This window comes from Nerophis ophidion, linkage group LG02 (assembly GCF_033978795.1).
Source record: "Nerophis ophidion isolate RoL-2023_Sa linkage group LG02, RoL_Noph_v1.0, whole genome shotgun sequence".
In the NCBI taxonomy this organism is placed as follows: domain Eukaryota; kingdom Metazoa; phylum Chordata; class Actinopteri; order Syngnathiformes; family Syngnathidae; genus Nerophis; species Nerophis ophidion.
Window position 1 is genome coordinate 31,670,970 of NC_084612.1, and position 144,179 is coordinate 31,815,148.

At 41.7% G+C, this 144,179-nt stretch overlaps 7 protein-coding genes across 9 annotated transcripts; 4 read left to right on the forward strand and 3 right to left on the reverse strand.

Moving 5' to 3' along the window:
- Window positions 1–5,917: 5,917 nt before the first annotated feature.
- On the reverse strand, window positions 5,918–42,656 carry nrn1lb (neuritin 1-like b). Of its 3 annotated transcripts, none has more exons than XM_061881441.1 (5): window positions 42,030–42,656; window positions 27,497–27,594; window positions 26,798–26,922; window positions 21,122–21,269; window positions 5,918–11,155 (listed from the first exon to the last, which is right to left on the reverse strand). In XM_061881441.1, exons 3-5 carry the CDS (start codon window positions 26,853–26,855, stop codon window positions 10,852–10,854), a joined length of 510 nt encoding a protein of 169 aa, XP_061737425.1. In that variant the 5' UTR covers window positions 26,856–26,922; window positions 27,497–27,594; window positions 42,030–42,656; the 3' UTR covers window positions 5,918–10,851. The 3 variants fall into 3 exon arrangements, with proteins under 3 accessions (XP_061737425.1, XP_061737421.1, XP_061737430.1); XM_061881437.1 differs by having other exon boundaries at window positions 26,798–26,925; XM_061881446.1 differs by lacking the exon at window positions 27,497–27,594.
- A 131-nt stretch (window positions 42,657–42,787) lies between these two features.
- On the reverse strand, window positions 42,788–44,957 carry thap11 (THAP domain containing 11). The gene has a single exon (XM_061881436.1). It carries the CDS (start codon window positions 44,642–44,644, stop codon window positions 43,841–43,843), a length of 804 nt encoding a protein of 267 aa, XP_061737420.1. The 5' UTR covers window positions 44,645–44,957; the 3' UTR covers window positions 42,788–43,840.
- Window positions 44,958–46,531: 1,574 nt separating this feature from the next.
- Window positions 46,532–53,619, forward strand: gfod2 (glucose-fructose oxidoreductase domain containing 2). Its single transcript, XM_061881481.1, has 3 exons — window positions 46,532–46,715; window positions 49,750–50,065; window positions 51,128–53,619. Exons 2-3 carry the CDS (start codon window positions 49,813–49,815, stop codon window positions 52,018–52,020), a joined length of 1,146 nt encoding a protein of 381 aa, XP_061737465.1. The 5' UTR covers window positions 46,532–46,715; window positions 49,750–49,812; the 3' UTR covers window positions 52,021–53,619.
- A 6,030-nt stretch (window positions 53,620–59,649) lies between these two features.
- LOC133539480 (uncharacterized) lies at window positions 59,650–78,753 on the forward strand. Its single transcript, XM_061881473.1, has 4 exons — window positions 59,650–60,053; window positions 67,868–68,305; window positions 76,907–77,281; window positions 77,358–78,753. Exons 1-4 carry the CDS (start codon window positions 59,822–59,824, stop codon window positions 77,636–77,638), a joined length of 1,326 nt encoding a protein of 441 aa, XP_061737457.1. The 5' UTR covers window positions 59,650–59,821; the 3' UTR covers window positions 77,639–78,753.
- Window positions 78,754–95,949: 17,196 nt separating this feature from the next.
- Window positions 95,950–107,378, forward strand: LOC133539531 (uncharacterized). The gene is made up of 3 exons (XM_061881508.1): window positions 95,950–96,322; window positions 106,116–106,541; window positions 106,943–107,378. Exons 1-3 carry the CDS (start codon window positions 96,223–96,225, stop codon window positions 107,221–107,223), a joined length of 807 nt encoding a protein of 268 aa, XP_061737492.1. The 5' UTR covers window positions 95,950–96,222; the 3' UTR covers window positions 107,224–107,378.
- A 422-nt stretch (window positions 107,379–107,800) lies between these two features.
- On the forward strand, window positions 107,801–129,312 carry cog4 (component of oligomeric golgi complex 4). Its single transcript, XM_061881453.1, has 19 exons — window positions 107,801–108,137; window positions 108,888–108,970; window positions 110,049–110,163; window positions 110,237–110,411; window positions 112,886–113,079; window positions 113,153–113,258; window positions 114,347–114,504; window positions 114,838–114,896; window positions 115,041–115,165; window positions 115,250–115,368; window positions 116,890–117,056; window positions 117,151–117,319; window positions 117,646–117,708; window positions 117,782–117,895; window positions 126,173–126,265; window positions 126,338–126,421; window positions 126,489–126,590; window positions 126,861–126,989; window positions 128,247–129,312. The coding sequence occupies exons 1-19, from the start codon at window positions 108,003–108,005 to the stop codon at window positions 128,379–128,381; spliced, it is 2,325 nt and encodes a 774-aa protein (XP_061737437.1). The 5' UTR covers window positions 107,801–108,002; the 3' UTR covers window positions 128,382–129,312.
- Window positions 128,456–143,470, reverse strand: gnao1b (guanine nucleotide binding protein (G protein), alpha activating activity polypeptide O, b). The gene is made up of 8 exons (XM_061881490.1): window positions 142,907–143,470; window positions 142,755–142,797; window positions 138,286–138,427; window positions 134,351–134,511; window positions 134,145–134,273; window positions 133,932–134,061; window positions 130,363–130,516; window positions 128,456–130,292 (listed from the first exon to the last, which is right to left on the reverse strand). The coding sequence occupies exons 1-8, from the start codon at window positions 143,022–143,024 to the stop codon at window positions 130,105–130,107; spliced, it is 1,065 nt and encodes a 354-aa protein (XP_061737474.1). The 5' UTR covers window positions 143,025–143,470; the 3' UTR covers window positions 128,456–130,104.
- Window positions 143,471–144,179: the final 709 nt, after the last annotated feature.

Here is a 144,179-nt window from a genome sequence, read left to right on the forward strand (position 1 = left end):
GGAAGACTATGTCTGGGAACGCCTCGGGATCCCCCGGGAAGAACTAGACGAAGTGGCAGGGGAGAGGGAAGTCTGGGTTTCCCTGCTTAGGCTGTTTCCCCCGCGACCCGACCTTGGATAAGCTGAAGATGATGGATGGATGGACTTCATTTGTAAAACAGTCTTGCCTTACTTTGTACTCCCACCATATGAACAATTTGGAATTTGCCCAATTTGTGAGATCAGCGGATGTCTCCCTATAAGGTAGATCTTTGCACAAATCCACCATTGTAGCCAGTAGTCAATAAGTTTCTTATTTTTCCGAATTCTCTTGTTGTTGGGCAGACTGGCTCGTAAATGCACATGCATCCTCTGCTGTTGCCATTTCTAATACAAAGCAGCGTGTAGTTCAAACTTATATCTGTCAGTAGACTCCTGCAAACCCCGATCGAGTCATACCAGAGACTATAAAAAAGGGGGCCCTTTACCTCCCTGCTTGGCACTCAGCATCAAGGGTTGGAATTGGCGGTTAAATCATCAAAAAAAAATTCACAAGCGTGGCCACCGCTGCTGCTCACTGCTCCCTTCACCTCTTCCCGGGGGGAACAAGGGGATGGGTCAAATACAGAGGCTAATTTCACCACACCTAGTGTGTGTGTGTGTGACTATCAGTGGTACTTTAACTTTGTCTTATGAAAGCGCTAAAAACTACACCATGGATGATGGAGAGAAGACGCAGTCAAAGAGGAGGAACATAAATAAGACCGCCCACAAAACAGCGCATCCTGAAGAGACGGTCAGAAAGCAGCTTTTAAATGGTTTGCAAAATTTAATCCATGCAGTATTTGTAACAGAGAACCACCATTACATGTTATGTAGACCACAAGAAAATGTTTTAAATGTAGTAAAAAAATATCATATTATGATCCCTTTAATGTTTTATTGTTTAAAGTTCATATTTTAATGTTGTCGCGGTCTGATGGAAGGGATTTGTAAATAACAGTTAAAGTTATTATTAAGTCTGCTAAGCCAGCACCCCCCCACAACCTCCAAAAAGGGACAAGCGGTAGAAAATGGATGGATGGATGGAAGTTTGCTTTAATGATTTTACAAGCTTAAGTGTCTGTGATTGTTTCCTGATAAAATTGTAAATCCTGCATATTTTATTTATATACACTCATCACAGTTACATTACATGTGTGTGTATGTGTGTGCCCATGCGTCTGGGTCCGTATTGCAGCATATTGCTTATCCATCCATTATCTACCGCGTGTCCCTTTTTGGGTTAATGGGGGGTGCTGGCGCCTATCTCAGCTGCATTCGGGCGGAAGGCGGGGTAGACCGTGAAGAAGTCGCCACCTCATCACAGGGGCAACACAGATAGACAGACAACATTCACACTCACATTCACACACTAGGGCCAATGTAGTGTTGCCAATCAACCTATCCCCAGGTGCATGTCTTTGGAGGTGGGAGGAAGCCGGAGTACCCGGAGGGAACCCACGCAGTCACGGGGAGGACATGCAAACTCCACACAGGACCTTTGTACTGTGAGGCACTAATGGTGCCTCAAATTGCTTATTTTACCTGAAAATTAGGCTTTGTCACAGGTTGCAGTATTTTTTATGTTTCTCATGTTTGGTAAATGTTCCTCTTGTACTTGGTATTAAATCAATACGCAGACTTAAATCATATTTGCCAAAATAATGAACTTCGTCAGCAGGCGCACACACGCATTTTCATAGTATAAGAGAGCACTAGTGTGAGAGAGTAATTGTTTTTGGGTAACATTCTAATTGGACAACTTCTTTTTACACTTAAATTACAGTAGCTGAGTTAAGATTTATGAAAATCCCACCCATAAAGGGGAACTGCACAATCTTTATGAGAGACAAGAACACAAAAGTTTTCTAACATGGGAATGAACTATGAATGTTCTCATTCATCCAGGTCATTGTAATCCCAGGGCATTCAATCAACTGGACTATTTGGTTTGTCTTGGAAGACTTTTTTCCTCTCATCCAAGGAGGCTTCATCATTTTGTGCTCATAGACACATCTCTGCGCTCCTGACCCGTCTCCGCTCGGGATGGTATCCTGCTGGTCCCACTATGGACTGGACTTTCACAATATTATGTCAGACCCACTCGACGTCCATTGAATCCGGTCTCGCCTGGGGGGGGTTACCCACATTTGCGGTCCTCTCCAAGGTTTTTTCATAGTCATTCTCATCGACGTCCTACTGGGTTGTGAGTTTTTCCTTGCCCTTATGTGGGCGCTTATACGGGGATATTGTTATGACTTGTGCAGCCCTTTTAGACATTTGTGATTTGGGGCTATATAAATAAACATTGACTCATAGATTTCGTGACCATGTCGCAATCTCTCGCCTTCCGTCTGCTCCAAGGTTTCAGCCTCTTCTTCATGCTGGCTTCTATAAGCAGCAGTTCATCCTCTTTGTATTTACTTTAAAATAAATATGGTTGTAAATCCTAATTTGTTTACAAATATACGTCTTCACTGTCTATTACCAAGTATGCCATGATTAAAAAACATACTCGAGTTTGATTGAGGGAGTAGGGAACAAAGTCGGAAAGTCCTGGCTTTGTATAAAATGACCAAAATACGGTAAATATTGTGCATATTATACATTGTTATTAGGGCTGCGAATATTTGGGTGTCCCACAATTCGACATCGATTCTTGGGGTCGCGATTCAATTATATATCGATATTTTTTCGATTAAAAAACGATATTTTTCTGATTCAAAACGATTTTGTATTCATTCAATACATTGGATTTCAGCAAGATCTACCCCAGTCTGCTGACATGCTAGCAGAGTAGTAGATTTTTTTTAAATAGCTTTTATAATTGTAAAGGACAATGTTTTATCAACTGATTGCAACTATTAAAAGAACCAAAAATACGACTTATTTTATCTTTGTGAAAATATTGGACACAGTGTGTTGTCAAGCTTATGAGATGCGATGCAAGTGTAAGCCACTGTGACACTATTGTTCTTTTTTTTTTTTTTTTATAAATGTCTAATGATAATGTCAATGAAGGATTTTTAATCACTGCTATGGTGAAATTATAACTAATATTGATACTGTTGTTGATAAAAAAAAAAATTGTTTTACTACTTTTGGTTTGTTCTGTGTCATGTGTTTCTCCTCTCAAGTGCTCTGGTTGTTGCAGTTCTGAGTGTTGCCGGGTCAGGTTTAGTTTTGGAATTGGATTGTATTGTTATGGTATTGCTGTGGATTATTTTGTTGGATTGATTAAAATAAAAAGACAGAATCGATTCTGAATTTACCATTAATTAAGTGCTTATTAAAGAAACAAAGACTTATTATAAAGTTATTTGGACACTAGGGGAACATATAAGGGTTAGGGTTAGGGTTAGGGTTACTAATATAAGCAACAATTCTGAGGTTATTGAGGGAAGACTTATTATAAAGTTATTTGGACACTAGGGGAACATATAAGGGTTAGGGTTAGGGTTAGGGTTACTAATATAAGCAACAATTCTGAGGTTATTGAGGGAAGACTCTGTGTTAATGGAGAATAAGGCATTAATGAGTACTTAATAATGACTATTTAAGAACCAATATGTTACTAATTTGCATGTTGATAAGCAACTAATTAATGGTGAATATTTTACCCATACTAAAGTGTTACGATTATGTCTGTTACTACATTATGTACAGATTTGCAGCATGTATATAAAACGTTGATGAGGGTTTTGAAGTTTTCCATAGGAATTTGAGGGTTACAACGCATTGCCAATCATTAGCCGCATCTTGCAAGCGTTTTTTTATCATCTCTAAAATCCTAAACAAACAAAAAGACAGTGTTCTTGTCTGTCATAATGCTTGTGAACGGGAGGCAAAATTCCCCAAAAAGTGCAGTTCCCCTTTAAGATTTAATGATGACACAAATTTTAAAACCAATACAATAGTTGTTCTGAACTATCAAAACATAACTCTGGTCAGGAATATTTGTCCATATCCATCAGCTTGAACGAGGTAATTGTTGACTTGCTCATTCATTAAGAGAATTACATGCACAGATGGTTGTCGTGCAGCAAAGCTTCCATGATGCCATCATTTGTTTATGTCCCGGTCATATAGAACAGATAGAACTAGTCTCATACAAGTGGACTCTGTAATCCTGAACATGTTTGACGTTGTACACCATCTGTTGTCCACAAGAGAGTGCAGGTCAAAACCCTGAATGTGTTGTATGTATTCCTTCCTGGGATGATGATGATGGATGGAAAATTCCATGTTTCATCTATTTCAACACTGCAGAAATATTTATGTTCTGATCAGTGTTTTATGCTGCAGATTTGAATACCGATTATCCATGGGTGAGATTTGCCGATACAGATATCGATCACATGTATTATCTGTAAATGTTTCACTGTATTTATGGTGAGTGTTATTGACTTGTTGCTTATTCTCTTTTGTTCCATATAACTGTTTGCGCCAAACAAACGCAAAAGCAAAATCTACTTCTAATCAAATTCCTCTGGTTTTTGCTCTCAGTTATCTGTTTCCAATGAATTATTCCCTTATTTTTTAAACATTAAAAAAGAAAAAAATGGTTTTGAAAAAATAGAAAAATATAGATTGAATCGCTTTAGTATTGAGCAAATACTGATATTACTCTTGGTATCAACATCCATCCATTCTCTACCCTTTCTCCCTTTCCGGGTCGCGGAAGGTCGCTGGAGCCTATGTCAGCTGTATTCGGGCAGAAGGCAGGGTACACACTGGACAAGTCGCCACCTCATCGCAGCTTGGTATCAACACCACCAATGTAGTTACTGAACAAGCCACCAATAGTTATACTGTCCTCTCTGTAGACTCTTATTGATAAATTTCTGAATTTCGCATTAATAGCTGCTTAGTTTCTGTTGTTACACGGTTCCATCTACACTTTGACATTTTTTTGTTGTTGTTTAAAGCTAGCTTAGCAGTTAGCTTCACTATTAGCTTGCCTGCCCTTGGCCTGCTCGCTGTGTGTGATAATGCTACATACTAATGATACTTATGAGGATACCTAGAACTGCAGTTTATTTGCCATAATGGTGGTGATAATTATCAACTTAGGGGAGCAGCACCACGCTGTTTATAGAGAAACATAATTAGCTGCTAGCCGCTTGTCAGCCACATGACTAACAATAAATACAGTGTCACTCAGAAAGAATTGGCGTTTGTGATCGGCATTAAAAGGCTTTAATCGCATGCTTTTTCACCAAAATCTGATCGGTGGCCATTCGATCAACACATTTTTATGTAGAATATAAACCAGGGATGTCTAACCTCTGGCCCAAGGGCCAAATCAGGCTTGTGAACCGGTTTTATCCCGCAGGATGAGTTTGCTAAGTATAAAAATTACCCTGAAATGTTTTAATGAAAAAAACGTCTGTTCTTAATCTGTCCATTGGATGACACAATAATAATTATTTGTATTTTTGTAGATGATTCTACATATGTAGAAAATAAACCACGTTAGTACATCAGTCGAGGAAAATTATCAAATTACATAAATAACATACTGTAATTTGATTTTGATATAATTATTTGGTAACACTTTAGTATGGGGAACATATTCACCTTTAATTTGTTGCTTATTAAAGTAACAAATACTTAATTAAGAGTTATTTGGACACTAGTGGAACATATAAGGGTTAGGGATAGGGTTACTAATAAGCAATAATTCTGAGGTGTTTGAGGGAACACTGTTAGTTAATGGCCATGCAGAATAAGGTATTAATCAGTACTTAATAATAACTAAATAAGAGCCGACATGTTTCTAATTTGCATGTTAATAAGCAACTAATTAATGGGGAATATGTGTTCCCCATACTAAAATGTTACCATTTTTTTTGTCTTGATAGATTGAAAATTAACACCAAAGACTTGACTGATGAACATTATCACATAATTTATTCAGAAAATATAAATAATGACAAATAAAGTATATATACTATTAACCGCAACAGGTAATTGTAAAAAAAACACCCAAAAAAACAGCAATATCATGATTTGTACAATTTCAGAATGTGCTTGTTCTATTTTTAAACAAAGAAAACAAGCTGAAGTTGTCTTTATTTTTAAGTTATTGTGCCGTGATTCAACCAGTCCGGCCCACTTGGGAGTATATTTTTTTCCATGTGGCCCCCGATCTAAAATGAGTTTTGACACCCTTGATATAAAGTATCACAGTGACTGTGTAAATGTAAGTGTGAAAGGTTATTGTGTATATCTGCCTGTGATTGACTGACAATCATTCCGGGGTGTAACACTACCTCGCAACGCTCGTTTGCAGGGACAGGCATTTGAAAATAAGGGACAATTTTACAAAAATAGGAAACTTTTGGTCTTTCCACCAGCAACCGCATTATCAGGACACATGTAGATAAACAAACATTCCACAATTAAAACCCTGTAATTACAAAACATTTTTGTGAGGAAAAAACCCATGCAACTTCATGCTATATGCCTAAATGACAAAGATCCATACCAAATCATATCATCCAAATCATCTCCTGCCTGAAAGGCCATTTGCCAACATGTAAACCAATCAGGCATGTGCTGTTTTATCAAATGTAAATATGTTAAAAGGTAAATAAGAGTTGAGCTAAACAGGAATACGGGGCAAATGTGTTCTTGATGCTGTTTTTTTATATAAGAAATATAAACTTTGATTCCTTCGCCAGGAAGTTGCTGTATGTAATCCTCGCTGTTGGTTTGTTTGTCAATCAGCAATAACTCCAAAAATGATGGGTGAATTTTTAATGAAATCTTCTACTACGATTTCTTATGTTTACATTTGTGTGTATGTGTGTTTTAGCAGCCCCGCAAAGACAAAGACTGTGGGTGACTGAAGAGAGAGTTTACTCCCTTTCTTTCATTACACAATAGATAACCCAGATTGTTACAATCACATTGTGACTAAACTTTCAGGAAATGTTTAAAATGCATTAAGAAACAAGTCATTATGTTTTGGTGCTGATCCAGATCATTTCTACCACGTTACAAGCTTTAACTTCCATGTGTATATGCTTGTGGCCCCACCTCCACCCACAGAGACAAAGACATTGGATGACTGTCAAGAGGGTTCACTCTGTTTCTTTCATTCCACTGTATATAGCTCAAAAAGTGATGGGCACATTTGGACTAAACTGTCAGGAAACGTCAAATATGGTATAAGGAACAAGTGATTACATTTTGGGGGTTCATTGTCAAGATTCAGAACTTTTTGACTATTTGGGGTGGAGGTCTGCAATCTGTGATCTCAGAGTACTTTTTCACTTGTGAATGTTTTGGGAAGTTCCATATGGACAAATGTAGTGTGTATTCATGAGATTATTCATATATACTGTACAGTATTGCCCAACATATTGACAGCATGTCAGAATGTGAGTTCTAGTCAATTGCACAAAAATACCTTTATCATGTAGCCAAGCTTAAGCCACATCAACACTGCTATCATTTCAACTTAGTTGAAGTACAAACCCGGTTTCCATATAATTTGGGAAATTGTGTTAAATGTAAATATAAACTGAATACTATGATTTGCAAACCATTTTCAACCCATATTCAGTTGAATATGCTACAAAGACAACATATTTGATGTTCAAACTGATAAACTTTTTTTTTTTTTGCAAATAATCATTAACTTTAGAATTTGATGCCAGCAACACGTGACAAAAAAGTTGGGAAAGGTGGCAATAAATACTGATAAAGTTGAGAAATGCTCATCAAACACTTATTTGGAACATCCCACAGGTGTGCAGACTAATTGGGAACAGGTGGGTGCCATGATTGGGTATAAAAGCAGCTTCCATGAAATGCTAAGTAATTCACAAACAAAGATGGGGAGAGGGTCACCAATTTGTAAGCAAATCGTCGAACAGTTTTAGAACAACATTTCTCAACGAGCTACTGCAAGGAATTTAGGGATTTTACCATCTACGGTCCGTAAAATCATCAAAAAGTTCAGAGAATCTGGAGAAATCACTGCACATAAGCAATGATATTACGGACTTTTGATCCCTCAGGCGGTACTGCATCAAAAACCGACATCAGTGTGTAAAGGATATCACCACATGCGCTAAAGAACACTTCATAAAACCACTGTCATCTGTAAGTTTAAGTTAAAACTCTGTTATGCAAAGCAAAACCCATTTATCAACAACACCAAAGAACGGCGCTGGCTTCACTGGGCCCGAGCTCATCTAAAATGGACTGATGCAAAGTGGAAAAGTGTTCTGTGGTCTGACGAGTCCACATTTCAAATTATATTTGGAAACTGTGGACGTGGTGTCCTCCGGAACAAAGAGGAAAATAACCATCCGGATTGTTTTGGGCGCAAAGATCAAAAGCCAGTATCTGTGATGGTATGGTGGTGTATTAGTGCCCAAGGCATGGGTAACTTACACATCTGTGAAGGCACCATTAATGCTGAATGGTCCATTCAGGTTTTGGAGCAACATATGTTGTCATCCAAGCAACGTTATCATGGACGCCCCTGCTTAGTTCAGCAAGACAATGCCAAGCCACGTGTTACAACAGCGTGGTTTCCTAGTAAAAGAGTGCGGGTACTTTCCTGGCCCGCCTGCAGTCCAGACCTGTCTCCCATCAAAAATGTGTGGCGCATTATGAAGCGTAAAATACAACAGCGAAGACCCCTGACTGTTGAACAACTGAAGCTCTACATAAAACAAGAATGGGAAATAATTCCATTTCAAAGCTTAAACAATTAGTTTCCTCAGTTCCCAAACGTTTATTGAGTGTTGTTACAAGAAAAAGTGATGTAACACAGTGGTGAACATGTCCTACTACTTTGGCGCGTGTTGCAGCCATGAAATTCTAAGTTAATTATTATTATTTTATGAGTTTGAACATCAAATATCTTGTCTTTGTAGTGCATTCAACTGAATATGGGTTGAAAAGGATTTGCAAATCATTGTATTCCGTTTATAACACAATTTCCCAGCTTATATGGAAACGGGGTTTTTACATAAAAGTGAAATCGAATAATGACTGATCTTATTCGTGTTATTCTGGAGACACTGCATGGTGCCAGCCTGCATTGACTTTATTGTAAGTGAATCTTTTATGTAACAGGACACAATAGCTGGTTCAGCAGCAGCTGCTACTTCTTAATATTCATCCTACTGCAGTGTTGGCGCGCTCACTTCTGACCGACATTTAAAAAAAAATAATGTATTAGCCGTCACGTGGTCTCACATGGCGTCATGTTCGTGACAATGGCAAGTGCTCCTCTTTGCTCTCAGTCTGCCACACAGGTCCTCTGAGGGCTCAAGACTGTTTCAAAGGTTTTGGTGGTGCACTGTCGCATGCTGCACAGCAGTGGATGAATAATGACAGACGAGATTGATCTACTCATGCCACGACTGTTATGAAACCGTTTTAGAAGTATTAAGACTGCACGCGCGCACAGAAAAAATATCCCCACAAAAAGTTAAATCTCAAAAAGATAAAACTTTTTTGTAATGTTATCAAAAATATATGGTTATTCATTTTTTTTGCCGGGCTAAAGAGTATCATTTAATACATTTATATATACAGTACATGCCAAAGGTTTGGACACACCTTCTTCTCATTCAATGCGTTTTCTTTATTTTCATGACTATTTAGATTGTAGATTCTCACTGAAGGCATTGAAACTATGAATGAACACATGTGGAGTTATGTAAAAAAGGTGAAATAACTGAAAACATATTTTATATTCTAGTTTCTTCAAAATAGCCACCCTTTGTTGTGATTACTGCTTTGCACGCTCTTGGCATTCTCTCGATGGGCTTCGAGAGGTAGTCATTTGAAATGGTTTTCACTTCACAGGTGTCATAGTTTGGATGCCTTCAGTGACAATCTACAATGTAAATATTCATGAAAATAAATTTAAAAAACGCATTGAAATGAGGTGTGTTCAAACTTTTGGCCTGTACTGTATATAACAATGAATTTGTGCTCTTATGTATTCTGTATAATAAATTCCATCTATCCATTTTTTGCCGCTTGTCCCTTTCGGGATTGCGGGTGTGCTGGAGTTTATCCCAGCTGCACTCGGGCAGAAGGCAGGGTACACCCTTTACAAGTTTCCACCTCATCACAGGGCCAACACAGATAGACAAACAACACACACCTGGTGATGCCAATCAACCTATCCCCAGGTGCATGTTTTTCGAGGTGAGAAGAAGCTGGAGTACCCGGACAGAACTCACGCAGTCACGGGGTGAACATGCAAACTTAACACAGAAAGACCCTGAGCCCCGGGATTAAACCCAGGACCTTCCTATTGTGAGGCACATGTAACTAACCCCTGTGCTGCCCATATATTAGATGGGAAAAATAAAATACATTTCCGTACATATTTTTTAATGTATGTATTATAAATGTACTCTATCATCTTAATTGTTTACATTAATTAACATTAGTAACATCAGCTGTTGCTCATTTAAAAGCTGAAAGTTGAATTTCTTAAATTAGGTCAACTTCTCTAGGATTTCATCTGATGGTATTAAAATATATTTCAAAGCTGAAACAAAAGAAACAATATGTCTTTCTGATTCTGTCCCTAGATTCTTGATTTTGGGATTGAGACCTATAATCACTAATGCGACTGACCTTTGAGCCCAGGATCATGATCAACTGTGTGATTGAAAAATTAAATAAAAACAAAGCTATAATCATCTTTATCATGTTAAAGATGCATTTCTGTCAACACTCATGGCATAAACAAAGTGATAATATATGCTTGAATAAAATAAACAAGTGCAAACAAACAAAACAAATGTATCTGAGCAAACATGAGTACAAATGATTAAGACTTGACTAAAGCCTGAGCTGCATTAACAAAGTGCTACATATTGGAAAGAGCGTCATAGTGAGGGCAGGGCCCCATTGGTACGCTCGACCCTTTAGTGTTTCCTGATTGGTCTGTTCTGAGGTGGGAGGGGTCACGGGTGCAGGCACGGTGCTGGGAGCCAGGGTGGTGAGGCTGGCACACATGTCATAGAGGTTTCCAGAGAACTGGGCCTTCCTGGACTCTTGTCTTAGGGACTCCCACACTGCTGCAGCTTCTCTGGGGCAGCCAGACATGGCTGTGTTGGCACAAACATGGAAGTCATTCCAAGACCTTTAAAGGGGAGGGGGGGAAAAATAGTCACAGTTGTGAGGGCTGCCCTTGGATAGGAAAAACACTTCAAGAAATACAATGCATGTCTTTGGAAGTGGTAGGAAGCTGGGGATAGGTTGATTGGCAACTCTAAATTGGCCCCTGTGTGTGAAGGTGAGTGTGAATGTTGTCTGTCTGTCTGTGTTGGCCCTGCGATGAGGTGGCAACTTGTCCAGGGTGTACCCCTCCAGCTAAGATAGGATCCAGCACCCCCCAAAATGGATGGGATAGATGGATGTTGACACAGAAGAGAAAATATTTTTATGAAGATATATATATGGTCTTCAAGAACAAAGCTGACATAAGCAATAAGAAATTGTGAACAACTTAAAACATATTCTGCTTAAAAAACATGCTGCACTGTGCATGTAAGGGTAGTTGGCGGCTTTGTAAAGAAACATTACAATACCTACAGTACATAAGCCCTTGGTCAGATACAAAACGTTTTGGTGACTATAAATACTGTATGTGATCGCATTTACTGTGTAAAAATGCACTCTTGCTGTAAAGAAACACAATGGTTCACCACCATTGTTGTTTTGCCGACACTGAACACTTAACATCCATGTTAAGTTAACATGAATTGATTTAAGTGGACCCCGACTTAAACAAGTTGAAAAACTATTTCGGGTGTTACCATTTAGTGGTCAATTGTACGGAATATGTACTGTACTGTTTAATCTACTAATAAAAGTTTCAATCAATCAATCAATCAATTAATCAATTAATGTATTAATTTTCACAGTTTTTGTTGTATGGACTTGCAAAGGTGTTAAACTCCTTTTCATTGAGAGCAACATCACCCGTTTCTTACAGTGTCCATATATGAATATAAATGTATTGCTTCATGATATTATTACACAATTATTGCCGATGTCACAAGTGTCAATATCAAGGCTGGCCACATTATATTACGTGGCCCGCAAACACCTAGACATAATTTGTCAATTAAGTACTTAATGTACCTTATTGTATGTATATAAAAAAAAAAAATCTACTACATGAAATTGCATATATTTTAAACTTTAATAGTATCTGATATTGCAACAAATATTATATTATATACTGTATTTGTTTTTGTAAACACAAAATACATACCGGTACCTAAATATCTGTTTGTTACCTTGACTTATGATTTCAAAGCAAGTGATCCTTTAATTTGTATGTTAAAAAAACCCAACAAAACAGCCTGTATAAAATGCATACAGAGATGTCAAACTCATTTTCATTGAGGGCCATATAGCAATTATAGCTGCCGTTTGTAACAGTGAATAATAGGTTGGGATTCACCACCTAGTATTACAAAATAGCCATTGTAATTGATTGATTTTTATAATTTTTTTATGTGCACTGTAAATCAAAAATGTGTCGATTTTACAGCAAAGAATTGTCAGCTCAGACGCCAGTATTTTACAGTAAAATCCACATGTTTTAACAGCATATCACTGTACTGTAAATGTAAAAACATTAACATATTTTTACGGTAAAAATCTGGTCACTGAGCCAGCAGGTTTTTATCATAAAATCTAAAAATGTTTGTTTATACTGTGTATTAATGCAAATGTACAGTAAAATACTGGCAAGTCTTTATTTTTTTACTATTAAATCTATTGTCATTTTTACAGTGTACAATTTCATGGATAACTTCCTTTGAAATCATAAGTAAAGCAGATATTTGAGGATTTATTTTTATTTAAAAAATTTTTTGGGAACGTTTGATAATCTAATATATATGCATTATTAGGTAATATTTAAGATTAAAAGAAATGCAATTGCATATAGTACAACTATTTCTTCTGTCAAAATAAATAGAATGAATAAATACACTTATACTGAACAAAAATATATACACAACACTTTTGTTTTTGCTACCATTTTTCATTATTTGAACCCAAAGATCTTAAACTTTTACTATATACACAAAATACCTATTCCTCTCAAATATGGGGAAGTTTTGCATTATTGGGGATCTGGGGGGAGGGGGGAAATCAGAAAGGCAGTCAGTATCGGGTGTGACCACCTTTTGCCTCACGCAGTGGAACACAACTTCTTCGCATAGACTTGATCAGGTTATTGATTGTGGCCTGTTGAATGTTGGTCCACTCTTCAATGGCTTTGTGAAGTTGCTGTGCATTGGCAGGAACTGGAACACGCTGTCATATACACTGATCCACAACATCCCAAACATGCTCAATGGGTGACATGTCCGGTGAGTATGCTAGCCATGTAATAACTGGGATGTTTTCAGCTTCCAGGAATTGTGTGCAGATTCTTGCAACATTGGGCCGTACATTGTCATGCTGCAACATTTGGTGATGGTCTCGGGTAAATGTCACAACAATGGGCCTCAGGATCTCGTCACGCTATATTTGTGCATTCATAATGCAATTAATAAAATGCACTTGCTTTCCTTGTCCATAACATCATTGTCCCCACCCCGCTCGATTCACAACGTTGACATCAAAATATTGTTCTCCCACACGACGCCCCACACTCTGTCTGCCATCTTTTCTGAATAGTGAAAACCGGGATTTATCCGTGAAGAGAACACCTCTCAAATGTGCTAGACACCAACCAATGTGAGCATTTGCCCACTCAAGTCGGTTACGACGACGAACTGCAGTCAGGTCGAGACCCAGAGGACGAAGACGAGCATGCAGATGAGCTTCCCTAAGATGGTTTATCTCAGTTTGTGCAGAAATGATTTGGTTATGCAAACCAATTGTTGCAGCAGCTGTCCGAGTGGCTGGTCTCACACAATCATGGAGGTGCACCTGCTGGATGTGGAGGTCCTCGGCTGGTGTGGTTACACATGGTCTGCGGTTGTGAGGCCGATTGGATGTACTGCCAAATTTTCTGAAACGCCTTTGGAGAAGGCTTATTTATGGTAGAGAAATGAACATTCAATTCAAAGGCAACAGCTCCGGTAGACATTCATGCAGTCAGCATACCAACTGGACGCTGTCTCAAAACTTGCGACAACTGTGGAACTGTGTTGTGATAAAACGGCCCATTTCAGAGTGGCCTTTTATTGTGGGCAGCCTAAGGCACACCTGTGCAATAACCATGCTGATTAATCAGCATCTTGATACGCTACTTCTGTGAGTTGGTATGGATTGTATTGGCAAAGAAGAAATGCTCACTAACACAGGTTTAGACAGAACAATATTTGAGACGAATAGGTCTGAGGAATAGGCTTGAGATCTTTGAGTTTAACTCATGAAATATGATGAGCAAAAACAAAAGTGTTGTGTTTATCATTTTGTTCAGTGTATTGAGAGTTTGCCTCCTCTCTGAGCTGCAACCTTATCGTGGTAGAGGAGTTTGCGTGTCCCAATGATCCTAGGAGCTATGTTGTCCGGGGGCATAAAGCCCCCTGGTAGGGTCTCCCAAGGCAAACAGGTTCTAGGTGAGGGATCAGACAAAGAGCAGCTCGAAGACCTTTATGAAGATGATAAACCATGGACCCAGATTTCCCTCGCCCGAACGCGGGTCACCGGGGCCCCCCTCTGGAGCCAGGCCCGGAGGTGGGGCACGATGGCGAGCGCCTGGTGGCCGGGCCTGTACCCATGGGGCCCGGCCGGGCACAGCCCGAAGAGGCAACGTGGGTCACCCCTCCAATGGGCTCACCACCCATAGCAGGGGCCATAAAGGTCGGGTGCATTGTGAGCTGGGCGACAGCCGAAGGCAGGGCACTTGGCGGTCCGATCCTCGGCTACAGAAGCTAGCTCTTGGGACGTGGAACGTCACGTCACTGGGGGGGAAAGAGCCTGAGCTAGTGCGCGAAGTCGAGAAATTCCGGCTGGATATAGTCGGACTCACTTCGACGCACAGCAAGGGCTCTGGAACCACTTCTCTCGAGAGGGATTGGACCCTCTTCCACTCTGGCGTTGCCGGCAGTGAGAGGCGACGGGCTGGGGTGGCAATTCTTGTTTCCCCCCGGCTCAAAGCCTGTACGTTGGAGTTCAACCCGGTGGACGAAAGTGTAGCCTCCCTCCGCCTTCGGGTGGGGGGACGGGTCCTGACTGTTGTTTGTGCTTATGCACCAAACAGCAGTTCAGAGTACCCACCCTTTTTGGGAACACTCGAGGGAGTACTGGAAAGTGCTCCCCCGGGTGATTCCCTTGTCCTACTGGGAGACTTCAACGCTCACGTTGGCAACGACAGTGAAACCTGGAGAGGCGTGATTGGGAAGAATGGCCGCCCGGATCTGAACCAGAGTGGTGTTTAGTTATTGGACTTTTGTGCTCGTCACAGTTTGTCGATAACAAACACCATGTTCAAACATAAGGGTGTCCATATGTGCACTTGGCACCAGGACACCCTAGGCCGCAGTTCCATGATCGACTTTGTAGTTGTGTCATCGGATTTGCGGCCTCATGTTTTGGACACTCGGGTGAAGAGAGGGGCGGAGCTTTCTACCGATCACCACCTGGTGGTGAGTTGGCTGCGATGGTGGGGGAGGATGCCGGACAGACCTGGGAGGCCCAAACGCATTGTGAGGGTCTGCTGGGAACGTCTGGCAGAGTCTCCTGTCAGACAAAGTTTCAATTCCCACCTCCGGAAGAACTTTGAACATGTCACGAGGGAGGTGCTGGACATTGAGTCCGAGTGGACCATGTTCCGCACCTCTATTGTCGAGGCGGCAGATCGGAGCTGTGGCCGCAAGGTAGTTGGTGCCTGTCGGGGCGGCAATCCTAAAACCCCTTGGTGGACACCAGCGGTGAGGGATGCCGTCAAGCTGAAGAAGGAGTCCTATCGGGTCCTTTTGGCTCATAGGACTCCGGAGGCAGTGGACAGGTACCGACAGGCCAAGCGGTGTGCAGCTTCAGCGGTCGCGGAGGCAAAAACTCGGACATGGGAAGAGTTCGGGGAAGCCATGGAAAACGACTTCCGGACGGCTTCGAAGCGATTCTGGACCACCGTCCGCCGCCTCAGGAAGGGGAAGCAGTGCACTATCAACACCGTGTATGGTGCGGATGGTGTTCTGTTGACCTCGACTGCGGATGTTGTGGATAGGTGGAAGGAATACTTCGAAGACCTCCTCAATCCCACCAACACGTCTTCCTATGAGGAAGCAGTGCCTGGGGAATCTGTGGTGGACTCTCCTATTTCTGGGGCTGAGGTCGCTGAGGTAGTTAAAAAGCTCCTCGGTGGCAAGGCCCCAGGGGTGGATGAGATCCGCCCGGAGTTCCTTAAGGCTCTGAATGCTGTGGGGCTGTCTTGGTTGACAAGACTTTGCAGCATCGCGTGGACATCGGGGGCGGTACCTCTGGATTGGCAGACCGGGGTGGTGGTTCCTCTCTTTAAGAAGGGGGACCGGAGGGTGTGTTCCAACTATCGTGGGATCACACTCCTCAGCCTTCCCGGTAAGGTTTATTCAGGTGTCCTGGAGAGGAGGCTACGTCGGATAGTCGAACCTCGGATTCAGGAGGAACAGTTTGGTTTTCGTCCTGGTCGCGGAACTGTGGACCAGCTCTATACTCTCGGCAGGGTTCTTGAGGGTGCATGGGAGTTTGCCCAACCAGTCTATATGTGCTTTGTGGACTTGGAGAAGGCATTCGACCGTGTCCCTCGGGAACTCCTGTGGGGAGTGCTCAGAGAGTATGGGGTATCGGACTGTCTTATTGTGGCGGTCCGTTCCCTGTACGATCAGTGCCAGAACTTGGTTCGCATTGCCGGCAGTAAGTCGAACACATTTCCAGTGAGGGTTGGACTCCGCCAAGGCTGTCCTTTGTCACCGATTCTGTTCATAACTTTTATGGACAGAATTTCTAGGCGCAGTCAAGGCGTTGAGGGGTTCCGGTTTGGTAACCGCAGGATTAGGTCTCTGCTTTTTGCAGATGATGTGGTCCTGATGGCTTCATCTGACCGGGATCTTCAGCTCTCGCTGGATCGGTTCGCAGCCGAGTGTGAAGCGACCGGAATGAGAATCAGCACCTCCAAGTCCGAGTCCATGGTTCTCGCCCGGAAAAGGGTGGAGTGCCATCTCCGGGTTGGGGAGGAGACCCTGCCCCAAGTGGAGGAGTTCAAGTACCTAGGAGTCTTGTTCACGAGTGAGGGAAGAGTGGATCGTGAGATCGACAGGCGGATCGGTGCGGCGTCTTCAGTAATGCGGACGTGGTACCGATCCGTTGTGGTGAAGAAGGAGCTGAGCCGGAAGGCAAAGCTCTCAATTTACCGGTCGATCTACGTTCCCATCCTCACCTATGGTCATGAGCTTTGGGTCATGACCGAAAGGATAAGATCACGGGTACAAGCGGCCGAAATGAGTTTCCTCCGCCGTGTGGCGGGGCTCTCCCTTAGAGATAGGGTGAGAAGCTCTGCCATCCGGGAGGAACTCAAAGTAAAGCCGCTGCTCCTCCACATCGAGAGGAGCCAGATGAGGTGGTTCGGGCATCTGGTCAGGATGCCACCCGAACGCCTCCCTAGGGAGGTGTTTAGGGCACGTCCAACTGGTAGGAGGCCACGGGGAAGACCCAGGACACGTTGGGAAGACTATGTCTCCCGGCTGGCCTGGGAACGCCTCGGGATCCCCCGGGAAGAGCTAGACGAAGTGGCTGGGGAGAGGGAAGTCTGGGTTTCCCTGCTTAGGCTGTTGCCCCCGCGACCCGACCTCGGATAAGCGGAAGATGATGGATGGATGGATGGATGGATGGAATTGAAAAAGATAAAGTACTTTTCTGACACATCATTTCCAGGCCATATAAAACGATGTGTTGGGCCAGATAAGGCCCACCAGCCATGAGTATGACACCTGTGTTATAAGTATTTATTATAGTTTTCCATATTGAATGCAATTGGGATAGGCTACAGCCATCCCCGCTGCTCTGAGAGGGACAAGCGGTAGAAAATGGATGGACAGATGGATGCAAAAAACGATGAAAATGACTCTTGCTGGCAGAGATGACAGTGTGGAGAGAGGGAGGAGGCGAAGAAGAAAGCCAAGTGGATGGCACCTTCGTACTTTGATGAATAGGGATGGGTATCAATTCCTTGAAATCTCTTGCCATTTTTTCAAACGGTCCCCTTAACCATGACTTTGTTACGCAACATGCGTGGTGCCATCAAATCACAAAAGGGCGGAGCCCAGGCGGAACAAATGCTCTAGAGGTGACTATATTTTACAAGAAAAGATTGCAGCAGCGCTCCTTGTAATTATTATAAGGCTGCTTGTTCATCAAGAGGAGGCCATACGAGCAATGTGCTGAAATATTTGAACAAACAGCATGCAATAATTAGAAATGAAAATGGCGTTTTTAACCGCTCCTATGTCATCCCAGCAGCAGTTACGCCAGCACAACAGGTACTAACTAACACCTCCTATCATTTTAGCGCTATTATTTGTTCAATTGAAATGAATGCCTTCTCATTTAGATGAGAATAACGGGAGACAAATTTTGACTGGCTCCGAGGCAGGCAGTCCTCGCTCCAGTTTATGTCTGCCGCTAGACAAATGTCACCAAGCAGCGTCTAAGTTTGTGGTCAAAAGATCGCGTTTATTTGCTGCAGTAGACACTCCTAATATTCAGTGGGTCAATGTTGAATTGTAGTCAGAGACAAGTTGCACCTTTTCCTCCAACAACATTTTTACTCATTTCCGTTATATGGGTGAAACTCAAAAAGTTAGTAAAAGTCCATTCATGTCAGCAATCCACTTAAAATGTAAAACTTCAATGTGATATTAACTTATTACATGCAAAGTGATATATGTCGAGCCTTTATTTATTATATTGTTGATGATTATGACTTACAGTTCTTGAAATCCCACATTTAAGATTTCAATACAAGCTTTTCATAAACTTTAAGCCATAGTCATCCAAATTATATTAAATACAAGGTTTGACATATCTCACTTTGCATGTAATAAGTTAAAATCAAATGCTACTAAATGTTTCATTCTTGTGTAAATTCCACGTGATTAATTTTGTAAAATTCTACAGAAAAATATTAATTTCTTATATTTATTTTAAATTAGGTATTTTTTCTACGCTACGTATGTGCCTCGTAAAACCTCACTGTAGGCTTTCTAAGGTCATGTTACCTCTTAACTAGAGATGTCCGATAATGACTTTTTTGCTGATATTCAATATTCCGATATTGTCCCACTCTTGATTACCGATATCAACCGATATCGATATACACAGTCGTGGAATTAACACATTATTATGCCTAATTTTGTTGTGATGCCCCGCTGGGTGCATTAAACAATGTAACAAGGTTTTCCAAAATAAATCAACTCAAGTTATGGAAAAAAATGCCTACATGGCACTGCCATATTTATTATTGAAGTCACAAAGTGCATTATTTTTTTTAATATGCCTCAAAACAGCAGCTTGGAATTGAAAGCATGAAGAGGTTGAGGTGGGCGGGGTTGGGGGGTTGGTTGAGGTGGGCGGGGTTGGGGTAGCGGGGGTGTATATTGTAGCTCCCGGAAAACTTAGTGCTGCAAGGGATCCTGGGTATTTGTTCTGTTGTGTTTATGTTGTGTTACGGTGCAGATGTTATCCGAAATGTGTTTGTCATTCTTGTTTTGTGTGGGTCCACAGAGTGGCGCATATTTGTAACAGCGTTCCAGTTGCTTATACGGCCACCCTCAGTGTGACCTGTATGGCTGTTGATCAAGTATGCGTTGCATTCACTTGTGTGTGTGAAAAGCCGTAGATATTATGTGACTGGGCCGGCACGCAAAGGCAGTGCCTTTAAAGTTTATTGGTGCTCTGTTCTTCTCCCTATGTCCGTGTTCACAGCGGCGTTTTAAAAAGTCATGAATTAAACTTTTTTTTAAAACCCTTGCCGATAATTTCCGATAATACATTTTAAAGCATTTATCGGCCAATAATATCAGCAGGCCGTTATTATCGGACATCTCTACTCTTAACTAAACTAAACGGATGTTAAATCACCTTTTCTTTCTCTTTTCTTTTCCCAATCAAGAATCGATTGGAGAACCGATGAAGAACCAAATCGCTAAGCAGAACCAAAACCGAAAAAATCTTATCAATTCCCATCCCCATTGATGAAAAAGGTGTGAAACACTTTTACATTAGGAAAACAAGGTGCTGGTACTGGTAACTTTCTTTGACCCTATTGTGCTTTTTTGCAACTCTACTCAATAAAGAAAAGAACAGACTGAGTCACCGATGCATGAAATTTTTTACCTTGACAAGGGGTACCCAAAAGGGGGCGCAGGGACCGAGTTTGGCCCGCCAAGTCATTTTGTTTGGCCCGCCAAATAGCGGTTTGCCACATTCACTACATATTCTTACTGATCTCTTTTAAGCTCACATGTCCTAAAGGCTAACTAATTGCTATCTTTCGAATCTACCTTATAGCTTATGCAGGTGGAACTAAAAAAATTTAAATATCGTGCAAAGGTTCATTCAAATGGGAAAGTTATATGTGATTAAAATTCATTAATTGCAAAGTGAGATGTGTCAAGCCTTTATTTGTTATCATTTTGATGATCATGGCTTACAGTTTTTGAAAACCCTAATTTTTATGGGATTTTCAATTCAGGGTTTTCTTAAACTGTAAGTCATAATCATCCAAATTATATCAAAAGGAGGCTTATAATATTTTGAGTTCCATGTTATAAGCCTGTGTCATAAATTACTTTCACCTTGTAAATATAATTGGTGGAATAAACAAACCGTTGATTTTCACATATTTTGAGTTTCACCTTTACATATAGAGTATGTGGTTATAGGTCTAAATGCTTCAGTCTGTTTGTTTAAAATGTTGTGTTTGGTCCATGGTCCATAAGTACATTTTAATTTCGGCCTTTGGAGGCAAAAAGTTTGGGCACCCCAGCCCTAGACAGAAAATATATCCATCTTATTTTTAGATGAAGAAATTGATGCAAAATACATTGGCAAAGATGAGAAAGCAAAGGAGAAACAAGAGTGGGTGACTGACACATCTCACCTGCAGATTGCATCAATGTCCTGCATGTCCTGATTTTTTTGTGTGTCCACCAAACTGTCCCCGAGTGTCAGCAAACACTGAGCAAAACTCTTGTAGATGGACCCACATGAAATTGAAATAGCTGCTCCATTACAGATGCGGACCAAGCCTGCAGAAGAGGAGAGGTTTTAATAAAAGCACATGACACGGAATAAGCAGAAAATATGAATGTGGTGCATTTGAGGATTTCCTTTGTACAATAAATGCCTATTTGCTCATGAAGACTGATGCTTGTAAGGATCAAATAGATGCAAAAATATGTTGCGTTGTATTCATCTGGAGGGATTACACATTCTGAAAGCTTAAATCATTGTGGGTAAGCAAAGGCTGACTGCATTGATCAAATACACTTAACACCTCTATTTCTTCTGAAAAGGTATGATATCTCTACCATGCTGGTGGGTTTCACACTCATTTAGCAATGTGGGCTGCTGGGCCAGTACGAAGCAGCTAGCTGGTCGGCAGTGTTCCTTTTTTTAGTGTGTGAATAATATCAATAATTATAATTGTTATCAATGAATTAATTTGATGTTAAGGTGAGGGACCAAGCCACGTCAAAAGAGGTTCATGCCACGGCCAAACTCCAGTGCCATAAACAGCGATCCATCATTGCGGTCAGGTAATAAAGTATGACCATAAAATGCTACAGACAGATATATGCTAACATAACCACATCCCAGAGACAAGATGGGAGACGACGTCCGGGGTTCAGGTCATATTGGGGGAGGTGCTACTCTCTGTACTCCCACTTTGGGGGAGTTTAAGTCCATCCATCCATCCATCCATCCATCCATCTTCTTCCACTTATCCGAGGTCGGGTCGCGGGGGAAGCAGCCTAAGCAGGGAAGCCCAGACTTACCTCTCCCCAGCCACTTCGTCCAGCTCCTCCCGGGGGATCATGAGGAGTTCCCAGGACAGCCGGGAGACATTGTCTTTTCCAACGTGTCCTGGGTCTTCCCCGTGGCCTCCTACCAGTTGGACGTGCCTTAAACACCTCCCTAGGGAGGCGTTCGGGTGGCATCCTGACCAGATCCCCGAACCACCTCATCTGGCTCCTCTCTATGTGGAGGAGCAGCGGCTTTACTTTGAGCTCCTCCCGGATGGCAGAGCTTCTCACCCTATCTCTAAGGGAGAGACCCGCCACCTGGCGGAGGAAACTCATTCCGGCCGCTTTTCCTTTCGGTCATGACCCAAAGCTTATGACCATAGGTGAGGGTGGGAACGTAGATCGACCGGTAAATTGAGAGCTTTGCCTTCCAGCTCAGCTCCTTCTTCACCACAACGGATCGATACAACGTCTGCATTACTGAATACGCCGCACCGATCCGTCTGTCAATTTCACGATCCACTCTTCCCTCACTCGTGAACAAGACTCCTAGGTACTTGAACTCCTCCACTCGGGGCAGGGTCTCCTCCCCAACCCGGAGATGGCACTCCACCCTCTTCCGGGCGAGAACCATGGACTCGGACTTGGAGGTGCTGATTCTCCTTCCGGTCGCTTCACACTCAGCTGCGAACCGATCCAGTGAGAGCTGAAGATCCCGGCCAGATGAAGCCATCAGCACCACATCATCTGCAAAAAGCAGAGACCTGGTCCCGCGTCCACCAAACCGTAACCCCTCAACGCCTTGACTGCGCCTAGAAATTCTGTCCATAAAAGTTATGAACAGAATCGATGACAAAGGACAGGTGGAGTCCAACCCTCACTGAAAACATGTCTGATTTACTGCCGGGAATGCGGACCAGGTTCTGACATTGATCGTACAGGGTGCGAACCGCCACAATCAGACAGTCCGATACCCCATACTCTCTGAGCACTCCCCACAGGACTTCCCGAGGGACACGGTCGAATGCCTTCTCAAAGTCCACAAAGCACAGGTAGACTGGTTGGGCAAACTCTCAAGAACCCTGCGGAGAGTATAGAGTTGGTCCACAGTTCCACGACCAGGACGAAAACCACACTGTTCCTCCTGAATCTGAGGTTCGACTATCCGGCGTAGCCTCCTCTCCAGAACACCTGAATAAACCTTACCGGGAAGGCTGAGGAGTGTTATCCCACGATAGTTAGAACACACCCTACGGTCCCACTTCTTGAAGAGAGGCACCACCACCCCGGTCTGCCAATCCAGATGTCCACACGATGCTGCAGAGTCTTGTCAACCAAGACAACCCCACAGCATCCAGAGCCTTAAGGAACTCCGGGCGAATTTGATCCACCCCCGTGGCCTTTCCACCGAGGAGCTTTTTAACTACCTCAGCAACTTCGGTCCCAGACATAGCGGAGCCCACCAGAAATTCCCCAGGCACTGCTTCCTCATAGGAAGATGTGTTGGTGGGATTGAGGAGGTCTTCAAGTATTCCTTTCACCGATCCACAACATCCGCAGTAGAGGTCAGCAGAGCACCATCCACACCATACACGGTGTTGACAGTGCACTGCTTCTCCTTCCTGACGCGGCAGATGTTGGTTCAAAATCGCTTCGATGCCGTCCGGAAGTCGTTTTCCATGGCTTCCCCGAACTCTTCCCATGTCCGAGTTTTTACCTCCGCGACCGCTGAAGCTGCACACCGCTTGGCCTGTCGGTACCTGTCCACTGCCTCCGGAGTCCTATGAGCCAAAAGGACCCGATAGGACTCCTTCTTCAGCTTAACGGCATCCCTCACCGCTGGTGTCCACCAACGGATTCTAGGGTTACCACCACGACAGGCACCAACTACCTTGCGGCCACAGCTCCAGTCAGCCGCCTCGACAATAGAGGTGCGGAACATGATCCACTTGGACTCAATGTCCAGCACCTCCCTCGTGACATGTTCAAAGTTCTTCCGGAGGTGGGAATTGAAACCCTCTCGGACAGGAGACTCTGCCAGACGTTCCCAGCAGACCCTCACAATGCGTTTGAGCCTGCCAGGTCTGTCCGGCATCCTCCCCCACCATCGCAGCCAACTCACCACCAGGTGGTGATCGGTAGAAAGCTCTGCCCCTCTCTTCACCCGAGTGTCCAAAACATGAGTTCGCAAATCCGATGACAACTACAAAGTCTATCATGGAACTGCGGCCTTGGGTGTCCTGGTGCTAAGTGCACATATGGACACCCTTATGTTTCAACATGGTGTTTGTTATGGACAATCTATGACGAGCACAGAAGTCTAATAACAAAACACCACTCGGGTTCAGATCCGGGCGGCCATTCTTCCCAATGATGCCTCGTCAGGTTTCACTGTCGTTGCCAACATGAGCGATGAAGTCCCCCAGTAGCACAAGGGAATCACCCGGGGGAGCACTTTCCAGTACTCCCTCGAGTGTATCCAAAAAGGGTGGGTACTCTGAACTGCTGCTTAGTGCGTAAGCACAAACAACAGTCAGGACCCGTCCCCTCACCCGAAGGTGGAGGGAGGCTACCCTGTCGTCCACTGGGTTGAACTCCAACGTACAGGCTTTGAGCCGGGGGGAACAAGAATTGCCACCCCAGCTCGTCGCCTCTCACTGCGTGCAACGGAAGTGTGGAAGAGAGTCCAGTCCCTCTCGAGAGAAGTGGTTCCAGAGCCCTTGCTGTGCATCAGGGTGAGTCCGACTATATCCAGTGAGTTGACGTTTCACGTCCCAAGAGCTAGCTTATGTAGCTGAAGATCAGACCGGCAAGTGCCCTGCCTTCGGCTTCGGCCCAGCTCACAATGCACCCGACCTCTATGGCCCCTCCTATGAGTGGTGAGCCCATTGGAGGGATGACCCACGTTGCCTCTTCGGGCTGTGCCCGGCCGGGACCCATGGGGACACCAGGCGCTCGCCATCGTGCCCCAACTCCGGGCCTGGCTCCAGAGCGGGGGCCCCGGAGACCCGTGACCGGGCGAGGGAAATCTGAGTCCACTTTGCTGTATTTCCATAGAAGTCTTCGAGCTGCTCTTTGTCTGATCCCTCACCTAGGACCTGTTTGTCTTGGGAGACCCTACCCGGGGGCATGAAAGCTTAAATCCATTTAAAAAAAAAATCAGGAAACCAGTTCTCTTGGGAAATGCACTTGCTTTAAAATTGAATTTATCCTTAATCGTTTTAAATAATTTTTGACCTGTTGTAGTATGACTGCTGTTGTTCTGTTGTATTGTCTTGTTGTAATTATTATTGTAACTTTGTTTGTGTCGCCCTCTTTGTCAGGTCGCTCTTGAAAAAGAGATTTTAATCTCTGTGAGTCCCTACCTGGTTAAATAAAGGAAATTAAAATTGAAATGGGGAGTCAGGCCCATCTCTTTCACATGCGTTTCAAAGTTAAGATAAGGGTCACTCCTGCCTTATGAATGTTCTCTGTGCTCCACGGGTATTTCTGGATTATCACAACTTCTGTATGGCCTGGTACACCACACAGACGAAGAAACCTTACATGTACTTCCTCTGGCATCCTTCACTAATGACATTTTTTCTACAGTATGTGTGTCATGGTCATATATGTCACAATTTGTACATGATCCAAAGGAAAAGTGAGCTACAGTATGTAATGCACATGGTCATTACATGTTCTTATTTTTTATATTCTTGAGACCCAACAACCTCTGCAGAGGATACTTGATTTTTGTTTGCACTATTCAATATTGGGGGAAAATAACCTTGTCAATGCAACAGGAGCGCTCAAGTGTTTTTATGAACCTACTGCCAAAAAGCTAGTCAAAGATTCTCTATAGTACGATAGTGCTTTTTTGTTCTTCTGTAAAAGTGTCTCTTCTAATTTGTTTTTTAAATTAACTTGCAGGCCAGTTTTCCTAACCTGCCAGTTGCTATATGCTATTTGCCATGGCTAATCGACTGGCGCCCCCAGGCACCAATGAAGCCAGGGAATGAGACCATACCGGCCCCAGAGTTCAGTTCAAAACTTGGGAGAAAAACATTTTGGACAACTGTAAACACATAGGCAGATCCCTGCATTAACATTCTAACCTTGCTAGCAAACATAGAACACTGGGGTCCAAAATTGTGATTTACATAACTGAGGCGTTCCTCAAGTCATCTCTTTCTTGGTAGTTACATTTTTTTTTCCGTAATGTGATTTATGGAACTAAGGTGTTACTGTACCTTGTTCACTTCAAATGCTGTTAAAAAAAAACTTGAGACTCACAATTTTGCACAAGGTCCTTGAAAACAGCAGAGCGCTCCTGTAACTCTGACTAAATGAATAGATCAAAATCAAATGTCTGCTGTAGAATATACCGAATAAGACTAATAGGGAAGGGAGAAGTCCTGCCTGCCAGTCCTTAGCCTTCTGAAAATATGACCCCCAAAACCATTCAGTTGAATATTCCTGCGATATGCAGAGAATCTATGACACACTTCCGTTTAGTCTGCAATCAATCTGACTTTAGTTGCTGGACAGCTAGAGCACCTATATGCCCACATTTAGTAATGAACTACAATGCTTTAAATGCTGTTCAGAGACAATTTATAACATTTACAATGTAATGCTTGAAAGTAATATAAGTTATGGCTGCAGCCACGCTCTCTTCAGTTTCACTGGATGAGATGTCTTTTATCAGTTAGTATAACTATTTTGTAAACAAAGTAAATGTCCATTCAAATTCAAGATCCAAAGAAGAAGGGAAAATGGAACAACACACAAAATGGAACATTGTGGATGCTTGACCGAAAGAATCTTACCAAGACACAAGGCGATTGGCAGCAGTAACGTTGTGGCGCCTGTCTGGGACTTCATCATTGGCCTCAGCAGAGTCTTGCACAGCTAAGGGCCTCCTCCAAAGTAGAGAGGCTCTGATGTGACACTCCTGCTGGATGGAAAGTCCACAAAATGTGATGCGTCCTGTCTGCCACCATCCGTTGGGAATTCATGAGATTGCAAAACTACCGAACACACAACCCAGGCACAACCCAGCTGGATTAGTGTGTGTGTGTGTGTGTGTGTGTGTGTGTGTGTGTGTGTGTGTGTGTGTGTGTGTGTGTGTGTGTGTGTGTGTGCTTGCGCATCATGAGAGGGCTGGACCAATTACAGCACACAACCCAACACAGCACGTTGGATTAAAGCATTCTAATTTCCGGTCTTTGGTATTTAGGACCTGTGTGACACACAATGAAAATACATATATTGGGATGAGTAATAGCGTGGCACAACAAGCAACAAACACTGATCTGCAACTAAATCCTGCCTTTCGCCATTGCTATCAAGTGTAATGACGGCAGGTGGATACATGACAATGAGTGTTGTTGGAGAATGTAGACAACCTTAGGGTTCAACGTGGCAACGGACAAGCGAACCAACTCATTTGTGAGCCAAGCTAAATTTATCCACAGAAAGACGCTCCATTATACAGTAAGGTGGACAGCCACATTCCCTTACCTTACCATTCTCTTCCTTCATACCCCTCCAAATCCAACACGACAGTTCTTCCACAGATGGCTGACACTATGCATTAGTGTAAGTCCCGGTTCACATCTGTACGCTGACAGAGGAGGAAAGACATCCTATTGTTAATCTGCGGTTTAATACGACCATTAACTGAAGACTAATCTGTCTGTGTCTGAAGCCACTGGCCTGAATCAATTCACCATGGCGGCTACTTTGTCAGCAGCTCCAGCTGTTTGTATGGATGTTTGGCACACACATTTGACATTGTCACCTTACAGTGCTTAGGACACATTAATGAAATATACCACAGTGCCACAACACAAGTGTTAGGAGGGATTTCAGAACATCTTTAGACTGCACTGATAAATATGTATTGTGTACAAAGCATTGCAAAAAACAGACCACAAAAGTGGCTGGATCACAACTATGTACTCTACAATACAGTAACACCTCAATTTACGAGCTTAATTGGCTCTGTGACGGAGCTCTTAACTCAAAACACTTGTATCTCAAATCAACGTCACCCATTGAAATGAAATCACCCCCCAAAACGAATTGGAACATTGCCTTTAAAAAGAAAACAAGTTTTAGTTAAGAAATATTGTACAAAACAATAAATACAATATAATGTACTACTACCAACTACATTGTTTTTTATAAAGCAATGTGTTAGAAAGGTACCAAACTCTGTGCTACCTTAAGAGACTATTGTGAGCAGTCCACCTTAAGAGCGCAAGGCATTGTGGGGCGCGCTTATTCATTCTAACCAAAACAGAGCACAGAGTGGTGAATGCCAGTCCTTTACATTTGCTGCCTGTATATATATCTACAACTTGTAAGATTGTATAGCACTGCGGTACCTGGTGCGTCACTGACGAAAAACCACTAATACTTACCAGTGTTGTACCATTCAGCCAATCCAATGTAACCTGCCATGCCTGTCAACCTGCCTACTAAACAAGTAAACTGCCATATGCCAAACGAACTGTCCTTTCCATTGTGTCCTGACCGGCGCCCCGGGGGCGAATGAGACTACCTTTATAGAACCATACAGTCCTTTACAACTCTCCACAACATTGTGGTCCTTCGAGCCGGATAGCTTCATTTACCCCTGGACAGTATGGACTTCGAAGGATTAGGAGCACGACCTAGGCATCAGACATGCCCACAAACCCGCTTTGATGATTATCAGCTCAGCAACATCATGCAAAGACACAGGCATGGGCAGGAAAAAGAATGGATATGTCATGAGAGGGAGGATGCAGCCAAGGAAACCCCCCCATGCTCCACCCCCGCTCCCTACTCACATCAGCTAAGGCGAGATGCTGCTTGTCATGAAGAAGACCCGTACGAACCAGAGTGGCAGAGGTACAGGTCAGACACCCAGCTAGCCCACCTACAGCATGCAGAGAGAGAGACCAGGGAGGAGATGGCCCGAGAACCAACCCCACTCCATCATTCACCTCAGGAACTCTCTCTAAGAGATGAAGTCAGTCACATACTGAGAGAAAGCGCCATGCTACAGCAGTCACAGATGACCGTGCAAGCGGATGTGGCTACATTAGGTCAAGTTCATAACGAAATTAGAAGACTGACAAACATAGTAACCAACCTTCAGCAAGGTAACCCACGACCCGCCAGTCAACTCAACCACCATTCTGTATACATCGAGGATGAAGAGGATTGGCCTGAACCCCCTCCACCATGGCCAGGCACAGCGGCCCTGGAACGTCCGTCAGGTCAACCAGTCATGGACCGACTAGATCAGATGATGGTGGAGCTACAGCTGATAAGGAGTCAGACTATGTCAGCTAGCCACCGCAAGGTGTCACCAGGGAAGGTTGGCAATAAACCACAGTACCTTCAAACCTGACAGCTAAGCAGCGAGCCTTGTCCCCCCTACATGGCTCAGACCTACACCATTCCTACACACTCTCCAGAGGAACCTACCTACATGGCACACTATCCACCGCAACAGTTGCCACACCACTTCCAGCGTGCTATTCAGCCCCCACACCAGAGACCTGCATACCACACCACTACATCAACAATGCGGCAGCACCAACCAACGGCTCAGGCTCCTCCCACCAGGGCTATGCCCCACGTTGCAGACTATGCACTACAGCAGCTGCTGAATCAGTACCAGCCACACTACGCACAAGTACAGTACCTCCCTCGTGTAACGCCATCCTATGCAACATCTTATACGTCTAGCCAGGCTGGGTACATGCCAGTGTCCACACAAACAGCCCCGTGGATGCAGAGGCAGGGCCTGCAAACCCCTCCTCCACCACGCTATGAATCAGCAGCTGCAGCTGCTGAACAGACCTACAGAGGCCCATGCCCGACCATACCAAACTTCAGTCACTACGACCCATGTGAGTTTGCCCATTTAAAAATAGCTCTGGAGAACCTCCTGCCTACTGAAGGGACTGAAATGTTCAAGTACCAGATTCTGGTAGACCATCTGAGGCTTGAAGAGGCACAATTGATAGCAGATTCCTATCTCCACTCCCCCACGCCTTACACTGACACCATGTCAGCCCTCAATAAGAAATTCGGCCAGCCCCACCAGATAGCCCACAGGAAGATAGCCAGTGTGCTAGACTCACCTGATGTTCGCCGTGGAGACACCGCAGCCTTTGGGCGGTTTGCCCTCCATGTTCAGTCCTTGGTTGGCCTACTTAAGTCTTTGGGCACTGACGGTGAAGGGGAGCTTCGCTGTGGATCTCACGTAGTGAGACTGTTAAGTAAGCTACCCGCAGAGCAACGGGCAGACTTCCGTCGAACCACCTTTAAGAACCCCGGGACTGTTCCCACCCTGTGCGATCCAGCCCAGTGGCTCCAGCACGAATCCTGGTGTCAGGATTTCGACGGACAGACACCCATAATTTCAAACGAAAACCAAGTGTCCCGGTACGAGGGTCGCCAGGGACGGCGACCTGTTACCGTCCTCCATGGATCAAAGGACGCAGAAGAAAATGATGGACCTACTACAGCCTCAGAGGGAAAGAAGGGGAGAGCTAAGCCCTATTGCCCTTTCTGCGAGAGCGATGAACACTTCCTCAGTCAGTGTACAGAAGTCACAAAGCTAAACAAAGAAACTCTCACTGAGTGGATAAAGGCCAACAAAAGGTGCTGGCGCTGTGCACGGCCACACCAAGCCGCTCAGTGTGACTTAAAGAAGCCCTGTGGCCTATGCCAAGGGAAACACCTGCAGGTCCTTCACGACGTAAATGATCGACCACCAAGACCGACAAGCAAGGAGGAGAGCTGCCTGGTGAGCTCCGCCACTGAGGTTCTATACGTCGACCGTCACCCAGTCCACAATAGGGTCTTACTGAAGGTCGTCAGAGTGCTTCTTCGTCACGGAAATCGCACTATAACCACCTATGCCATCTTGGATGACGGGTCCGAAAGGACCATGCTCCTGCCAGCAGCAGCCCGAGAACTTGGCCTACAAGGCACACCTGAGGACCTGCCCCTGAGAACCATCAGACAGGAGGTCCAGACCCTCCGCGGCTCTGCGGTATCCTTCCACATCTCTCCTGCTGCTGAGCCAAAGACCAGCTTCCTAGTCTCCAGAGCCTTCACCTCAGATCGCCTCGGCCTAGGCGAACAGTCATACCCGATAAACCGACTCCAGAAGAGGTACACCCACCTGGTCGGTTTACCAATTAAGCCCTTCCACAGTGCCAGACCCCTAGTACTCATCAGCTCCGATCACCCACACCTGATAACTTCTATCGAGCCGATCCGAGTGGGCCTGCTGCCGTCCGGACCAGGCTAGGCTGGACTCTTCAGGGCCCAGCAAGATTCTCCCAGCAACCCCTACACTCACAGCAGTGCCTAGTGACATCAGTTCACCCTCCAGCTTCAGAACTATTCAAGCACGTTGAAAGGCTTTGGCAGTTCGACACTGTTCCATATAAAAGTGAGAAGATTGTAATCAGGTCGAGACAAGACCAAGCAGCAGTAGCCCTGTTAGAAGAGAAGACCACCCGCGTGGAGGTAGCAGGAGTCTTACGCTATGCCACTCCCCTGCTGCGCAAGCGAGACATGCCTCTCCTTCATGCCCCCAAAGAAGCCGTCATGCAGAGTCTGCGGAGCACAGAACGGCGGCTAGCTAAAGACCCAGAACGTGCCAAGGCTTACAGCGCAGAGATCCAGAAGCTGGTGGATGCAGGCTCTGTCACTAAGTTAACCCCCGAAGAAGTCAACCAAGACGGAGAAGAGTGGTCCATTCCTCACCACATGGTGAGTCATAACAACAAGAACAGAATCGTTTTCAATTGCTCTTATCAGTACAAGGGCCAGAGTCTGAACGACTCCCTACTGCCAGGAGCCACCCTTGGAGCATCACTCCTGGGGGTTCTACTGCGCTTCCGGGAACATGCAGTAGCCTTAAGTGCAGACATCAAAGGGATGTTCCATCAAGTCCGTCTCCTTCCTGAAGACCATCCCCTCTTGCGGTTCATGTGGCGTGACTTGACCAGAGATGAAACCCCAGCAGTGTTCGAGTGGCAAGTTCTACCATTTGGGACAACCTGCAGTCCATGCTGCGCCACGTTTGCTCTACAGCTCCATGTAGCCAACCATAGCAAGCCAGGAGATGATGTGAGCCTCTCTATAGAGAGGTCCTTCTATGTTGACAATCTCCTACAGAGTCTGCCCAAACCTGAGGATGCCAGGGAGTTGGTAGACAGACTTCGGGGACTCCTTGCAGCTGGTGGGTTTGATCTACGCCAGTGGGCTAGCAAAGTGCCAAACGTCGTGGGACACCTGCCCAAAGAAGCCAGGTCCGACACCCTCAAGCTCTGGCTCGCACAAGACCGAACAGACTCTCCTGAATCCACTCTAAGACTCAGCTGGCACTGTCAGACCGACACCATGAGCTACAAGCATCGACCCATAGAGTACAGAGTTACAACAATGCGGAAGATCTACAGGGTTTTGGCCAGTCAGTATGACCCCTTAGGGTTTATCTTACCAAACACCACTCGAGCCAAGATGCTGGTCAGACGCCTCTGGGAGAAAAACAGGGACTGGGATGATCCTCTCCTGCCCCAAGACCTCTTACAAGCGTGGAAGGCCTGGGAGGAAGAACTAAAATTTCTATCTCAAGTCACCTTGCCACGAGCATATATACCAGTCGAAGTGGATGAATCAAGTGTCACCCGTCAAGTCAATGTGTTCTGTGATGCATTGGGAAAAGCTTATGGCTCGGTGGCGTATCTGAAAACGCTGGACTGCCGAGGTCAAGCCCATCTGTCCTTCCTACTCGCCAGGTCCAGAGTTGCTCCCAAGCGACTACTCTCCATACCCAGACTGGAGCTGTGTGGAGCGGTCACAGGAGCTCAACTAGCTAAACTCCTAGAGAAAGAGCTCACACTGAAGATCGATCAGACCATCCTGTGGACAGACTCTAGAACAGTGCTGGCGTGGCTGCGGTCAGAGTCCTGTCGCTTCAAGATTTTCGTTGGTACCAGAGTGGCCGAAATACAGGACCTCACAAGTCCCACAGCCTGGCGATACATAGATTCAGCAAGGAACCCAGCTGACGACATCACCAGGGGTAAGACTCTACAGGACCTGACCAAGCCGAACAGGTGGAGCCATGGCCCCCCCTTCCTCCTTCAGCCTTCAGATGAGTGGCCTGTCAGGCCCAACGTCGAACAAGAAGGCAATGCCTCTGAGCTACGACAGTCTACTTTCTGCGGTGTCACCTTAACAACACCTAGAACGCCAGACGCAGAGGTGAAACAGTATGCTACCTGGAAGGAGCTGCTAGTAGCTACAGTGCAGGAGTTACATGGGGCGGCAGGTAGCTACACTGCCAAAGACTATCGCAATGCTGAGACCCTCATATTAAAGCAAGCGCAGTGCGAGAGCTTCCCAGAGGAGTTGCGGCTCTTGAAAGCAGGAATGCCCGTACTATCCAGCAGCAGACTGCTCACCCTGTCACCGGAGATGAATGAGGAGGAAGGACTAATCCGTGTCGGTGGTAGACTACGACGTGCTGTAGACATCGAGCAGACCACAATGCACCGTATTGTGTTACAACCTGGGCACCCCTCTACCAAACTCCACATCCAAGATTTTGACAGTCGCTTACACTATCGCGGGCCAGAGAGAGTGTTTGCTGAGATGCGGCGCTCATTCTGGGTCCTGCACGGCCGTGAAGCGATTCGCCGTTACCAACACACCTGCACAGACTGTCGACGTTGGAAAGCCAGACCTTCTGTTCCAGAAATGGCAGATCTACCGCCCGCCCGCCCGCCTTAGGTTCTTCAAGCCCGCTTTCTTCTCGACGGGGATGGACCGTTTCGGGCCGTTTCAAGTCAAAGTAGGAAGGCGTACTGAGAAGAGGTGGGGTATAATCTTCAAGTGTCTCACCACCAGGGGTGTGCACTTGGACCTTCTGACTACCATCGATGCAGACTCCTTCTTGATGGCCCTCAGGCGATTTATCGCTCGTCGAGGAACACCATCCGAGCTGCTTTGCGACTGTGGGACCAACTTTAAAGGAGGAGAAAGAGAACTGAAGGAGGCATTCTCTGCCCTTTCACCAGACCTGCAACAGCAACTCGCCAAGCAAAAAATTGACTTCCACTTCAACCCCCCTGCAGCACCTCACTTTGGAGGAGCATGGGAAAGGGAAATCCGCTCCGTAAAGACCGCCTTGTACACCACAGTGGGAACTCAGTCAGTCTCAGAAGAAGTGCTGCGGACCGTGCTAGTGGAGGTAGAGGGGATTCTTAACTCAAAGCCATTGGGGTACACCTCCTCCAGCCTCACAGATCTCGATCCTGTGACCCCCAATAGTTTGTTGATGGGGCGGCCAGACGGGTCCTTGCCCCAGATCGTATACCCGGAGACTGAATTACTGAGCCGCCGTCGATGGAGGAATTCACAGGTGCTGGCGGATCGCTTCTGGTCCAGTTTCTTGAGAAATTATCTGCCAAGTCTCCAGACTCTTCAGAAATGGCACTCTACGCCAGCTGACCTCGCAGAAGGCTCAGTAGTGATGTTGGTGGATCCCCTGCTTCCACGGGCCTTGTGGCCCATCGGTCATCTCACTAAGGTCCACCGTAGTAACGACGGCCACATCCGTTCAGCAGGCCTGAGGAGCAGAGACCGTGAATACACCAGACCAGTTGCCAGGCTGGTTGTCCTGCCAGCCCTTCCACCCGGCGAGGAAGAGGACAGCTCTACTGCCACCATCGCCCCTTAGTGAGACGCTAATAACTTTGTCACCTTTCTATGGAGCGAATGTACACTGCACATTCGGGGGCGGCTGTTAGAAAGGTTCCCAAACTCTGTGCTACCTTAAGAGACTATTGTGAGCAGTCCACCTTAAGAGACTATTGTGAGCAGTCCACCTTAAGAGCGCAAGGCATTGTGGGGCGCGCTTATTCATTCTAACCAAAACAGAGCACAGAGTGGTGAATGCCAGTCCTTTACATTTGCTGCCTGTATATATATCTACAACTTGTAAGATTGTATAGCACTGCGGTACCTGGTGCGTCACTGACGAATAACCACTAATACTTACCAGTGTTGTACCATTCAGCCAATCCAATGTAACCTGCCATGCCTGTCAACCTGCCTACTAAACAAGTAAACTGCCATATGCCAAACGAACTGTCCTTTCCATTGTGTCCTGACCGACGCCCCGGGGGCGAATGAGACTACCTTTATAGAACCATACAGTCCTTTACAACTCTCCACAACACAATGTAATAACAATGCACAGTATTTACATTGGAGAGTGGATAAACGCACCACACGCAGCTTTTCCATATTTTCATGGCTAAATGTCTGTACTTTAGATATTTAACATTATTGGCTGATGTTAGACTCATTCTGTAACAGTATGGTACAGACGAGCAGTGATACACTCAAATGGCTTCACTCGGTCATGTTTGTAATCATTTCTTTCTTTAGTTCAATGAGTATTATCAGTGTCTTCTTCTCAGCACTGTCCTTCACACTCTATCTTCTTTCCAATACTTGGCAAAACAGATGCAGTCTAATCGTCAGCTTTAAGCCAATGCCGGCGAAATAAGACCAGATGTTTTGGGTGGATCTCATGGGGTTCACTGTGACATCTGCTACGCCAACTAAAGGAGGGAATGCTTGTAACTATTTTTATTGCTTGCAACTTAGGAGGGGCTGTTTGTAACATTTACACAAACGCGTAGAGGTTTGCATTTTAGGAGATATATTCCGCCCCTTTACAGCTTCTATGATGTAATGAAATAACTATGTACGTAGGTAACAAAGGCACGCGCATTATCTTTCGGGGATAATAGCTAATAATAGCGATATTTAATCATATATCAACAACACCATCCATCCCTACATTCATCCATCTATTGTCTACCGCTTGTCCCTTTCAAGGTCGCAGGGAATGCTGGAGCCTATGTCAGCTGCATTTGGGCGGAAGTTGGGGTACACCCTGGACAAGTCGCCACCTCATCGCAGGGCCAACCACAGACAGACAGACAACATTCACACTCATATCAATAACATGACTGTAAATTATTTGTTGCTTCACTTAAACCACAAATGGCAACATAACCTAGCCCAGTGGTTCTCAAATGGGGGTACGTGTATCCCGGGGGGTACTTGAAGGTATGCCAAGGGGGATGTGAGATTTTTTTTTAAATATTCTAAAAATAGAAACAATTCAAACATACTTTATAAATATATTTATTGAATATAACTTAAAAAAATATGAATGTAAGTTCATAAACTGTGAAAATAAATGCAACAATGCAATATTCAGTGTTGACAGCTAGATTTTATTGCGGACATGTTCCATAAATATTGATGTTAAAGATTATTTTTTTTGTGAAGAAATGTTTACAATTAAGTTCATGAATCCAGACGGATCTCGATTACAATCCCCAAAGAGGGCACTTTAAATTGATGATTACTTCTATGTGTAGAAAACTTTATTTATAATTGAATCACTTGTTTATTTTGCAACTAGTTTTTAGTTATTTTATATATTTTTTTCCAAATAGTTCAAGAAAGACCACTACAAATGAGCAATATTTTGCACTGTTATACAGTATAATAAATCAGAAACTGATGACATAGTGCTGTATTTTACTTCTTGATCTCTTTTTTTTAACCAAAAATGCTTTGCTCTGATTAGGGGGTACTTGAATTAAAAAAATGTTCACAGGGGGTACATCACTGAAAAAAGGTTGAGAACCACTGAGCTAGCCAATGGTGTTCTTGTATTATTTGTTTTGCTTTGAAAAATGTAACTGTGAGGAAGTTGCAAACAGCCCTGTTTAAAGCCTAACAACAGCTCTTATCTCAAAACACTCTTCAAAGGGAACTACACTTTTGGGGGGAATTTTTGTTTATCATTTAAAGTCAAAGCTTCACGCTGGAAGAGGGGTTAGTGCATCTGCCTCGCAATACATAGGTCCCGAGTAGTCCAGGGTTCAAACCCGGGCTCGGGATCTTTCCGTGTGGAGTTTGCATGTTCTCCCCATGAATGCGTGGGTTCCCTCCGGGTACTCCGGCTTCCTCCCACTTCCAAAGACATGCACCTGGGGATAGGTTGATTGGCAACACTAAATTGGCCCTAGTGTGTGAATGTGAGTGTGAATGTTGTCTGTCTATCTGTGTTGGCCATGCGGCGACTTGTCCAAGGCTTACCCCGCCTTCCGCCCGATTGTAGGTGAGATAGGCACCAGCGCCCCCTGCGACCCCAGAAGGAATAAGCGGTAAAAAATGGATGGGCAAAGTCACAGTCCTTATGTAAAATGGGATGAACATGGGATGAAAATGGGGTGATTCCCTTGTCCTACTGGGAGACTTCAACGCTCACGTTGGCAACGACAGTGAAACCTGGAGAGGCGTGATTGGGAAGAATGGCCGCCCGGATCTGAACCCGAGTGGTGTTTTGTTATTGGACTTTTGTGCTCGTCACAGTTTGTCCATAACAAACACCATGTTCAAACATAAGGGTGCCCATATGTGCACTTGGCACCAGGACACCCTAGGCCGCAGTTCCATGATCGACTTTGTAGTTGTGTCATCGGATTTGCGGCCTCATGTTATGGACACTCGGGTGAAGAGAGGGGCGGAGCTTTCTACCGATCACCACCTGGTGGTGAGTTGGCTGCGATGGTGGGGGAGGATGCCGGACAGACCTGGGAGGCCCAAACGCATTGTGAGGGTCTGCTGGGAACGTCTGGCAGAGTCTCCTGTCAGACAAAGTTTCAATTCCCACCTCCGGAAGAACTTTGAACATGTCACGAGGGAGGTGCTGGACATTGAGTCCGAGTGGACCATGTTCCGCACCTCTATTGTCGAGGCGGCAGATCGGAGCTGTGGCCGCAAGGTAGTTGGTGCCTGTCGGGGCGGCAATCCTAAAACCCCTTGGTGGACACCAGCGGTGAGGGATGCCGTCAAGCTGAAGAAGGAGTCCTATCGGGTCCTTTTGGCTCATAGGACTCCGGAGGCAGTGGACAGGTACCGACAGGCCAAGCGGTGTGCAGCTTCAGCGGTCGCGGAGGCAAAAACTCGGACATGGGAAGAGTTCAGGGAAGCCATGGAAAACGACTTCCGGACAGCTTCGAAGCGATTCTGGACCACCGTCCGCCGCCCCAGGAAGGGGAAGCAGTGCACTATCAACACCGTGTATGGTGCGGATGGTGTTCTGCTGACCTCGACTGCGGATGTTGTGGATAGGTGGAAGGAATACTTCGAAGACCTCCTCAATCCCACCAACACGTCTTCCTATGAGGAAGCAGTGCCTGGGGAATCTGTGGTGGACTCACCTATTTCTGGGGCTGAGGTCGCTGAGGTAGTTAAAAAGCTCCTCGGTGGCAAGGCCCCAGGGGTGGACGAGATCCGCCCGGAGTTCCTTAAGGCTCTGGATGCTGTGGGGCTGTCTTGGTTGACAAGACTTTGCAGCATCGCGTGGACATCGGGGGCGGTACCTCTGGATTGGCAGACCGGGGTGGTGGTTCCTCTCTTTAAGAAGGGGGACCGGAGGGTGTGTTCCAACTATCGTGGGATCACACTCCTCAGCCTTCCCGGTAAGGTTTATTCAGGTGTACTGGAGAGGAGGCTACGTCGGATAGTCGAACCTCGGATTCAGGAGGAACAGTGTGGTTTTCGTCCTGGTCGTGGAACTGTGGACCAGCTCTATACTCTCGGCAGGGTTCTTGAGGGTGCATGGGAGTTTGCCCAACCAGTCTACATGTGCTTTGTGGACTTGGAGAAGGCATTCGACCGTGTCCCTCGGGAAGTCCTGTGGGGAGTGCTCAGAGAGTATGGGGTATCGGACTGTCTTATTGCGGCGGTCCGTTCCCTGTACGATCAGTGCCAGAGCTTGGTCCGCATTGCCGGCAGTAAGTCGAACACATTTCCAGTGAGGGTTGGACTCCGCCAAGGCTGTCCTTTGTCACCGATTCTGTTCATAACTTTTATGGACAGAATTTCTAGGCGCAGTCAAGGCGTTGAGGGGTTCCGGTTTGGTAACCGCAGGATTAGGTCTCTGCTTTTTGCAGATGATGTGGTCCTGATGGCTTCATCTGACCGGGATCTTCAGCTCTCGCTGGATCGGTTCGCAGCCGAGTGTGAAGCGACCGGAATGAGAATCAGCACCTCCAAGTCCGAGTCCATGGTTCTCGCCTGGAAAAGGGTGGAGTGCCATCTCCGGGTTGGGGAGGAGACCATGCCCCAAGTGGAGGAGTTCAAGTACCTAGGAGTCTTGTTCACGAGTGAGGGAAGAGTGGATCGGGAGATCGACAGGCGGATCGGTGCGGCGTCTTCAGTAATGCGGACGTTGTACCGGTCCGTTGTGGTGAAGAAGGAGCTGAGCCGGAAGGCAAAGCTCTCAATTTACCGGTCGATCTACGTTCCCATCCTCACCTATGGTCATGAGCTTTGGGTCATGACCGAAAGGATAAGATCACGGGTACAAGCGGCCGAAATGAGTTTCCTCCGCCGTGTGGCGGGGCTCTCCCTTAGAGATAGGGTGAGAAGCTCTGCCATCCGGGAGGAACTCAAAGTAAAGCCGCTGCTCCTTCACATCGAGAGGAGCCAGATGAGGTGGTTCGGGCATCTGGTCAGGATGCCACCCGAACGCCTCCCTAGGGAGGTGTTTAGGGCACGTCCAACCGGTAGGAGGCCACGGGGAAGACCCAGGACACGTTGGGAAGACTATGTCTCCCGGCTGGCCTGGGAACGCCTCGGGATCCCCCGGGAAGAGCTAGACGAAGTGGCTGGGGAGAGGGAAGTCTGGGTTTCCCTGCTTAGGCTGTTGCCCCCGCGACCCGACCTCGGATAAGCGGAAGATGATGGATGGATGGATGGATGGGATGAACACGTTTTCTTTGTGTTTGTGCATTTTAACTCGTAACCTGCTCAGTGGCCTTGTGGTTAGTGTCCGCCCAGAGATGGTAGGTCGTGAGTTCAAACCCAGGCCGAGTCATACCAAAGCCTATACAAATGGAACCCATACTTCCCCGCTTGGCACTCAGCATCAAAGGTTTGAATTGGGGGTCAAATCACCAAAATGATTCCCGAGCACGGCCACCACTGCTGCTCACTGCTCCCCTCACCTCCCATCGGGTGAACAAGGGGATGGGTCAAATGCAGAGGTTAAAGGGTGTGTGTGACAATCATTGGTACTTTAACTTTAAATAACTTCTAGCAATAGGTGGCTAACAATGCAGGTAATGAGAATGTATCTGTTACTCCTTTAAACCGCTCTGACAAACATCTAAAAGCCTCCATCATTGTTTTATATATACACTGTAAGTGTATATGCAATTTGGTAGCAGACACATTCATAATCCATCCATTTTCTACCGCTTATTTCCTTTGGGGTCGCGGGGGCGCTGGCGCCTATCTCAGCTACAATCGGGCGGAAGGCGGCGTGCACCCTGATAAGTCGCCACCTCATCGCAGGGTTAAAACATTCATAATAAATAATATTTATGTATTTTGCTCTTTTTAATCATGCATCCATCCATCCATTTTCTACTTCTTGTCCCTTTTGGGGTCGCTGAAGCCTATCTCAGCTGCATTCGGGCGGTAGGCGGGGTTTAATCATACGTGTTAAATTCACAGACGCATCACAGTGTTTGCTTTTTCCTTCAACAACAACACAAGAATCCTGGCAGACTTCTTAGGAGACAACAACGACTACTTTGGTGCAAATGATGACCTTATATTTTTTCGCCTGAATATAGGGAGGATGAGCTGCACATTTTAGGAGCTGTGTGCTAAACAGATCCACCTTTAATGAAACACTAAAGTATTGCTAAGTATTGAACAGGATATACAAACTATGAACATGATAAAACAATAACTTACTGTACAATGTCTACTCTCACTGGGATTCCGAGTGATAATCTTCAATAAGAATTAAAAATTAAAAAGGGGCCGCAAACAAGCTTCTTTTTGTGTCTTTCTCGCCATCTCCGAATATGAATTGGATGTCAAAGTTGACCAACTTCTCGGTTTGTTCATGTTTTTTTTTTTACTAAACACCACCTTAGAAAACACTTGGCTCTCCAAGTACCACCATAATGATCAGGTACATTAAAATGAAGAAGCATAGTAGGCCTAAGTGTTCATTAAAAACAAGGCAGAGGTTTTATTTAACAAGTATATGTAATATTTTTGGCCAATGAAACATTACACACAGTTTGAACAGTAACACTTTTGGACATAGGAAAATAAAACATTGTACTTTGATTCCTTGGCGTACCACTAGATAGAGCCCAAGCACAAGTATCACACATACCACAGTTTGAGACTCCCTGATATAGATTATTTTCACCAGCTCAGTGGCGATGCAGTCGTAGCTCAGTATGTCAATACTGTAGCTTGCCAAGCCAGCTAGCTCTCTGTGATCACAGCACCGCTAAAAATAGATTGTCTGCGTTAGCGCTCATAATAAAAATATTGCTAATACTTGGTTTATATTTAGATCACAAGATGTAGATGAAGTATTGTTGGCGCTTTTTGGGTGTTTTTAGAGGCCTTTGTGGGCGGAATAGTGTACTCCCATTAGCTGCATTGTTAGCCACCTCATACCTGCCATATTTTACAAATTTGAGAGCATAAAAAAGGTTGTTTACATTGACATTATGATTGATAGGTTAAATAAAAAAGTGTAGTTCCCTTTTAAGATGTATACAAAAGGAATCTTATTTTACCGCTAAGCCCCCGCTTTTGTATATCCTGGCCATTTGTTTTACTTCTGTAAAGAGAATGTTTCTGTTGAATGGGTATATTTTAAGAGGAAGTGGCAAAAGTTTGATGTTGCTTCAAGGCAGTTTTTCTGAATTATGTTGTTACAAGTTTGCAGTAAAAAATGTCAAATGAAACCCACTGCCAATCATTGACATTTTACATGCATCTCTTCATGCAAAATAGAGCCCCCACAGATCACAAGGCCTTACGCACCGAGTGTGTGGTCTGCATATAGCAAGGGCCTACATGTTTTTAACACGACATATGTTTAAACAGTGAAGCATTTACCTGAATGTAAAGACGCTGCTACTCCAGATGAAGACTCACACTTAGCAGAAAGCCAACTCTTCAATCCTGCTGATGTACCTAATATAATGCATGACTGTGGATGAGCTACAGAAACAGAATAAAATGCAATAATACAACAAAAATTACCATCATTATTTTGTCTGAACGTTAAGGGTTAGAGTGCAACAATGGCTGCCATTGAGAATGAATGCAAGAGTTGGGTAAATGTGATTGACTGTGCTTGGATTAAGGCCTTATGCAACATTGGATGGAAGTGGAAAAATACAGAATAAATCCAGATGAGATTACAAGTCTGTGTCATCTCTCTCTCGTCAATACCCGTGTCATACGTCTCTTAGTAGCTTTCCTCTTGACACGTGCTATTTTCATGACTGGTGTTCAAACCACTTCAGTCCAAGTGTAAATAACAGCACACTAACTTGTTGTATATTTACCATGTCCACACTTCCACATGAGAACCATCGAGTGAAAGACCATCCAAGATGCTCAGAGGATACTGCCACCTACAGGGAGGAAACAATGTTGCAACAACACCATCATCTCCACATGAACCTGCACAAAGGGAAACACGTTACTACAACATAAAATACACTTAAAAGTGCTGTTATAAAATTGTATAGAAACGCTGAATCATGTTGAAAGTACTGCACAGGTTGCTCACAATTTGCTGTGCAGGTTTATCTTTACAGCTGCAAAGTTCAGGCAAAGGATCTGAAAAAACTTGCATGAAACAGATCTATTTCAAAATGGCATTTACTTCAATGTGAAAGCTGGGCACAAATGTCAGTCTAGAGATCAGAAATGTGTTCATGTAACATATTGTGCATTTAGACCACATGTTGCAAAAAAACAGAGAAAATCAGTCACTAATATTTCTATTGTATGAGTTTGGAAACATCCGAGCACAAACAAGCACATTAAATGCATCCATCGCACAAACACACGCACTTATGATAGAAACAAGTTGTATGTTAGCATGTTGCAACCACACCCGAATTAAAAAAAAAAAAGACTGTGATGTATTTTAGATGTCATTAAGAATGCCTCAAAAGGGCGTTTTGCCATCAGATACCATTTATAATACTAAAGCTATCAACTGTTTGGAAGTGCCCTAATTTATGGATTACGGTCTTTGATCAATTGAGTAATTGGTAAAAAACACACGTTATTGCCTCAGCGCGTATTAGGGGAAATGGTTGAAATAAACAATTATTATGTGCTTAACATCATTTGAATTAATGATATAAAAAATTTTAAAAACGCTATTATCCGCCACACAAATTCCAGGACGCACAAACCACTCATCTCTTGTGCTCTATTGTTTTTCTCATCATGTAATTTCAGGGCACTCTAATGGGGTCCAGGTGATTTCTTTTTTTTTTTCAAATTACACTCATTAAACGATTAATAACAGCAACAGATTATAGGTCGAATTAATCGATTCAACAATACGGTTGCAGCTCTAACCATGTGTTTTTGTTTATGCCAGCAACCTGTAACAACAAATGCATTTAATTCACAAAAATAAAGAACAAATCTTAAGAATGTAACCATCCTGACGGACAGACATGGTTGTTAGTCTACATTTGCAATATGCAAAGTTGTGAGTTTGTGGAGGATGGAAGAGCAGTTCGCGACAACGATTGCGCAACAGGTCAGCTTTTCTGCAACTACCCAACTAGACATCTTTACGCAGCAGGGCTATGAAAATCAGCTCTGTACTTGTTGAAAATACAATATTTGTGTACAAATCATCATCCTCTGTCCTTATGTCTTGACGAGTTCGTATATTATATCTTCTTCAGGGCCGCCGCGTTGCCGCACAGCAGCCGGTCGCGCTCCCGCACCTCCTCCTGCAGCTTGGCCTCCACCACCCTGAGCTGGCGGATGGTGGCTTTCATTTCCTTCATCTTCACCTCCATGAGGGCAATGATATCTCGCTGCTCGTTGAGTTTGCGCAGCAGCTCGGTGGACGTGGTGCCGGTGGTCAGCGAGTACGAGTGGTCCAGCGGGCTGCTGGTGACGCTGACGTATTGCACCGGCGGCTGCTTTCCCTCAGCGGAGGAGTCGTCGGCGGTTAATTCGCCGGCGTCGCCGACGGGCGCGGTGTACGACCCCTCTGTTGCCACGGGCAGCCGCGCCGTGCCGATGTACTCCCCGTTTTGGCCGATCTGAACCACCGTAATGCTGTCGCCGGTGGCGAGGGCGTCGGCGCCCTCGGCCGTGTTGCCCAGCACGGTGTTGATGACAATCCCGGTGGTGGCTGCAGCGGCGGCGGGGGTTCCAGGAGCGGCTGTCGTCACCCTCTTGGAACATCCGCGTCGACTTCTGCGCTCGTTCACACCCCTCAGAGGGAAAAGCGACGGGACTCGGATGGTGTAGGTTTTCCTCCCGCCAACGAAGTGCACACTGCAGACACGGTGACCCGTGGTGGGCTGGAAGGTGCTAAAGCAACCACTGACCCCGGCCCGGGAGATGTTCCTCAGCCACAGCTCCCTGAGCGTGTTGTCTTTTGGAAACGTGTAGAAGCGTAAGTCCCGGTCCCGGTGAGAGTTGCTGTAGCAGCCCGGGACACAGCAGGTGAACCCAGGCATTTTTACACCCGCACCAAGTCCAAAAAAAACCAACCCGCAGGACCAATTAAGACTATTTTAATGGTCTTTCTTTATCCTGTGCAGCGTCTCCTTCAGCGGCCTGCTGCCGGAACTACACGTCCCACAATTGCTAACAACTTCCTGTTTATTTTCCACCGAACCAGCTTTTTTGCAGTACCACGGCTTCATACGCGCAATTATGCCTCAACCAACCCCAAAAAAACATATAGTGTGCTAATTTAAAAAAAACTATTTTTTGAAAAGTATCCACTAGTTTTCTTCGGTATGTTTTCAACAAAACAGCCCGCCATTTAGAACTAAAAGTCCCAGAATCCTTTGCGGTTTTGCAGCCACACAAGCACCCCTGCTAAAAAACTACCGCCCCCAGTGGTCTCCTGGTGGTTTTACATATCTAGAAACAACATTATTTGATTATCCATCCATCCATCCATCCATCCATCAGTTTCTACCGCTTATTGCCTTCTTGGGGTGGCGGGGGGCGCTGGAACCTATCTCAGCTACAATCGGGCGGAAGGCGGCGTACACCCTGGACAAGTCGCAACCTCATCGCAGGGCCAACACAGATAGACAGACAACATTCACACTCACATTCACACACTAGGGCAAATTTTAGTGTTGCCAATCAACCTATCCCCAGGTGCATGTCTTTGGAGGTGGGAGGAAGCCGGAGTACCCGGAGGGAACCCACGCATTCACTGGGAGAACATGCAAACTCCACACAGAAAGATCCCGAGCCTGGGATTGAACCCAGGACTGCAGGACCTTCGTATTGTGAGGCAGACGCACTAACCCCTCTTCCACCGTGAAGCCTATTATTTGATTATATAAAATAAAATATAACAAACGGTTTTAAAAAATTCCAAGAATGTCGTTTTTCATCTCCGGGTTGGGGAGGAGACCCTGCCCCAAGTGGAGGAGTTCAAGTACCTAGGAGTCTTGTTCACGAGTGGGGGAAGAGTGGATCGTGAGATCGACAGGCGGAACGGTGCGGCGTCTTCAGTAATGCGGACGTTGTACCGATCCGTTGTGGTGAAGAAGGAGCTGAGCCGGAAGGCAAAGCTCTCAATTTACCGGTCGATCTACGTTCCCATCCTCACCTATGGTCATGAGTTTTGGGTTATGACCGAAAGGATAAGATCACGGGTACAAGCGGCCAAAATGAGTTTCCTCCGCCGGGTGGCGGGGTTCTCCCTTAGAGATAGGGTGAGAAGCTCTGCCATCCGAGAGGAGCTCAAAGTAAAGCTGCTGCTCCTCCACATCGAGGAGCCAGATGAGGTGGTTCGGGCATCTGGTCAGGATGCCACCCGAACGCCTTCCTAGGGAGGTTTTATAGGGCACGTCCAACTGGTAGGAGGCCACGGGGAAGACCCAGGACACGTTGGGAAGACTATGTCTCCCGGCTGGCCTGGGAACGCCTCGGGATCCCCCGGGAAGAGCTAGACGAAGTGGCTGGGGAGAGGGAAGTCTGGGCTTCCCTGCTTAGGCTGCTACCCCCGCGACCCAACCTCGGATAAGCGGAAGAAGATAGATGGATGGATGGTTGGTGTTTTTCTACGATAACCATATGCAAACATTTAGATTAACACTTGTGATAATGTCAAACATGTCGTATAGCCGTAATCATGGTTATACTAATTATGTTAGATAACTCTAGAAATGTACAAGAAATCCTCACAACATCATAAAATTATTTGTGATCATTTAATCAGTAAAGTATGTGCTTTTTCCAACACTTCCGGGAAGGATGGCGACTGTAACGTCGAAGTTAATGACCAGTAAAATACATTACAGTGTTTTTTACTGCTCACATTATGCTTTGCATTTCGCAATGCCACGTAATTGTTATTATAAACATACAATGTTTTTAAAAAAAAGATATCTGGAAAGATAATCTAGTTTATGCTGTTCCAAAGTGTGCGCAATCTTCCTGTTTTAGTGTCTCTGATTGACCACTCACTTTCATCGGCTATGCTGAAGTTACCATTAGCAACTGGGCAGCGCCCGTCAGAACACTTGCCACAGTCCTTGATGGACTCGACGGGATAATACAGTAAGTATCTAAAGTTATGGGGTTTTTTGGACTTAATGTGTGTTAAGTTCTTGTAGAAGCGGCACAGTTTCAACTTTTCACGGAAGGCGTTTGACTTAAATAGACCTGCTAGCTTGTTAGCTGACAAACGTGCTAGCAAGCCTTATCACAATGCTCACTGACTCTGATGTCTGTCTTATCTGTGGTTAATCATTGAAATATGTTCAAGTTGTCGATTTGTATTTATTAGCCTAGATAACGGGGTGCCCATGACACGGTGTATGTCAAACAGGATTTAGCAACACAAGTCGAGCTAGCATAATAATCGCTTGTGTGTATATTAAGGTAAACACTTGTGTTTCCTCCCTCAAAACACACCTAAGACTTAACAGTTTACTATAAAGCTTTATTAGAGAAATGTGTGCAACACTACTGCCAGGTGCTCCATATGGTGGCAAACAACTATTTTCTAGAATATTGACTGTAAGCCTACAATAACTATTAATGTGTGTTTAAAGGCCTACTAAAATTAGATTTTCTTATTTAAACGGGGATAGCAGGTCCATTCTATGTGTCATACTTGATCATTTCACGATATTGCCATATTTTTGCTGAAAGGATTCAGTAGAGAACATCAATGATAAAGTTCGCAACTTTTGGTCGCTAACAGAAAAGCCCTGCCTTTACCGGAAGTCGCAGACGATGATGTCACCCGTTGATGGCTCCTCACATCCTCACATTGTTTTTAATGTGAGCCTCCAACAAAAAGAGTTATTCGGACCGAGAAAACGACAATGTCCTCATTAATTTGAGCGAGGATGAAAGATTCGTGTTTGAGGATATTGATAGCGACGGACTAAAAAAAAAAAAAAAGTTACTAAAAAAAGACGCGATTGCATTAGGAGGGTTTCAGATGTTTTTAGACACATTTAGTAGGATAATTCTGGGAAATCCCTTATCTTTCTATTGTGTTGCTAGTGTTTTAGTAAGTTTAACAGTACCTGATAGTGCGTTCACAGGTGTCTTTACGCCAGTGTCTCAGGGAAGTCGACGGCAGCTTTATGGACGGCGCAAGCTCAGCTGATCTCCGGTAGGAAGCGACTTTTTACCACAATTTTCTCATCAAAACCTGCTGGTTGACATTCGGTCGGGATCCATGTTCGCTTGACCGCTCTGATCCATAGTAAAGTTTCACCTCCAGGAATTTTAAACAAGGAATTACCATGTGTTTGTGTGGCTAAAGGCTAAAGCTTCCCAACTCCATCTTTCTACTTTGACTTCTCCAATATTAATTGAACAAATTGCAAAAGATTCAGCAACACAGATCTCCAAAATACTGTGTAATTATGCGGTTAAAGCACACGACTTTTAGCTGTGTGTGTGTGTGCAGCGCTCATATTTCGTAACAGTCTGTGACGTCACGTGTACACGTCATCATTACGCGACGTTTTCAAGAAGAAACTCCCGTGAAATTTAAAATTGCAATTTAGTAAACTAAAAAGGCTGTATTGGCATGTGTTGTGATGGGGTAGGTTTATATAAGCGTTGCTTCAACCTACACCCTTTCGGCTCAATCATTGCTCAAATGAGTGGGTTTTTTTTGTTTTTGTTTTTTTCTTTTTTGTTGTTGTTCTTTGTTTTATGTGAAGATTGCCGAAATGAATAAAATAAATAAAAAAGGCTGTATTGGCATGTGTTGCAATGTTAATATTTCAACATTGATATATAAACTATCAGACTGCGTGGTGGGTAGTAGTGGGTTTCAGTAGGCATTTAATATTCTCTTCAGATATTATATTCAGCTGTTGACGTGAATGGGGATTGATATGTTAAAGTAAGTTGCTGTGAGAGTGCGGATAAAAAAAAGCTGGTCTGAATGTCAATGTGACATGTTTTATTTGCACATGTAGTGTTTTTTTTATTTACTTGCAGAGAGAACCAGGCATCTGTTAGGTCTAAGGCAGGGGTTCTCAAACATTTTTCACAAAGTACTACCTCAGAAAACACTTGGCTCTCAAATACAGTATCGTAGTAGGCTTAAGTATTAATTAAAAACAAGAAAGAGGTTTTATTTACCAATATTACCAGTATTTATTATTTTTGGCCACTGTAATATTACACAAATTTGAAACAATAACAATGTGTTTGAATATGGGAAAATAAAACACTGTTCTTTAATTAAGTGGTTCCTTGGCATATCATTAGGTAGAGTGCACGTGCCACAGTTTGAGAAACACTGGTCTAAGGCATTTAATTGATGGGCTTCATTTGTATTGTATCATGGCCTTACTGTTATTTAATTTTCCTCCTGATTTGAAAAAAGTATATCTGTTATCTGGCAGCATGGTGGAACAGGGGTTAGTATGTGTGCCTCACAATACGAAGGTCCTGGGTTTAAACCTGGGCTCTGGATCTTTCTGTGTAGAATTTAATTGTTCACCCCGTGACTGCGGGGGTTCCCTCCGGGTACTCTGGCTCTTCCCGCCTCCAAAGACATACACCTGGGGATAGGTTGATTGGCAACACTAAATTGGCCCTAGCGTTTGAATGTGAGTGTGAATTTTGTCTGTCCATCTGTGTTGGCCCTGTGATGAGATGGTGACTTGTTCAGGGTTTACCGTGCCTTCCGTCCGAATGCAGCTGAGATAGGCTCCAGCACCTCCGTGACCCTGGAAGGGACAAGCGGTAGAAAGTGGATGGATGGATATCTGTTTATTTAGGAAAGATCGCCTTCTTACGGCCACTCTTAAGTTGTTTCTTGCGTAGAATGAAAATAATTTCTGAACCCAGTTGGCAGTCTGTGCCGTAGGATTTGGAGGGTGGGGGACAAGCCAGAGTAGCGCACCCGGGCGCCTTAACGCAGGGGCATTATCCAGGATTCACTTTTTTTTTAGGGTGGTGCTCTCTCTTTTTGTAAACAGCCATTTCAGATTTTATCAGGTTTATATTATTTTTTGAGGGGTGTCAATATTTAGCAGTTTTTGCACTGTAATTCTCTGCATTACATAAACCAGCAACTTTCCTATAAACACCATTGTAAACTTCAACTTTACAGATGTCGTGTCGCCTCTGAGCGTCGCCATGGTTTCAACCTAAGGCTGTAGGGACTGGCGCTGTCATGCTGCCTGGAGTTGGTGTGTTTGGCACAGGGAGCACAGCACGAGTGCTGGTCCCTTTGCTAAAAGCTGAGGGCTTTGAGGTTCATGCACTCTGGGGGAGGAGCGAAGAGGAAGCGTGCAGCCTGGCAATTGAACTTGGTATCCCGTTTCACACAAGTCGATCCGACGATGTCCTGCTGCACCAAGATGTCGACCTTGTTTGTATTTATATTCCGCCCTCAATGACGAGGCAAATTGCTGTCAAAGCACTGGGTAAGAGGTCGTGACAAACACACCACAGACATGCACAATGGCAGCCACACTTTAGTATATCCATCCATCCATCTATTTCCTACCGATTGTATCTCTTGTCAGATGTTTGTGACCTTAGTAATTATGTTCTAAACCAACACAAAATCAATCAGGAATTAGGCCTCATTTCAAAAAATAAAAGACAACACCCATTGCAATGAAAACACAAAAAATATTCAATGTACCTAACCAAACTCAACTGACCCATAGTGCTTGATGGAAATGGGTCTGATGTTAGAGTCCGTAGACAACCATTGGCCTATGTGACATCATGTGACTCAGCTGTCTGAACAGAGTTGGTGTTACTGGGCTAACTACCAATTTTTTAAAGATGCTAATTAAAAAAAAAAAGTTGTGTTCTGCAGTAAAATCTTTCATGTGTACAGTCTTTCCCATGTGGTCGTATTGTGGACCATCATTGAAAGCAGTAACTATCTGACAATATCATTAGCACACTGCGTGCAGAGGAGATTTATCCCGTTTTGTAATGGAATTCCTAAGCATTGACCTCAGCTTCCTCTTATAGTTACAACTTCCTGGCTGTGTGTGCCCTGCCCGCCATGGAAGTCCATAGCAGTGAAGCCTCATTGGTCTTTGCATTTGATTATCTATGATCTCATGGAGCAGGAAGCAGACTGTTTTTGTTTATCCTTTTCAAACATGAGAAATCGTGCCATAGGTATACATGTGTGTATATGCTAAAAGCACAGCAGGAAAGTGATTGAAACTCAATATGAAAACTATCGGCAACATTTGCAATGTTTTGAGGCTTTTTTCGATAACATTTTAACAATTTGTGGTTTTATAAATGTATTATCCATGTTTTAAGTGTTCCTTGAAACCTTAACTTCAAACAAAATACTGTATTATTTTATGCGTTCTATACTAGACATACTTAAAACTAGACACTAGATGACTGTAAAAGTACATACACACAACTCATTGTCAAACTATTGTCAAGTAAGAAATCAATCATTAATATTATCTGAATCCTATTACATTTTCCTCTCTCTCTCTCTGCAGGCATAGGTAAGAATGTTATATGTGAGAAAGCTGCTACTGCTGTGGATTCTTTCCAGATGGTAAATGCAGCCAGGTATTACCCCCAGCTGCTTAGCATCATGGGTAATACGCTGCGCTTCCTACCGGCTTTTGTGGCAATGCAGCAGCTGATGGTGGACGGATACGTGGGTGAAGTGCAGGTCTGCGACGTGCGCGTTTATGGCCCCAGCCTCCTGAACCAGTCGTACGGTTGGACTTGTGAAGACCTGATGGGGGGAGGTGGGCTGCACACCGTTGGTTCCGCCATTATCGACCTTTTAAGTTACCTGACTGGGGCCCGGGCACATCGCGTTCACGGACTGCTACGGACCTTCGTACAACAAAATGACACCATCAGAGGCATCCGCCGTGTCACAAGCGACGATTTTTGTTTCTTCCAAATGTTGATGGGGGCATCCTCAGGTGGCGTGTGCTGCACTGTGACCCTGAACTTCAACATGCCAGGCTCGTTTGTGCATGAGGTGATGGTAGTTGGATCCAGCGGGAGACTGGTTGCCCGGGGGACAGAGCTGTACGGTCAGCGCAACGGCACCACGAGTGAGGAGCTGTTGCTAACCGACGGAGGCTGGGTCGGACCTGACGCGAAAGACATACCTTTGCCTCACCTGCAAGGGCTAGGTGCCATGGTCAAAGCACTGAGACAGTCATTCCAGGCTCACCAGGAGCGTAGGTCATGGGCACGCGGGCCAGTTACTATGGCACCCACTTTTGAGGATGGCCTGTATGTGCAGACGGTGGTGGAAGCCGTGAAGCGGTCAAGCCGTAGCGGGGAATGGGAGTGTGTGGAGATCATGAGTAAGGAGCCCGATCCAAACCATAACCTGTGTGAGGCACTACAGAGAAATAAGAACTAATATTGTAGGAGTGCAACTAATACACATGTAACAGTCTGACGGAACCAGGCCTGAATGATTTTACTTCCGGTGCTGTTAACATCGCCCACGACTACTTTGTGCTTTTCTTTGCCACCTTTTGAATAGAATATTCAATTTCTATTTTAGAAATGTCTGATCTTTTAGGACTTAATGCCTGTAGAAGAAAACATCTGTTTCTGGTTTGTGGGTGTGATGCAAGATTGTGAGCATCCAAGTCCAATGGCACCTTATTGTGAAAGTATTTAATGTCACACCCAGAAAATTTGACCAACAAACTGAAACATACTACTGATGTTCCACTCATGGTGCTCTGCTTTTTTGGAAAAAATACAAACAAAGTAAAGCAGCTGTGCGGTACTTTGCAATGTATGTTAAATAAATACGACGCAAGGTTTGCTGTTAGAAGACAAGGACATAAATCATATTTGAAATAACATGGATTGTTTATAATAAGCTATGTAAGAAAAAAAAATACACTTAGGTGAATTTGTGCCCCGAATTGAAGTGACTTAAATCCACCATCAGACAAAGCCCTCAAAAAGAGGCTGCAAGTGGTTTGTGGCTGTATTCACTGTCAAGGCAGTTGTTTTGTAAATGATGAAGAAATCACATATTCCCTGCAAAAGCCACATGCTGGCAAAAATCCAAAGTCCATCGAAATGTAGTTAAAAATAGCTAGCAGTGATATTTTGAGCATTTATTAAGGACTGTTTGTCTTTTGTGGGTTCATCTGTTACGCTTTGTCTACTCTAAATAAGAATAGTGTTGAATGTGTGACATGCACAGAGTTAACGTTTATACATTACAGTTTCATACATAATCTTTTACCAGCAAAAACGAGGCTCTTGAAATATTTAGCAGAGCGACATTTTAATGTTTAAAGTTTTGGTTTTAGATTACTGTATTTGATGGGTTGTTTACGGCGTTATCCTTTCAGAGCTAATGATGGTTGTTTTATGAGACGTGTTTTGATGCAAAAATATTTTAAATGATGCCTCAAATCCACAGTGGTGCCTCATTCACCCTGTAATGGATCTTTGAACCACTGGATAAAACATGTGTGACCAGAAAGATGTTATGATTGTCATGCAGTAGCAACACACTGATATCCTTAACATTATTGGGGAGTTAACCTTATTAATACCCCTCACAACAGTAATGGTGGTCTGTCACTATCCCAACAGTCCATTATTACAAAAGTAAGTTTACATTAAATATCCTAATGCTTACAGTCCTCCCGATGGAAAAATACATTCCTATTTAGTTTGTATTGTGTTTTGCACTGATAACTGCAACCTTATTTAACAGTGTGCTATCTCTTCCCGCCAGTGCACTTCAAAATTAATTTAACAATTGTCTATGAGGAATATTGTTTATTTATGGTTTTTGGTGTGGAGAAGGATTCAATTAGTTTAATCTGTTTTTTGTCTGCCTGTGAATTTCGTTGAAGCTGTAATATTTATCTGTTTGACTTTTTTTTTATATTCGGCCATATCTCTTTGACCTCAATGTGTTTAAGTTAGGAAACTGTTAGTTTGACAGCTATTTCCTTTAATAAATACAGTTGTATTAATTTAAGTGCCTTCAGTTTCTTCTTTCTGCTCACGTTGAGTGATTGTGAAGCTTATATTGTGCATGTCAAAACCTTGGAAAATCCATAAACTACCTTTTAAATACAACTGCTCAGGTTGAGTCGTTATTGTTGACAGCATACTTGTCAACCTTGAGACCTCCGATTTCGGGAGGCGTGGTCAGGGGCGTCGCCAGACATATTTCACTGGGGCACATGTCCCACTGTTGCTCTGCAGTGCCCCAGTAAAAATTTCACCAATAAAAAAAAAAACGCTTCAGAGTTTTAAGTCTACATAACATAAACAACAGCGCACACATTACTTGATATGGTAATTGATTGCTACTGTATTCACTCCACTAACAAAGAGCACATGGCTAATTAATATGGTAATGTATTCACGTGTGGATCTAGACTTCGGTTGAGAGAGAGAGAGGGGCTGCGAATCACTGCGTGAGGTAGGTAACGTTAGCCAACAACAATTTGTTAATTACATTATTTTGATTTTTATTTGACTCAAACTGTAACTCCTAGATGGATTTAAGAAAGTTATTCGCCCGCAGCAAGAAGCAGCAGGAATGAGAGATGTAAGTGAAGTCCTAGCTAGCTAGGCAACATCATTGTCTTAAGTTGATGTTAATGTTATGAGAGTAGAGTATGAAAGGTGCAACACTAAGTTAGCTAACATTATTCCTTGTATCAAGACAAACATATTCATTTGCTGTACGAGCTGTCGGGGGAATTTCCAATGAACATGAAACATAATGTTGGTTATTGTCTGCTGGTTCTGCATCAATGATGATTTGGAGTAAGCATGTTTGAGTTGAGTGCTTCTCAAATGGTTTATCTTCAGGAAGAAAAACATTTTTCCATATCAAGTCGTGAGCCAATTTTTTAATCATTCAAGTTTATTTCACAGAAAAATAGCACAGTAAACTTGTCTTGTTAATCGGTGCGACTTTGACTAAAATAATCTTGTTTTGTCACCAGAAAAATGGCTACAGCTAAAGCATCTGGTTTTGTTTCCAGAAAAAATAGTAACATTTCTGTATTTGTTTTCAGAAAAATGGCTAAAAATATCAGGTTTTGTTGCCCCAATTAGATTTAAAAAAAATATATTTCCATGTCTGTCCTGAGTCCTCCTCCAACTTGTTAGTCGGTTTGCCTTTTGCTGAAATACTCACTAATAGTCACTATAAAAAAGGCTAAAATAATCTGGTTTTGTTGCAACAATTTGATTTTTTTCTCCCTAAACTTTTTTTTTTCATGCACACATCTGACTGCGACTCGCTGAAAATGACACACAATTAACTTTTCTGTCACGACCCACCAGTTGGGAACCACTGGTCAACTGTATAACAGTTACTGTAATATTTCCATGTCTGTCCAGAGTGATTGACCACTTTGCAAAAATGAAAACGAGACGTCACAGTTTACTTCTCAGAAAATGATTCCCTAAACAGACACACAACAGTTGTTGATTTATTCTACTACTGTGGCTTTATTGTTTTGTGTATATTTTATAGTTTTGTGTATCTAAAATAGGATTAGCCACATTGCCATAAATGGAAATTAAATAATATAAAAGAACCCAGAGATGTAGGGGTGCTTTATTTTTTGTTTTTCTTTTGTAGATGTTAAATTTGCAGATGATTACTGCAATATGTATATTTCAAAAAGATTCATTGCTCTTCCTTTTTGCTTTTACCAGTAGCAGTTTAGAAGTCTGGAGTAAAAAAGTGCACAAGTAGGTCAAATGCATTAGTTAATTTCATGTGGTTAATCAAAGATCCATACAACATAATCTGATATGATTTCATAGTTTAAAGCACTATTTATGTATTTTTTATGATAAATAAGTGCTGAAAATGTTTTTGAATTATTTGTGCCCCAAGTGTGCCCCAGTACAGTATTAGGTCTAGTGACGCCCCTGGGCGTGGTTAAGAGGGGAGGAGTATATTTACAGCAAATTCACCAACTCGAGTATTTCATGTATAAATATATATATATATATATATATGTGCGTATGTATGTATGAAATACTTGACTTTCAGTGAATTCTAGCTACATATATTTATTTTATTATATATATATATATAAATAAAAGAAATAGTTGAATTTCAGACGGCACCTATCAAATACACAGTAATAAAAACACAGTTGTTCACCTACTCAGTGGCCTAGTGGTTAGAGTGTCCGCCCTGAGATCGATAGCTCGTGAGTTCATAAAAGACTATAAAAATGGGACCCATTACCTCCCTGCTTGGCACTCAGCATTAAGGGTTGGAATTGGGGGTTAAATCACCATAAATGATTCCCTTGCGCGGCACCGCTGCTGCCCACTGCTCCCCACTGCTCCCCTCACCTGCCATGGGGTGATCAAGGGTGATGGGTCAAATGCTGAGAATAATTTCGCCACACCTAGTGTGTGTGTGACAATCATTGGTACTTAAACTTCTACTAATTGTACTGTGCTTGCTGGTTACAAAAAAAAACAAACACTTACCTTTCACTATATGAGTAACGTCACTTCCGAGTTTCCAGAAGATGGTGCCAGTATTTGCTTTGGCCTGCCGTCTCTCGCTGTCAGCTCTGTTCGTTTTTGTGTTGTTTGCGTCTATTTTCGTCTCTGTCAGCTCACTGCTTGTGTATGACCGCCAAACACTGTTGGATCTTTGCCCCTCTCCCACTGATATAATCAACTTCGACGATGGTTTTTCGACGTCCCAGTCAGCTTTTTCACCTGTCTGGATTCCTGCCTTCCTTTCCCGCCTCGTGGCTCCTCTCCCCCACCACCTGCGGGCAGTGTGTCGGGCCCCACCTGGATTAGCTGCGCCCTTGGACGTGCTATCCCCCGCCAGGTTCGGTCTTGTAAACGCAAGATCTTTGACAAACAAAACGTTTATCCTGAAGGATTTCTTCACTTCCCGCAGACTTGACTTCCTCTGTGTGACGGAAACATGGCTGAGAGCCGGTGAGTCCGCCCCTCTTAATGAACTTCTGCCTCCAGAGTGTTCCTACTTTAATTCTCCGCGGTCGTCCGGCCGAAAAGTAGGAGGATTAGCAGTCGTTTTTGAAAATGACTTTAAACGCCGTTAGAACCGCCTGCAATCGTCCTTTTCAAGCTTCGAACTGTGCATGTTTGAGCTGGAGGGGTGTGACCTCCAGCTTCGGCTGAATTTCGGGTGAAAAATTCTTCCGAGGGGTTTTCAGGAGAGGCGCTGAATTTCGGGAGTCTCCCGGAAAATCCGGGATGGTTGGCAAGTATGGAGTCAACATCAAACTTGACCACAACTCGGGGAAATGGGAGAATTGTCTTGTAAAGAAGGGGACTTAAGACAGATCCCTGAGGTGCTTGTGACTATTCTCATTTAGTCAGGTCATTGAATTGAGCGCCACTGTGCTGTTTAGGGGCTTCACGGTGGCAGAGGGGTTAGTGCGTCTGCCTCACAATACGAAGGTCCTGAGTAGTCAGGGTACTATCCCGGGCTCGGGATCTTTCTGTGTGGAGTTTGCATGTCCTCCCCGTGAATGTGTGGATTCCCTCTGGGTACTGCTTCCCCCCACTTCCAAACACATGCACCTGGGGATAGGTTGATTGGCAACACTAAATTGGCTCTAGTGTGTGAATGTGAGTGTGAATGTTGTCTGTCTATCTGTGTTGGCCCTGCGATAATGTGGCGACTTGTCCAGGGTGTACGCCGCCTTCCGCCTGATTGTAGCTGAGATAGGCACCAGCGCCCCTCGCGAACCCAAAGGGGAATAAGCGGTAGAAAATGGATGGATGGATGTGCTGTTTAGACTGTCTGAACAAGGATGCCTGACGATGTAAGCATGAACTGATGAAGCCTACTCAGATTAGACAAAACGTTTTCTAAGACATTCTGAAGACTCCAGCAACAATCGATTCAATGCCCTGAGATGTTCAGGAAAAGAGTGGATAAAGTGTTGTTTTCCATCTGATGTTGTTGCTGAGAAACTCCAGTATCCAAGTGCACAGTGAGCTGCCAATGCCCTGGTTGCTCAGCTATGAAACCAGCGTATTAGGTACAATTGATTAAATGCAGAGCTAAAATCCGCAATCAGCATCTTTACATAGGCATTAAAGGCCTATTGAAATAAGATTTTCTTATTTAAACGGGGATAGCAGGTCCATTGTATGTGTCATACTTGATCATTTCGCGATATTGCCATATTTTTGCTGAAAGGATTTAGTAGAGAACATCCATGATAAAGTTCGCAACTGTCGGTGTTAAGAGAAATGCCCTGCCTTTCCCGGAAGTCACAGACGATGACGTCGCAAGTGTGGGGGCTCCTCACATATTCACATTGTTTTTAATGAGAGCCTCCAACAAAAAGTGCTATTTGGAACGAGAAAACGAGAATTTCCACATTAATTTGAGCGAGGATGAAAGATTTTTTGTGTGAGGATATTGATAGCGACGAACTAGGAAAAGGACAAAAAAAATGAGTTAAAATAAAAATGGGACGGATTCTGATGTTTTTAAACACATTTACGAGGATAATTCTGGGAAATCCCTTATCTTTCTATTGTTTTGCTAGTGTTTTAGTGAGTTTAAATTACCTGATAGTCGGAGGTGTACGTCCACGGGTGTCTTGACGCGCAGGGTCTCAGGGAAGTCGACGGCAGCTTCATGGACGGCCCAAGCTCAGCTTTTCTCCGGTAAGAAGCGACTTTTTACCACAATTTTCTTACCGAAACCTGCTGGTTGACATTTGGTCTGGATTCATGTTGGCTTGACCACGCTCGGATCCATAGTAAATTTTCACCTCCGGGAATTTTAAACAAGGAATCACTGTGTGTTTGTGTGGCTAAAGGCTAAAGCTTCCCAACTCCATCTTTCTACTGTGACTTTTTCAATATTAATTTAACAAATTGCAAAAGATTCAGAAACACAGATCTCCAAAATACTGTATGATTATGCCGTTAAAGCAGACATGTAGCTGTGTGTGTGCGTAGCACTCATACTTCCTAAAAACGTGTGACGTCTTGCTTACACGTCATCATTACACAACGTTTTCAAGACGAAACTCCCCGGAAATTTAAAATTGTAATTTAGTAAACTAAAAAAGCCGTATTGGCATGTGTTGCAATGTTAATATTTAATCATTGATACATAAACTATAAGACTGCGTGGTGGGAAGTAGTGGGTTTCAGTAGGCCTTTAACACTGTGAAGTTGTGTGTGGGCTTTGTAAATTGAATCCTTTGGTAACATGTTTTGAAACTAAAAGATGTAAAGTGCAACGTAAAGCAGCACTAAATTAGAGCATTTAAGATTGATTGATGTTTTGTTTTTTTTCAAATATGCAAAAAAAAAAAAAAACAAGAGCAAGCATGATCCAATACACTGCTGTAGCGTTAACAGCCATTATAACAAAATGAAAACAATGAAGAATCAACAAATAAATAAAATAAAAAACGAAAACAAATGATTGGACTTTCTCCTGTTTTTCTTTTTTTTTTCTTACATATTTGAAAAGGAGTGAGAAGAAGTATACACTTATTTAAGAGGCATCATTAAAAACAATCACACAAGTCACTAAAATGTTATGTCGTGAAAATGTGTAAAACAAATAATACTTTCAGTTCAGTGCAGCTGGAGGACTGACACAACTTGCCACGAGGGGGTAGTGTAAACCTTTCAATATCAGTTTGCGGCAAATTAAGTAAACCGAAGAAGTTGACATCGGCGTTGCCAGACGTCAAATTATTACTGTGTATGTATAATGATATTATCCGACGATATTCTGACCTATTTAATACATGGCTAATAGTAAACAATAAAATGTGTACATATATGCCATAAATACATTCTGCACTGAGCCTGATGTCGTGCATTGTCTTCTGTTGTGCCAGCAGCAGCTTTGCCTCATCAGTGTTATTAGTTCATTGACAAGTAATACTGCACTTCAATGTATATTATACACGGTCTGTGTTTATAATTTGATCCAGAGGAACGTCAGATTTCAATAAGTGTAATTAAAATACGCTCCTTTTAAAGAAGCTGGTATCATTTTGTGTCTGGCAACACTTGTCGACATATTTAACACGGAACCCGCCATTTGTTGACGAATTTAGTACAATCGAAACCTCAATAGATCAAAAAAAGAGTCATCACACACATCATAACACAAGCAACACAAAGCCTTCTAGTAGCACGATGATTCATTGTGTTGAGTGAGAAGCATGACTCGTAGGAGAAGTGTCGTCTGGGATTATTTTGAAGAAGTCGGTACGGAATGGGCGTTGTGCCTGTTGTGTAAACATGTATTGCGGAAACACCAACAAGGCAGCACCACACAGATGCTGAGGCATCTGCGAACCAAACACACAAACAAGGCAGTCATGGAGCTTGGTCGGACCGAAGGGCAGGAAACCTCGACTGGACAACAGCCCGCGGACACTGGCGGCGCACAAGGTAGTGAATACATCTCGCCCGCTTACATGGAGCTGGTCGCCATTTTGTCGGCCTAAAGACATCTGTACTCCAGGACTGTATAAAAGAACAAATAGTAAACATTCTTACTTGGGCTTCATTTTATGTTAACAAGTGACATACATTACATTTTAAAATACATTCACCAAAAGCACCACAACTTAATGACAAATACAAAACGTAACTCATAAGAAATTAAAATTGAAACCCAAATGTGATATGCTCAAATAAATCATGAGTTAATCAAAATTCCACCCATCCATCAATTATTTTCTACACCGGAGAACCACCATAAAAAGTCACACTCAAACCAATAATAAGTTAGTTTAGAACCTCAAATGTTCAATCTCAATTGCCCCTGAGGGACAGACATTCGCATTGACTCAACTCAATTGAATCACAATTGAGAATTTCCAGCTGTATAATTACTTTCCGTGCAGTACTAGATAATACTTGTCCGTTACTATGCTATGTACTTTTCTTTGTTTATGTTGTATAATTTAAATTGTATTCACTTATAATTTTTCTGTATTTTATGCTGCCAGAATACATTGCTGCTATGTTATAAACGAGCTCTGGCATTGTAGGCCTACATTTTATGTATTATTTCATCCTTTTTTTGTGCCCTTGTGCAGGCCTCAATTTTTAACTTTTTAAGGTCAAGGCAAGTGTTGCCTTAAAGGCCTACTGAAACCCACTACTACCGACTACGCAGTCTGATCAATGATGATATCTTAACATTGCAACACATGCCAATACGGCCTTTTTAGTTTACTGAATTGCAATTTTAAATTTCACGCAAAGTATCTTGTTGAAAACATCGGTATGATGACGCGTGCGTGACGTCTCGAATTGTAGCGGACATTTTTTTCCAGCCCGATCCAAGCTATAAGTCGTCTGCTTTAATCGCATAATTCCGGACATCTGTGTTGCTGAATCTTTTGCAATTTTTTCAATTAAAGGAGAACATTATCACAATTTCAGAAGGGTTAAAACCATTAAAAATCAGTTCCCAGTGGCTATTTTTTATTTTTCGAAGTTTTTTTTCAAATTTTTACCTATCACGGAATATTCTGAAAAAGGGCTTTAAAGTGCCTGATTTTCGCTACCCGTAAATCCAGCTGTCCATTTTCCTGTGACGTCACTGCGTGACGCCAATACAATCAAACATGGCAGATATAGCGAAATTAGCTCTGATTCAGACTCTGATTCCAGCGGCTTAAGCGGTTCAACAGATTACGCATGTATTGAAACGGATGGTTGGAGTGTGTAGGCAGATAGCGAAAACAAAATTGAAGAAGAAACTGAAGCTTTTGAGCGAATAGCTATTGAAACTATTCGGCGATCGCCTTCTAACAAACGATTGCATCTTGTGACCGACCACTGGAGCAACTTAAATCTGTCGATTAGTAAGTGTTTGTTTGGCATTAAATGTGGGTGGAGGGAAAGGCTAGATGCAAATATAGCTACAAATGAGGAGTATTGATGCAATATGTACATACAGCTCGCCTAAATAGCATGTTAGCATCGATTAGCATGCCATGCAAATATAGCTACAAATGTACATACAGCTAGCTTAAATAGCATGTTAGCATCGATTAGGTGGCAGTCATGCCGTGCACAAATATGTCTGATTAGCACATAAGTCAACATCAACAAAACTCACCTTTGTGATTTCGTTGACTTTATTGTTGGAAATGCATCTGCTTTTAGTGTCGCAGGATATCCACACATCTCTGTCCTAGCATCGCTATCGTCGGTAAAATGTGCAGAACAAACGAGAGACTTTCGCATCTTTTGACACTGGTGCAACTTGAATCCGTCGATTGGTATGTGTTTGTTAGGCATTTAATGTGGGTGGAGGGAAAGGCTGGATGCAAATATAGCTACAAAGGAAGCATATTATTGCAATATGTCCATACAGCTAGCCTAAATAGCATGTTAGCATCGATTAGCATGCCGGGCTAATCGATGCACACCCACATAAGTCAACTTGAATCCGTCCCTGATCGTGTTGTTACACCCTCCGACAACACACCGACGAGGCATGATGTCTCCAAGGTACGGAAAACAATCTGTCGATTATTACTTCGATTAACTGTCGATTATTACTTCGATTAATCAGATAAAAAAAGACAAACTACATTTCAATCCTTTCCAATACTTTATTTTAAAAAAACACATATTGGCACCATGTCCTTTTGACTTGCCAAACATAACAATAACAAGGCAAGTGTTAGAAAAATGGTGTTGTTTTTTATCAAGTGCAGCAGTGTCATGCACAATAGCAATAAGTTTGCTTAGGGGAATTTCAAACCTGCCTTCTACCTATTCCAACCATTCTGCAATGTTGGATGCTGAATGTCTTTCCTTTAGTAGCATGGTCGTATGGCAGATTGACTTCACGTTCCATTCGTCTCCAATGTAGTGGCATGTATTGCCAAGGTGGTTACACTTGTCAAAACATCAGTGGTCAGAACAATTTTGCTCTGGGTGGCTTTAATGTCAGTTTACACAGCTTGAAATGTCTGCTCATACTTCCTCTCCATTAGTTTGGTAAAATGGGTCCCTGAGGGAATAGTGTAACCAGGGTTGAGGACGTAAATAATTTTTCTGTAACCGTCATCCCCCATAATTGATAGTGGCCTGATGTCAGTTACCAACATATTCAGGATAGCATCAGTCAGTGCATCCGCTTGCCGTGGTGTGCAGACCTTCCTTTGTACCAAGTCTCTAATGCTGGCTTGTTTCTTTCTGAAATGAGAGAAACCATATCATGAACGTACATAGCAGCAACATTTACATGTAACTCAATAGATACTTAGTTGATTTATTTAATAATTTGTGATATAAAAGGCAAATTTTTTTCATATCACGGTGACTGCTGCCTACTTTTTCTTGTTATATTGTTATTTTTACTGTTATATTTTTATTCTTATGTTGCTTTTTTTATTTCTATTCTTACTGTAATAATTTCTTTTTTTTCTTTCCATTTAAACCCCCGTTATTTACTTTTCGATCTCAATTCTGTACACTGCTGCTGGAATTTAAATGTTCCTGAGGAAACTCCCTGAGGGAATCAATAAAAGTAATATCTATCCATCTATATATCTCAGGGTTTCCCACACATTCAGTTATTTGTGGCGGCCCGCCACGAAAAAAATTACTGCCGCCACAAAAAAACAAAACGAAAAAATATATCTATTTTTATTTTTTTCGGATTTTGACTCGCTCGACCGCTCATAAAAGCAATGGGACTCTGTCTGTTAATGGAGCTTGTAGTTACATATTATATAAATATTATATAAATATGTATATAAATATGTACATAAAGTGTTGTAATTATATTCCAACTCTGCGTTCTTCTTTGTCATCGCCGCCGCTATATATATATATATTAGGGCTGGGCAACGATTAAAAATTTTAATCGAAGTTAATCACACTATTTCTCTGATTAATCGCGATTAACTGCATTGTATACGCAAAGCCCAATAATGAATTCAAAAGTAGTATGTAGTGCACCTTTATTGGAATATTCCCCCACATGAACAAAAGCGCCAAAACATTTGTTGTGCAAACACAATTTAAATCAGTCCTTGTTAAACAGTAGCAGTTAAATAGCATATTTTATGAAAAATCAACTCAAAAAATGTAAATACAAACATTTAAGCTTATTAGTACCACTGCCAGGGTATTTAAGTTATCCTGTTTGTATTGGAAAATAAATATAATCTACATACAAATCTCTGAGCCACAATCATAACATCTGAACAGGCAATTTCTGAGGTAACAGCAGAAACATTTTTTTTATCAGGGATCTTATGTTTAATAAACTTATATTATAGGTAGTGGGCTGTTTTAGGGAATTTTTGATCAAATTATCCGTAGTAGCAATATTAATAATGATGTGTTTATTCTGCGTAGTGCACTTAAGATAATTATGACCATATCTGGGAATTGATATGATGGGAATTTTCCGATTGATTGCTTGGTGCTTTGATAAACTGAACGCATCATATTAATGGTACTATATTGTGATATTATGAGCCAGGGAATAAAAGAACTACCCTACCCAGCATGCAACAGGAGTGACGAGCATGCGCGGTAGCTCGGTATAGGTTGTGTCGCCATGACGGCATCTTGTATGTTGTGATATGCACACTCTGAAAGTAAACGTTAAGAACTCAGCCAACACTCCTCGTCTGCATTATTCATAAATAGACGGACAACACATATACTCCGCTGCTTCACAGGCCCCTGGATGTAGCCGGCAAAGTATTCCCATGCTAGCTAGCCAGTCTAGCAAGCACGCGTCATTCAGTCCAAAACGGCCCGATCCATCCACATTCAGAATTGTCTGGTGGTCGTAAGTGATCCCGGAGTGTCCACGCTGTAAGCCAGCCATGAAATTTGCAGAATTGTCTGGTATTTTTGCCAAATGTTCCATCTTTACCAAGAGCCCCTCGAAGCCGAAGCCCGTCCTGGCGACGCCATCTTGTTAAGAAAAGGCGTTAACAAAATAAAAGCATGTAAACAACATACGCAAATGTGCGATAAAATAATTGTCGGCGTTAATAGATTGATGAGTTAACTCGTAATTAACGCATTAATTTGCCCACCCCTAATATATATATATATATATATATATATAGTGTGTGTGTGTAGCGCGGCCCCATGTCAAATTTTTTTAACCCAATACGGCCCCCTGGTCAAAAAGTTTGGGGAACCCGGATCTAAACAGACTCAATTACTCCACAGTGACGTCTTGGTGAATTTTACTGAGGAATTTCTTAAACCAAAACAATACAAACAGAATTATTTTGTAACTTAACAATACTAACACAGACACTCGTAAACGTGTTGGCATATTTGCGAATGCTAACGACCCTAGCTTCATTTCACTATGATAGCACACACAAATATGCAAGAAAATACTCCAACAGACGTCACACATGGGTCGGTTTAGTAAGTAACAATTGTTGGAAAGATACTGTAGAAAAATACAAACCCTGATTGGAGTAATTAATAAAAAATCAATGTAAGTAAAAACATTATGAACGTTTAAAAGATGGAACAGCACTCGTACTTCCGGTTTAAAGCATTAAACATCAGGAAACACTGTAGACATTCACCTACAAGCACCTGCAGTGAGCAAACCCGTCCAAAAGATGTCGCCATAGCGCAAACAATAACACACCTTTTGGTTAGAGTGTCCGCCCTGAGATCGGTAGGTTGTGAGTTCAAACCCCGGCTGAGTTATACCAAAGACTATAAAAAATGGGACCCATTGCCTCCCTGCTTGGCACTCAACATTAAGGGTTGGAATTGGCGGTTAAATCACCATAAATGATTCCCGGGCGCGGCACCGCTCCTGCCCACTTCTCCCCTCACTTCACATGGGGTGATCAAGGGGATGGGTCAAATGCAGAGGACAAATTTCACCACACCTAGTGTGTGTGTGACAATCTTTGGTACTTTTCAGTGTCTTTGCAAGTGTTGTATTAAAAACTATTTGCATAATGGAAGTCAGTGAAGAAAAATCCATAAATAAGCAGCACCGTTTTATACTCCACAGGGTTCAAAGCGCAGGAAAAAAGTAGCAGCTTTGAAATTTACGGTAGTCGTGTTTCCCATGGATCTGGCTGGCAATGACACGACGCCAAACTTTGCGTTTGGGGCTCGTCTGTCCCGTGTCGCTTTTGCCACCCACTGCTCTCTGTCATCATGGCTTGTGTTACTGAAGCTTTTGAAGTTCCTTCATCCATTTTACAGTGTCATCATCATAACTTTATTCAAGGTGCAAGTGGTGTTTGTTATTAGCGTACTGACTACCTCCACTAGAGCAGTGGTTCTCAACCTTTTTTCATTCATGTACCCCCTGTGAAAATTTTTTTAATTCAAGTACCCCCTAATCAGAGCAAAGTATTTTTGGTTGAAAAAAAAGAGATAAAGAAGTATGTCATCAGTTTCTTATTTATTAAATTGTATAACAGTGCAAAATATTGCTCATTTTTAGTGGTCTTTCTTTAACTATTTTGGGAAAAAAAGATATAAAAATAACAAAAAAACGTGTTGAAAAATAAACAAGTGATTCAATTATAAATAAAGATTTCTACACATAGAAGTAATGATCAACTAAAAGTGCCCTCTCTGGGGATTGTAATAGAGATCCATCTGGATTCATGAACTTAATTCTAAACATTTCTTCACAAAAAAAATAATCTTTAACATCAATATTTATGGAACATGTCCACAAAAAATCTAGCTGTCAACACTGAATATTGCATTGTTGCATTTCTTTTCATAATTTATAGAATAGAATAGATTCTATTCTAGTACTTTATTGATCCCTGGGGGAGATTCAGCACCCCAGTTCGCTCACAATAGACAATAATAATAGTAAATAATATACATATATATATATCTATATATATAGATATATCTATATATATAGATATATCTATAGATATATATATAGATATATATATCTATATATATAGATATATCTATAGATATATATATATAGATATATATATATGATATATATATAGATAAAATATATGAATAGTATAAATATGTTCTACATTTAAGTGCAGTCAAGGAACATATACATTATATTATTATGAACTTACATTCTAATTTTGTTGAAGGTATTATTCAATAAATATATTTATAAAGGATTTGTTGCTATTTTAAAAAAATCTCACCCACCCCTTGGCATACCTTCAAGTACCTCCAGGGGTACACGTACACCCATTTGAGAACCACTGCACCAGAGCACACCTGCTGTTTCCTATAAACATTTGATTGGTCAGCAGGAAAAAGACACAAGACTCAACAATTCTGATGGACAAACATGTCTTTCACTCAAATGCCGTTGACGGCGGAGAGGAAAAAACTAAACCTTCGCCTCTTGCGGTTAGGTTATTGCACTAATTAAAACCTCAATGTCGATTCGATGTCGGTGAATCGGGCAGCGTGGTGTAACAATTGCTTTTCACCAGTAGTTTGGTAGTGGAATGCGCCATCACACCTTCATGGCAAGCGATGACCCAAATTGTGGACAACTTATTAAAGTACTTCAAATTTGAATTTGAAGTAATGCAAAATATCAATGTGTGGCAGCGTAAAATAAGTTCAATGATTGTTTTAGAAACAAGTTTTTAATCCACGAATTGCAGATAAATATGTATTTTGCGGCAAAACTCAAATTCTAAGGTACCTGTAGAGGTTTTAGTTTATGGTGTGTCTGAGGAGTTCAATTGAAGCATTTAAAAATATATAAAAAAAACATTTTCTTATTAATTATGCATTAGGTAAATGCAATCTCTCCGTCTAGCCCAATAGTTCAGTCATATAGTTTCACCTACTAGTCCGCATCGTTGTATTCAGTCAACGCTGAGCTGATGTGGTGAGACGCTGTCTCGTGCAATGAGCATTTAACAGAGTAGAATGAGGCTTTATTTAAGTTTTTGTCTTTCACATTATCTGCTCATGCTGGCCATAAATATCTATTTTCTTCTGCCATGTGCTTAGTCTGCAACATGCAATATAGTACTGTTTGATTTTATCATGCCATACCTACATTAAGGCCACACTGCCACTGTTCCATTATCGTTTTGTTTGTGTCAGGGCTACACGGAAGCGCCAAATCCTTATTTGTGACAAGTGGCCATGGCCTACAGGTTCTGGTTCTGGTTGCTGTTACTATGTTCTTATATTTTATCATGCTGTCCCTGGAATGGGGTTAGAGGTCAGCTGCATCCCTAACTATCTCTTTACTTCTTCTTCTACAGTGGAGGTGGAACTGGAAGAGGCAGACACGAACATCATCGTAGCTGTAAACGACACTGACATTGATTATGCACTAACTGGCATCCTTGTAGCTGCACAGGGAGAGCCCATGGAAGAAAAAACAGTAGAAGAAGTCATGGTCAAAAGTCTGCTCCCTTTGAAGACAAAATCACAACGTCGGAGTATGATCTGGAGACACTTTGAGCACTTGGAAAGTTTAGATGCTTGTCAATGTTTGATTTGCAATAAGAAGATAAAGTGCTCGTCTGAAAGCAGCACCAGCAACTTGCATAGACACATGTCAAAGAGACACCCGCATGTGAATTTACGAACAGGCGAGGTGATGAATCAGCCAACATCCAATACATCTTCAGACATAAATCTAAAGCATCGCAGGAAGACATTCCCATCAAAGCTCATCAATGACGTAGCAGTTTCAGGTAAGCTTTTATACTCTCTATACTCCATTCTGTCAGTAACCAATATAATAATGGATTGAATTCAGTAAATATAATGATCTGAGTTTTTCCGGTATGTCTACCAATTTGAGTCATTGAACCAATTCAAATGAGTCATCTGAGTCTGTGTTCATCTGCAGTGTATGATGCCCAATTCCAATTTTAGTTTAAATCTAATATTTTTATGTAGGCGTTAACATTACAAAAAAATATGTGACTTCTTTGTATGTCTAATGTGAACGGAATGTGTCAGCGAATTTTTTTTTTGCTTTGTTCCATATGAGCTGTTTCTGATTTGCTCCGACTTGTGACATCAGTGCACATCTCCATTAGAGATCGAGCAATATTTTTTTTACCGATATCAATTATAAGTGGTGAAGGAGGCCGATAAACGATATTTGTAGCCAATATTTATTTTTAGTAAAAGTGACATATTGGCTTCAAAATTTAGAATAATACTATTACAAACTCCAACACTTGAGTTTGTTTAAATGCATGAAGCATGTTTATTTCAAATACAAGTAAATAAAAGCTCAACAATAAGTGCAAGGATTTCTTTGGCCCAGTAGCATCTCTTATAAAGGTGAATAAATGAATAGCTCCCTGAAGTTTAGTATCCCTGAAATAATTTGGATTCTTAAATAACCTCAACTGTAATTGATAAAATGATTCTAGAGTCACAAGGGTTGAGGGTGATGGATTAAATGCAGAGGATAATCTCACCACAACTAGTGTGTGACAATCATTGGTATTTTAACTTTAACTTCAAGTGTTGACATTGACGGACTTTTAGCAGGCTAATTACCTAGCGATATTACACTTGATTACAAAATGAAAAATGCGTGGGTTCCATCCGGGTACTCCGGCTTCCTCCCACCTCCAAAAACATGCACCTGGGGATAGGGTGATTTGCAACACTAAAATGGTCCCCAATGTGTGAATGTGAGTGTGAATGTTGTCTGTTTATATGTGTTGGCCCTGTGATGAGGTGCGACTTGTCCAGGGTGTACTCCGCCTTCGGCCCGATTGTAACTGAGATAGGCTCCAGCACCCCCCGCCACCAGGAAAGGGATAAGTGGTAGAAAATACATGGAAAAAGTTATTAGGACATTATAAAGTACAAAACGTTATGTACAGATCATGAAAAGCAGTGTTTAGGTAGAAACATAGTTCATATTATAAACATATTTAATAATGCATTATGGCGTTATATTTATGTATTAATGATGAGGTAGCAAAGGCAGATTTTGTTGACAGAAAAATATGTTTTGCAAGCACACGCATTACATTTTGAAAATAAATAGGTATAATAGTTAAATATCATATGTGGATCCCATCCATCTATTTTCTATCGCTTGTCTCTTTCGGAGTCAAGGGGAGGGGGCTGGAGTCTATCCCAGCTACACTGGGGCGGAAGGCAGGATACACCCTGGAAAAGTCACCACATCATCGCAAGGCCATAGATAGACATCCATTCACACTCACATTCACACATTATGGCCAATTTAGTGTTGCCAATCCTTTTTTTCCCCAGGCGCTTGTCTTTGGAGGTGGGAGAAAGCCAGAGTACCCAGAAGGATGTTTATTTTTTTGAAAATTATTTTATACAAAGTCCAATTTATGTTGTTCTGAAAAGAACCAATTTTATAAAGATTAGAAGAGTAAGATGCAGTACACTAGTTTTTTTTCATCAAAAGCGAAATTATCTCTGTCGTGTGTTCATTAGTTTATTTTAAGAAGTAGGGGGGAAAATTGTAGCTTGAATTTTGTGTGATAAAATTGGAGATTCTATTTTTAGGCCATATTGCCCACGCATACTTTTTTATTTTTATTAAATGTTGTGACATTCAAGTTGTGAAACTTTTAAGATTCTTCTGTATAACCAGAGCTCAAATGCTTCAAATTTTTGGGGGTAGTTTTAATGAAGATCCATTTCTTGAAACCTTACAGAAGTGGAGACCACACATAGCATTTTAGCATTATTTTCAATATTACATTTGTCTAATGTTATTAGTTTTTATATACAGTATTTTCATATGATTTCCTAGCAATTTAAATGTAATTTAATTAATTCAATTATTTTTATTTCATTATCAGTTATTCAATTTTCAAACTGCATCTGACCAAGCTTTACCATATTTGATACTTGTTCTATAGGTCTGCCATCTATCTTAAGTATTATTTGAGGAACTAGTTGATTTTTGCTCACTACCATTGCATTGATTTTTTTTACATTCATGTCCATACCATATGGTTTGCCCTTATCATTGAATGCAGTTAGTAATTATGCTATTGTTATGCTAGGTTATTGGTGTTCTCTGCTAACAAACAACTTCATCAAAATATCGTATATTGTTTTCGTTCAGACCTTATATAGGTAAACATGTCATGTCCTCGACTTCTCTGAAAATGTTTTGTCTTTATAAATTCATCCTTCTGTGTAGAAATACCCAACCTTGTCTTACTCTTTTTTTAATTATGAAATGTTTCTGTCGTGCTTCAAACTCATTTTAGATCGGGGCCGTATGGAGGAAAATCTATTTCCACACGGGCCGGTCTGGTAAAAACATGGCACAATAATTAAAAAAATATAGACAACTTCAAAATGGTTTTCTTTGTCTTACTTCCGCCAAAAATATCACAAGCACAATCTGAAAATTTACATATATTACGAATAAACGTCTTGGCACAACACTTAAAGTTTGTTGAAAATTTTGAGGGGGAAAAATGGTGCCGTGGCAAAACACCACAAATAACTGAAATAACTTAGATTTTGTCTTGGTGTATTTACAAAGCCATTAACTTCCTGTTTAGCATTTTCTTGTTGGCAGTTCATTATTAAAGACGTGTTTGGTTTCCTCAAACCACTGCATTGGTGACATCCATTCATTTTCATCATTCAAATATTTCAACTATCCATCCATCCACTTTCTCCCGCTTCTCTCTTTCGGGGTCGCGGGGGGTGCTGGAGCCTATCTCAAGGCGGGGTACACCCTGGACAAGTCGCCACCTCATCGCAGGACCAACACAGATAGACAGACAACATGCAAACTCCACACAGAAAGATCCCAAGCTCAGGACTACTCAGGACCTTCATATTGTGAGGCACATGCACTAACCCCTGTACCACTGTGCTGCCCCATTTGAATTAAAAAATAATCAAAACAATTGTCAAAATGACACCATAATAGCCAAAAAAAAGGATAAAATAACTAAATACATAACCATGTGAATATGTTAATTTACAATAAAAAAAGGAATTGTGCGTCTCTACTAGGGATGTCCCAATCCAGGTTTTTGCACTTCCGATCCGATACCGATACTGGCCTATCCGAGCATGTATTAAAGTTTAAAGTTATTTAGCCTAGTTGGTTGTCAGATTTATGCTGAAAAGGATTTTAGTACTCTTGATAACAACTAGCCAGCTGAATTAGGTGAGTTTGAATAATACACAATTATTGGTATTCAAGGATAAACACAAAATATCAAAAATTATACATGACAAACAGAAATGGCATCATTAAACAGTAGAAAAGTGAACAGTATTAAGTGCAAATAATGCTGTAAACATTATTAAAAAAAGCAAAACACACAAATAACCTGAGTGGGATAAAATGTCTATAACTCAGCATCAATACTTGCTCTTGAACAAGTGTAAACTTAAAAAAAAAAAAAAATATATATATATATATATATCTACACACTCCCTTCAATTGTTTGCCCCAGTCAGGGGGGGCAAACAATTGAAGTCCAAGCATAATGGGGAGACTAACAATGACGAGCACTTCAAGATGCTCTTGAACGCTTACACTTGCTCTTGAACAAGTGTAAACTTAAAAAAAAAAAAATATATAGGGCTTCACGGTGGCAGAGGGGTTAGTGCGTCTGCCTCACAATACGAAGGTCCTGCAGTCCTGGGTTCAATTCCAGGCTGAGGATCTTTCTGTGTGGAGTTTGCATGTTCTCCCCGTGAATGCGTGGGTTCCCTCCGAGTACTCCGGCTTCCTCCCACTTCCAAAGACATGCACCTGGGGATAGGTTGATTGGCAACACTAAATTGGCCCTAGTGTGTGAATGTGAGTGTGAATGTTGTCTGTCTATCTGTGTTGGCCCTGCGATGAGGTGGCGACTTGTCCAGGGTGTACCCCGCCTTCCGCCCGATTGTAGCTGAGATAGGCGCCAGCGCCCCCCGCAACCCCGAAAGGGAACAAGCGGTAGAAAATGGATGGATGGATGGATATATATATATATATATATATATATATATATATATATATATATATATATATATATATATATATATATATATATATATATATATATATATATATATATATATATATATATATATATATATATATATATATATATATATATATATATATATATATATATATATATATATATATATATATCTACACACTCCCTTCAATTGTTTGCCCCAGTCAGGGGGGGGCAAACAATTGAAGTCCAAGCATAATGGGGAGACTAACAAAGACGAGCACTTCAAGATGCCCAGGTGTCAGCCTGCTCCTGTGTTTATTTATGCTGATTGCTAAAAAGCCTCTCACTCGCAAGAGTCATTAAAATGTCTTACAAATTTACCACCACGCTTGACTTTATTGTGGCATGTTTTGCACTCCACCTCTTCATCTTTTTCATTTTGTAGGATAAAATAGTCCCACACAGCTGACATTTTTACCGTAACTTTTAATTCACACGGCCGTCTGAACGGTTAGAACGCAGACTTGTGGATGTTTTGAAGGTGTTCTGGAAAATGCGGAACGGAGTTGAGGGAGCAGAGTGGAATGTATTATTTAAATCGGTGTGTTGAAAACACGGACCGGAGTTTTTTTAAAAACTGGATCTGAACCGGCATTTTCCCATGCCTTGCCGATACGCATTTTTTGGCAAATATTGGCGGCCGATCCGATCCAAATATCGGATCTGGACAACCCTAGTCTCTACTGCATCAATCTGCCGCCAGTCACAACAAGGAGCAGTGGAGTAGCGGCAGCCAATCCAGAGGTCGCTCAAAGTCAGCTGTCACGTCATCTTTAAACAGTGTGATGTGTGACATGGGTTACACTGGAAATGATTCTCAACATCCAGTGGACACATTTAAAGTTAAAGTACCAATGATTGTCACACACACTAGGTGTGGTGAGATTATCCTCTGCATTTGACCCATCACCCTCATCACTTGGGAGGGGGGGGGCAATGAGCAGCAGGGTGGCCGCGCCCAAGAATCATATTATAACAGCAGTTTCTTTCATTCAAAAATTGCAGCTAATTTTTCTACCTAGCAAACTCATATTGCGGGTCGGGATAGGCTCCAGCACCTCCGTGACCCCGAAAGGGACAAGCAGTAGAAAATGGATGGATGGGACAAACCTGTTCGTTTGACACCCTTGCATTAGGCTGATTGTTCGGATCTCTGCAGAGTCTTGTGCATTAGTTTTTTTTTTGTGTGCTATGAAAAAAAAAAAGATTGTCCCAATTCAGCTGGTATACAGCCACTGTTGTAAATTATGGTGCACAGTCTCGTTAATAATGCTGTATTATGTCCATTTAGAGCTTTCAAGGATTCTGTTGGTATATCCTCTGGGCTGTTGAACTTTTCCTTTTTTAATTATTTTTATAACATGTACTACTTCCTTTTTCATATTATGTCTATCAGTTGACTATTACCAGGGGCATTTCTGTTATGTTTTTGTAATCATATAGCTCAGTTACATATTCAGCCAATATGGTCGCTATTTGCTCTTAGGCAAATCTTTTGTTTTTCTTTGATAGAGTTACCACCTTTTTTCTGTGTTAATCCTTTGATTTTATCATACATTTATTTTTATTTATTTTAAATTCAAAACATTGACATTTTATCCATTGCTCATTAGTATTTCGACAATCTCTTTTGAGCTCCATATTAATGATGTGGTACTTTTTTTTGAGTAGATATTTGGTTTTGTAAATGTTCTTTTTTTCCATTTTGGCTATTCTTTTGTGAGTCATCCATTCTTTCTTTTCAATTGTTTTCTGTAATGGCACCATTTCTCCAATGATGTTTGGATACATGTTTTCCGTATGTGCCATTCTTTTTCAACCCCTCTTGAATATTTGGTCCTTGGACTATGTATTCTGACCTTCCGAGATTTGTAGAATTTCCCTCGGGATCGATATTTGAATTTCCCTCGGGATCAATAAAGTATCTATCCATCTATGGGTTGTACTTGTACTTGTACTTGTACCTGTATAGCGCTTTTCTACCTTCAAGGTACTCAAAGCGCTTTGACACTACTTCCACATTTACCCATCCACACACACATTCACATACTGATAGAGGGAGCTGCCATGCAAGGCGCTAACCAGCACCCATCAGGAGCAAGGCTGAAGTGTCTTGCTCAGGACACAACAGACGTGACGAGGTTGGTACTAGGCTGGGGATTGAACCAGGGACCCTCGGGTTGCGCACGACCCCTCTTCCACTGCGCCACGCCGTCCCTAATCTAAGCTCTATCTGTATCTTCTGTATGTAGTGTGTGTGTTAGATATTTGTGACTTCAGTATTAAACCTTTGTTTGTTGTCCTCTTGTAATACTAGGTTTAGGTTTTGGTGTTCTCTTCTTTAATATGTTTAAGTTTGACTTGCAGTTTGATCACGACATGGTTATTGTCTTAATTAATGTCTGCACCAGGATATGTTTTTGTCATTTTTACATTATGTTTGAATCGCTTGTTGATCAGGAAACACTGTAGACATTCACCTACAAGCACCTGCAGTGAGCAAACCCGTCCAAAAGGACGGGGTTTTTCCATGTGTATAATATCCTTGGATGTTATTGTCTTGTTTATTTGGCAAAATTATTTTAGTCTACATCTTCTATAATTTATTTTTCCCAGTCCAAACTGACCTGCAATTTCATCACATTTACCTTTTTCAATTTTAATTATGTTAGTTTTTCCTTTTAGTTTTACTAAAATTACCCTATCTGATAATAGTGAATAAAAATATTTTTAAATTTTTTTTTTTGCAAAATTATTTGTCAGCATAACAGCAACTCTTTTTAATTGTTTCCATTTACTGTCAATCTTGTTTCAGGAAATTCCATAAAGGCCAGATTCATATTTCATGCTTTTTGCATTAGGGTTTCAAACTTTGCTGCGTTGTACAAAGTTCACACGTTCCAAGTACCTATTCTAAAGAGCTTTTTTCCTGTTTGAGGGAAACACTATCAAAAGATAACCTTCCCTTGGGATTTAAGTTAGCTTCATCATAAGCTGTCCTACTTGAGCAGTCATTCTCTTCTTCGCTGGAGTTGAGGCCTGAAGGTGTTGCAGGGGGCCCAACTTCTCTGTTGTATTCCTTACGTCATCCGTGATCCATTGATAACTAGGGGTAAGTACATGGTGAGGACCAAATCTTTTCCATGGTGGCTGTCCACAAGTATTGTCCATCAAGAGAGTGCCCTGGATGTGCCACACATCTGACTGTCCTGCCTTCAGAGCCATTAACAAGAACAAATTCATATGTCTTCAAATGTCTTTTCTGCCATTCCATTCCCCTGCACAATACTCATTTGAGACTACTGGTAACTACTCTAACCTAGTTTAGCCATCAGCGGAGATGATTTACCGTGTTTTTTTTAAATTTATTGATTGAAACTGTTATTAGCTGCAATGAGGTGGCGACTTGTCCAGGGTGTACCCCGCCTTCCGCCTGATTGTAGCTGAGATAGGCACCAGCGCCCCCCGCGACCCCAAAGGGAATAAGCGATAGAAAATGGATGGATGGAACTGTTATTAGTAGATTGCACAGTACAGTACATATTCCGTACAATTGACCACTAAAAGGTATCACCCGAATAAGTTTATCAACTTGTTAAAGTTGGGGTGCACATTAATCAATTGTTGACTGGTGTCCCAGTCGGTGTGCACTACCGATTATTTGGTAGCGTACGTGAGAGTTTTGCAGTTGTGGTGGACCAGAGCCCCTAGCCACATCTATCTTGACGAAGATGTGCTGCGTGACAGGTTTACATAGGTAGTAACCCTCACAAGCTACACCAAATACCACACTCTCGCTTCCATATTTTTGAATGTATAAAAAAAGAAAAACAAAGAAGAGAGTGTGCAAAAAAAACCCATCTTGCTTGTGTTGTAATATTGATGCTTTTAATTCCCAGGGTTTGTGAATGCAACCTTGCTCGGAGTAATTGTCATTGATGCTTAATGAGGAAGTTCTGTGTTGTTGTGTTTACTGGCTAATAGCACTGGGGCGCCAGCGTTATGATGGCTGTTTGGGGTGTTAAGGTATGCAACAAAGTTTAAGCAAAGCATCAGACCGTGTGCTTCTGTCGGAATGCTAAACTACTTACAATAGATTATTTGCACAATATCAATGGCTGAGACTGCATTAATTTGCACTGAAATGAGACGGCATTTTTTAAAATCAAGGATTCTTTAGGAGATAGAACTTGGTGGAAATCTGTGCTCTTTGAGTACTTTTATATTTTATCATATTGTTACTGGAGTGGAATTAGCTGTCAGCTGCATTCCTGACTGTCTTTAATGATTTTTTTACAGTGGATATGGAAATGGAGGAGACAGACTCTAACATCATTGCTGTAAACGACCCTGACATTGATTCTGCATTAAACGGCATCCTTGAAGCTGCACAAGGAGACAAAACGGATGAAGTCGTCCAAAATCCACTCCCTTCAAAGACGAAATCCCAACGTCGAAGTATGATCTGGAGACACTTTGAGCGTTTGGAAAGTTTAGATGCTTGCCAATGTTTGATCTGCAATAAGAAGATAAAGTGGTCTGGGGAGGGCAGCACCAGCAATCTGCACAGACACTTGTCAAAGAGACACCCGCATGTAAATTTGCGGACAGGAAAGGTGATGAATCAGCCAACATCAAACACATCTTCTGACATTAAGGATGTCACAGTTTCAGGTAAGCTGTGATGGTCACTAATATATATGCTGTACTCGCAGTAACTCATATATTTGTGGACCTTGTCTTTTGTCAGATGTGCTCCAGGTTTCACAGGCAACTGCAGGAGAGAGGAGTGCTTTTAAGAGGGAGCTGGAATTGATAGAAGCTCTAAGGAGTGCACAGAGGGAGGAGGCGCAGGCTCTGGAGCATCAGAGGGAGCTTGTCGAGAAGCTGAGGGCCATCAACGCCAGAGAGGCTGCTCTAGAGAAAGAGCAAATTGAATTTCTCAGGAGAGCACAGCAGGAGGAAGCCCAAAAATTAAACAGACAGAGAGAAGAGCTTGAGGTAGAAAAGGCGGCGTTACAGAGGAAATAAGAACTCTAGCAAAAGGAGCAACTATTTTTGCTTTCAAGAGAACATCCGACCTCTTTTTCACTTATAGTGAGATTATTTTTTTTAATTGACTAGTCACTAGTTTGACACCAACGCAAATACCTGTTGTTTTTTTCTGTGACCAAAATCTGCCTTGTAGGCCAGTTTTTGCATCTTTGATTTTGCTTCCTGGAGTAACGTATGATTAATTCAAAGTACAAACTGTAAAGGGTAAACAAGAGCATCTCTTGTGCACATTCCTCTACAGGTGCACTAAAATGTCACAGCAACTACGCTACAGAGGGCATTTAAGTAAAAGCATGCAATGCGGATCTCCTCATTTCAAACTATTTAATGAAACAAATGCCATAGAGCATCAATTACAGCTTTTCATTGAACACTTCTGGAGTACAATTACGAGCCCCTGCAAGGCAAATACCTAATTCCAATGGTATTCAGGCCTGGAAGAAGTGCAGGTTGCTCGATTTTCGGTTCCCCTTATCTCTAGCAGCTGCCCCTAATGAGCATTGTGGTCCATGAAGATCAAATCAGGCCTGTGTTGTTTACAGGCACAATAACTGTATTGATCATGTTATTTAGCTAGTATGGGATTGTCACCGTACTATTCACAGAGTGTATTGAATCTATCACAACTTGACTTTGCAGAGGTTTTTTCCTCTCATCTTAGCAGGCTTCATCAGTTATATGTAGACTAGATCTGGCCTGTCTACGTAAGTGTGTGTGGAAGAGAATATTATTCAGTGTGGGGCAGTTTGTATTAATTCAACCAGGGGTTGGGAACTTCTATCAAAAGAGAGCCATTTGTCTCCTATTCCATTAAAAAAAAAAGCTTACAACTACCAAAATGAAACATCCTATAAAGTTTTATGATTTTAATCTTTTTTTTTTTTTTAATTGAATTGTTACAACTAAAGAATACTATACAGCAAAAAGAAGTGCATGTGTAACAAATGCCATGTGGCTGTGCAATAATAGAGTATGTTGGTTGAACCTCACAAGAACTGCGCTGCACAGTCAAGTGACAGCCTCTGGTTTTCATCTGCTACACATTTGTAAGTTTACTTTGAAATAAATGACTACTTTTTAGAAAATGCAAAGTGTTTGTTTCGAAAATGTTTTTTCAACATTGCATTTTATTTTGTTTGCTCATTTCTTGCCACATATCAATTACAGGTTGGCCAGCATTGTTTTTTTCACTGAGATTATTCACAATATTGTTGTGATTCCTTTCGATCTGTCATCAGTACATTAATTACCTACCTAATCTCTATTAAGCCATATGCACCCTTAACAGCTCTTAAGGCCCAAGCTGTTTACATGCTTTTTTTTAATTTCGCTTTGATTTGGGCTCATTAGTTCCTAAATAAAATTAATAATCATCTTTTTATATGATTTACTTAGTCCATAAGCAACAAATGCATACTTCATGTTTAGTGACATTCTTATTTTTACACTTTTTTTTTCCAAATTCCATTGTATGTTATACTCTTCTGACACCACCAGTATTAGTGTCTACATAAGGGCCATAAGACCCCAATTCAGTAGTGTACACAATTTTGGAACTAAGAGCTAAAAGGTGCTGTCCACGCATGTGGCCAACTAAGCCTTTAGAGTTGTTTTAAGCCCAAGACAGGCATTACATCTGTTCCTATTGTGATATGAATGTTCAGTTTAAAGGGTTAGCAGCCTGACATTTTAAGAGGGAGTTTTTTCACAAGTTCAGTTTTTTTTTTGTAAAATTGCTGTCGTGTGGCCATTGTGTTGCTCCTTCTTTTGTTTGCACTTGCCCTTATTTGGAGTTCCTAGGCAGATCCACTGCAACACACCTGTGGCCATTTACAAGTAGGCCAGTTCTTAAGCTAAGGGCTGAGACAGGCTCGCCGCCAGATGATTCTCCTTGCCTTTACCTGCGTTGTGCATGTTTCCTCATCTATGCTGCTTTCTTTGAGCGTATTCTCCCAAGTACTTGTTGAACTTTTATTAGTAAGTGGCCTTTTATTTGCACTTTGTTTCCTTTGCTACTTTGGTAGCTTCCCAGTGGCCTTTCAATCATACTTTGTACCTCTCCCTGTAGTGTGCTTTTTGTTATAGATTAAATTAATTGTTAAAGGGACAAAAATTATTCCTAGGTAAATAATCCTCTCCCTAATTGGAATATTACTTATGGACAGGATTTCACATCTGTTCACAGCCATTAATTCACACTTATTCACATTTACGTGGAGACCAAAATACACAAATCACATTCAAGGCAAGAGTCCTTCAAAAAGAGTGTTGTGTTGTCATCCAGTTGTCTGATAATTATTTCTCTGTCTAATATTGAGATCCCTTTCAAATGACTAGTTTTTATATGAACTGATAACAATTGGGTGGCTAGCAAAAATAGATACGGAGAAATAGGACAACTTTGCCGTATATCCACGTTTTAATTCGAACTTTGGAGATGTAACTGTTTTTTTTTTTAATTTCATTGAGCTATTACTATTGCGGGACAAAGTCTTGATAGTTTTGCAGAAAAAGTTGCCGAAGCCAAATTTGTCAAGTGTCTTGAAGATAAATTCATGTTCTATTGAATCAAAGGCTTTGTTGAAGTCCAAAAAAAGAAGGAAGCCTTCAACATTGATTACCTTTGGCTAGTCCAGTATGTCAAGTACAATCCTGATATTATTAATATTATTTGATATGTAATTTCTCTGCAGCATCGCGTGGACATCGGGGGCGGTACCTCTGGATTGGCAGACCGGGGTGGTGGTTCCTCTCTTTAAGAAGGGGGACCGGAGGGTGTGTTCCAACTATCGTGGGATCACACTCCTCAGCCTTCCCGGTAAGGTTTATTCAGGTGTACTGGAGAGGAGGCTACGCCGGATAGTCGAACCTCGGATCCAGGAGGAACAGTGTGGTTTTCGTCCTGGTCGTGGAACTGTGGACCAACTCTATACTCGGCAGGGTTCTTGAGGGTGCATGGGAGTTTGCCCAACCAGTCTACATGTGCTTTGTGGACTTGGAGAAGGCATTCGACCGTGTCCCTCGGGAAGTCCTGTGGGGAGTGCTCAGAGAGTATGGGGTATCGGACTGTCTTATTGTGGCGGTCCGCTCCCTGTATGATCAGTGTCAGAGCTTGGTCCGCATTGCTGGAAGTAAGTCGGACACGTTTCCAGTGAGGGTTGGACTCCGCCAAGGCTGTCCTTTGTCACCGATTCTGTTCATAACTTGTATGGACAGAATTTCTAGGCGCAGCCAAGGTGTTGAGGGGTTCCGGTTTGGTGGCCGCGGGATTGGGTCTCTGCTTTTTGCAGATGATGTGGTCCTGATGGCTTCATCTGGCAGGGATCTTCAGCTCTCACTGGATCGGTTCGCAGCAGAGTTTGAAGCGACCGGAATAAGAATCAGCACCTCCAAGTCCGAGTCCATGGTTCTCGCCCGGAAAAGGGTGGAGTGCCATCTCCGGGTTGGGGAGGAGACCCTGCCCCAAGTGGAGGAGTTCAAGTACCTAGGAGTCTTGTTCACGAGTGGGGGTAGAGTGGATCGTGAGATCGACAGGCGGATCGGTGCGGCGTCTTCAGTAATGCGAACGTTGTATCGATCCGTTGTGGTGAAGGAGGAGCTGAGCCGGAAGGCAGAGCTCTCAATTTACCGATCGATCTACGTTCCCATCCTCACCTATGGTCATGAGCTTTGGGTCATGACCGAAAGGATAAGATCACGGGTACAAGCGGCTGAAATGAGTTTCCTCCGCCGGGTGGCGGGGCTCTCCCTTAGAGATAGGGTGAGAAGCTCTGCCATCCGGGAGGAACTCAGAGTACAGCCGCTGCTCCTCCTCATCGAGAGGAGCCAGATGAGGTGGCTCGGGCATCTGGTCAGGATGCCACCCGAACGCCTCCCTAGGGAGGTGTTTAGGGCAAGTCCAGCCGGTAGGAGGCCACGGGGGAAGACCCAGGACACGTTGGGAAGACTATGTGTCCCAGCTGGCCTGGGAACACCTCGGGATCCCCCGGGAAGAGCTAGACGAAATGGCTGGTGAGAGGGAAGTCTGGGCTTCCCTACTTAGGCTTCTGCCCCCGCGACCCGACCTCGGATAAGCGGAAGATGATGGATGGATGTAATTTCTCTCATAAACTCTCATAAATCCTGACTGTGCCTCGTCAATTATGTCATCCGGAACCAGTTTTAAACGTTTAGCAAAATTAATAGGTTCAATCTTATAGTCATTGTTTAGAAGGTTAATTGGACATTAGCTGTCCATCCATCCCATCCATTTTCTACTGTGTGTCCCTTTTGGGGTCGCAGGGGTGCTGGAGCCTATCCCACCTGCACTCGGGCGGAAGAAGGGGTACACACTGGACAAGTCGCCACGTCATCGCAGGGCCAACACAGATAGACAGACAACATTCACACTCACATTCACACACTAGGGACCATTTAGTGTTGCCAATCATGTGACTGTCTTTGGAGGTGGGAGGAACTCTGAGTACCCGTAGGGAACCCATACAGTCACGGGGAGAACATGCAAACTCCACACAGAAAGATCCCGAGCCCAGGATCGAATATTAATAATAAATGGCCTATTTTCATAGTTCAATCAATCCATCAATGTTTACTTATGTAGCCCTAAATCACTACTGTCTCAAAGGGCTGGACAAACCACAACACAAACCACTACGACATCCTCGGTAGGCCCACATAAGGGCAAGGAAAACTCACACCCAGTGGGACGTCGGTGACAAGGATGACTATGAAAACCTTGGAGAGGAGGAAAGCAATGGATGTCGAGCGGGTCTAACATGATACTGTGAAAGTTCAATCCATAATGGATCCAACACAGTCGCAAGAGTCCAGTCCAAAGCGGATCCAACACAGCAGCGAGAGTCCCGTTCACAGCGGAGCCAGCAGGAAAACATCCCAAGCGGAGGCGGATCAGCAGCGCAGAGATGTCCCCAGCCGATACACAAGCGAGCAGTACATGGCCACCGGATCGGACCGGACCCCCTCCACAAGGGACATAGGAGAAAAAGAAAAGAAACGGCAGATCAACTGGTCTAAAAAGGGAGTCTATTTAAAGGCTAGAGTATACAAATGAGTTTTAAGGTGAGACTTAAATGCTTCTACTGAGGTGGCATCTCGAACTTTTACCGGGAGGGCATTCCAGAGTACTGGAGCCCGAATGGAAAACGCTCTATAGCCCGCAGACTTTTTTTGGGCTTTGGGAATCACTAATAAGCCGGAGTCCTTTGAACGCAGATTTCTTGCCGGGACATATGGTACAATACAATCGGCAAGATAGGATGGAGCTAGACCGTGTAGTATTTTATACGTAAGTAGTAAAACCTTAAAGTCACATCTTAAGTGCACAGGAAGCCAGTGCAGGTGAGCCAGTACAGGCGTAATATGATCAAACTTTCTTGTTCTTGTCAAAAGTCTAGCAACCGCATTTTGTACCAACTGTAATCTTTTAATGCTAGACATGGGGAGACCCGAAAATAATACATTACAGTAGTCGAGGCGAGGCGTAACAAACGCATGGATAATGATCTCAGCGTCTTTAGTGGACAGAATGGAGCGAATTTTTTGCGATATTACGGAGATGAAAGAAGGCCGTTTTAGTAACGCTTTTAATGTGTGACTCAAAGGAGAGAGTTGGGTCAAAGATAACACGCAGATACTTTACCGAGTCGCCTTGTTTAATTGTTTGGTTGTCAAATGTTAGAGTTGTATTATTAGATAGAGGTCGGTGTCTAGCAGGACCGATAATCAGCATTTCCGTTTTTTTGGCGTTGAGTTGCAAAAAGTTAGCGGACATCCATTGTTTAATTTCATTAAGACACGCCTCCAGGTGACTACAATCCGGCGTGTTGGTCAGCTTTAGGGGCATGTAGAGTTGGGTGTCATCAGCATAACAGTGAAAGCTAACACCGTATTTGCGTATGATGTCACCTAGCGGCAGCATGTAGATGCTGAAGAGTGCAGGGCCAAGGACCGAACCCTGGGGAACTCCACACGTTACCTTAACGTAGTCCGAGGTCACATTGTTATGGGAGACGCACTGCATCCTATCAGTAAGATAAGAGTTAAACCAAGACAGGGCTGAGTCTGACATACCAATTCGTGTTTTGATACGTTCTAATAAAATATAATGATCGACGGTATCGAAAGCAGCGCTAAGATCGAGGAGCAGCAACATAGATGACGAATCAGAATCCATCGTTAGCAATAGATCATTAGTCATTTTTGCGAGGGCTGTCTCCGTGGAGTGATTTGCCCTGAAACCGGATTGAAAGGTTTCATATAGCTTGTTGGACGCTAAGTGTTCATTTAACTGCTCCGCAACAATTTTTTCGACGATTTTTGAAATAAAGGGAAGGTGAGACACCGGTCGGTAGTTTACCATGAGGTCAGGATCGAGGTTAGGTCTTTTAGGAAGAGGATGAATAACCGCTTTTTTGAATGCTTGGGGGAACAGTGCCCGAGGAAAGTGATAAGTTTATAATATTTAGCACTGATGGACCTAATAATACAAAGAGCTCCTTGATCAGTTTCCCAGGAAGTGGGTCAAGTAAACATGTTGTTTGTTTTATTACATTTACACGTTGTAACAATTCCTCTAATGTTATTTCCTCAAAACGAGATAAACTATTTTGGAGGGCAGTATCCGCCGTATATACAATTGTGTCAGTATTAATAGAACCCAGTTGTAGCTGAGACACATTGTCTTTAATCTCCTTTCTAATGACTTCAATTTTCTTACTAAATGGGTTGTACTTGTATAGCGCTTTTCTACCTTCAAGGTACTCAAAGCGCTTTGACACTACTTCCCCATTTACCCATTCACACACACATTCACACACTGATGGAGGGAGCTGCCATGCAAGGCCAGCACCCATCAGGAGCAAGGGTGAAGTGTCTTGCTCAGGACACAACGGACGTGACAAGGTTGGTTCTAGGTGGGATTTGAACCAGTGACCCTCGGGTTGCGCACGGCCACTCTCCCACTGCGCCACGCCGTCCCGTCTACTAAAGAATTGCATAAAGTCATCAGCTGAATGGGTGGAGCTACTGGAAGGAGTCCCTTCTTGGGTTAGCGATGCTACCGTACTAAACAAAAATTTAGGATCGTATTTATTACGGTGAATAAGATTTGAGTAATATTTAGCTTTAGCTAAGGTAAGCATGCGTTTATAAGTTATTAAACTATCACTCCATGCTTGATGGTGCACCTCAAGTTTAGTCGTGCGCCATTTGCGTTCCAGCTTTCTACATAATAATTTTTGAGCTCTAGTTTCTTCTGTAAACCACGGGGTACGCTTTTTTGGAGCCTTTTTTTAACTTTTGCGGTGCTATATTATCAATGGTTTCGCGCAGGGCGTCGTTAAAGTTGTTAGTGAGGTTATCAATAGAGCCCACATACTTTGGGAATGGTGCCATTACCGAGGGCAGTACGTCAGCAAGAGTTGTCGTTGTGGCCGTATTAATGTTGCTGCTGCTATAGCAGTTATTATTATTATTAGTTTGACGAACATGCGTCTGAACCTCGAATTTTATAAGGTAATGATCGGACAATACTTTAGTATACGGGAGTATTGTAACTTTGGAAACGGTGATACCCCTGACAAGCACTAGGTCTATCGTATTACCGTTGCGATGCGTGGGTTCATTTATTATTTGTGAGACCACAGATATCAATTATTGTCTGGAGCGCTACGCACGGTGAGTCCGATGGGGTATTCATATGGATATTAAAGTCCCCCATTATGATTATATTATCGGCGTGTGTCACTAGATTAGCAACGAACTCTGAGAATTCATTGATAAAGTCCGAATATGGCCCTGGGGGGCAGTAGATAACAGCCAGGTGTAGAGGCAGCGGTGTGACAGACCTCATAGTAAGCACCTCAAACGATTTATATTTATTATTTATGTTAGGACTAAGGTTAAAGTTTTCGTTGTATATTAGTGCGACCCCCCCCCCACCCACCCCTTTTAAGATGACGGGCAATATGCGCATGTGTAAAGTTAGGAGGACATGCCTCATTTAGCGCAAAAAAGTCGTTTGGTTTAAGCCAGGTTTTGCTGAGACCGATAACATTAAGATTGTTGTCTCTGATGATATCATTAACTAACAACGTTTTGGGAGACAATGATCTTATGTTTAAAAAACCTATATTGTAGGTAGTGGGCTGTTTTAGGGAATTTTTGATCAAATTATCCGTAGTAGCAATATTAATAATGTTGTGTTTATTATGCCCAGTGCATTTAGTATAATTACGACCATATTTAGGAATTGATACGACGGGAATTTTCCGATTGTTTGTTTGTTGCTTTGATAAACTGCACGCATCATAGTTAGCCACCTCAGTAAAACACATGTCCAACTCTGAAACAATCAAAGCAGAAAAAACTTGTTCTAATTTAACTGACTCCTTACCCAGACCAGTAGTCTCGCATCTTCCATTTAAATCCGGCTTCAGGATGGAGGGAAGTGGTGTTCTGTTAGTTAAAGCAGAACAGACTGTTTAAAACCAAGACCTTCTTATTGTGAGGCACACATACTAACCCCTGTTCCACCATATCTTTGTTTAGTTTGGGTGTATGGGTATGAGGCCTTGTGTTAAAGTTGGAGGAAGGACTCATTTATCAATACAGAATACTTCTAGTCAGAAGGAAGCTCGCTCTTCAGAAAATATTCTATACAATTCAGATGTAATACCATCCACTCCAGCAGATTTGTTATATTTTAAGCTATTAATTGATTCCACTACTAACTTCCTTGAGACAATTTGGACGGTCACAGATTTCTTGCCTTAACTGATACTAAATAAATCAGCACAGCTGATTTATTTAGTATCAGTTAAGGCATCCATAAACAAAACTTTTTTTGTAAAATTGAGAACAATGATTGGCAATCTGTTTTGCATTGTTTCAAACCATTTTGTATATTTTCAGTTGACCAATGGTGTTATTTTTAGCCTGCACTTTTTCTAATCGAAAGAAATATGCCTAAATATGTTCACCTTCCTCCAACCATTGTCCCCTTGAGCTTACAAACGCTCCTTCTACTTTCGATTAATATCTATCCATCCATTTTCTACCGCTTATTCCCTTTTTGGGGTTGCGGGGGGCGCTGGTGCCTATCTCAGCTATACAATTGGTCAGAAGGCAGTGTACACCCTGGAAAAGTCTCCATCTCATCGCAGGCTTTCGATTAATACATTTTGTCTAATTTATTTTGACTTTCAAAGAGCCTTGCTGACATATCATCTGAACACATAGAGGATAATACAGTAATGATGGACATCACATGTTTTCCACAGATCGCTTTTTCTTAACTAGATTACTGCATTATATTTTGTACTAAATTGACCTCCCTCATTTGTAAGGAGTTTCCAGCTACCACCATAAATGTTTGGGGTCTTAGCTTTAAACCCAAAAAAATGTAATAGTTCTTTAATCCTCATTATAACTGCTTCATGACATAAAACCGAACTATTGAGTTTCCAGTATGAGTTATTTGGACAATTGTGAACGAGCCCATGTCCTTGTGCTTTTAGCAAAGTGGTCCAAGTGTGTGAATGTGAGTGTGAATGTTGTCTGTCTAGCTGTGTTGGCCCTGCAATGATTTGGTGACTTGTCCAAGGTGTACCCCGCCTTCCGCTCGAATGCAGCTATAATAGGCTCCAGCATACCCCGCGGCCCCGAAAGGGATAAGCGGTAGAAATTTGATGGATGCAATATTAATACGCCACGTAAATTACTAGATGTGCGAGAGGGAAATATGTTCTTATATTATTATCAGCGTGGCAGAATGGTGAAACAGGGATTAGTGCATGTGCCTCACAATACAAAGGTCCTGGGTTCGATCCTGGGCTCGGGATCTTTCTGTGTGGAGTTTGCATGTTCTCTCCGTGACAGTCTTGGCTCTCTCCGGGTGCTCAAGCTTCCTCCCACCTCCAAAGACATGCACCTGGGGATAGGTTGATTGGCAACACTAAATGGTCCCTAGTGTGTGAATGTGAGTGTGAATGTTGTCTGTCTATCTGTGTTGGCCCTGCGATGAGGTGGCGACTTGTCCAGGGTGTACACCGCCTTCCGCCCGAATGAAGCTGAGATAGGCTCCAGCACCCCAGGCTACCCCAAAAGGGACAAGGGGTATAAAATGGATGGATGGATGGATAAATTATCATCAGTGACAGAACGTGACATGGTCAGAAGTATTTGGGGTAGAATTTTATATGAAGGGCCTTGTCATTCAATAGTTCATATTTGACATGTGCTTGTGCTTCTTTACGTAAAACAGGCCACCCCATGGATCGCGAAAAACTATGCGCAGCTACTTGGCGGGCTTGATCTATGTCAGTGTTTCTCAAAGTGTGGGGAATAGAGACATGACAGGTGGGGCGCGAGGAACGGGAGGAAATGTCACTTTATTTATTTATTTTTCTATACACACTGTAAATCACTTTGTTATTCTGTCTGTGAAATCTGTATATATAAATAAATATTAATTACTTATTTTTCCTGTAGGCTTTAAATTTCTAGGTAGGAGCAAAAGTTTGACAAACATAGCGACAGTAACTAATGGGGGAACAAACGGAACAAACTTTCGCACGGATGGGTAGCAGGCTATTATGTGGACCACATTTACACAAAATGGATAAATTTGTGACTCCCACCTCAAAGGTCGTCGAGCCAGAGCCAGCGCCGGCAGAGAAACAAAAATCTGACCGGCCTAATCAACCAAAAAGCCAACCGAAAAGAAAATATGATGAAGGGTATCTTGCTCTTGGATTCACAGCAGCGGTGGTGGGGGCAGAGGAGAGACCCCTTTGTGTTCTGTGTCTAAAACTGCTAGCAGCAGACAGCATGAGACCCAACAAATTAAGGAGACACCTCGAGACCACACACCCCAATCATGTCAATAAGCCACTTGATTTCTTTCAAAGAAAACTGGAAGAGTACCATCAACAGGAGAAGCGCATGGTAAAAGCTGCATCAGTAAACAGCAATGCTCAAATGGCTTCATATAGAGTTGCATACAGAACTGCAGAATGCGAAAAAGCACACACAATTGCTGAGCAGCTCATTCTCCCTGCTGCAATAGACATGGTGTCAGTCATGCTTGATGAGACAAGCGCAGCAAAATTAAAAGCTGTCCCACTGTAAAACCACACAGTTGCGAGACGTATATGCAACATTGCAAGTGATCTTGAGGAACAACTCGTAGGCAAATTAAAAGAACGTCGTTTTGCTTTACAAGTGGACAAAGCTACTGACAGCAATAAAGACTGCCTGTTCATCGCATACGTCCGCTTTGTGAATGGCGAGTCACTGTGCGAGGATTTGCAAATGCATAGCTCCTCCTTTTTTTTTGCAGATTGTAAAGTGGCACTTTTATTTTATTTATTATTGAACTTGATGCATTTTATTTATTATTGAACTTGATGCAAGCTATAAGACTTATTTGATTTATTATTGAATTTGATGCAAGTTATAAGACTTTTATTTGATTTATTATTGAACTTGATGCAAGTTATAACACTTGTTTTGATTTATTATTGAACTTGATACAAGTAATAACACTTTTGTTTTATTTATTATTGAACTTGATGCAAGGGTTGTGATTTAAAATATTCTTAAACCCCCCTAAATAATTTGCCATTATATTTTATTTGTATTTATTTTCTTTTTTTTACAAATACATGCCAAAATAATCATTTTAAAGTGGCCCGAATAAGAGTTTAAAATAAATAATCATATAACCTGTCATTATTCACTCAAGTTTCCCCTCACTTCATAGCGTGAGGAGCGCTACTGCCTACTGGCGCTGGCGAGATTAGACGCGGGGCCTGCCATCTTGGAGTGCATCTCAGTCCAATTCTTTTGGCAGGAGCAAAGTCAGCGCATTTTATCTCACTGAATACCACTGATTTTCACACGCTTTTTTTATCATACGTGTAACTATGATAAAGGACACATGTTTTGGCTGGTTCATAGTTTGCTTAACAGTAATACAAAATTTGTGTATGCTATAAGTCAGTGGTCCCGATTGGTACCGGGCCGCGGAAGAATTTTTTATAAAAAAAAAAAATTATTATTTTTTTTTTTTTAATTAAATCAACATAAATAACACAATATACACTTACAACCACAAAAAACTCCCTTTTTCATGACAAAAACGTCCCTTTTTCATGACAAAGAAGAAAAAAAAAAAGAAAAAAAAAGGACACCCCCCCCCCGGGCCGCGGGACAAATTATTAAGCGTTGACCGGTCCGCGGATACAAAAAGGTTGGGGACCACTGCTATAAGTGACCAGACGTCCAAGATCAAAACTGGGAATAATAAACCCAGAGAAGGGGGAAAAAACGGTCAGCTATTTTTAAGTTGAAGAAACAATATGATTAGATGATATATACATGTGTATATCCTACGTAAACAATGTATGAATATACTATATATCTATATATCTTACGGACCAATAGACTGTATCTCTGTTGCTGCAACAGCAGAGAGTTTATTCTGTCTTGACACTTTGTATTGATATTTTCTATTACATTCTTCCTGTAAACGATCATGTTTACAGGTATTTTTCATGTATGTTGATTTGGATAAAAAGTCTTTATAATCTGGTAAAACCACCAATTTATTTCACTGGATTCAGAAAAAAAACAAAGTCTGTTTTACCCAACAAAGTTAGTATTTGAATATTGTTACTTGAAGACTTCTTCCTGGTTACAGTAATACTGTTAAGAGAGTATTGTCTTATGTTTTGCCTAAAATGAGAATGCATCATAATCAGTGGTGGCTGGTGAATTTTGTTTTAGGTTGGGCTGAAAGTTTGTAAAGCAAATACCTGTAGGGGCGTCATCCTCCCCAGAAGATTTCTTTTTTTATTTTCACATACAAATATTGAAGATCTTTGCTCCTTCTCAACTCTGTGGTCAAGCTGCACAAAACCTTCCATCCATTTCCTACCGCTTGTCCCTTTCGGGTTTGCTTGTGTCTGCAATTGTAAATAATTTAGCTTTTAAGTTTTGTGTTTCTTGTAGAATCTATATAAAGTAGTATACATTAGCCTATTGTTAAAATAATGGAAAAAAAACATCCTTAAAAAATATATTTGCTTTATTGCATTGATTTGTTACATTAATAGCTGTTGTATTATTATAGGATGGCTTCTTAAACATTTCATAGGATTTTCAGAGGGAGGAAAATCCAAGACATTTAATATAAAATGTAAAATTAATAAATACATAAAGAGAAAAAGAAAAAAATGGTTAAAAGCCATCGTCCTGTGCATTTTTTTTTATACCGTCCCCGGGACAACGGGACATAATTAGTGTCGAGCCCTGGAAGTTACATTTTATTGTTTGCATTATTTGTTTCAGCATTGCACTTTGAAGATGGTCCCTCAGGTCTTGGACAGCTTTGGCTCTTTTTCAGATCAGCAGACGGACTTTCTTACAGTATACATAAACGTTTCTCACTTCTATTCAGACTTCCATACATATTTAATTTCCTTAACCGAATGAAATTATAATAATAACAAAGAACAATTTCTAAGTCTTTGTTAGCCCTTTGTGAAGTTTTGTACTCGTGCGCTACGTTTGCTCACATCCTGTTCATCTCCTGGGGGCTAACCCCCCATGTCCTTAAAAGCTGGTAACGCCCCTGGTGTAACGTATTCTCTTCTTCCTCCTATTTGCTTGGATTGTGCTATGCGCTACAAACTAAGCCACTAGGGGGTAGCGTAAACCTTTTAATATCAGTTTGCAACGCATTAAGTAAACCGAAAAAGTCAACGCGGAAGAAGCTCGCATTTGTTGACGAATTCAGGTCAGTCGAAATAAAAACTAATAATAAAAAAAAGTCTTACAGATCATATCATGGCATTTTGTTGAGTGAAAAGCATGACTAGTAGGACTAGTGTCGTTTGGGATTATTTTGCGGAAATCGGTACAGAATGGACAGTGTGCCTGTTGTGTAAACATGTAAACAAGAACATGGCAGAAGTACAACACAGATGTTGAGACATTTGCGCGCCAAACACCCCGAAGTTACCGCCATGGAACTTGGTAAGACCTAAGGACAAGAATCTTCGACTGGACAAGGTACGTACGGAATATACCCTCTTTAATTGTTGGCTTTACCACATTTCCTTCCTTTACTATAGTTCTGTATGAAAAGAAAAGGTAAACAAACAATGATTTTGGTCGTAACTACCAATTGCTACCGTTGAGCTGATACGGGACTCACAAAAACACCTGCTCCCTGATAATGTACTGTATAGTAGTTTTTTGTTTGTTTTTACAAGAAAGAGCGATACTGTACAACCTCAGTAAAATTTACATTTAAAGGTGAACTGCACTTTTTTTTTGAATTGTACCTATTATTCATAATCCCTATGCAAGACAAGAACACATATGGTCATCTTTTATTAATACATTTTATTTTGTAAAGTACAACGAGGTGGTTAACAATACAGCTAATGTGAGTGCCCTGAGACCATGTGCACATTTACACAGCAGGCCAAAGTGGTCCAAATATAATTTTTTTTGGATCTGATTTTTTCCAGCTGACTGTTTACACCGCAAATAAAATGTGATTTTTATCAGACTCCGATGTAAACGCGCACAGGCCCATATGGGCCCAACGTCACTGGCATGGCACTTCCATCCATCCATCCATTTTCTACCGCTTGTCCCGTTCAGGGTCGCAGGGGGTGCTGGAGCCTATCTCAGCTGCTTTGGGCAGAAGGCGGCGTACACCCTGCTCAAGTTGCCACCTCATCACAGGGCTAACACAGATAGACAGACAACATTAACAATCGCATACACACACTGGGGCCAATATAGTGTTGCCAATCAACTTATCCCCTGGTGCATGTCTTTGGAGGTGGGAGGAAGCCGGAGTACCCGTAGGGAACCCACGCATTCACGGGGGAGAACATGCAAACTCCACACAGAAAGATCCCGAGCCCGGGATTGAACCCAGGACCTTCGTATTGTGAGTCACATGCACTAACCCTTGTTCCACCGACAATTTTTTTCATACGGTGTTGATCTGGAAATGTTTGCCTCTGCATTTTGGTGGTGTGGGCGTGTGACACCAAATGGAGATGTTGAAATGCGGAGTAAGCACTCTTCATTTTCTAGCAGGTAACTTTTCAAATGATGCTACATATTAGCAGTAATGCTACTTTTTCTAGCAACGCTTTTGCCGCATACTTGACAAATTACGGTTGTCTGTTCGACATATTCCCACTTGAAGCCAAACCACCGCCAGACGATGGACCCCCTGCTGTTTTTCTTGGGAATTAATTCTTCCTTCATTTGTTACCAGATTCGCACCTTCTTTCTCTCGTATTACCACTCGCACCACAGCTAATGTTACCCATGCTGCTACCTCTCTGCTCAGCGAGGGCATATACGTATGTGACATATGTTAGAGGGTGCGCTTGCAGTCTGTGAGAAGGAGAGACAACAAGGAGCCAGAAGAGCCTGTAGTGTATTGCCAGGAGCTAAAAGCAACTGTGTGAGAACGTATACTCGAATATCACTATATAGTTATTTTCTATATCGCACAGAGACAAACCCGCGATATATCGAGTATTTCGATATATCGCCCAGCCCTACTGCACACACAAGGTGCACACACAACAACCTATTTGGAATATATAAAAGGATTTGATAATGGCATCAACATCGATAATTTCTTAACCAACATCACTGGTTTTGGTTTTTGTACATAACAAAAATAGGATGAGCTGTTAAACACATCCCTAACTATTTCTTTATATTTCTCTTTACAGTACAAGTTAATCTGAAGGCGGCAGACTCTAACATTATCGCTATAAACAACACAGACATTGATTCTTCACTAAATGGCATCCCTGAAGCTGCACGAAGAGAGTCCAATGAAGACAGAATAGTAAAAGAAGTCGTGGTCCAAAATCCACTCCCTTAAAGGATGAAATTGCGACGCAGGAGTATGATCTGGAGACACTTTGAGCGCTTGGAAAGTTTACATGCTTGTCAGTGTTTGATTTGCAATACGAAGATAAGGTGCTCCCCTGAGGGCAGCACCGGCAACCTGCACAAACACATGTCAAAAAGACACCCGCATGTGAACATTAAAACCGGCGAGGTGCTTAATCACCCAACATCCAACACCTCAGAACTAGAGTCACCGCATTGTCAGAAGACATGTCCAGCAAAGGTCACCAATGATGTAGCAGTTTTAGGTAAGCTTTTATAATCACTATGCTCTCTTATTTAAGTACCGTGATTAATGTATTTGTGGACCTTGTCTTTGGTCAGATGTACTCCAGGTTTCACAGGCAACTGCAAGAGAGAGGCGTGTTTTTAGGAGGGAGCTGGAGTTGATAGAAGCTATGAGAAGGACGCAGAGGGAGGAGGCGAAGGCTGTGGAGCATCAGAGGGAGCTTGTCAAGAAGCTGAGGGCTATCAGCACCAGAGAGGCTGCTCTTGAGAAAAAGCATATTGAATCTCTAAGGAGAGCACAGCAGGAGGAAGCACAGAACTTAAGCAGACAAAGAGAAGAACTCGAAAGACAAATGGCGGCATTGCAAAGGAAATAGGAGCAGAGGAAGGAGTGAAAACTTTTGCTTTCTGAAGAACATCCAACCTCATTCTCACCAAATGTGAGAATGTTTTTTACTGATTACTTTGGGATCGTTGCAAATGTCAGATTTGTGTTAGTGTTTTTTATTTTACAATAAAATCTGCTTTGTAGAACAGTTTTTGGATCATTAATTTCACTTCCTAAGATTATTTATGGTAAGTTCGAACTAACAAAGTCATCTTATGTGCAAAGTACTCTTCTGAATTACTGTACTGTACATTCAACATTACAGTAGGCTTCAAGAATGATACAATTTACATAATATGTACCCCTGCACTATTGTAGTAGCCTTATATTAGCAGCACAACTAAATGAAATGAGCAAATTATTTACCTCTGAGCATGTTTACAGTCATTTATAGGGACGGTGTGGCGCAGTTGGGAGAGTGGCCGTGCGCAACCTGGTTCAATCCCCACCTAGTACCAACCTCGTCATGTCCGTTGTGTCCTGAGCAAGACACTTATCTCTTGCTCCTGATGGGTGCTGGTTAGCGCCTTGCATGGCAGATCCCTTCATCAGTGTGTGAATGGGTAAATGTGGAAGTAGTGTCGAAGTGCTTTGAAGGTAGAAAAGCGCTATACAAGTACAACCCATTTACTATTTATACTACAATCACACCATTGTTTTCAGAGGAAAAATATAATACTCTTTTTATTTTGGTTGTTTTTTTAGAGAAGTTTTGAGCCATTTTGTCTATTTGCATTTAGGGAATCATAATAAAATTCTGTGTTCACGGGCAGCGATTAAAAGTGTTTAAAAATAATACATTGTAAATGTAGTTTTGAAATGAACTTCAAGTGGTAAGTTTGAAGGATTGTACAACAGTAAAATAATACTTAAAAATATTTTTTCGACAGATATTGCAGCAGTACTTGCATGAGTATTAAACTTTTTGTTTTAAATATTTATACTCAACTGGCTTCACGGTGGAAGAGGGGTTAGTACGTCTGCCTCCCAATACGAAGGTCCTGAGTAGTCCTGGGTTCAATTCAATCTGTGTGGAGTTTGCATGTCCTCCTCGTGACTGCGTGGGTTCCCTCCGGGTAATCCTGCTTCCTCTTACCTCCAAAGACATGCACCTGGGGATAAGTTGATTGGCAACACTAAATTGGCCCTAGTGTGTGAATGTGAGTGTGAATGTTGTCTATCTGTGTTGGCCCTTGCGATGAGGCGGAGACTTGTCCAGGGTGTACACCGCCTTCCGCCCGATTGTAGCTGAGATAGGCACCAGCGCCCCCCGCAACCCCAAAGGGAATAAGCGGTAGAAAATAGATGGATGGATACTCAATTGGAAGCGCACACTTCCACTATTTTTTACATATGCACTGTTTAACCCCTTATTAAACATTTTTAATAATGGGGAATGTCGTACGAGAACATAAACGTTCACAAAACTGAGGTGTATTGTTGGGCGCATAACATAATTATAACATGAAATGGGAAAAATAGAACGCTTTATTGTCGTCAAACATAATAAAATGGTAAGAACAACAACAAAAATAACACATTACATTTTAATGTATTTTATGATTGAATGCAATCAAAATGGGGACTTGAAGGGGAATGCATACATTTTGGTGCTGTACAACGAAGATCAGTACTTCTGGCGGACTGACAAAGTAAGCCACCAGTATTTTAATATTATTTTGCACCACATTAACTAAAGCGAAGAAGTCGACTAACTCAACATGGACTCTGCAGTTTGTTTGTTTTAGTTTAGTACAATCAAATCTAGAACAGCTGAGTAAAAACTGTCATCAAATACAGACGATATAATAATCTACACAACGCGTTTGACCAACACGAATAATCGTGTTCGGTGAGAAGCCTACTCTGTGTTGTTTGGGATTATTTTGAAGAAGTCGATCCGGAATGGGTGTTTTGCCTGCTGTGTAAAGATGAAGTGTGTGAAGTTACCGTGAACACGACAGACATGGTAACACACCCCGAAGAGGCTGTCATGGAACTTGGTCGGACAGAAGGGCGAGAAACTTCGACTGGCCAACAGCCCATGGACACTGATTGTGAACAAGGTACTGAAACACATGATCTCGCTGGTCGCCATTTGACGTCTAACGTCTTACAAGTCGTGAACGATCGTTTGAATCTCGCTAGTATTGTTGTTATTTTACTTAATAGGTACTTACCTACATTAACTCGTTCACTACTTGCCACCCCTGCTAGTTCTAACTGAATAGAGAAACCACGTTACCTGCCATTAATTGTGCAGCCTCCCCTTCTTGCCCAAGCAGCATCACGGATGCATGAAGACTGCGGTTTCACTGACTCATGGTACTCGACAAAGACTCGAGTTTCACTGACTCATGGTACTCAACAAATACTCGAGTTGCACTGACTCATGGTACTCGGCAATGACTAGAATTTCACTGACTCATGGTACAAGACAAAGACTCGAGTTTCACTGACTCGTGGTACTTGTCAAAGACTCAAATTTCACTGACACATGTACTCAACAAAGATTCAAGTTTCACTGACTCATGCTTGACAAAGACTTGAGTTTCACTTACCCGTGGTACTCGACAAAGATTTGAGTTTCACTGACTCATGGGACTCGACAAAGACTCGAGTCTCACTGACACATGGCACTCGACAATGACTCAAATTTCACTGACTCATGGTACAAGACAAAGACACAAGTTTCACTGACTAATGGTACTCGACAAGGACTCGGGTTTCACTGACTCATGGTACTCGACAATGATTTGAGTTTCACTGACTCATGGTACTCGACAAAGACTCGGGTTTCACTGACTCATGGTATTCGACAATGATTTGAGTTTCACTGACTCATGGTACTCGACAAAGACTTGAGTTTCACTGACTCATGGTACTCGTCAAAGACGCAAGTTTCACTGACTCTTAATACTCGTCAAAGACTTGATTTCACTGACTCATGGTACTCGACAAAGAGTCGATTTTCACCGACTCATGGTACTCGTCAAAGACTTGTGTTTCACTGACACCCGTACTCAACAAAGATTCAAGTGTCACTGACTCATGGTACTCGACAAAGACGCAAGTTTCACTGACTCTTAATACTCGTCAAAGACTTGATTTTGAATGACTCATGGTACTCGACAGACTTGATTTTCACCGACACATGGTACTCGTCAAAGACTCGAGTTTCAATGACTCTTAGTACTCGTCAAAGACTTGATTTTCACTGACTCATGGTACTCGACAAAGACTCGAGTTTCACAATTTCAGGTATATCTCCTGATATAAGGTTTATATATATATATATATATATATATATATATATATATATATATATATATATATATATATATATATATACTATATATATATATATATATATATGACGTAAGCCCTTTTTGTAAAAAAAAAAAATGTTTTTAAAACACACAAAGTGATTTTAATTCATTATTTTTGAGCAATGACATTTCTTTTTTTTTCCAATCCCACCAAAATTATTGGAATCCCCAAGTAGTTGTAGTTGTTTGGAATACACAACTACCACAAAGATGCACGTTCCAATCAAACATGTGGTCTGTTAAATGTTAAATAGAAACAATTGTAATATTATTTTATTTATCCACTCTCAAAAGTGTAAAAAATAAGTCATAATTTTTTTTAAATCTTTAATTCAACTTTAGATCTATCCATCAAATGAAAGTTTTTTTTAGGGTTTTTGTATCTATATGCAATATATTCCACCCAAAACAATTCAAAGTGAAGGAATTGGAACCCTAAGTAGGTCAATAATTCATAAGAAGGTGATTTTAATTCTATATAATCTTTTGAGCATTGACAGTTTAAAAAAAAAATCCAAATCAAATTCTTGGGGATCCAGAAGGGACCCACTCACAAAAGTGTAAAAATAAATTATAGTTATTTTCAACTCTTAAATCTCTAGATTAACTTTAGATCCATCCTTCGGATATATCTTTTAAAAATTTTTTGTTTTTTTGTTTGTTTTATGTCCTTTTTGTTGAAGAAAACCATGTTTTTCGTATGGCAAATACGCTAAGTATGCAATATTATGTCCCCCCCAAAAAATTCTAAGTGGAATATTTGATGTGAAGTAATTGACATTGAATTGGTCAATAATTCATACCATAGATTTTCATTCATTATTATTTTTTGAACAATGAGTTTTAAAAAAAAAAAACGCCTGCGGGGCAGCTTTGTATTTTTTAGATGTACTGTAGGTCGTTGTAGCGGTAAAGTCCGATACTATTACTGCTACTGGTTGCCGAATATAAATGAAGCTAGTTCAGACGTGTGCAGCCAGCTAATAATTGATGTCCAAAATTATGTCCATGTTTAACAAAACTATTTAATATCATAAAGTCACATTTATATAATACACTTTGTACAAAAACGGAAAATACACGGGAGCAAACAAACACTAGCCCGGCACACTCAAAAACTGTTGCGCCTCTACTCAGCAACACCTGAGCAAGATCCTGACTCCTCCCTAAATAGCCAGGCACTTGGCCTTGGAGCCAACCCCTTTAGTGACGTCATCAATTTGACAGACAGAAAGTGTATTTGGCTCTAACACACCAGCCCCTAATTGCTACTGGCGTGATGAACAGAGCAATTTAATTTGGAATAAATAAAAACAAAAATAGAGCCATAATACCAAAACAAACACCTCTTTCTTTGGTTTTCATGTTCCCTTTTGCAATAATGCAGTTAATTTACTCCATACCTTCACATAGAAGGCATATCTTGGCAACAGGTCTTTAGATGAAAATCATTTTTGTTTGCAGATGAACTTTTTTCATTTGTCCACTTTTGTCGCAACGTTAAATATTCATGAAACCACCTGTTCCAAAAAAAAAGGTCAGCGATATATGAACTCTGCCTTCATTCATAGCCTGCATTTCCTTATGCACATCCACTACTGGTGATCTATTACCAACAGTATATGTAGACTGTAGCTGTCTTCTTTTCTTACTCCTTGCCATTAGCTTTCTTCGTCACTTTAGGGGTAGGAGAGCTTTTCTTTTTCTCAGTTTCCTCCTCTTCTTCTCCCAAAGGACTCTCGGGGTCGTTTTCTTCCTCCTCTTTCGGGGAACTCTTCTCTTTTTGGACTTGCCATAGTCGCTGTCTTCGTCATGTTCCACCATGAAGTCTTCATCACTGCCAGACTCATCAGGATCCAGGTAAGCTTCCTCTGGGTCATCCTGCTCTTCATCCTCACGGCCTCCGTCACCCAGAAGGATTTCCCGCTGTTTTGACACGGCTTTGGAGACTGCCTGGCGTATTGTTCGCATTCGACTGACTTTTCTTTCATCGTCACTGTCATCTGCGCTCAGTTTTCTTTTTGATGTCTTCCTGCTGGGCTTCTCTATCTTGGGCTTCTTTCCCTTTTTTGACATATCCTCTTGATCTTTGGAACCCTGCTCATTGAAATCATGCATGTACTGGTTCATAAGCAGTTCCTCCAAACTGTTAACAATTGTGCGGTTAACAGTAACTGTGGGGCTCCCATTATGCGTGTCATTGCCTTGTAATGGCCCATTAATTACCCACCCCGATAGGGTTCTGACAGCATAAGGTCCATCTCCGTGGCTGTTAATCACCTCCCGTGGTTCTATTAACTTGGAGGCGTTTGTACCAATTAACAGGTCCACGTTGGCAGTTATCCGAGGAATTTTGATGCCTTGGATGTAAGGCCACTTATCAAGCTCTGCCTCACTAATCAGATTGTTTGTGTACACGGGCATCTCCCTTTGAGTGAAGACATCAGGAAGCTCAAAAAACTTACTACAAGTAAGCTCAGAGATTTCCAGACCATTTACAATGCTGCTCGGGACCACCTTACTGTGCCCCATGGTGCGCAAGTGGATTTTTGTTTTTCGGCCTTCTGTGTTCAGCCTGTTTACCAATTGTTCAGAGCAGAAGGTCCCTGTGCTTCCTGGATCTAGGAAAGTATATGTCTGGACTATCTTGCTGCCCTTTGAGCACTTTACTTGAACAGGCAGGATAGGTAAAATTCCAGAGTTTCCAGCCCCTGTATGGCCACAAGTTGATGACATAGTGTAAATATCTGCTTTTACCTTTGGAAGTTGGCTATTTTCTCCACTTTCCAGATGCCTCCTGTCAATATGTAGCACTTTGGGATGAGTCTTGTTGCAGTAAGAGCAAGTGATGCGCCTGTCGCAACTCTTGCTCAGGTGCCCTGTGCACAGGCAACCAAAACACAGGCCTTTTTCTTTTAGAAAGTCAAGCTTTTCCCTGTATGCCTTATTTTCCAGTATCAGACAGTGCTCCAATGCATGTTCACTTTTACAGTAAAGACAGGAAATAGAGTTAGTCTTGGAGGTGTTCACAAATTTATTGAGGTGTGGAGCCGGTTTAGGTCTAGTGGCAACTGTCACATGAGTTGCGAAACTGTTCCTTCTGTACTGTGATTTGCTTTGATGTATAGGCTTGGGTTTGGTTATTGTTTTATCTCGAGGGATGTCCTGAATGTCGCCAAAGACAGGATCTGAAGCAATTCTGACCTGCTGTTCAATAAATTTAACAATCTCTGTGAAACAAGCACGTCACTTTTGTTGGTCAACAATGTCGGCTGCTTTTCCTCTCCACTGGTCCCTTAATTTGTATGGAAGCTTTTGTATGAGCATCTTCATGCTAGCTGGCATGTTGAGCTTGTCCAAGTACTGCAGCTCATCCATGGCATTGGAGCATTCTCGCAAGTACAGTGCAAAAGCTTGGAGATTTTTTACATCCTCAGACTTGATGTTTGGCCATACCATTATTTTGTCCAGGTAGGCTGCTGTTATTTTTGAAGGATTTCCAAATTGTTCCCTTAGTAGGCGTTTTGCTGTAGCATAGCCTCTCTCTGTAGGCATATAGAGGCAACTGCGCACCAACTCTCTGGGCTGTCCTTTGGTAAACTGTTCCAGATAGTATAAGCAGTCACCACGATCATTGGTTTTTGCCTCTATACAATATTCAAAAGCTTTTATGAAATTTGTCTGTGTGGAGGTAATTGGGAGGTTTGTGCTTGAACCGGGAGTGCCATCATTTCATTCTGCCTCTGTAATACAGTGTGGAATTCACCTGGTATTGTGTTGCCTTGAAATGATTGAAATGCTTGAGGTAAATTTTGCCGTGATTGGTTTTCCACAGGATCCAAAGTTGATGAGCGAAGAGGTTGTTTGTTTGGTTGAGGGTGTGAATGGACCTTGTTTGGGGCATTTTTGGCTGTGTGAAGCTCTGAAGGAGCAGCTTTAACAGACGGCTGAAGTTGTTGTACAGGCGGAGTAGGCACTTTTTTCGGTTTTGTCCCTTGCCTGTAATAGGACTCCATTCCATCAGACTTTTGGCTTCTGCCAGAAACACTGGCTTCATGGAGGACAGACAATTTAGCATCGTGGGCTGCTATTTCAGCATCCAACTCCATTTGCTCCTTTTTTCTCCTTATGGCGTCTGCTTGCGCCTCCAATGCATGGATCTCTTTTAAAGCAATAGCACGGGCGACAAGTACTGCCTTATCTGCCTCTGCTATTATGCAAGCAGAAGAAGTGGAAGACATGTTGCTTTTGTTTGAGACTATGGATTGAATGACCTTTGATAAGACAATAGATGGAACATTTGAAATGCTGTCGTGGGGTTGTACACTTTCATTTTCAAAACCATCAACAGCGGAATCCTTATTTTCAACATCATCATCATCATCATCTTTAAAACACATCAACCTGTAAACCTTTTCAATAAAACCCTCAAAATTCAAAATTTTTGCTTTGTACCATGTCTCATGTTTAGTACTCTCATATTCTGGCAACAGAGACAATAAAGTTATGTGCACTTTTCTAATTTCATGATATAAATCCATGAACCTGCTAAATTCCTCCTTTAGCTCATGTGAACGTGTTTCATCATTTAATACGGCAATGACCCCCTCTTTTAGTAATGAGAGTCTTTGCAACTTTGATTTTCTTTCCCCGTGCAAACTTTCAATTTTGTGACCTAGATTTTTGGGTGTCATTTTTACCACACGTTTTTTCCCTTCAACCCCTTGTCCAACATTGTCACGTTCAGCCACAGTGTCCCCTTGTGGCTGTTTATGTTCATCAGCGCATGCGTGTGCTCCCTACTCCTCCATTTGGAAAAGTCAAAGTTTGTCGACCCGCGCGCAAGTCAAGTCAAATAGTCACCAATAAATTGGATTTTTCAATATTTGTGTGCACACAATTTAACGATGGCCATTTTATTTTTTTTTATTATTTTTTTTTTTAATTGGGCGGGGCGTGGGTTCCCTCCGGGTACTCCGGCTTCCTCCCACTTCCAAAGACATGCACCTGGGGATAGGTTGATTGGCGACACTAAATTGGCCCTAGTGTGTGAATGTGAGTGTGAATGTTGTCTGTCTATCTGTGTTGGCCCTGCGATGAGGTGGCGACTTGTCCAGGGTGTACCCCGCCTTCCGCCCGTTGTAGCTGAGATAGGCGCCAGCGCCCCCCGCGACCCCGAAAGGGAATAAGCGGTAGAAAATGGATGGATGGATGAATTGGGCGGGCCGCTAAAACATACCACACTCAACGCTGCTCTGCGTCCTCCTCCACGCACGACACGCACGCGCGCGCGCGGCTTGATCCGATGGGATGATCTGCAGGTGCTGCTGCTGGCTGCTGTCCCCGATAAGATGAGCGACCCTGTTGCTCTCCAGTGGGACTCGGAGCTGTCGATGCAGAGCTTGATTGCAGGAATGTGTCCGCCGCTTCGCCGATCCGTCTCTTCCGCCGCCGGCTGGCAATCAAACACTGACAGCGGCAGGTGCGATCCTCTTCCAAAACAAGCCTCGCAGCTTGTTGCTTCCCAATAAACAACTCACCTTTAGGTGAGGCAGTTTTTGACGTAAATGTAGCGGTAAAGTCCTATACTATTACTGCTACTGGTTGCCGAATATAAATGAAGCTAGTTCAGACGTGTGCAGCCAGCTAATAATTGATGTCCAAAATTGTGTCCATGTTTAACAAAAATATTTAATATCATAAAGTCACATTTATATAATACACTTTGTACAAAAACGGAAAATACACGGGAGCAAACAAACACTTGCCTGGCACACTCAAAAACTGTTGCGCCTCTACTCAGCAACACCTGAGCAAGATCCTGACTCCTCCCTAAATAGCCAGGCACTTGGCCTTGGAGCCAACCCCTTTAGTGACGTCATCAATTTGACAGACAGAAAGTGTATTTGGCTCTAACAGTCGTGAATAAAATTGTTGCCACCGTGGGACCCAAAATAAAGTGTTTGTTTAAAGCAGGGATCTCAAACTTTTATAACTATTAGAGCTACTTCGACAAAAAAATAGATGTGAGCTACTTTTTATATGACTGGTAACATGTAATTTGTACTTTATTTACAAACAATAGCTTGGTAATTTTCTGTGTGCTATTTTTAGTTAGTTTTCATTCAATATGGGCATATTATATTGAAACAGTTTAAAACTTGTAAAATATAACAAATTTGAAGAAAATATTATTCAACCCTGAGGTGAGATCAGGTTGTGAGCAACTGGTAACTCATGATCTACCTGATGGAAATCCTTAGTTTAACCTATGTCTCCTTGCTTGCTTGTTTGTTGTTGTTACTATTGTCTTATACAAACCCCGTTTCCATGAGTTGGGAAATTATCTTAGAGGTAAATAAAAACAGAATACAATGATTTGCAAATTCTTTTCAACCCATATTCAATTGAATGCACTACAAAGACAAGATATTTGATGTTGAAACTCATAAACTTAATTTTTTTTTGCAAATAATTATTAACTTAGAATTTCATGGCTGCAACACTTGCCAAAGTAGTTGGGAAAGGGCATGTTCACCAATGTGTTACATCACCTTTTCTTTTAACAACACTCAATAAATGTTTGGGAACTGAGGAAACTAATTGTTGAAGCTTTGAAAGTGGAATTATTTCCCATTCTTCTTTTATGTAGAGCTTCAGTCGTTCAACAGTCCGGGGTATCCACTGTCGTATTTTACGCCTCATACTGCGCCACACATTTTCAATGGGAGACAGGTCTGGACTGCAGGCGGTCCAGGAAAGTACCCGCACTCTTTTTTTTTACGAAGCCACGCTTTTGTAACACGTGCTGAATGTGGCTTGGCATTGTCTTGCTGAAATAAGCAGGGGCATCCATTAAAAAGACGGCGCTTAGATGGCAGCATATGTTGTTCTAAAACCTGTATGTACCTTTCAGCATTAATGGTGCCTTCACAGATGTGTAAGTTACCCATGTCTTGGGCACTAATGCACCCCCATACCATCACAGATGCTGGCTTTTGAACTTTGCGTCGATAACAGTCTGGATGGTTCGCTTCCCCTTTGGTCCGGATGACACGATGTCGAATATTTCCAAAAACAATTTGAAATGTGCACTCGTCAGACCACAGAACACCTTTCCAGTTTGCATCAGTCCATCTTAGATGATCTCGGACCCAGAGAAGCCGGCGGCGCTTCTGGATGTTGTTGATGAATGGCTTTCGCTTTGCATAGTAGAGCTTTAACCTGTACTTACAGATGTAGCGACAAACTGTATTTAGTGACAGTGGTTTTCTGAAGTGTTCCTGAGCCCATGTGGTGATATCCTTTAATCAATCAATCAATGTTTACTTATATAGCCCTAAATCACTAGTGTCTCAAAGGGCTGCACAAACCACTACGACATCCTCGGTAGGCCCACATAAGGGCAAGGAAAACTCACACCCAGTGGGACATTGGTGACAATAATGACCCAGTGGGACGTCGGTGACAATGATGACTATGAGAACCTTAGAGAGGAGGAAAGCAATGGATGTCGAGCGGATCTAACAGGATACTGTGAAAGTTCAATCCACAATGGATACAACACAGTCGCGAGAGTCCAGTCCAAAGAGGATCCAAGACACAGCAGCGAGAGTCCCGTTCACAGCGGAGCCAGCAGGAAACCATCCCAAGCGTAGGCGGACCAGCAGCGCAGAGATGTCCCCAGCCGATACACAGGCGAGCAGTACATGGCCACCGGATCGGACCGGACCCCCTCCACACGGGAGAGTGGGACATAGAAGAAAAAGAAAAGAAACGGCAGATCAACTGGTCTAAAAAGGAAGTCTATTTAAAGGCTAGAGTATACAAATGAGTTTTAAGGTGAGACTTAAATGCTTCTACTGAGGTGGCATCGCGAACTGTTACCGGGAGGGTATTCCAGAGTACTGGAGCCTGAACGGAAAATGCTCTATAGCCCGCAGAGAGATTGATGTTGTTTTTGATACAGTGCCGTCTGAGGGATCGAAGGTCATGGTCATTCTATGTTGGTTTCCGGCCATGCCGCTTACGTGGAGTGATTTCTCCAGATTCTCTGAACTTTTTGATGATATTATGGACCGTAGATGTTGAAATCCCTAAATTTCTTGCAATTGCACTTTGAGAAACGTTGTTCTTAAACTGTTTGACTATTTGCTCACGCAGTTGAGGACAAAGGGGTGTACCTCGCCCCATCCTTTCTTGTGAAAGACTGAGCATTTTTTGGGAAGCTGTTTTTATACCCAATCATGGCACCCACCTGTTCCCAATTAGCCTGCACACCTGTCGGATGTTCCAAATAAGTGTTGGTTTAAAGTTAATGAATTTTTGCAAAAAAAAAAAGTTATTAGTTTGAACATCAAATATGTTGTCTTTGTATCATATTCAACTGAATATGGGTTGAAAATGATTTGCAAATCATTGTATTCCGTTTATATTTACATCTAACACAATGTCCCAACTCATATGGAAACGGGGTTTGTATTTTGTCATTCTGTCTACATCCCTAACTATCTTTTTAATTCTTCAACAGAGACAGCGTACCTGGTTGAGGCAGACGCCAACGTCGTCACTGTAAACAACTCTTACCTAGATTCTTCACTAAACAGCATCCTTGTAGCTACGCAGGGAGAGCCCATGGAAGAAAGAATAGTCGAAGAAGTCATGGTCAAAAATCTGCTTCCTTCAAAGACCAAATCGCAGCGTCGGAGTTTGATATGGAGGCACTTTAAACGTTTGGAAAGTTTGGATACTTGTCAATGTTTGATTTGCAATAAGAAGATAAAGTGCTCTGGTGAGGGCAGCACCAGCAACTTGCACAGACACATTTCAAAGTTACACCCGCATGTGAATTTGCTATCAGGCGAGGTGCTGAATCAGCCAGCATCTTTTCATACAAAGTCAGATCATCGTAGGAAGACATGTCCAGCAAAGGTCACCAAGGATGTAGCAGTTTCAGGTAAGCTTTTATACTCACTATTTGTGACGCATACCAAATTGATACTACCGGGTACTGATTCACCTAAAATTCAACGGTAAGTACCATATTTTGATACCTCTGTTGCATTCAATGTCATGTCCGGTTGCAGCCTCGACACCAGCTCAAGCAATATGCAGGCAAACAGGTATATCATAGTGGAAAGCCTATAGATAATGTTACAACTTTTCATGCCAACAAATTAAGCATGCCTGATATTTAAAAAAAACACCTCTTCTTTTCAAAATGCATTATTATTATGCATTATTATTATTATTAATAATTGGTACCGTATCGACTCAAATGTGAAAAGTACCCATCCCTTACATGTATTGTACATGGCCCTTTTAACCAGTATATTTGTGGACCTTGTCTTTTCCCAGATGTGCTGCAGGTTTCACAGGCAACTGCAGGAGAGCGGTGTCTTTTTAGGAGGGAGCTGGAGTTGATAGAAGCTCTGAGAAGGACACAAAGGGAGGAAGCACAGGCTCTGGCCCATCAGAGGGAGCTTGTCGGGAAGCTGAGGGCTGTCAGCGCCAGAGAGGTGGCGTTCGAGAAAGAGCAAATTGAATCTCTCAGGAGAGCACAGCAAGTGGAAGCCCAACATTTAAGCAAACTGAGGGAAGAGCTGGAGACAGAAAAGGCGGCATTGCAGAGGAAATAGGAGCAGCTGGAGAAAAAGGAGGAACTATGGTTTTCCAGCGAACATTCCAACCTCTTTCTCACTAAAAGTGATATATCTTTTATTATGAACTAGTTTGGCAACCTTGCCAATGTCTTTCTTAGTTTTTTAAATAAAATATGCATTTTCGACTGGTATTATGATTTTTTTTTTTTTAGCTTTGAAGGTTACTTTTAAATGATCAATACAAACAAAGCAAACAATACTATTCGGGTTTACTACACATTTACGGCAACATAAATTATCAATATATTACGATATTATTTGAGAACATTGCAATTTACATTATTTATCCACTTGTTTGTAGCGACCCATAGCAATATTTTTGCACAACTAAATTAAATAAGCAAATGTTCTTCCTGTGAGCATTTGTCCAGTAATGTATACCATAATTACCTTAAAATATAATTAATACTTTCATTATGTAGTTTCTGGTAGAGAATTTAAAAAAACATTTTAAAGTTTTTTCTTTAATTCGGGGAAGAAAAACACGAATTTTATTGGTAATCGCTGTGTTTCATTGAAAAGCATTTAGCTGCATGCGTTTTCCTGATCTTGGGCTCACAGGTAGCAATTTCGCACCAGTACGCAATTAATGTGATAATGCCCAAATATTACAATGTAAATATAAGTATTTTTCCATATACAATCAATTTTTGGGTGAATGAACCCGGTATTTTGATTTTTAATTAGCTGATTTGTCAAATAGTTGTGCCTAACAGACGTCGACGAGGAATTATTTTTTACGGCCAGAGTGGAAGATGGCTGACAGCGGGTCGCTCGCACCGAGACGATGCGGCTCTGGTAATCTGCCCTCTGCTAGTATGGACTCAATCGCAGCGCTGACGGAGCTGGAGGACCTGGAGAAAGTTTATCAGCAACTATGTGTTGAGGAGGTTGGTATAAAATGACATATAATGACATATATCCAGTATGTGGACGTGTACACTGCGGCCAGCTACGCTAGTTTAACTTCCGGTTGTCGGCTCGTGCTAAATAGCTCTCTTTTACCTTTGAAGGAACATCCATAGTCAAGTGTTGTACATCCATAGTGGTCTTGTTTGCTAATTCACCTTAGTATTTATAAATATTGCAAAATGAAATCCTGCAATGAGTTGGCGACTTGTCCAGGGTGTACGCCGCCTTCCGCCCGATTGTAGCTGAGATAGGCACCAGCGACCCCAAAAGGAATAAGCGGTAGAAATGGATGAATGAAAATAAAATCATCCATATACCAATTTTCTACTGCTTGTCCCTAATTGGCTCGCAGTGTGTATGTTTCTTTTAAATAAATAAAAAATGTTTTTTTTGGAGTGTGTAAATAATCCTGTCATTAAGTTACTGTGAAAATGCAATTAATATTATGCCAGCTAGTTATAATGGTCAGCCGAATACAAATGTGTGTAAGCATTATGCATATATTATATGCTTTCACCGACCACAACTTCAGGTCAACTAAGACAAGATGTGGAGAATATTGCCAAAAATATGTGATAACCATGTTTGGTTGTACAGTAGTTACAAACTTGGTAATATTTCTATTTATACTTATATCCATAACCTGTACATTTCAGTACAGTACATTCGTATTATCCCAGTAGGAGTTCATGTTCCTCTTTTTCTTGTGTTGATTTTTTTTCATGTAGGAAGCAGTGGAGGCTGAGCTGGACCAGCTGGTGGGCCAGGAAGGAACTATTCACACAAAAATGCTGGCCCTTCAAAGAATGGGGTACAGTTTAAAAAAATACTGACTGCTAACTGAAATTCTACATTTAATGGGGTCATAGTAGGATTTTTTCCCCTACTTATAAAACACTTTATTGTGGTCTACTGTGTGTAATGGAGGTCCTTTGGTCAAAATGTTGGATATTTTATGTTTTACAGACCATCTTCAAGCTTCTTTTTGACATTCTCGTCACGATGCACAGTTTGGTGGACGGGCTTATTTTAGTGCCTCCCCTTTGAATGCGTCTTCTCCCCATCTGCGATGTTGTAATTTTTACTGACAGATATGTTTTTGAACAACGCGCCATTTTGTATTAGAAATGGTAACAGCAGAGGATGCATGTGCTGTGTACATCTACAAGCCAGTATGCCCCACAACAACACAACAAAAGTTTAGAGAGGGAAAAAAATTTACTTATTGACTACAGCGTCTGCCTACAACGGTGGACTCGCAGAAAGCTCTTTGGATAAAATGTTATCATATATGGCAATATCCACTGACGGCACCAGTGCGAAAGACTTCACAAATCGGGCAAATTCGAAACGGCTCATTTGGAGCAAGTAGGAAAGCAGGCAAGATTATTTTACAAATATTTCCGCCATGCCTCTATGGTTTGACTTTAAATTTTCAGGAGTTATGCAGATCCCAAATACACTAAAAAACATGCACGTGGGGATAGGTTGATTGCCAACACTAAATTGGCCCTACTGTCTGGATGTGAGTATAAATGTTGTCAATAATGTTGGCCCTGTGATGAGGTGGAGACTTGTACAGAGTGTATACCGCCTTGTGTCCGAGTGCAGCTGGGATAGGCTCCAGCACCCCCCGCGACCCCAAAAGGGGCAAGCGGTAGAAAATGGATGGATGTACAAATAGGTAAGAAAAGTTGTTTTTGCATAGTGGGTCCCCCCCTTTTGGGTCTTCTTGTGGTGATTTGTCATTGTTTTTGTTCTTTTCTTGGAAGGTTGTACTTAAAACTAATTTTGTTGTATTTTTTAAGTGCAGTGACAATAAAGTTCTATTGTATTAAGCCATATTTGAAGGTGGGTGCTTGTCGTAAAAACTGCTTCTGTCATTTCAGGCCCAACCTACAGTTGATTGGAGGAGATGCCAGCCAGCTGTCAGGCATGATCACATTTACCTGCAGCCTAGCAGAGAATGTCAGTCGCAAAGTCAGACAGCTAGATCTAGCAAAGGTAAATTTATCAAAAGACGCTTTTTAAGTTAAAAATGTACTGATGCTTGTTTATGTTTTTTGTTTATTTTTAGACACGACTATATAATGTCATCCAGCGTGCTGATGACATACTTGATCTGAAGTTCTGTACGGATGGCGTGCAGACAGCTCTGCACAATGAAGATTACGAACAGGCAGCTGCTCACATCCACAGATACCTTTCTCTGGACCAGTCTGTCATTGAGCTGAGCAGGCAGGGAGAAGAAAGTAGGTGTCTTCTGGTTAACCTTTATAGCCTTGATTCTTGTACTTACACATACTTTCACCAAACAAGAAAATAGCAAGTAAGACGCAATAATCAATATATTTTTGAGAATTTGATGGATTGTGCAGAACGTGTTATTCACTTAACGGGTTAAAGCTTTGGCGGCACAACAGAGTGCACTTAATGGCTAAAACCAGTAGAGGCGCTGTTTTTTAACTCAACTGTTTTGTGTTTACCTTTGATGAGCATTCTTTTACCCACTGCAAAAACCTTGGCAAGGAAACAGGAGTTCAGAACATTTACACATAGATCCTCTCATCCTAGTAAGAATAATATTATAAAAATAACTTGTGTTAGTTAATTAAGCACAATTTTGTCTGTCTATCTGTGTTGGCCCTGTGATGAGGTGGCGACTTGTCCAGTGTAGACCGCCTTCTGCCCGTGTGCAGCTGAGATAGGCTCCAGCACCCCCCGCAACGCCGTAAGGTATAAGCGGTCAAAATGGATGGAAGTATAATCAAATACATAGCCCTAATAATTGTGTTTGTTAATTTTCATTGACATATGCCTATTTTTTTTTTTACTGTGAGCGGGCCTGTTAATAACATTGCATACGTGAATGTGGAGTCAATGAATAATGTGTTGTCACTTCTCTGTGAGCGCTTTGAGTATTGAGTCGATCGAAAAGCGTTGTATAAGTTTAATATCCAGAGAGTCCAGGGAGAAACATTATAAAGTCATAGAGAAGTTTCTTAAGCCCAAAAATGATAGATAGATAGATAGATAGATGGATAGATAGTACTTTATTGATTCCTTCAGGAGAGTTCCTTCAGGAAAATTAAAATTCCAGCAGCAGTGTACAGAGTTGAGATCAATTTAAAAAAAAGTAAAAAGTAAATAATGGGGGTTTAAAAGGAAACAAAATAGAGAAATATTACAAAAAGAATAAAAACAATGGGAATAGCAATATAACAGTAAAATAAGAATATAACAAGACAAAGTAGGCAGTAGTGACCATGTTATGAAAACGTATTGCACTGTTAATGTTTTGCATCCCCTGTCATCCTAATACCCCCCGTCCCAGAGAGGAGTTGTACAGTCTAATGGCGTGTGGGACAAAGGAGTTCTTGAGTCTATTAGTCCTGCACTTGGGATGAAGCAGTCTAGCACTGATGACTAAAGTCTTGAAACTATATTTTCATTTGCACTTTAATCTTATTGAACGTTGAGTTAAGAAAAATATTCATTATTAATTTAGTTTTTTTATTTTAGCACAACATAATTTAATTTAAATCTGTTTTTTGTCTGAGCTCTGTTGTTAGTCCTTCCTTATGCTGTATATTTGGTTAGTACTTATTTTTTTAATCAGCATGACCTAAGCCCAAGGTTTATGTGTTACATTAAATAATGTTTGTGATTAACATGGTTTTATATCATTTGACAAGGTTGTAAACTGTAAGTTGGTTAGATATAATTATTGAATATGATTAAAATCAAGAGTAAGATTACTATTTCAGGTTTGATATTTCATTAGACCCTGGGCCCCTCTGCAGTGGAAAACTTGGGCCCCAAGGTCAAAAAGGTTAAAGGGGAACTGCACTTTTGAAGGGGGAATTTGGCCTATCGTTCACAATTATTACGAGAGACATGACTTAAATGTTGCTGATGAGTCAACATTCATGTTTCCCGGGTACGGCACCGCTGCTACCCACTGCTCCCCTCACTTTCCAGGGGGTGATCAAGGGGATGGGTCAAATGCAGTGGACAAATTTCACCACACCTAATGTGTGTGTGACAATCATTGGTACTTTAACTTTAACTTTTGATTTTTTTTGCATTCCAAATATTGAATAAATGCGATCAAAAGTCATAGAGCCTGTGGGAGCGGCTTTTCCTGTCGTTCTCGCTATTTTTGGGTCCTAAATGGTTGTCAAAGTGTACCAACTTTTCGGAATACGTCCTCTGACTTCTTCTTTCCAGGTGAGATGCATGATTTATAATCTATAAACTTCCAGGGAGCAATCATTCCAGTCGATTTATATCAAAATTTTACACAGGCTTGTGATCACAGCGCCCCTCTAAATAGTTTGTCTGCATCAGCCCTTATAATAACAATATCACTAATACCTGGTTAATATTCAAATCACAACATGTAAATTTAATATTTTTGGCCTTTTTTTAATGGTTATTTATTGGATTTTATGTGCGAAATAGACGACCTCCCATTGGCTCCATTGTAAGCAGACTTTTATTTATGTTTACTTACAAGTTAGAATGTATAAATAGATAAAAAAATAATGATTGTGAACGATAAGCAAAATTCCAAAAAAAGTGCAGTTCCCCTTTTAAGAACCACTCTTCTAGTGTACATTGTTGTGGCTTCTGAATGTATGTTTAACACAAAGCAGATAAAGTGCACGTCTGAGTTTGTTATTAAATTATTTGTCTAAAATAGTAAGACTCTTTTGTTGCACAGGTAGTGCTGTGGATGCCAGTCTGTTACTGCTACAAGAGGCTGAGCAGAAACTGAAGGTTATTGTCGCCAAAAAGTTGGATGAAGCTGTGGCTGCAGTTGACCTTCCCCAGGTGGAAAGGTTTTTCAAGATCTTTCCTCTGTTGGGCCTCCACCAGCAGGGCCTCGCTCGCTTCGGACAATATCTCTGCAGTCAGGTCAGTGCGGATGGTAATGTGTTGTGACAATAGTGCATGAATACGAATGACTCACACCCATTGTACCACAAAGCTTGCCTCCAAAGCTGATGAGAACCTGCTGTTGGCAACAGGAGGAGACTTAAACGACAAAAGAGCTCCACTCGTATTTGCAGATACTCTGACACTTTTGCTAGAAGGTGAGCATACACAAGAAATCTATACTTACCACAGCATATAGAGTAGTGTGCAAAATTCCTTCACTAGTTTTAATTGTTTCAATAATGTGTATAGCAGGATGTATGCAGAAGAAATACACGTAACAACAACTGTAGATGAGTGGCACAGGGTAGAACAGATTCAATAAATAAAGGTGCGGATACAATAATGTATATTTGCTGATCAGTCACGATGGCATGGCGGTCATTTTTCATGAACCAGGTAGTTGCCTGTTAACTAGCAAATAATTGGACACACAATGCTGAATTATCTGGGCTTATTTATTTTACAATTTGGCTTGATGGAGATATGTACTGTTTTTTGTGACTGTCTTTTTATGTATGGCCATCATGGTTGTGCTACAATATCAACTTGCCTTGGCCAATAATAAGTCAATTAATCGAACAATATTTTAAAAATGAACTCGATCATTTTGCCAGCATCGAAAAGCTTTCCATGTTCGTGTGTGTGAACGCTCTTGTCAGTCTTCCACAATCATCTTTGTGAGTGGACGCGAAACTGCTAGCTTCCGAAAGAGGCAGAGTATCGTCGAGTCATGCCCGCTAGTGAAAAGAACTGCAAAGTAACACAAATCAGGAGAAAAAAAACAAGTTTGCAAAGCCAAATGTAACATTATGGGAATAAGTCAGTTTCAAACTGTGAGCAAGATAAGCTCATCAAATGTATTGTAAAGTGATGGCAACAAAAAAACCGACCCTATTTTTTCAAAAGGGGAAACTGCACAGAAACGCTAACAATAATTGAGAGTCCATTTTATTTATACAGTCTGTTTACTTCCTTAGGATAATTAAAAGTTGTTAACCTTCCAATTTCAATGGTAGACAAAAAATATGAGAAATACAATTTCATTGCGTTTGAAATTGTTATTTGCATTGTTATTATTATACTATGATTACATTAGTGCTTAAATTGGTATCAAAATAGTGCTGACATTAATAGTGTTAATCATCAGTAATTTATGGAACAATATCTTATTGGACCAGGCCCACCACAATACTCTATGTAATGTTATGTACTGTCTATATTAAATATACCTGATTACTTGCAGGCATTGCTCGCGTCGTTGAGACGCATCAGCCCATCGTAGAGACGTATTACGGTCCAGGCCACCTGTATACTCTCATTACACATTTGCAGCAAGAATGTGACCAGCAGGCACAAAAGATAGTGGACAAGTTCATTCAGCAGCGGGGATACCGCAACAAGGTGTGTAACACAAGTCTAATGCAGTGGTCCCCAACCTTTTTGTATCCGTGGACCGGTCAACGCTTAATAATTTGTCCCGCGGCCCTTCTTTGTCATGAAAAAGGGACGTTTTTGTCATGAAAAAGGGAGTTGTTTGTGGTTGGTGCACTATTTGTAAGTGTTTATTGTGTTTTTTATGTTGATTTAATAAAAAATATATATATATTTTTTTTTTTTTTTTTTTAATAAAAAATTCTTCTGCGGCCCGGTACCAATCGGGCCACGAGGGGACCACTGTTCTAATGCATGGTCTAAAGGTTTTGTAATGTGTCACCCACTGAACGGCTGCTGTAGTTTCAGGTTGTCCAAAGCAGCATGATGAAGAGCATGCCTGGGGAGAGGATCGAGCCCAGGTAATTTGATTTAACATTATTTCCTCTCAATAACAGCAATAATGAGAGCTGTATCAAAATTGATGCTGTCAGAAAAAATATATCTTATTGTTAAGTATTTTCACCACTATTTTATTTTCAATCCTTTTATTCATACATCAACAGAGAGTTGGATCCTGTATTAGCAGAAGTCACCTTAATGAATGCTAGGGCGGAGCTTTACTTGCGTTTTCTGCGTCGGCGTATGTTGGCAGACTTTGAAGTTGGCGATGCTCAGAGTGTCACACCAGGTAAGGGAGCAAGTGTTGTGTCAATTCATCATGTAGAATTTAATTGATCATTTGATTTAAAATGTGTGGGCTTTTGCAACCCAGAGCATCAGCGGAACGTGGAGACGCTGCTGAAACATTGCGTGCTCAGCAGGAACATGCAGGAGCTGATCGGCTATTACGTACCAATGGAGGAATACTACATGAGGGAGTCTGTAAACAAGGTCCATTACTGTTTTATTTCTAATTGTGATCCTTTGCTGGTAGACTCTAATATTTGATGAGATCCAACACAATAATTGTATCAAAATTATGAAAACAAAAGAAAACTAACACAGTCTAAACATACTATAAATAACCAGGGTTTCTGTGGGTCATTAAAAAGCATTAAAAGTCATTACATGGATTTTGTGAAAATTAAGGCCATAAATAACATTAAAAAGCATTAAATACAATGTCAATGTCTTTCAAAAATTTCATATATCTGCAATTGGCAACAAAAAGACAACAGAACAAACCACCCAAATCAGTTTTTTCAAATGGGAGAAATGTGTTATATATTTTATGTTATGTTATATATTGTTAAATATTTTTACCTGTTTAGAATAATTAAATTATACACCTTCCAATTGCAGTAGTACAAATACCACAAAAATGAAAAATATGTTTATTGCATTTGATAGGGTTACAAAACTTATTTTTGGTTGGTGACATATACACGCAGCAACTAAGCATTGAGATGGTCTAAAAACGTGTGTATTAAAAAAAATCTATATGTATTTATATATATTTTATTTATCAAGTAAAACAAATACATTTTTGAAAATTATGTATTGATTCAGTAACAAAAATATATAAAATATGCGATTCGGATGCAAATATATTTTTTGAGCACCCCTAATCTTAATGTCTGTTATCTGTTATTGGAGACTGTACTCTTATTTAAAGAGTAGTTGAACATGTTTTTCCCTTACGTGAAAGACCACCAGCCGCCACAGGTTCCAGACACTAAAAATTACTAGCACAAAACACATTTTATAAAGAATAATTATAGTTGTACATGCAGAAAATTGTGTGCAGTATAAATAAACAATAAATGAAACAAATAAACATTTAACATCACTTTTATCCTAATTTAAACTTGTTGACAAAGACAGGTAACCTAGATGGAGAGGTAGGCTAATTCAATAGTGTTTCTAACCTTCTTTATCAAATTACTGTCACCTTCAACTTTCTTTGGCCCCATTATGGATTATTTTGCAGCCATAATTGATAATAAATATATAGAGACTGAGTCACCAACACGTAGAATTATTTGTTTGAGCACTGGATTCGACTGAATAACACAAAGGCGAATGGAGTAGTTTGTAACCAAGACGGTATACAAAAACCCCGTACCGCCCTATTAACTTCAGAATTCTGATACAACTCTTGTATTGCATCCAATTAAATTGTGGTGGGGATGTAGTATTGGATTATCCTTTAGTTCAGAGAGTTTCCAAGGTGCCATAACAAGAATTATGGCGAGGCGTAGCAACTTGAGAAAATAGTATTGTTTAAATTTGCTGAGCTAACTTGATTTTTAGTTTCGAAGCTTCCTACATTGAAAAAGTAAGCATAAAACTGAGCAGAAAAGGTTTTCTGGGGAAGGCCATAGATGCAGTGGAACGATTCCATTATCGTGTGTTTTTTTTGTTAGACACACATTTTAGTCTTTTGTAATACTGTATCTCTGACATTTCCAGGCTGTTACAATGGATACCTATGAGAAAGGTCAGCTGACTTCCAGCATGGTGGATGATTGCTTCTACATCGTAAAAAAGTGCATCAGTCGAGCTCTTTCCAGCTCCAGTATCGACTGCCTGTGTGCAATGATCAACCACGCCAACTCAGTGCTGGAATCCGACTTCAGGTTCCCATATTCGAAGCACTTTCATACACGACTGCTCAACTTTTTTTTCATTCGTTGTTGTCTCACCCATGTGTCCCTCCACCCAACCTCTTAGGGAGGTGCTGTACAATAAACTGCGCCAGGGCTTCCCTGCGACCACGCTGCAGGACATCCAGCGTGGCGTCAGTAGTGCCGTCAGCCTGATGCAGAGCAGCTTGCAGCAGGGAAAGTTCAACACAGAGTTCAACATCGAGAGCACTGAAAATGCCAAAGCTGCCTTTTTGGTGAGACCATTACTTAAACAATTAAATGAGAAATAATCTAAAAGAGTGAGTGTATGAACATTTTGTCTAAAAAAAATTGTTGAAAAAAAAAAATAGAACTAGTATTTTATGAGCTTTATTAGCATTGCAGCGTAATGTTTGTATTTCTTAAAACCAAGGTTGTTTGTCTCAATGTGCTTTGTGATTGGCTGGTGAGCAATCCAGGGAGTACCCCACCTGGGATAGGCTCTAGTTCATCCTCGTGACCCTAATGATGACAAGCAAAATGTACCATCACCATAGTGGGGACTGGAGCTTTCTGACTTTGACGTTTATTTTGATTTCAGGTGACTCTCAACAATGCTGAAGTATGCAGCGAGAACGTCTCCACTCTGAAGAGAAACCTTGAGGTAAGTTTGATTAAATATGTACCTCAGGTAGTCTCCTTTTTTTGTCTGCTTAATCTAAACATCTGGTGTGCAGAACGACTGCTCCAAGCTGTTCAGTCAGGGGCCCGGTTCTGGTGACCAAGCCAAGATCGAAAGCTGCTTGTCGGACCTTGTCAACACATCTACAAAGTTCAAGGACCTTTTGCAGGTTGGAGAAAAACAGTCATTAGAGTTCTGGAGCTTTTGTGCAGTAAAAGTACTGGCAGCAGATAGCAAAAGGGATCTGTTGTCAAAAGAGAATTGCATTTTTTGTGGGAATTTTGTCTGTGATTCTCAATTTTTATGTAAGAAAATAACACCTATTTTAATTTTTTTTCTATGCCTTCTAACTTCTGAATAATTGTTAGTAAAGGTCAGCTAACAATAGCCGTATTGGGATTTGCTCAATTCTGCCTGTAAAGCACTCTGAAAAAACATCCAGAAACGTCCATCAACGTTTTATATACACTCTGTAATTATACATTAAATGTAGTAACAGGCACATCATTAACATGTAATATTTACATATATTTCTCATTTTAAGCACAGAGCGGCATATGAATTTCACAGGCACATATCACAGTTTTCGCTATTTCCTTCAACAATAACAACAACACTATTACTCACGGCAGATTTTGTGAGAGACAACAAAGACTACTTTGGGACAAACAAGGATCCAGCACCATATATTTTTTAGCCTGAATATAAGGAGAATGAACTGCAAGTTTTAGAAGCTGTTTTCTAATCAGATTTAGCTTTAGTTAAATACTGAGCACCAAGTAGCAGTTTTGCTTAGCGCTAGGTAAGAATTATTAACTACGAACATTATGAAACAATCCCTTACTGTATGATGACTGCTCTGACTGGGATGCTGACTGATACAATTGTTGATGAAGAACTAATCATAATCATCACAAAAGGTTAAAAAAAAGCGCCGCAAACAAGCATCCTTTTGTGTTTTTCTCGCCATCTCTGGTGATAAGGGAAATGTCAAAGTTGACCAACTTCTGGATTTATGGCCACATCTTTGTTCTATATAAGTGGGAGGCATGATACATAATCTAAAATTAATTTTCACCAATTCAGAGGCGATGCAGCAGCTCACCGGTTCAATATGTCAGTCTAGCAGCATTCGCTGGTTAGTGCTCTGTGATCACGGCATGACTAAAAATAGGTTGTCTGCATTAGCACTTATAATACCAGTGTTGTGAATATTTGATTAATAATTAGGTCACAACATGTAAATGGCTTATTGTTGGCGATTTTTGGATGTTTTTAGAGGGCTTCATTTGCGCAAAGAGTACTCACATTAGCTGCGTGTTAGCCACCTTGTATTTGCCATATTTTAAGAATTAGAATACATTGGGAAAAAAAGACAAACAAATGTGTTTTTGTGTTGGATTGGGATTGGGAATGATAGACAAAATCAAAATATGGCGCAGTTACCCTTTAAGAATTAGCATCAATGAAGTACACTATATTGCCAAAAGTATTTGGCCACTCATACTAATGATCAGAATCAGGTGTACTAATCACGCCCGGCCACAAGTGTATAAAATCAAGCACTTAGGCATGGAGACTGTTTCTACAAACATTTGTGAAAGTATGGGTTGCTCTCAGAAGCTCAGTGATTTCCGGCGTGGAACTGTCATAGGATGCCACCTGTGCCACAAATCCAGTCGGGAAATTTCCTCACTCCTAAATATTGCAAAGTCAACTGTCGGCTTTATAATAAGAAAATGGAAGAGTTTGGGAACAACAGCAACTTAGCCACCAAGTGGTAGGCCACGTAAAAAGACATAGAGGGGTCAGCGGATGCTGAAGCGCATAGTGCCAAAAGGTCGCCGACTTTCTGCATTGTCAGTGGCTACAGAGCTCCAAATTTCATGTGACCTTCCGAATAGCCCATGAACAGTACACAGAGAGCTTCATGGAATGGGTTTCCATGGCCGAACAGCTGCATCTAAGCCATACATTGCCAAGTCCAATGCAAAGTGTCAGATGCAGTGGTGTTAAGCATGTCGCCACTGGACTATAAGGCAGTGGAGACGCGTTCTCTGGAGTGATGAATTACGCTTTACCATCTGGAAATCTGATGGACGGGTCTGGGTTTGGAGGTTGCCAGGAGAACGGTACATTTTTGGACTGCATTGTGCTGAGTGTGAGGATTTATGGTGTGGGGTTGTTTTGTTGTGCCCCGAGGTCAAAAAGTTAAGAACCCGTTTTACTATATTCTGTCTATAAAATACATATTTTCCGTCTCAAGCAAAACTGGGCCTCGTATTTTGTTGGATCGTACTTGGATTGTGCAGGTACAGTCGTCCTTAGTTTAATTGCTGTTAATTGACTGGACTTCCGCCAAGTAGGAACTCCATCCATTTTCTACCGCTTGTCTCTTTTGGGGTGGCGGGGGGTGTTGGAGCCTATCTCAGCTGCATTCGGGCGGATGGCGGGGTACACCCTGGACTAGTCGCCACCTCATCACCTTTTGGCAATGTAGTGTATTTTTGTCTTTTACTTTCTCATGCTTATCCAGTTCAAGTTAGCTGGAGCCTTTTCCAGCTGACTTTGGATGGATTAAACTCTGGACTGTTCACCAGTCAAGTACATATACATCCATTTTCTACCACTTGTCCCTTTTGGAGTCGCAGGTGGTGCTGGAGCCTATCTCAGCAAACAAGCATTTTTCTTCTGTCATGTAAATATGTTTGTTATATAAAACAATGTCAAAAATGTTTATATGAAATAGATATAGCCCTGAATGTTCAATAATAAGGTTGCTTTAATCAATTTAACAATGTGTTCAATTAGCTACAACCCTTACCAAAAATGCTAAATGGTTGGTCTTAACTAGATAGCAGCAAACCGAGCATCGAACACTTCACATAACACAGACATCATAAGATCATCAAAGCTCACCTTTTTAAAACATTCACACACAGTTCCAACATTTTGGAACAAGAACGATGTGATTGAATACAAGTAAATATTAGGGCTGCGAATCTTTGGGTGTCCCACGATTCGATTCAATATCGATTCTTGGGGTCGCGATTCGATAATATATCGATTTTTTTCGATTCGACGCGATTCTCGATTCAAAAACAATATTTTTCCGATTCAAAACGATTCTGTATTCATTCAATAAATAGGATTTTAGAAGGATCTACCCCAGTCTGCTGATATGCTAGCAAAGTAGTAGATTTTTTAAAAAAAGCTTTTATAATTGTAAAGGACAATGTTTTATCAAGTGATTGCAATAATGTAAATTTGTTTTAACTATTAAACGAACCAAAAATATCACTTATTTTATCTTTGTGAAAACATTGGACACAGTGAGGTGTCAAGCTTATGAGATGCGATGCAAGTGTAAGCCACTGTGACACTATTGTTCTTTTTTTTTTTTTTTTTTTTTATAAATGTTTAATGAAAATATCAATGAGGGATTTTTAATCACTGCTATGCTGATATTATAACTAATATTGATACTGTTGTTGATAATATTCATTTTTGTCTCACTACTTTTGGTTTGTTCTGTGTCGTGTTTGTGTCTCCTCAATTGCTCGGTTTATTGCAGTTCTGAGTGTTGCTGGGTCAGGTTTGGTTTTGGAATTGGATTGCATTGTTCTGGTATTGCTGTGTATTGGTTTGTTGGATTGATAAAAAAATTGAAAAAATAATATAAAAAAATCAAATCGATTCTAAATCGCACAACGTGAGAATCGCGATTCGTATTCGAATCGATTTTTTCCCACACCCCTAGTAAGTATGTAACAAATCTATATGTGTAGAAGAAGGTTATGTACACGTTTCATTTTTGCATCTCATTGCACATAACTGTTCTGCATTGATTACACTTTAGAAACAGTGGCTTTAATAGTTTTTTAAAGACAAGGAGAGAGACTTAACTACTAGGCGATGCACTAATACAAATATAATCATAATGAAAAATATGTATTATTTCGATACATAGGTAATCACCCAGAGATGATAACGCTGTATCAGATCATCTTTACACTCTGAAGTAAAGGGAAATATGAATTGTGTAATAATATTTAAGTAAATATATTTTTGGGGTTTTGATCAATATATACAAATAATGTGTTATAATATATCTTTAAAATTATAAATCGCTCCAGAGTATACGTCGCACCGGCCAAAAATGAAGGAAAAAAACATATATACGTCGCACTAGAGTATAATTCGCATTTTGGGGGGAAATTTATTTGATAAAATCCAACACCAAGAATAGAAATTTGAAAGGCAATTTAAAAAAATAAATAAAGAATAGTGAACAACAGGCTGAATAAGTGTAAGTTATATGACGCATAAATAACCAACTGAGAACGTGCCTGGTATGTTAACGTAACATATTATGGTAAGAGTCATTCAAATAACTATAACATATAGAACATGCTATACGTTTACCAAACAATCTGTCACTCCTAATCGATAAATCCGATGAAATCAGTGCCCTCTGCTGGTTGTTCAGGGGAGTGTGTAGGTCACATTTAGTTGTGCATCTGGTTTGTGGGAGGAATGACTCATTGACACAAAAGCAAAAAAGCGATCCACATATGCAAATTCAATACAAATACAAAATCAAGCATATTTATATTGAAATCTCAAAAATATATTTACAAATAAACATTTATTTATTCAAATTCTTTATTTGTATATCACATTTTTATATTTATAAATTTTATCTGTATATATTTTCAAATCTCAAAAATATATTTAAAAGTACGCATTTATTTATACAAATCATTCATTTGTATATCACATTTGTATTTTTAAATTTATTAATATATGTATATGTATTAATATCTCATTCATATATATATATATATATATATACACATGTGTATATGTATATATACAGTCAAGAAAATAAGTATTTGAACACCCTGATATTTTGCAAGTTCTCCCACTTAAAAATCATGGAGGGGTCTGAAATTTTCACAGTAGGTGCATGTCCACTGTATGAGAGATAACCTAAAAAGAAAAATCCAGAAATCACAATCTATGATTTTTTAACAATTTATTTGTGTGATACTGCTGAAAATAAGTATTTGAACACCTGTCTATCAACTAGAATTCTGACCCCCCAAAGACCTGTTAGTCCGCCTTTAAATGTCCTCCTCCACTCCACTGTATTATCTTGAATCAGATGCATCTGTGTGAGGTCGTTAGCTGCATGAAGACACCTGTCCACCCCATACAATCAGTAAGACCCTAACATTCAGCATGGCTAAGAGCAAAGAGCTGTCCAAAGACACCAGAGACAACATTGTACAACTCCTCAAGGATGGAAAGGGCTCTGGAGAAATTGCTAAGCAGCTTGGTGAAAAAAGGTCCACTGTTGGAGCAATCATTAGAAAATGGAAGAAGCTAAACATGACAGTCAATCTCAATGGGAGCGGAGCCCCTTGCAAGATATCAATCAATCAATCAATCAATGTTTACTTATATAGCCCTAAATCACTAGTGTCTCAAAGGGCTGCACAAACCACTACGACATCCTCGGTAGGCCCACATAAGGGCAAGGAAAACTCACACCCAGTGGGACGTCGGTGACAATGATGACTATGAGAACCTTGGAGAGGAGGAAAGCAATGGATGTCGAGCGGGTCTAACATGATACTGTGAAAGTTCAATCCATAATGGATCCAACACAGTCGCAAGAGTCCAGTCCAAAGCGGATCCAACACAGCAGCGAGAGTCCCGTTCACAGCGGAGCCAGCAGGAAAACATCCCAAGCGGAGGCGGATCAGCAGCGCAGAGATGTCCCCAGCCGATACACAGGCGAGCAGTACATGGCCACTGGATCGGACCGGACCCCCTCCACAAGGGAGAGTGGGACATAGGAGAAAAAGAAAAGAAACGGCAGATCAACAGGTCTAAAAAGTGAGTCTATTTAAAGGCTAGAGTAAACAAATGAGTTTTAAGGTGAGACTTAAATGCTTCTACTGAGGTGGCATCTCGAACTTTTACCGGGAGGGCATTCCAGAGTACTGGAGCCCGAAATGAAAACGCTCTATAGCCCACAGACTTTTTTTGGGCTTTGGGAATCACTAATAAGCCGGAGTCCTTTGAACGCAGATTTCTTGCCGGGATATATGGTACAATACAATCGGCATGATAGGATGGAGCTAGACCGTGTAGTATTTTATACGTAAGTAGTAAAACCTTAAAGTCACATCTTAAGTGCACAGGAAGCCAGTGCAGGTGAGCCAGTACAGGCGTAATATGATCAAACTTTCTTGTTCTTGTCAAAAGTCTAGCAGCCGCATTTTGTACCAACTGTAATCTTTTAATGCTAGACATGGGGAGACCCGAAAATAGTACGTTACAGTAATCGAGACGAGACGTAACAAACGCATGAATAATGATCTCAGCGTCTTTAGTGGACAGAATGGAGCGAATTTTAGCGATATTACGGAGATGAAAGAAGGCCGTTTCAGTAACGCTTTTAATGTGTGACTCAAAGGAGAGAGTTGGGTCAAAGATAACACCCAGATACTTTACCGAGTCGCCTTGTTTAATTGTTTGGTTGTCAAATGTTAGAGTTGTATTATTAAATAGAGGTCGGTGTCTAGCAGGACCGATAATCAGCATTTCCGTTTTTTTGGCGTTGAGTTGCAAAAAGTTAGCGGACATCCATTGTTTAATTTCATTAAGACACGCCTCCAGGTGACTACAATCCGGCGTGTTGGTCAGCTTTAGGGGCATGTAGAGTTGGGTGTCATCAGCATAACAGTGAAAGCTAACACCGTATTTGCGTATGATGTCACCTAGCGGCAGCATGTAGATGCTGAAGAGTGCAGGGCCAAGGACCGAACCCTGGGGAACTCCTGGTGGGGTCTCAGTCATGATAAGAATGGTGAGGAATCAGCCCAGGACTACACCGCAGGACTTGGTCAATGACCTGAAAAGAGCTGGGATTACTGTTTCCATGGTCACTGTTGGTAATACACTAAGACGTCATGGTTTGAAATCATGCATGGCACGGAAGGTTCCCCTGCTTAAACCAGCACATGTTAAGGCCCGTTTTAAGTTTGCCAATGACCATTTGGATGATCCAGAGGTGTCATGGGAGAAAGTTTTGTGGACAGATGAGACCAAAATTGACCTTTTTGGTCATAATTCCACAATGCATGTTTGGAGGAAGAAGAATGATGCGTACCATCCCAAGAACACCAAACCTACTGTAAAGCATGGGGTGGTAGCATCATGCTTTGGGGGTGTTTTTCTGCTCATGGGACAGGACGACTGTACTGTATTAAGGAGAGGATGACTGCAGCCATGTCTTGTGAGATTTTGGCCAAAAACCTCCTTCCATCAGTCAGATCATTGAAGATGAGTCGTGGCTGGATCTTCCAACATTACAATGACCCAAAGCACACAGCCAGGAAAACCAAGAAGTGGCTTCGTAAGAACCTTATCAAGGTTCCGGAGTGGCTTAGCTAGTCTCCAGACCTAAATCCAATTGAAAACCTTTGGAGGGAGCTGAAAGTCTGTGGTACTCAGCAACAGCCCAGAAACCTGACTGATCTAGAGAAGATCTGTGTGGGGGAGTGGGCCAAAATCCCTCCTGCAGTCTGTGCTAACCTGCTAAAGAACTACAGGAAACGTTTGACCTCTGTAATTGCAAACAAAGGCTACTCTACCAAATATTAATGTTGGTGTTCAAATAATTATTTTCAGCAGTATCACACAAATAAATTGTTAAAAAATCATACATTGTGATTTTCGGATTTTTCTTTTTAGGTTATCTCTCATACAGTGGACATGCACCTACCGTGAAAATTTCAAACCCCTCCATGATTTCTAAGTGGGAGAACTTGCAAAATAGCAGGGTACAAATACTTATTTTCTTCACTCTATATATATATATATATATATATATATATACTTTATATATATATATATATATATCCATCCATCCATCCATTTTCTACCGCTTATTCCCTTTTGGGGTCGCGGCGGGCGCTGGTGCCTATCTCAGCTACAATCGGGCAGAATGCGGGGTACACCCTGGACAAGTCGCCACCTCATCGCAGGGCCAACACAGATAGACAGACAACATTCACACTCACATTCACACACTAGGGCCAATTTAGTGTTGCCAATCAACCTATCCCCAGGTGCATGTCTTTGGAAGTGGGAGGAAGCCGGAGTACGCGGAGGGAACCCACGCATTCACGAGGAGAACATGCAAACTCCACACAGAAGAATCCCGAGCCTAACCTGCTTTCAACCAAATTCATGCAATAATTAGTTTTTTGTTTCATGTAAACATACCAAGTGTGTGTATGGGGCAGTGGCGTTTGTATTTAGGGTGGCATTTTAATAGTCTGGTGTATGGGGGCCCGGATTTTGGTGCTACGCCCTTGTATACACTTAGTCTTTGGTACAAGGTTTTTAAATGCTGTCCTTGCTTTTGCAGGAGGGCCTGACTGAGTTGAACACAACAGCCATAAAGCCTCAAGTCAAACCCTGGATCAGCTGCTTCTTGTCCATCTCACATAACATAGAGGAGGTGACATATTCCCTCACAAATTTTACATTATATTTTCATAGACATGCTTTTTACTGCCGTTGATCCTTACAGGAGGAATTTAATGATTACGAAGCAAACGACCCCTGGGTGCAGCAGCTCATCGTTAACTTGGAGCAGCTGATGGCGGAGTTCAAGGTGTCTACACCATTTAAACTTTAATAAATCTTTTTTTGTAACTAGTGTCTGCCTGTCTCATCACCAGACCGCTCTATCACCTGTAATCTACGACACGCTGACCAGCCTGATGACCAGCCTCATATCCATTGAGATGGAGAAGACGGCGCTCAAGTGCTCCTTTAGCAGGGTGAGCAGCCGAACTCGGCCACTAGGTGGCATCGAGCACACCCTGTGAGCTCCTCATTGCTGTCAAGCAGAGGATGAAAAAGCATTCAGCAATAATTTATGAAGTCCCATCAGGGGGAGAGAAGGCTTCTGATGATACACTCCCTCTATTTTTAACAATGCGTTTATTGATAGTACAAATGGAACGCAGCTGAGAAAGGGGCTGGTAAAACTTACGGCACTTTTAGCGAGTATAAAATATTCTCTAAAAGAATAACTACTGTTGTTGCAGCTTGGTGGGCTGCAGTTTGATAAAGAGCTTCGTTCCCTCGTGGCTTATCTCACCACTGTGACCACCTGGACCATCAGGGACAAGTTTGCTCGCCTCACACAAATGGCCACCATCCTCAACCTGGAGCGGGTAATTTACCATCATGCACTATTTTTCTTTACATCGCCATATTTGCCATTGGAGCTTGATATTTACACAGCATAAATACCACTCATATTCAGTCAACCATTTCGATTATTCAACTTTACATTTACTCCTCACTGAAAATGAGTCATAGCCATTTTTGTATAAAATGCTGAAAATCGTTATCATATCCAATTTTCATTTCTATATAAGCAGTGTACTCACCTTTTGTGAGATATTGTACCTACAGTAAATGTCTGCATTTACATGCTATGGGATCAGCGCCATCGTTAACTTACACAATCTATTAAGAATAAAGTTCACTTAGACTGACTTAGTCACGGAATTACAAATTTAGTGTCACTATTATTGATACTAATACACTCAATGTATACTGTAGTTTACTCCTATAGTGTAGTTAAGTCATCCAAGTATTTGTATTACTATGACATAGTGCAGTCATTCTCAACCTTTTTTCACCAATTACCACCTCAGAAAACGCTTGGCTCTCCAAGTACCACCATAATGACTAAAATTTAAATATAGTTGCATAGCAGGCTTCCGTATTCAATAAAAACAAGGCACAGGTATTATTTAACAAGTATATCTCATATTTTTGGACACTAATGTTACACAGTTTGAACAGTAACACTGTGTTTGATTATAGGAAAATAAAACACTACTTAAATGAAGAATCAAATACTTGGCGTATCATTAGATAGCGTCTACGTACCACTTGTGGTACACGTACCACAGTTTGATTATCACTGATGTAGTGCAAACTTCAGCCACATCATGAACATATTTTTAAATTAATGCCCTTTCTTAATAGTTTGAATCAGGGGTTTTCAAATTGTGAGACCGGCCTCTCTTTAGAGGCACAGCATCTTGAGAAAAATAAGCAATAGCCTTTTTTTAAAACCTGCTAAGCTAACTTGGTGTATGTTAGTCAAAGTTGAGTTACGATAGGAGAACAGACTGTTGGTGACGTGAGCCTAAAACTCAAGTATGGTCCACAAAATCATTTTAGGAAGGTTATTTTGAACATACTTATATCAGCTGTACCAAATAACACAATGCATAATATTAATCTTTGTTTTTACCTGACATGTTTCGACTGTCATTTGCTGTCTTCTCCAGAAGGGTCACCTGATCACTGCTACGTGTTGCCCATCAGCATGTTCTTATAGGGAAAACATTGTCTGACTAAAAGAAAATTGGACAATTTTTTTTTTAAGAAAATATTTTAATCACTTGCTGCAGGTAACGGAGATCTTGGACTATTGGGGACCAAACTCCGGCCCCCTGACGTGGCGTTTGACCCCAGCAGAGGTGCGTCAGGTTCTGGCTCTGCGCGTGGACTTCAGAAGTGAGGACATCAAGAGGCTGCGACTGTGACGTGCTGTGCCCACTCTTGTGATGCACGTCACAAAAGACAATTCAGGTTTGATCCTCGTTTTTTGAAACGGAGACTGCCTGAGGTCAAGCAAACTGTGGACGATTAAATCTTTGCGCCCGGGAGACGTTGAAATGTAAGTGAGCGCTGTTAAAGATGAGCACGTGTAATTAAGAAGTCTTTAATTGTGGGAGTTCCGACCTTGTAAAGTGTAACGGTGAGAAAAGAGGACACTCGGCAACAGAGGAGCAGAGCGGTAATGAACATGGCTGCTATTAACGTGACAGAAACAGGTCAGACAACTGATCCCACCTCATCATTCAATAAAGGAATGGCTGCTCGTCTGACAGGATGAAACACTTTTAACCTAATAAATCGAGACACGCTCTCGCCGCGTTTTCTCTACATTCATCCTGATTGGATAAAGTGTTTCGCCATTGAGTGAAGCCACGCAAAAGCTGCTCCCAATCTCTTGGGAACATGCTTGCGCAATGACACACAATGCAGCATTAAAAGTGCTCCATTCTCATATTGCCGTACCTGACCTGAATTCTATTGAAAGCATCAACACAGGAATAGTTAGGAAAAGTGTAGCTTTAATGTAAACACAACATTCGATTGGCTCAGCACAAACATTCCACATGAGAGCAACCAAAGAACTACAGAGTAAGATGGGGGTTGGGGGGTGCATCACAAAAACATTCACAGTAAAAAAAATCTGGTATAATCGTAATATATATATATACAATACGGTGCTTTTAAGGTGAGGATGGTTGACGTGAGAGGAGCGGGGAGGTGGATTTCAGGGTGCAAAGGGGAAAATGGAGAGCTGTACTTTTTCTCTGTGAAAAGGGAAACATGGCAGATGGGATGGATACTGTTTTGAGCTGTCAGGAGCAAGGCTTAGAATACAATAAAGCAATCTGCCCCTGACAGAGGCTGCCTCTAATGATCTTCTTGTGCAGTGTTCAATGCCTTAACAGATTCACATTAAGGGGTACAAGACGGTACCAGAGGCCTCCTCTTCCTTTTTAGGAATCGAAAGGTGTGGTAAGAAGGTAGGAGGAGGGGCTTCAATCAATAAGAAGTTGTGTGATAAAAACGTATCCTTCTATAATCCTAATCTGTTTTCAGATGGTTGGCACCGATAAGACTGCTTTAGTTTTTTTCTCCCCCCTCTTTTTCGTGTAACATGATTGGTTATCCCTCGCACTCGACACTCAATGCTCTCCTGTGACGTCTTAGTAAAGAGAAGAGAAAAAGGAGCAGAACTAACATGCCTAAGGCTACTCGGTCATGTGTGTGACCGAGAAGGAGCGTATTGTGCCCTTTTAAAGTTCAAACATTATCCTCATCACTATCATCACGCAGCACGAGTACCACAGGCTCATCCATGGCTTGCACATAGAAGCCAAACAGAGTATTTTTTGCACTGCATTTTTCTCCAAAGAAGGCGCCCAGTAAATACCACGCTGGTGCCAGCGCTCCTGACCTCTCCCAATTGTTTATTTATGATCATCAATAAATCAGATTAAAAAGACAAAACCAGGATTGTGTATTGAAATGATAAGAGGAGGGGGGAGAAATCATGACATGAATCCAACGTGATGTCTGGCGGCAGCTCTTTGGGGTCCATTCGGACGTGTAGAATTACATATTTTTGTGTTTTTAAGTATCATGAAAATGATCATTAACACCTCACACTCTCCATGACAACAGATGTGCTCAGTACAAGCCGCACCCTCTCAGGTTGTTTGCAATAATGATGTCAGTTACGGCATCAAACACTACCTGGATGTTTCCTGTGTCCGTGGCACAGGTCAGGTGACAGTAGATCTCCTTGTTGGGCGAGCGGTTCTTACTCTCAAACTGAACCTGAATGTATGCGGTAGCATCATCGTAAGTATTAGCACCTGTTAGACAAACAGAGGGTTGAGCGTTGTCGCGTTCAAGGACCCATGAGGGAGTACGGACAAGACTAACCTGTGTATTCGGGGAAACAGATCGTCAGCGGCGACTTTTTGATCTTCTCTGCAAAGAGATCCTTCTTGTTGAGGAAGAGGATGATGGAGGTGTCGATGAAGAACTTGTTGTTGCAGATGGAGTCAAACAGCATGAGGGATTCGTGCATGCGGTTCTGACGCAGGAAGACACCAAAACAACGTATTGTTTCACTTTATGCTTACTTGGTAGGGCAGTTTAAAACAATTTAATTTCATCCGAATCGCAATTCTTATTTATTCCGACTCTAAATTGATTCATAATTTCAAAAATAAATGCATTCTTTTTTTTTTAAATGATCAATTTTTACATTAACATTTGTTAATGTCATAAGCCAGCAGCCAAGATGGGCTTTTGCAACCTGTTTGGAAAAGTTTTTGAAACAAACAATTGCAAGAATTCGTTTGAAACGAGAATTGTGTTGAATCGACAATCGACTCAGAAACAAACCTTCACCACAAAAATTGTCACCATATCGTGAGTTATTGTAAGATCCCCATCCCTACTAATGGATGTAGTGTTGTATCCGTGTAGGTTTAGGTCTTTTTAAAGTACGAATTTAAAATTCAAACAATTTTTTTGTGTCAGGGATGTCCGAACAAAAATATAAAACATGTTTTTGTTATTAAACATGCTAAAACCAATCCAATGTACATATAGTGGTGCAAAAAAGTTCTCCCACTTAAAATGATGACAGGGGTCTGTAATTTTCATCATAGGTACACTTCAACTGTGAGAGACAGAATGTGAAAAAAAATCCAGAAATTCACATTGTAGGAATTTTAAAGAATTTATTTGTAAATTATGGTGGAAAATAAAGTATTTGGTCACTTCAAACAAGGAAGATCTCTGGCTCTCACAGACCTGTAACTACTTTAAGAAGCTCTTCTGTCCTCCACTCGTTACCTGTATTAATCACACCTGTTTGAACTTGTTATTTGTATAAAAGACACCAGTCCACAGCCTCAAACAGTCAGACTCCAAACTCCACTATGTCCAAGACCAAAGAGGTGTCGAAGGACACCAGGAAAATAATTGTAGACCTGCACCAGACTGGGAAGACTGAATCTACAATAGGCAAGCAGCTTGGTGTGAAAAAAATCATCTGTGTGAGCAATTATCAGAAAATGGAAGACATACAAGACCACTGATAATCTCCCTCGATCTGGGGCTCCACGCAAGATCTCATCCCGTGGGGTCAAAATGATCATGAGAACAGTGAGCAAAAATCCTAGAACCACATGGGGGGGGACCTGGTGAATGACCTGCAGAGAGCTGGGACCAAAGTAACAAAGGTTACCATCAGTAACACACTACGCCGACAGGGAATCAAATCCTGCATTGCCAGACGTGTCCCCCTGCTTAAGCCAGTGCATGTCCAGGCCCGTCGTCTAAAGTTTGCCAGAGAGCACATGGATGATACAGCAGAGGATTGGGAGAATGTCATGTGGTCAGATGAAACCAAAATATAACTTTTTGGTATAAACTCAACTAGTTGTGTTTGGATGAAGAAGAATACTGAGTTGCATCCCAAGAACACCATACCTACTGTGAACCATGGAGCTGGAAATATCATGCTTTGGGGCTGTTTTTCTGCTAAGGGGACAGGACGATTGATCCATGTTAAGGAAAGAATGAATGGGGCCATGTATCGTGAGATTTTGAGCCAAAACCTCCTTCCATCAGTGAGAGCTTTGAAGATGAAACGTGGCTGGGTCTTCCAGCATGACAATGATCCCAAACACACCGCCCGGGCAACGAAGGAGTGGCTCCATAAGAAGCATTTGAAAGTCCTGGAGTGGTCTACCCAGTCTCCAGACCTCAACCCCATAGAAAATCTGTGGAGGGAGTTGATATTCTGTGTTGCTCGGCGACAGCCCCAAAACATCACTGCTCTCGAGAAGATCTGCATAGAGGAATGGGCCAAAATACCAGCTACTGTGTGTGCAAACCTGGTAAAGTCCTATAGTAATCGTTTGACCTCTGTTATTGCCAACAAAGGTTATATTACAAAGTATTGAGTTGAATTTTTGTTTTTGCCCAAATACGTATTTTCCACCATAACTTACAAATAAATTATTTAAAATTCCTACAATGTGAATTCCTGGATTTTTTTTCACATTCTGTCTCTCACAGTTGAAGTGTACCTATGATGAAAATTACAGACCTCTGTCATCATTTTAAGTGGGAGAACTTGCACAATCGGTGACTGACTAAATACTTTTTTGCCCCACTGTATATGTACATCTTTATCTTATATACATTTGTTTTCCATTTGAGTGTGGCACCTTTTCTGTAATTAAATGTTCTACTTCAGGACCTTTTTAAAAAAAATTTATCAAGGCAACAAGACAAGCTGTGGGCCACATATGACCCTCAGAATGGATGTGGGACACCATTAGATAGATAGATAGATGGATAATACTTTGATTACTTCAAGAAAGTTCCCTCAGGAAAATTAAAAATATATGATATATGTGGTTCTAATAATTTTCTTTTTTAATTTGACTTGACACAAGTACAACATACTTTTTTCAAATGTTGAATATTCTTTTAAATGATTATAAATACATACTTGATCTTATTGACAGAAGGGAACAAATGACCTATGAAGTAAAATTAAGTCTGTCATGTCTGATCATGATTTTGTGTGACCGTGTTGCCCTGAGCATCCCCAATCTTGTTGGTTCTTGAAGCTAAGCAGTGTCTGGTCTGGTTAGTACTTGGATGGGAGACTGCTTAGGAATACCAGGTGCTGTTTGACCTTTGGACTCTTTAAGTTCCTTTTTTTTTTTTTCTCACTCTAAATTGTCACCATGATGACCAATCAGTTCACCTGTCATGTCTCACACCTGCTTGCAATCACCACATCTCTATTTAAGCTTGTCATTTTATGTTGGTCGTCCTGGCGTCATTGTGTTTCTTTTCATGCTTTGTCCATGCCAGTTTTTTCACGCAAAGTCCTTGCTACTCTTGTCCAGCCATAGTAAGTGTTATTTGCATTATGTTCATGGTTTGTTAAAGTGTTAGTTTTGTCTCTTTTCCCAAGTTGTGCCTCCGCAGCGAGTGCTTTTTGTTTGTACCTTTTTTAGTTCAAATTAAATCATGTTTTTACCTGAACGCCATGTTTTGAGTAGTCTGTCTGCCTTCCTGGGAGAACGACATCGCAGCAAGCTGCGACCCCCCCAGCCTGACAAAGTCTTTGTAATGTAGCACTGTTATGCTTTACACTCTGGGTTGTTTTATTATTTTATTTTTGTCATTTGTAAATGTTTTTCTTGATTTTAATGTTGCAAGGTGTGAATGTTTGTTGTATAAAAAAATAAAAATCTATATTTAATTGGCTAATATAAATATAAATTTAACCATAACAAAGTTACGTGTGTAACGATAGCTGTAAGGCAACAAATGTACAATACAGCATGATAATGTGTAAAATAATGTGGAATTATTTTTTTTTATTAATCATTATCACAGCTCACTGCTTTGAACGATTGTTCTGTTTCTTGGATTATTATGTTTATCAGTGTTTTTGTTACAGTCAAACTTACAGTTGTCTCGTCCTCGTGGAGCACCTGGTCGTAACCACTCAGAGCCACACAGAAGATGATGGCGGTTACATCCTCAAAGCAGTGGATCCACTTCTTCCTCTCTGACCTCTGACCTCCGACATCAAAGAGCCTGGAGAAAGAAAGAAAGACAAGGCTCAAGTTGAGATATGAAGCTAGACTTCTGACAATGCATAAAATGACAGCAGGGGCTACCTGAAATGAAGGTTTTTGAAGGTGAAATGAGTTTCCACAATGCCGGTGGTTTTCACTCGAGTTCTCAGGATGTCCTGCTCTGTGGGCTGGTAGTCTGCTGCCCCGATCCGGTCTAAACTGTCCAGGTAGCTAACGAGGACGACAAGGATCAAGGAGGTGGATATGCCCGGATAGGAACATTATGAACGCATCTAGCTTTGACTCACTATTGGGCCGAGTCGTTGAGCTGGTATTCACGGGCCCGGTTGAAGCACTCCTGAGTCCCTGCGTCGGCCCAAACACGCTTCATGGCGCTGAGGAGCTCGGCAGAGTACGGCTCTGTGTCCTCCATGCGACTCACAACATCGCACACCAGCTTGGCATCCGCCTGAGAAAAAAACAGGATTTCCACGTTTAATACTTTTCAGTATGGATTCAACTAAACCAAGCAGGCTTTGCTTTTTGTTTGGCTTTTTCACGATTTTACAAAAGAAGGCTACCAGTGAAAAGGTAAAACCATTTGCCTTCCCCTGAAATGTAACATTACCATCAAACTGAAGGGTAAGTGCACAATTTTTTTGTTTGATGGTTGACTTCTTTTTACACTTGTATATCAGCTAAAAAGGTTAAAAAGCATGAAGATGCATATTCAAGGTTTAATATACAGCGGTTAAAAGATTTTTAGGAAATGTATTTAAAGCTGCTGTACGTCACCAGCAGAGGCGTAGAATCAAATTCTAGGCCCTGTTTGACCCTAAACCCACCATCACCGCACTATATACTCATACACAAATACACTTAGTTCACTTGCAATAAAAACTAATTGTTGCATGAATTTACTTGAAACCAGATTTTTAAAACCCTAATTGTTGATATTTTTAAGATAGATTTAACATATCCAGAACATATATCTAGATAAATCCCCTTAAGTAATTTAGTTTTGTTAAAAAAAAAATTGAGTTTTTTTTTTTTTTAACAAAAAATGCCAACATTTCAATATAAAATGGCTAGAATAGGATTTTTAAAACATCATTTGGCCTGTCATTATTCACTGAAATAATAGGGATATGAGTCTTACATTAACTTCTAATTAACGGTTTCAATTAGAATTGATGCCAGATTCAAAATGATTCTCGTGATATACTTTCATGCATAAAATGATAATAAAACCTTTTCACTACAGGTTAAAAAAAAAAAAAATGGTTGTATTTGTATAGCGCTTTTCTACCTTCAAGGTTCTCAAAGCGCTTTGCCACTACTTCTACATTTACCCATTCACACACACATTCACACACTGATGGAGGGAGCTGCCATGCAAAGCGCTAACCAGCACCCATCAGGAGCAAGGGTAACGTGTCTTGCTCAAGGTCACGACAAACGTGACGAGGTTGGTACTAGGTGGGGATTGAACCAGGGACCCTCGGGTTGCACACAGCCACTCTCCGACTGCCACACTGTGCTCCTTTTGCTTGTTGACATAAGACGCACACTCACAGCAAGTAAGCGGTAGATGGCATAACAAAACATATCATTGTTTTTTCAAAATCAATTTTTTAAGTATGTGCAGTGATTTTGAATGTGAATAAATGAGAATCTTGTCAATTTCTTTTAATTTCGCAACTTTCTGTGAGTGAAAAATAGAGATTAGCTGACAGAATTATCATCAGTATTTAATACAAATCATAACAAATCATTTTATTATGTATATATTATTAGTGCACCTCCTGGGGGTTAAGCCTCCCCCGTCATTATTTTAAACCTAATTACGGCTCTGTTTATAACTTTAATCAAGGGCCCTTGAACACACAACAGTTACGTGCAATAAGATGCAAAAGTGGAACTTGTTCATGACTTTCTCTTATGCTGCCACAAATACATGTATACAATTTTTAATTTTTTCCATCTTCTCCTTGTTCAAAAATGTCGGTGCTGTGAGTGAATGCTTAAAGGAGAACTTTGAAGATGTCTGTGTAGGGGTCACTGGAGCCTATCTCAACTAGGGACAAGTGGTATAAAATGGATGGATGATGTCTGTGTTAAGTTAATAGAATAGAATAGAATTGACTTTATTGTCATATTTGCATATAACGAAATTAAGGACTCAAACTTAAGGTGCGTTAGTGGAAAGAAATATGGGATAGGGAAATTGAGGCATTTGATGCTGGGTTTGCAGCTATCCAGGTGGAACAAACCATTTTGCATTTTTAATAGGGGGTGTAGGGAGTCTTCAATTTTCTTCATCTGATTCAAGCAACCTTATGACATTTTCACAGCCATGGTTGTTTTTTTTAGAACTTTCATATTCAAACGACGAAAAAAAAAAAACAATCTTCATACATCACAAAAGCCCCCCTGTGCTTGAGGCCCAGTGACCACATCCTTAATTACACAACCACTTTGACGCCACTGGTCACTGGCTCAAAATGACATGTTTTCAAACCAAAAAATCATATAAAAAGACCACCAAGTGCTAGCATGTGTTAGCATTAGTGGTTTAAAAGAACACATTCAACTAACACAAGTCTATATTTAGCACAGTTACAAAAAGAGGTGGTCGTGCGTGCACGTACACAAAAGAGATCTGGGAGGATGAAAAGATTTCAAATGGATGTTAGAGTTGTTCTATTCCCGTTCACCCAGTGAGTGGAATCATACGCTTTTTCGAACACTGCTTTTGTAACATTACATTATCATCCATCATTCATTTATTGTTTGTTTGCTGTCATCGTTGGTACTCTATTTGCACCAGAAGATCACCATTTATTCTATTTTTTTCTGTATTCTGGGGTTGATCACTCTGCCGTGCACAGCTGGTAACGTCTGTGTCACTGACCTGGCTGTAAGCCTGTGACTCTCTTTTGGCTTCCTCATGGACTGGACTCTCACATCTACTCATTTAACATTTCAATAATTATACCAGGTAGCACGGTGGAACAGGGATTAGTGCATGTGCCTCACAATAGGAAGGTCCTGGGTTCGATCCCAAGTCTCTCTGTGTGGAGTTTGCATGTTCTCCACATGACTGCATGGGTTCACTCCGGGTACTCCGGCTTCCTCCCACCTCCAAAGACATGCACCTGGGGATAGGTTGATTGGCAACACGAAATGGCCCCTGGTGTGTGAATGTTGTCTATCTGTGTTGGCCCTGCGATGAGGTTGGAACTTGTCCAGGGTCCATAATCCCGGCAGGGACAAGCGGTAGAAAATGGATGGATGGAACAATTATACCCACTCAATATCCCTACATCTGCGGTCCCTTCTTTTTCCCCAGAAGGGTTTTTTTTTTGTTATATCTTTGCCCACATGTGCTTTTAGATCAGGGGATGTTGTGAGTTTGTGAAGCCCTTTAAGACCCTTGTGATTAAGGGCTACATAAGTATGTTTGATTGATTGATAACTTACTCTATTTATATCCTATTCCAAACTGTGCCCCGTGTACCACTAGAGGTATGCGGGCTCCTTCTAGTGGTAAATGGGTTGCATTCGCCGAAAAAAAAATCACTTTTCCTATATTCAAACACAGTGATACTTGTCAAACAGTGTGTTATATTACAGTGGACAAAGTATTATTCATACTTGGTAAATAAAACTTATGCCTTGATTTTATGAATGCTTACTTAGGCCTACTACGCTACTGTATTTTAATGTTAAATATTATGGTGATACTTGGAGAGCCAAGTTTTTCCTGAGGTGTTACTTGGTGAAAAAAGAGAACTCCTGTCCTGTTGTTTTGACATCGTTATGTGCATGCTATTGTTCTTGTGGTACTTATTGGGCTAAATCAGGGACCCCAGGTAGTAAATGATGTGCCATCTCACGTGTGCTGGTCTGACAATAAAGTTCCTTGGGTTCTTGAATTGGTGTTGCAAACCTTACGTGGTATGACCAGGAAGAGGGCAAGACTGTGGCTCGTTTGAACGTGAGCGCCCTCTAACTTCATCTGTGACACACAGCAGCTTTAAAACACTGCCTGTAACTTTAAAGGTTTGACACTGGAACAGATCATTCTCTCTAAATCAGACCAGCATTTACCAAAACTTATGGTGTTCAACCTTAAGGGGATCTACTCCAATGTAAATTTCAAACAAAATCGTGTCTCGGTTTGATGTCACTATAACATTTTACCCCCTGGATAGAGCATTTCAAAATGGAGGCGACTGACTTTTCGATCCTTGTCTCCAAACTCGATTCCCAGTGAGTCCATGGCTCTGAGGATGGCTGCCAAGCTCTGGATGGTGTTGCTGTAGACCACGGGCTTATACTGCTTCACGTCATCCCCAGAGAAGCCATCTTCATGGATAATCCTGCAGGCGTACGCAGACATTAACACAAGGAAAAGTCCACTTCTGCCATATGTTCCCACAGGCCTCTTTCCCTCTCTTTGGACCTCATGGGGATAACTCATGGCATATTGTGGAAGTGATTTACGCTTTCTAGCACACCCATCCAACCTAAAAGACAAGCCTTTATAATGCGGTGGACCCTCAATACCTCCATCCATAACTGCACGATTGTGTGATATTTAAGCCATGTATAATTTATGCCTGGCAATGAAGTCTTCATCCATTACTCTGCACTGCACTCTGCAAGCTCCATTTTAAGACAAATTGGGACTCTTTAAAGGCTATCACCATCACTTTCAGCGTATACATGCTGCATGACACTCATCACTTCCTGTAATACATGGTGTTTAAGCCACTCACTTACTTTGTTCCTGGGGTTCACACACACACACACACACACAAGGTGCTACGTCACACATGAAAAAGAAGCTGCCGACAACTGTGCTCAATGTTTCCCTGCATGGGAGAAAAAAGGAGGCGGAGGAGCTTTTTAATATTTTGTGCAGTGGCTGTGTGCGCAATTGTGTAATTATGGATGAGAAGCGGATTGAATTAATAAACAGTGAGGGCTGCAAATAACCTAGTGTTGTTTGTATTTGGAGCAACCTTTATGTAAAATATCTATTTCCAAATACTCCTACAAAGGCTGCCTGCAGTCAAACAGGCTATTTTTACACCCAAATAGTCGTCTTTTCTTCTAAAAGGTCACCTATATCTGTGTTTTCAAAAGCTCTTCACTTTTTCAGCATCCACAAATGATGAGAACGTCACTGACCAACCACATTTAAGAGTAAAAATAGAAATTTTCTGACATATCTGCAGCTGCTAGTGACTCGTTCAAGTTAGTGCATCGCCCCCCAAATGGGCTGGTCTTTTTTTTTCAGTTCAATTATTCATGTCCGAGGAAGCTAACTTTGTGCCTCTGATAACCTAACACAGTGGACCGCAAACAAATGTGTAAGAAATTGTTATGAAATGAAAAAGGGGTAGGAAGAAACAAACTGCTTCTTCCTACTCCTTTTTGAAAAGGCTGTCATGAGAAACTGGAAATATGTGATGTAATATATTCTAACTGTATACATGCTGGAAATATATCAAAACCATAACAGAACACATTTGGAAATTAACACTGATTTAATACATTTGTCAAATTATAGATTTATTTAATCAGAATAATCACATTGTGGAATTTGCACTAATCGTGATTAATCACAGGTGATTACACCCTTGCACATTTAAAATGAGAAAATATCCCAATATAATTACATAAATGCATTTTTATTGTCAGAATGTCATCCAGGAACGTTTTTTAAAATGTTTTACTTGAATGCACGTCATTTATTTGCACAGACAAAAATAGTAAGTTTTATCTGGAGTTCTTCCAGACTAAATTTTGGAGTGACATTTGCTAGCGAGCACACAAGTCAGAGTCTCCTCGCTCACTTTTGTATGCATTGATCTGATCACTGACCGAGTAGCGGTTCAGGTAAAATAGCTTGTACGGTCAAGATAAAACGCAGAATAATCCAACTGTGTACATGATTAATGCCATATTTTTGTGATTAATCACATTAATTAACTCAAGCATGTCCAAACTTCTTCCAGCGAGTGCCGCATACTGAAATATTTAATGATGCGAGGGCCATTTTGATACATTTTGTATATTGAAGATGTTAAAACCAGTACAGTGTAGGTCAATATATGCTAAATTATCAGAAAAAAACACATCTTAACTTTGTCTTATAGACCACAAAGCATTTAGACTGTTTATTTTTTAAGAAGATTGCATTTTTTAATGATGTTATTTACATTCTTGTAATTGTATACATTTGAAAGCATTTTTAATTGTCTTGCATGAGATTTGTTCTCTAAAATTGACTTGTCTTGCCTAATCTAACTCCCATAAGGTATTACAATACTTTCTATCATTATTCTTTACTAATATTATTGTCATATCGCCAACTAAATGTTTATCACACCCACAAACTTAACATATTATGCATGAAAGGTGTAGACATGATCATGACAGGACGCATGGGAGTCATCAAAGACCGTATAAATCATCGGTCATTTTGGTTTTCAGGTCGCATTTTTCGGGGTGAACTGGGGCAGTCTCGTTTTTTCTTATTTTTTTTGTGTAACATTTTCATCCAGGATGTGGTTTTTTTTTGTCTTTAATACACAGGTGTCAAACGCAAGGCTCGGGGGTCAATAGCGGCCCACTACATCATTTTATGTGGCCCACGGAGGCCTGGAAATACCATGTGTCAATAAAGTACTTTATATTGGGACGGCGTGGCGCAATGGGAGAGTGGCCGTGCGCAACCCGAGGGTCCCTGGTTCAAATCCCACCTAGTACAAACCTCGTCACATCCGTTGTGTCCTGAGCAAGACACTTCACCCTTGCTCCTGATGGGTGCTGGTTGGCGCCTTGCATGGCAGCTCCCTCCATCAGTGTGTGAATGTGTGTGTGAATGGGTAAATGTGGAAGTAGTGTCAAAGCGCTTTGAGTACCTTGAAGGTAGAAAAGCGCTATACAAGTACAACCCATTTATTTATATTATTTTTACTAAATGTATTTGGGTTTTTTTCATTTTCACAGAAAAAACTGCAATGTATATGCAATTCAAATCTTTTAAATCTAAACAATATCTCATAATGCAACAAATATATTATCATACATTCCAAATAAATATCTGCTTGACTTACAATTTTAAAGCAAGCATCAAATTGTAGACTGTAAAAATGACAATAGAGTTCACTGTAACATTCTGGCGCCTAAGCTGCCAATTTTTTAGCGTACAATTAATGGTACTTTTTACAGCATATCACCCTTAATGGGAAAACAGTACACTTGTTTTTTTATGGTAAAATTCTGGCAACTGAGCTGCAGGTTTTAAAAAAACCTGCCGTTTTCTTTTTCCATTTATGATAATACACCATAAAAACAACAGCCGTATGTTTTACGTAAAAAAAAAAAAAGTCAGCTTAGTTGCCAGACTTTTAACGTAAAAAACAGCGCCGTTTAGATTAATGTGCTATCAAGAAAAAAACACTGCAAATTTTTCTGCTTAAATCCTGGCGACCTAGCTGCCAGTTGTTTAGCATAAAAACATCAGTGATTTTTTGTCCATCCATCCATCCATTTTTCTACCGCTTATTCCCTTTTGGGATCGCGGCGGGCGCTGGCGACTACCTCAGCTACAATCGGGCGGAAGGCAGGGTACACCCTGGACAAGTCGCCACCTCATCGCAGCAATTATTTTTGTATCAGATAAAATAAATGGTTCCTCAAATTGTGTAATGATAAAATCAGACAAGTCCTTATACATTTACATTCATATATTATTCACTGTTTCAAGCGACCCTCTGCGATGTGGCCCTCAATGAAAACGAGCTTGACATCTTTGCTTTAGGGCCCCCCTCCTAAAAGAAAAATCAAAGTGCAGGCCTCAAATGGCCCCTGGGCCGCACTTTGGACACCCCTGAGTTAACTGGTTAATTTTGACTGCTCTAATTATATTCATGTATATTAATCAACCATCTGCTTGTCTAAAACAAACAAGGGCAAAATGCAGGAAAGAGAACATGTCTAAGTGTGTTGCATTCAGGGTAGTTATGGAAAAAAGAGTTGTGAAAGGGTAGATAGGTGAAGGAAGAAGTGGGAATGGGGGAGGGAGCAAACATGCACTGTGAAGATGACGAGAAGATTCCCAATCAAAAACATACAATAGACGGCGATTTATGCTGAAAACATCTCGCAACTTCACTAAGAGGTTTAGCGCGAACGACAACAGTGATTTAAAACATCCAAGAGTGATTTAGCTTAGCCTAGGGACGCTTTTGATGCGGTTTTCAAGCCATATTTCTACGTAAATCGGCTTTATGGGCAAAGTACTCCCGCCGATATCGGGCACTTAAAGCCATTAAGATTAAAAGCAGAGGTATTCACTAATGGAGCTTTGCTGACCTCACTCACACATGAGAGGAAGGAACAACACCCAAATGGCCGGTCTCACGCTCGCACCGTCAAGGCATTACAACAAAGATTTCAGCACCGGGCCGGGCGAACAGCACCGAGCGAGCCCTCACTCGTCGAGCCGCCGGCACACCGGCACTCTGCTCCGGGCTCCGGCCTCTGGAAACATGGCGGCTCACCGAGCGCGAGGGGGGAGGGGAGTGGGTGGGCGGTGCAATCTCGGGCCTGTCAGACTTGAATCTAGCATAAATATAAATGAACTATAAAAAAAAATAAAAAAAGGAGAAGCAGACATATAAAGAGACTTACTTCATCTGTTTGACGATGGTGCTTTTGCCGGACTCTCCCCCGCCTGCAAGGAAGAGAGGGCCGCCATGGTGAAATCAGTACCACGGAGAGCACCACCGCCCCACGCAGTCCCAAGGCGGCCATAGGGCGTGTTGGCCCGCGTCTTAACTCACCGAGCAGGAGCAGCTTGACGTCCTTGGCCGCCACCATGCCGTCCTCCTTCAGGTTCTTCTCGATGGCCTTGCTCCGGTCCAGAGCCGCGCGCTCCTCGGCGCTGAGCGTACATCCCATGCTTCCAAGCGGAAAGAACAAGTGTCGTCTCCCCGGGTCCGCCCTGTGGCCCTTTCGGTCTCACTCAGTGCGATGTGGGCTCTCTCGCTCCTTCTGCGCGCCGCCGCTACAGCATGAGGGCCCGGATTGAGGGCGACGCTGATGCCGGGGTTCCCGAAGCGGTTCTTTTTTTTCCCCTCTCGGTGACTCCGAGTGTGCGTCTCGCTCCGTCCCCTCTGTCGGAGGGGGGGTTTGGGGGCGGGGTGGGGTCGTTGTGAGAGAGCCTCGCTGCGGGGCTGAGGTTGTTGTTAGGTGGGGGAGAGTGCGGGGGAGGAGAGCGGGGGTCTGAAGCTCTCTCTCTCTCTCTCTCTTTCTACAGGGCGGTGCTGCTGCTGCTGCTGCTGCTGCTGCTGCTGCTGCTGGTAGTGATGGTGGCGGCGATGATGAAGATGATGGTGGTGGTGGTGGTGGTGGTGACAGCGAACCCCAGCGGTGTCTTTCTCAAAGGAGGAAGAGGAGGGACACACCTCGCTCAGACTATGACGTCAGAACAGAGAGGCAGGATCTTAAAATCCTGTAAAAGATGATTCCAATGGAAACAAATTGTTTCTATCTACTGCACAACGAAAACATATGGGGACATGACGTCATCAAAAGCGTTCATCATTTATGCTTGCACAGCAGTTACTAATACAAAGTACTGACAGTCCGCATTTATTTAATAGAAAAAAGTCAACATTTCTGATATTTTTTATAGACTGGTTTTAATTTTGCAAAATGGCTGTAAGGTGTACCCAGCCTACCGCCCGAATACAGCTGAGATAGGCTCCAGCACCCCCGCGACCCCGAAAGGGACAAGCGGTAGGAAATGGATGGATGGGCGGGCTAAAAGTGGGCTTGTATGGGCAGCAGTGTAGTACACTTCTCCACCACTTGCGGCAGTAATGACAATTTCAAACAGAAGAAGACTGGAGCAAAATTCATAGACACATTTTTCAAGTGCTAAAAATGTGACTGAAGTGGTAAAGCTGTGATTTTTTTTCGGCAGTTATTTGAGTTTAGGATTTATGACTTCTTATGCAACATATTTTGGCGAGAATGTATTATTTCTAATCAACCAAACCTAAGCTTAAGGTTTATGTGTTAATTGTTTTTTTTTTTTGTGATTAACACATA

Bases quoted from the DNA above. Each gene is read 5' to 3' on its own strand.
- nrn1lb (XM_061881446.1), bottom strand. From the start codon at position 26,855: ATGATGAAGTCCCAGACAGGCGCCACAACGTTACTGCTGCCAATCGCC. The intron at 21,270-26,797 runs GTAAGATTCTTT...CCTCTTCTGCAG, and splicing joins GCCAATCGCCTTGTGTCTTG to GCTTGGTCCGCATCTGTAAT. The intron at 11,156-21,121 runs GTGAGATGTGTC...TCCCCTTTAAAG, and splicing joins GACATTGATGCAATCTGCAG to GTCTTGGAATGACTTCCATG.
- thap11 (XM_061881436.1), bottom strand. From the start codon at position 44,644: ATGCCTGGGTTCACCTGCTGTGTCCCGGGCTGCTACAGCAACTCTCAC.
- gfod2 (XM_061881481.1), top strand. From the start codon at position 49,813: ATGCTGCCTGGAGTTGGTGTGTTTGGCACAGGGAGCACAGCACGAGTG. The intron at 50,066-51,127 runs GTAAGAGGTCGT...CTCTCTCTGCAG, and splicing joins AATTGCTGTCAAAGCACTGG to GCATAGGTAAGAATGTTATA.
- LOC133539480 (XM_061881473.1), top strand. From the start codon at position 59,822: ATGACTCGTAGGAGAAGTGTCGTCTGGGATTATTTTGAAGAAGTCGGT. The intron at 60,054-67,867 runs GTAGTGAATACA...CTTCTTCTACAG, and splicing joins GGACACTGGCGGCGCACAAG to TGGAGGTGGAACTGGAAGAG. The intron at 77,282-77,357 runs GTAAGCTGTGAT...GTCTTTTGTCAG, and splicing joins TAAGGATGTCACAGTTTCAG to ATGTGCTCCAGGTTTCACAG.
- LOC133539531 (XM_061881508.1), top strand. From the start codon at position 96,223: ATGGTAACACACCCCGAAGAGGCTGTCATGGAACTTGGTCGGACAGAA. The intron at 96,323-106,115 runs GTACTGAAACAC...ATTCTTCAACAG, and splicing joins GGACACTGATTGTGAACAAG to AGACAGCGTACCTGGTTGAG. The intron at 106,542-106,942 runs GTAAGCTTTTAT...GTCTTTTCCCAG, and splicing joins CAAGGATGTAGCAGTTTCAG to ATGTGCTGCAGGTTTCACAG.
- cog4 (XM_061881453.1), top strand. From the start codon at position 108,003: ATGGCTGACAGCGGGTCGCTCGCACCGAGACGATGCGGCTCTGGTAAT. The intron at 113,080-113,152 runs GTCAGTGCGGAT...TGTACCACAAAG, and splicing joins GACAATATCTCTGCAGTCAG to CTTGCCTCCAAAGCTGATGA. The intron at 117,057-117,150 runs GTTCCCATATTC...CCAACCTCTTAG, and splicing joins GTGCTGGAATCCGACTTCAG to GGAGGTGCTGTACAATAAAC.
- gnao1b (XM_061881490.1), bottom strand. From the start codon at position 143,024: ATGGGATGTACGCTCAGCGCCGAGGAGCGCGCGGCTCTGGACCGGAGC. The intron at 134,512-138,285 runs GTCAGTCGCCTC...TTTTTTTCTCAG, and splicing joins TTGGAGACAAGGATCGAAAA to GCGGATGCCAAGCTGGTGTG. The intron at 134,062-134,144 runs GTAGCCCCTGCT...TTCTTTCTCCAG, and splicing joins TTCAAAAACCTTCATTTCAG to GCTCTTTGATGTCGGAGGTC.